Source organism: Microcaecilia unicolor, chromosome 2 (genome assembly GCF_901765095.1).
Source record: "Microcaecilia unicolor chromosome 2, aMicUni1.1, whole genome shotgun sequence".
In the NCBI taxonomy this organism is placed as follows: Eukaryota; Metazoa; Chordata; class Amphibia; order Gymnophiona; family Siphonopidae; genus Microcaecilia; species Microcaecilia unicolor.
This window is the reverse complement of record NC_044032.1, coordinates 536,864,414-537,003,918: the sequence shown is the minus strand read 5'-3', so window position 1 is coordinate 537,003,918 and position 139,505 is coordinate 536,864,414. Positions and strand designations below refer to the sequence as shown.

Here is a 139,505-nt window from a genome sequence, read left to right as displayed (position 1 = left end):
CAGTGCTTATTTCTAAGATAAGCAACAGAAAATCTGTTCAAGTGTTTTGGGATCTTGCCCAGAGCTTGTGACCTGATTTGCCACTGGTGGAAACAGGATACTGGGCTTGATGGGCCTTCAGTTTGTCCCAGTATGGAAACTCTTATGTTCTTATTTAAATGAGTCTATCAGTCTTAAAGCAGAAACTGGCAAAAGATGAGAAATCTGAGTGTGGGATGACCTGCCCATGACCCTGAGCTGGACATGCCACAATACTCACTCCTGAGCCATATAAGTTGAAGGAAATTTAGTGACCTTGTTACTCCAGTCAAGCAGGTTCTACCAGTTTCATCTGAGTGGGAGAGGACTGTCGGGTTATTATGTTTGTCTCCAGAATGTGACAGATAACAGAGAAGATTTGCTTTCTGATGCAAATGTATTAGAGATCCTGCCTTTTTAACAGTGGGAGTGATTTTTTTCTTTGCTTTTGCTTTTGCTTTCTGCAGCAGGGACAGGCTTGCTGCCCACACCAAATAAAGGCTGAATTTCAGTTGTTGACAATAATAAACCCAGTGTCCATTCTGATGCAGGCATGAATCAGTGGGATTTAGCTGGATTTGTTCCTGGTCCCACCCCAGTTTGTCTTCTTCCTTGGTTCAAATAGGATTTGTATTTAGCTTGAAACATCCTTCCTATCTTTAGCATACATCTTCTCTGAGCTTCCAATTTAGAGGGGTATTTACTAAGCTGCAGTAAAATAACACATTTTACCACAGTGATATTTAGGGGCCCTTTTACTAAGCCACAGCAAAAAGTGGCCTGTGGCAGTGCGAGCGCATCTTTTGGGCACTCGCCAGGCCAGTTTTTACCACATTCTGGAAAAAGGGCCCTTAGAATTACCACCCTGGGCACGCGGTAGCCAGGTGGTAATGCCGATACGGTGTGCACTGGATGCGCATAGGCCCCTTAGTCTGGGAGTCACTCCCATGGTAAATATACATATAGTAACATAGTAGATGACGACAGAAAAAGACCTGCATGATCCATCCAGTCTGCCCAACAAGATAAACTCACATGTGCTACTTTTTGTGTATACCTTACCTTGATTTGTACCTGTCCTTTTCCGGGCACAGACCGTATAAGTCTGCCCAGCACTATCCCCACCTCCAAACCACCAGTCCCGCCTCCCACCATCGGCTCTTGCACAGACCGTATAAGTCTGCCCAGCACCATCTCCGTCTCCCGCCACTGGCTTTGCCACCCAAGCTCGTCTAAGCTCCTTAGGATCCATTCCTTCTGAGCAGGATTCCTTTATGTTTATCCCACGCATGTTTGAATTCCGTTACCGTTTTCATTTCCACCACCTCCCGCGGGAGGGCATTCCAAGCATCCACTACTCTCTCCGTGAAAAAATACTTCCTGACATTTTTCTTGAGTCTGCCCCCCTTCAATCTCATTTCATGTCCTCTCGTTCTACCGCCTTCACATCTCCGGAAAAGGTTCGTTTGCAGATTAATACCTTTCAAATATTTGAACATCTGTATCATATCACCCCTGTTTCTCCTTTCCTCCAGGGTATACATGTTCAGGTCCGCAAGTCTCTCCCCATACGTCTTGTAACGCAAATCCCATACCATTCTCGTAGCTTTTCTTTGCACCGCTTCAATTCTTTTTACCACTGATGTTAAAAAAGATGTGCACATTGACGCAACATGATTAACCCGTCTTGCTTAGGTACTTTTGGGCCTCTAGGTCTTTGCTGGAGCTCCAGACTTGTAGATAAATATCAGCTACTGTACAGTGGGTCAGCTTGCAGCCAAAAGGTTTAAAAGGTATATCTAAATATATAGCTACCTACTAATCATTTCTATAACATTATTATTTATTTATTTAGATTTTGCTCACACCTTTTTCAGTAGTAGCTCAAGGTGAGTTACATTCAGGTACACTGGATATGTCTCTGTCCCAGGAGGGCTCACAATCTACTAGACTTATGAAGTGCTGTACACGTTATATGCAGGTACTTCCTCTGTCCCTAGGGCTCATAATCTAAGTTTTTATATACCTTGGGCACTAGAGGGCTTAGGAGCCCTTTTAATAAGCCGCGTAGGTGCCCACGTGCGCCCAGCGCGCGCCAACCTGGAGTCACCCCAAGATTCCTCTCCCCATCCGTACCTAGCAGACTCTCACCGCCTAACACATACATTAGTATTGCTGCAGCCAGTAACATTGTGCTCTCCTGGTTGCAGTAACACTGATAACAGGCTAATTTTCTAACTTCCGCTTTATCTTTCGTCGTCTGTTATGGTTGTTTTCAGAATCAATTAACACACAAAGAAATTGGTGAATCTATAAGATGCCAGCATGCTACAGACTAACATTGCCACAAGCTTTGATGGCTATCACTGCTCACAAGTTTCAATCTTGTGTAATTCAACCCCAGTGCATGAATGCCACCATGTGTTCATTACACAAGCACACAGCTTTCTACAGGACAATTTAATAATTAATTGTATTTGTATATAACAATACTGACATCCAGTGGCCGATTATTTAATTAGTCTTGTGTATACCAGAGCATATTGCATCACAGGTACATGCACCACAGAAATAAAATTGCATTGCTTGTGTTATTCACCCTCTTTAGCATTCTTTGTGCTTTGCCTTTAAAATATTCTTCGACTAATATACCTCTCCTTGGAGAAGAGATAGCTGAGGGGGAGATATGATAGAGGTCTTTGAAATACTGAGTGCAGTGGAATGGGTAGAGGTATATCGCTTGTTTACTCTTTACAAACGTACGACTAGGGGGCATGCTGTAAAGCTACTAAGTAGAAAATTTTAAACAAATTGGAGGGCAGTATTTCATCATTCAATGTGTAATTAAACTCTGGAATTAATTGCTAGAGAATCTGGTTAAAGCAGTTGACTTAGCAGGGTTTAAAAAAGGTTTGAACACATTCCTAAAAGAAAAGTCCATTAGCCATTATTGAGATGGACTTGGGAAAATCCACTGCTTATTTCTTGGATAATCAGCACAAAATCTGTTTTAATCTTATGAGATCTTGCCAGATATTTGAACCTGAATTGGCCCCGGTTGGAAACAGGATACTGAGCTTGATGGACCTTTGGTCTATCCCAGTATGGCAATGCGTATGTTCTGAGTTAGAGACTTTAGATAAATTTAAGTCTATTCAATTTTACTAATGGATTTATCACAAAGAAGCACAATTTTTTGTTCAACAAAATCACTCTGTTCAATAATATTGTGTCGCAATGGTAGAAGCTATAAAAATGAACCAAAAGAAGAGAATTGAAGCACAAACTAGTGAAACAACAGTCCATATGGTATCCAAGTTTATATCAGAAAACTACAACTCCTCAGAAAGAAACCAGTTGGTATCGGTATGTTGGTGGGGTCAAGGTCCTATCCAGTAGGTCCACAGGGACCTAAAAGGCCAAATGATTGGACAGTGGCTTCAGTTATTTTGGTAACTATCTACATTAGTATAAAGACCAGAGGGATGGATTAAGTATTTTATTTATTTTATTATATACCACCTGCAAGCCCGAAAGCTATTCAAGTAGTGTACAATCAGGAACTGTAGGACCTTGTGTGTTCATGTAACCAGTAGAGTAGAGAAGCATTGGGAGAAACTGAACAGAGCAGCAGTTATAACCCTAACAGCAGTCATACATCTGCATTGGGCTTCTAAAAAGGTGGGGACAACTTTCATGGAGTGCTCATAATATAAAGCCAATGAAGCATCAATGAACATGGGGGAGAGGGGCAAACAGATGTCCTGCACAGCAGCCTTATTAATTTTGATGTCTATATGGGTTATTGCTAAAAGCTTGGGTAATAAGGCATGGAAGGGATCCTAGGTATTGGGTAAAATTCTGAGTCTTATGAGAATCAAAGAGGATGATGACAGGATCTGAAATGGCCTACCACTAGTGGAGGTAACAGGCCAGCAACATAACAGTTTGTGGATATGGTTGGGACAGAGATGGAGGCCAGAGTGGAGGAGTGGCCTAGTGGTTAGGGTGGTAGACTTTGGTCCTGGGGAACTGAGGAACTGAGTTCAATTCCCACTGCAGGCACAGGCAGCTCCTTGTGACTCTGGGCAAGTCACTTAACCCTCCATTGCCCCATGTCAGCCACATTGAGCCTGCCATGAGTGGGAAAGCGCAGGGTACAAATGTAACAAAAAAAAAAAAAGGACTAAGAAATCATGGTGGGAGGAGGCATATGCTATTGGTTTGTGTATGTGAAGTTAAATGCTCCTCTAGCGAAAGTGGTAGAAAACCAGAAAAGAATCTCATGAGGGCAGATTGGATGGGACAATCTGTTCACTATTGGGCTCATTTTCGAAAGAGAAGGACGTCTATCTTTCGACATAAATCGGAAGATGGACATCCTTCTCCCAGAGACGTCCACATCGGTATGACCAAAACCCGATTTTGGACGTCTCCAACTGCAGTCCGTCGCAAGGACGTCCAAATTTCAAGGGGGCATGTCGGAGGCATAGCGAAGGCGGGACTTGGGCGTGCCTAACACTTGGACGTCTTTGACCCATAACCGAAAAAAGCAAGGACGTCCCTGACGAACACTTGGATGTTTTCACCTGGACGTATTTTTATTACGAATAAGGCACAAAAAGGTGCCCAAAATGACCAGATGACCACCGGAGAGAATCGGGGATGACCTCCCGTTACTCCCCCAGTTGTCACTAACCCCCTCCCACCCTCAAAATCATCTTTAAAAATATGTCGTGCCAGCCTCAGATGTCATACTCAGGTCCATGACAGCGCATGCAGGTCCCAGGAGCAGTTTTAGTGGGTACTGCAGTGCACTTCAGACAGGTGGACCCAGGCCCATACCCCCCCTACCTGTTACATTTGTGGAGGAAACAGCGAGCTCTACAAAACCCACCAGAAACCCACTGTACCCATATATAGGTGTCCCCTTCACCCGTAAGGGCTATGGTAGTGGTGTACAGTTGTGGGTAGTGGGTTTTGGGGGGGCTCAGCACACAAGGTAAGGGAGCTGTGTTCCTGGAAACATTTTATGAAGTCCACTTCAGTGCCCCCTAGGGTGCCCAGTTGGTGTCCTGGCATGTCAGGGGGACCAGTGCACTACAAATGCTGGCTCCTCCCACATCCAAATGGCTTGCATTAGGACATTTTTGACATGGACGTCTTTGGTTTCAAAAATCGCCAAAAGTCAGAAACATCCATGTCTAGGAACGTCCAATTTTAAGGATTTGGACATCTCTGACGGTATTTTCAAAACGAAAGATGGACGTCCATCTTTTTTCGAAAATATGGTTTCCCCCGCCCCTGGATTTGGACGTTTCGCAAAGACGTGACGTCCAAATCACAACTTGGACGTTTCTTTAGAAAATGCCCCTCTATGTGTCATATGGGCCCCTGCAGTAAAAAGCCATAATTACTAATGTGTCTCAATGTTGATTTATTACACACAAACTGTAATACAAACAGATTCTGGATTACAGTTATAACCACCCCCTCAGCTATCCAAAGCATGCAAACTCTCAGGTTATACACTGGGGGTTTTCCGTGAAGAAACAGAAATCTTTGGTAGGATTCCCTTAAATCAGTAATCAGCATGTCTGGCTCAAGGGTATCTGAGGTTCTAGGTTCTGGGAACTAGTGGTAGTTCCCATTGACCTCAACTTTAGCTTCTTAACTTTCTTCTCTCTATTTCCCCTAACCTCACCTTATCCAGAGGCTTTCTGCTGACACAGTCTCCAGAACAATTGCTCTGCTTTCCTTCAGGATTGTTCTCAATATGTTTGAATTATACAGCATACAAACTCTCCTACTATTCTCGTGAGACTCTGACCAGTGAAGAAGTTTGGATACCACATGGATCGAGCTCACTGAGAGCTACATGAACTACATTCACTACGGTGGCAGTTTGGCAGTTCATTTTTTTTTTTTTTTTTTTTACTGGGGTTATGTTACAGCCTATAATGCAGCTTGCGGCATACACACAATGTTCACTGCAAATCATGTTGTTGAATTTACATAGTATTGAATTGCTTTACATGCATTTGCATGTTTTCCATCTCATTACTATGTACTGTGAGGTAACCTAAATGACGCTGTAAATGTAACCTGAGGGGTTAATAAAATAAAGAAAATTATCTGAGTTATCCCAGAGTTCCGTTGTGGTCAGTGCTGGTCCTTAGAATTTGCTGAGAGCTGAGCTTCTGTTGCAATTATGAAGTTTTTTTTGTTATAAACAGAAAAAAGAAAAGATGTTATTGACCTTCCTAGACTTAAGTTTGACTTTTGACACAGTTGCCAACAGTATTTTTAATACATTTTATTTATTTAGATTTTGCTCACACATTTTTCAGTAGTAGCTCAAGGTACACTGGATATTTCTCTGTCCTAAGTTTGTACCTGAGGCAATGGAGGGTTAAGTGGCTTGTCCAAGATCACAAGGAGCAGCAATGGGGTTTCAACCTGGCCACTTCTGGATTGCAAGACTGGTGCTCTAACCACTAGGCCACTCCTCCACTCCACTACATACTTAGTTAATTTGAGAATTAAAAAAGCAGCTCTTCAATAGTTCTCATCATTTTTAGATAACAAAAGTCAATTCGTGCTAGTAGACTTCACGTCAGAATCTTGTTCACTAGAATGAGAAGTAGCACAAAGCTCCATCATCTCCCTGTTCATTTTTTAAATATATACTTACTTCCTTTGGAAAAGTTAATTCAGAGTTTTAATTTTAGATATCTACTTTATGCGGATGATATTCAGATTTATAAATAACAATGATGAATGTTCTGATACATTGAATAATCTTTCAAACTGCTCAAAAAGAAGGCCACTTTGGTTCACAAAAGTAGTTGCTGAAAAGGTAAGGAAAATGAGATTAGTAGTTATAAACTATAAGATATCGCAGAAAGAGGAAGACAGGTGACAATATCTGGAAAAGCTAAGAGAAGCTGGTAGAATAGTCAGGAAAGCAAAGATGCAAATGGAAGAAAAAAATAACCAATACAGAAAATGGGGGGGGGGGGATTTTTTTTTCTTACATATTTTAGTGATAGGAGGAAGTGCAAAAGTGGCATTGCAAGACTCAGAGGTGAAGAGGAGGAATATGTAGTAGCTGATAAAGATAGGGTGAAAGTGCTTAACAAATATTACTGTTCTGTGTTCACAGCTGAAGGGACATCATACAGAAGACAAACATAAATAGGAATGGAGGCATGGCAGTCCCTTGTGAGGTGTTTATACTTATGTTTATTATCATTTAGATCAAGCTCATTCTGTGCTTTAGCTTTCATTGGATCTTTCAGCTGTGTTTGATCATACAATTTTACTTCAACGATTTCATTCTGTTGGTATTATGGGTTGAATTTTAGATTGGTTTATGTCATATCTTTCATCCTGAGAATATCAAGTACATTATCAAGATATATGCTCTGGATCATTTCCTTTGGCTTGCGGTGTCCCTCAGGGCTCCATATATGCACAGACCTTATTCAATATGTCTTTGGAACCAATTCTTACTCTTCTTCAATCCATTGAAGTTACTGGCTTTTTATATGCTAAATACTGACATTTGGACCCATCTCTCAGGAAATGCATAGCCTTAATGACAAGCTCAAATAGTGTCAATAAGATGAGAGATTTCTAAGGCCCCTTTATTTTATTTTCCAATATGCATAATCATTCCCTGCACCATTAATGCTTTGTAATGTGTAGATTCCTTTGGTTCCTTCCTTAAAACTTCTTGGTGTCATTTTGGACAATAGTTTGAGTTTTCAACCTCAGCTTTCACTTTTGATTTGCCACTGCTTCTTTAAATTACATTTGATTGCTCTTTTAGGGCACTTATTCATCCATGAGCCCTTAATATTTTGGTCCATTCTCTTGTTCTTTCTCATTTGGATTATAGTAATTCATTGAACAAAGGCTTACAGCAAAAAGATTTGTGTCCTATGTAATTCATTCAAAATACCTCTATTAAGTTAATCATTGGATCAAAGAAATATGACCGTGCAACTCCACCTCCCAAAAATGCTCATTGTTACCTATCACACACAATTACAAATAAAATTATTCTTTTGGTTTTTAAAATTGCAAGCTCAGTAACCCTTCTTTTTTGGCCCATATATTAACCCGTATGTCCCCGTATGAAGCCAATGCCAGACGGACCTCTTTGGTCTGTGCCCCATATATAGCAAGATGAATTAGGATGGGCTGGAGTGGGTTTTGACAACAACTTCAGCAGCTGGGAAGTAAGGCTGGTGGCAGGGCAGATTTTTTATAAATCTAAGCCTTGAAAATGGCAAGGATGGATCAGGATCCAGTATGAATATTTTATACCACATTCCTATCATATGAGTGTGGGTCTCATATCGCAGTGGGGGAGGCAAAGACATCATATAGTAGAACGCAGCAGGTTTTGTTGGTTGAGTATTGCCTTGATAATGAATGGATGTGGTGGGCAGACTGGATGGACCATGCAGGTCTTTATCTGCTATCATTTAGTTTGTTCCACATTTCTTTACCGGAAAATACCTATACTTGTGTCACTGTGCATACTTTTATACAGGAGCAGTTTTAGAAGAGAGAACTGCACCTTAGCCGTTGTATTAATAGGAAAGGAATAGAGAATAAAACAAATAATGTCTTTATTTCTCTAGAGTGGAACTGGGCTTGTGTGTGTTCTGGTTACTGCATCTGTCTGTTTACATATATAAACATAAATAAATGCTCTGTACTACTCACTTTGCTGTCTCATTAAAGGACCATAATCAATCTTCACCATATCGGTGTGATAATTAAACATCCAAAGCTCATCAGCGGTCTTCTTTTTTTTTTCTTTTAATATATTTTTTCTTCATTCAACTTTTTAACATTCTTCAGGGAAATATGGCACTATGGCAGGCTGTCTCACTGTGAAGAAGTTTAACATGTTTTGATCTACATATATTCTGAAGATAAGTGAATACTTTTTGAAACAAAAGTTCAGCATAGAGGGATGTTTTAAAGTAAACTGAAAAACAGAATTTTAAAAAATGAGCTGGACAAAAAAATGTAAAAAAAAAAAAAACTTGACCAATGAGGAACTTTGGATGTTTAATGAAGATTGAAAACATCAAACTTCTGATGACCCTTCAAAGAGACAGCAAAGCAAATACTAGAGAGCATTTATTTATGTTTGCTGAAGCTCCTACTTCTAGAATATATTCTTGACCACATTTCAGTACACTATGTTTGTATATACAACATATATTATATTTTTCACCAGAATTTAAAAAGGTACTGAGAAAGGTATCCAAAACAATAAGGGGCATGGAACAAGTCTATGAGGAAAGGCTAAAGAGGTTACAATACTTCCGTTTGGAGAAGAGATGGCTGAGGGAAAGAGATGATAAAAATCCTAGGTGTGGAACAGGTAAATATGAATGAATTTTCTCTTCCAAAAGTTACAAAGACACACCATGAAGTTACTAAGGTGCTCTTTTACCAAAGGGCAGTAGGGCTTCTGCTGGCTTGGTGAACAAATAAGCCCTACCACTGGAATGGAGGAGTAGCCTAGTGGTTAGTGCAGTGGACTTTGATCCTGGGGAACTTAGTTCAATTCCCACTGCAGCTCCTTGTGACTCTGGGCAAATCACTTAACCCTCCATTGCCCCTGGTACAAAATAAGTACCTGAATAAATGTAAACTGCTTTGAATGTAGTTGCAAAAACTTCAGAAAGGCAGTATATCAAGTCCCATTTCCCATGCACCATTTCTGGTGCTAGAAAATACCTTTGTATTTTCTAGTGCTGGGAGAGTATACAGTGGTGTGCCTGTAAATTTTTAACAACAGGCTCTCTCCCCGGTCCACCTCTGCACCCACCTCCAAATTGCAGAGCTGGCTATACCCGGGGAGAGAGCCTGGGGGAGGGGGGGGGGCAATGCATTAAAATGCTGAGTTTCCAATCTAATTCGTGTTTAATGTGGGATAAAATGCCATAAGTAAATAGAAACTCTGAACATGAGCACCTGAGTCTCACAACATGTCTGTTTTAGAAACCCTTTTACCAGAAGAAAAAAAAATCTGTGCACCAATATAACAGGGTTAGGGTGTCCCTATAACCAGCCCCTCCAAATACATAGTAACATAGTAAATGACAGCAAATAAAGACCTGTACAGTCCATGCAGTCTGCCCAACAAGATAAACTCATTTACATGGTTTGTGATACTTTACCCAAGTTGATTTGTCCTTGCCTTTCTCAGGGCACAGACCGTAGAAGTCTGCCCAGCACTGTTCTTGTACTAAGTTCTAAAGCTAACGCCAAAGCCCCTTAAAATTTACAATCCAGCCCATCCCTATCTATTCCATCATGATCAGGGCATAGACCATAGAAGTCTGCTCAGCTCCCATTTTGTTTCCCCAATTACCAGCGTCGCCACCCAATCTCTGCTAATATTCCACGGAACCATTCCTTCTAAACAGGATTCCTTTGTATATGATTATAACAAAATTATTACTCTACCTATGAAAAGTTATTCCCCTATTATACTTCCTATGTGTACATCCGTATGCTGCACAAGCCGGCATGTTTGAAAAATACAACTTTTTTTTTTTATAGTATCCTCCCAACGGTCCTCTCCTCACCTCACCCAGACCTCCTCCCTGCTCCCCCGGTGAAACATTATTCCTGCATTATACTTCCTCTATGTACATCCTATGCACAAGCTGGCATGTTTGAAAATAGTTTTTTTTTTTTTTTTTAACAGTATCCTCCCCACGGTCCGGTCCCCACCTCACCTATTCCAGACTTACTCCCCGCTCCGAGTCACAGGGTTCCAGCACATACCTCAAGGCAGTCACCCTGGTGGTCTAGTGGATTCTTCGGGGCAGGAAAGATCCCCAGTCTTTCCCGCCCGCTGCCGGCACTACAACTCTCCTGCTGCCACATCGTTCTTTAAAATGGCTGCTTCCAAGAATTCAGCGGCAGTCTCGGCGGACATTTTTAAAGTGATCTGGCAGTGGGAGGGACATTTCCTGCCCCGAAGAATCCACTGGACCACCAGGGTGGCTGCCTTCTTCAGGTATTTGCTGGAGCCTGGGACCCTGTAGCTCGGGGGGAGGGGGGCAGTCAGCTCACCCTGCTAGAACCGGCTCGCAAAATGCTAAAAAAAAATTTATCAACTGGCTCTTGCTTCTCCAGCACATCACAGAGTATGCCTGGCAGTAATCAGGCAGTCAGCTGAAAAATATGGTTGCACAGCAACTTATAAAGGTTCTTGTGAAGCTGACAAAATAGGGTGTTGTAGCCCTATTTTCTCAGCTTCACAAGAACCTTTATAAGCTGCTGTGCAACCCTATTTTTCAGCTGACATGAATCTATAAAATCTAAGTAAAACGTTTATATCATTTCTTTATGAATAACATAAAAGATATCTAATATAATAAAATGCACCCTCAACGTTCTGAGGACAATGTTCTGAAGCCATCTGACGTCACTCCCAGGCTGAAGGGTTCATGGATTCGTGGTGTGAAGCCTTCAAGCCAGCCAGCCATCTCTACCCCGCCCTCGCGTCAAACGTCATGACGTCGAGGGCGGAAAAAAAACAAACAAATCCGGCAGCGAAGCATCAGGGAAGGAGGCGGCGCTCCCGACGTCTAGCCTTCCCTTCGCTGTGTTCCGCCTTCTTCTGACGTCAAGGATGACGTCAAAAGAAGGCGGAACACAGCGAAGGGAAAGCTAGACGTCGGGAACACCGCCTCCTTCCCTGATGCTTCGCTGCCGGAACCGCCACGGAGGTAAATTTAAAAAGAAGAAAAAAAACAAAAAGGGATGCATGGATGCGAAAGCATGGATGCGAAGGGGGGGGCATGGATGCGAAGGGGGGGGGGCATGGATGCGAAGGGGGGGGGAGAAGAGGGCGGGCCAGGCTGGGACATGGGAGAGAGAGGAGCATGGATGCGAGGGGGGGGGGTCATGGAAGGGAGAGAGGGGACTTGCTGGAAAAGGATGAATGGAGGCGGCAGGGGACAGAGGAGCATGGATGGGCATGGATTGCGAGGGCAGGGCTCAGGGAGAGAGGGGAATTGCTGGAAAGGGATGAATGGAGGGGGCAGGGGACAGAGGAGCATGGATGGGCATGGATTGGGAGGGCAGGACTCAGGGAGAGGGGAATTGCTGGATAGGGATGAATGGAGGGGACAGATGGGCATGGATGGATATGGATTGCAGGGCAGGGCTCAGGCAGAGAGGGGAATTGCTGGATAGGGATGAATGGAGGGGGCAGGTGACAGAGGAACATGGATAGGCATGGATTGGGAGGGCAGGGCTCAGGGAGAGAAGGGAATTGCTGGATAGGGATGAATAGAGGGGACAGATGGGCATGGATGGATATGGATTGCAGGGCAGGCCTCAGGGAGAGAGGGGAATTGCTGGATAGGGATGAATGGAGGGGCCAGGTGACAGAGGAACATGGATGGGCATGGATTGGAAGGGCAGGACTCAGGGAGAGGGGAATTGCTGGATAGGGATGAATGGAGGGGACAGATGGGCATGGATGGATATGGATTGCAGGGCAGGCCTCAGGGAGAGAGGGGAATTGCTGGATAGGGATGAATGGAGGGGACAGGTGACAGAGGAACATGGATGGGCATGGATTGGGAGGGCAGGGCTCAGGAAGAGAGGGGAATTGCTGGAAAAGGATGAATGGAGAGGGCAGGGGACAGATGGCCATGGATTGGGAGGGCAGGGCTCACACTCTCTCTCTCTCATATACAATGTCTTTCTGACTCTCACACACTCTGTCTCACACTGTATTACATTCACTCTCTATGTGCCACACAGTCACTCACACACTCGCTTGGTCTCATACACTCACTCTCACAGAGAATCTGTGTCTCACACACACTATCTCTCTCACCCACACACACACACTCTCTCTCACACTGTGTCTCACATACACACTTGCACACACTCTCATTCTCACACAAACACACTCACACCCAGACTCACTCTCTCTCTCACACACTCACTCTGACTCTCAAACAGTCACTCTCACATACACTCTCCCAAACATACACACTCCGAGGAAAACCTTGCTAGCGCCCGTTTCATTTGTGTCAGAAACGGGCCTTTTTACTAGTACTATATATATATATATATATATATATATATATATATATATATATATACACATATTTTGTGACCTATGACGAGAAGGGTACGAACCCTGTCACCATACATAAAACAGTGTTATGGTGACTAAAAAGCGACTCGGTCTACCTCTGAAGGTCCGAAGAAAAACAATATACAGTAATCATTTATTAAGTTGTGCATTTCTCATGAATATAGTATTACTGATAATATGCTATAACATAGTGGGCACTATTTTGAATCTCTAGTAATCAGGCAGTGCCAGGGCTCCAGCAGTAAATGGCCACACGGTAATTTAAAAAAAAAGTTACAGCATGGCCATGTACAGACTCTTAAAAAACAAAATGTGGTCTTTTTACTGGTGGTGGTAATAGGTGGATTTGGTGCGCAAGAATCCCACGTGCTGATGCCACCATGGGCCACCTTTTACCCCATTTAGAAAAGGGCTCCTGAGTAGTACATGTAAAATAGGATGAAAACATGTTTTCATTCAGCATACAAAGCTCTGGAATTTGGGTGCTGGAGTAAGTGCTAAAAGCACTTAGCATAGCCAAGTTAAAAAAAAAATTTGACAAATTCCTCGAGTTAAGTGCCCATAAACTGTTATTAAGGTAGACCTAGGGAAAGCTACTGTTTATCCCTGGAGGCAACAAGCATGGAATCTTGCTACTTTTGGGGATTCTGCCAGGTACTTAGGACCTGGCTTGACAACTAGAGGAATACAGAGGGCTAGATGCATCAACCAATGTTAAAAATCTAAATCGTAAAAGTGTTTAACGAATTTGAAACAACGAAGAATGCACAAAAAAAAACAGCTCAGAAGTGTTCGGTGCGGTATTGAAAAGTACAATGTATCAAGCGTATGTTATCCCCGTCGTTAATTTGCTCCTTAAGCATGCGCGTATTAAACCTACGTAGGTTGCCTACGTCAGATTGGGGCGTGCGAGGGGGGATCCCGACCTGCAAGCCTTTTAGCTGTCTGATCTAGCAGAAGAGTGCAGTTGAAGATAACTCTAAAAAGAACGACCCTCGACCCTCGTAAATCCCCTTTTGTAACAAAAGGCCTCTTTGCAGTTTGTTTACAGTACTGGGAATAGAGTGTTAATTTTCAAAGGTGTTGGAGAAGGGGAGAGAGGATTTTTAAGCTGCAGGGAGAAGCAGTATGTTTTGTTTTGTAATGATGCAGGGGAAAGCGGAGAGCCATGTGTTTGTATCTCACTTTTCTTTTTAAACATGCTGGCTTGGATTTTTATGGTGCAGGGGGCAGCAGAGAGATGGTAGCCCAGACCTTAAAGACAGGTCTGAGCACACGTAAAATTTCTGACGGTAAATGATTCGTTGCAATCATCGGTATGGTTAGTGCATTCCGAATTGTCCACATTTCAATGGTAGTTTCTCCTTTGCATTCCGTTTTTGTTAGCTGCTTGCTTCATAGGAAAAAGGCCTTTAATGCATGCAACAGTTAGGAATTTCCTTCGTTAAAGGGTTGTTAGAGGGTCGTTAAGGTTTAGTGCATCTAGCCCAGAGTATGGCAATTCTTAGGAAAGAGTTTAAAACTGGGGTGAAGCTTCACTTTTCAATACGTCAATGATGCCCTGTCTCCTAATCAATTCTGATGCAACGAAAAGAATTCTTTTCCAACTCTAAACACAACTGGCTTAAAATCTCAGTACCGCCACTTCTCTACAATTTACTTACATACCAGTTATCTCTTCTTCTAAAAACTTATTTCCTTATGAACAGATTGTTTTGTCACAATAATTAACACACCCCTTAAGCAGCTATAGGAATAAATCCATGTACATAATTATTCTTAGGCTTTTATTAACAAGTATATACAGTTATACATTTATATATTTTGTATACATAGAATAAGACTGTACAGTACAAATTTATGTTCACAGTTTTGCCATGACAAGGTATCATGTCTGAGTTCCCACTGGACTACCAAAAGTAGAAAAAGTGAAAGCACATTAAATTCACATCTTTAGTGATAACGATTGCCAAAATATATCAGTATTTGCAAATTATACAAGTGTGTGCTAGATACCATTTAGAAATCACCCTTTCAGTCTTATTAGCTTATAAAATATATTACACTTTATTAATACATTTCTGCATAGTTTATACAAGTATTAAACTGTAAGAACCCTGCTATACTTGTGGGCATGTGTGAAGACATACGAAGCAGGAAGATTATTTTTGACCCTCTAACATTAATTACCATACACATATATAAATAGCAAAAAAGTGCTCGTATTTGTAAAACATAATGGGATTTTTTTATTTTTTTGCAATACTAAATTAACAAATGGCTTGACAATTTATAAGACAGCATCAAATTCTTTTAAACTTGGACTAACAAAACATGTGGCGATATACTGAAGTTGGAGAAATTAGTGGTCAACAGGGATCTAGCATGTACATTAAAAGGTCCTGTTTACAAAAGGCACGCATGCTAACCATGTGGACACCCACAGGAATATTACAGGCATCTACACGGTTAGCACGTACTAGAAATACTAGTGTGCCTTTGTAAACAGGGTTCTAAGAGACAACTGAAACATTCTAAAGCCTACTCGGCTTCACAAACTTGCCTGAGAAATGCTCCGTTACAATTTTTTTTTCTTCCAATGAACAAACTCAAGTACAATACTTAGTGCAATACTGTTAGTGCACAAATACATGCGTGATTCCTCACTGAAGTTTTGTTTCTTTTGCTTCACACATTACAGGACTAGATTCTATATATCACACCTAAAAAAAAATCAGAGCCTAGGCATAGTCTATAAAAGTACATCAAAAATTTAGGCGTACTTTATAATAAGCCTACATTACGTGTGGTTTATAGAACACACTGAGCACCCATCCACGCCAACTAAATTTACTTGCAGGCAGTTATGTTAAGTAAAACTTGGTGTAAATGCCGATGCCTGAGTTACGCACGGTCTGGGTGCATTCTATAACCACACGCATCACATTATAGAATACACTTAGACAATTCTGTGCGCAAAGTCTAATTAATGAATATGACTGGATTTGTGCGTGCAACTTAAGTCACACTATATAGGATCCCAGGGATAGGGCTTACATCTTTTCTCTAGGGCAGCATTCTTCGTTTCAAGGTCCAAGTGCCAATAGCAGGTCCTCGATTCTTTCGCCAATAAATATTCTATTCCACATTCTCTATAGGGTCATTGCTGGTGCTGCCTCTGGAACAGCTTTGTTCTCTTCCAGCGCTGGGATTCTCAATGAATGAGCTGAGCTCAAACCAAAAGGAAACAGGACACCTTTTCCAAAGGCATTGCCAGCTGCAAGTCTCTGGTAAAGGTGAGAGGGAAATTTGTCAATCTGGAGGAAAGGATGGGGGCAGGATGATGGAGGCTGACGAGTGGGAGGAAAAGGGCAGGAGTAAAAACAAGCTGAGGTGGGGTTAGGGAAGAGTGTGTTGGGGAGAGGAGCCAGGGGGAAAAAAAAACTGTTGGGAGGAGCGTTGTATTAGGGGTGTGCATAGGTGAAAATTTTGTGGTTTGTTTTTTTTGTTCATATTACTTTTCCTCTTGAATGTGTGAGAAACTGAAAAAGTGACCAAACATTTTAAGAAAATATTTTACCCATGTGTTAGTACACACAAATCAATTGTATATAACATTTATCTAACCTGTACACTAACACTTTTAAGAACCTCAATGAACTAAATACATAAATGCATGGAGGAAAAATGAGTGGTAAACAGAATACAATGAAGATGGGATTAGGTGGGAATAATGAGTTTGGAGACGCATACTGTGTTTTAGTTACATGAGTGTGACTTAATAGCTAGGTCTGCTGCATTGTCAAAGGGTCAAAACCTATTGGGGTACCAGTGTCTTTGTCAAGGAATGTTCTGCTTTCCCACGGAGTGGTTTTTTTTTTTCCTAAGATGGCAACTGCTTGAAAATGGTGAAGATCACTGCTCTAGGATGTTGCATCACCATTTATAGCTTTGTTCCCAATTTGTTTACCACAAAACAAAAGCAAAATTAATGCCCCATTTAAAATACAGATTCACATTTTAAGGCTCCAAATACTAGTCTCAAGTTTGTTGCACTATCCATACCTCAAAAATGATATTCTCTGTATTGATATTGGGGCTGTGGAAACTGCATGTCCCCCATCCCAAATTAGAGAACCACATTCATTTCCTTTGCAAGTACTTTGTCTTATGTCCTAATGCCCAAGACATGTTATGCTAAAACCAAAACTCCCCAAAGCAAGGTATGTGTGTTCCAGTCTTAAAACCAGTCAGAAATTTTGGATTAATATACAAAATATAAAATCATATTAGTTATGCCCTATACTATGAAACATTTCAAAGGGCATTTATACAATTTATTTTATTATGAAGGACAAAAATCTATTAAGAGCTGGATTAATAAATTTAGGTGTCTGCCCTGTACTGTCACTAAAATGCAGTATGAGAAAAGAATAAGGTACATCATTTTAAACTACCCCATCAATCTAAGAACAAAACCAAAGTTAGCAGCACAATGAAGAAAACCTCCAAGCCTCCCTCCCGCCCCTTAAAACACAGAAACCAAGGTAAATCTCACAGTTTTAGATTGTTTCCCATTTATACACTACAGAGAGCTGACAGCTGTGAATAACTAGACGTACAAACTGAATTCAAACTATACTCACACTAGTAACATAAGTTATCTTCCTTTCATCAAGCATTATGTCCTTCCACCTGCAGGCCACATTTAAAAGACTGAAATACCAGTGCCCAAGTCTATGAACTTAGAATTTTGGATCTGCTGTAACACAGTCATTTTAGAATGAAAAAGTCAAAACCATTCCATGTAAAAGTTTACTTGTAGAAGACCAGCAGGTAATCTTAAGGAGGTCACCCTGCTGTTCCTTACTGCCCTTGCATACCGACATCAGTTGCATGTACATTTGTACAAGGAAAAAAAAAATAAAATATATATATATATATATTTAGACATCTTAGGAGAAGCTTCTTTGAACTGATGTCATGTTCAATGTAAGGTATTCATTCTTTTCAATAGAAATAATCACAGAAAAATTCCATGAACAGTAAAATGACTACATTATGAGCCCTGTTTACTAAGCAGCATTATAGGTGCATTAACCATGTTCGTGCCTACAATATCCCTACAGGCGCCTACATGGTTAGTGCACATGCTATGTAGGTGTGCTAAAAACACCAATGCACCTTAGTAAACAGGGCCCTATGTCTTTTAATACATTTATCTTTTAATCCATCACTTCTAGTTCCATTTTTCTGAAATTATTTTGTTGTACTATTTTTTTTAAAATTAGGGCTTGGTGAGAAGCCAGGGATGAGAATATCAAAATTTCTAAGTGGCACTTAACTGAAATTCAGGTCACCTATCAATATAAATTCACTGCCACGGCAAACTGCCTGAAAACTCCAAAATCTCCAATCCCTAGACAATTTTAATCCCGCAGAAAAATTTACAAAGTATGCAATTTAATTGGATAAAAGTTTAAATTATGATTAAGACAGCAGACTATATAAAAAAAAGGTAATAACCAATCTCAAAGTATATTTTATAACAATACATTATTCTTTCAACTGTTGCTTTGGTTCCCCTTGTACAATGGTTCTGAATCTGAACAGAAATCATTAATATTGCATTATGCAAGTGCTACAAAAAGCACTTTTTGGATAATATTATATAAACATTCAAAATAACATGTAAGGTTACATTTTAAACGATAATGTTTTTGCACAATTTACACAGCCCACTGTGCACAAAATACCACTGTGTAACATTTAGACAAAACACATGAATGCCAGAACTCTACCATATTACCTTAAGGCAGCAGCATTTTTTCCTTAAAAGATAACTAGCTGGAGACTGGAACATCTGTGCCCATTACATCTCAAGTTAAATTTGTCATCAAAATGGCAAATACAGACATTCTCACTATGTAGCACAAGTTATTCATGTTGGCTGAAAACACAACTCTCTCCACTATAGGGACCCTTTTCTTCTGGAGAAAAGGACATGGAAACAGGAAACAGCAGGGAACTACAGACTTGTTTGCTTTAAGTTCACCATTAAAAAAAAAAAATACATTTTCTTTTCTGTTTTAGCCCTGCGTGAATGATTTTTCCTACATAACTTTCAGCAAAAGAGCACAGGCAGAAAAACTTCAACCTAAGGCATTAGAGAACGCGCCAGAACAACACTACCAGGTGCCATCCACCTGTCAAGCAGCTTGGCAACAATGAGAAGCAATTTAGATGAGTAGATTGAAAAGGAAGAATCCATGGTACAGCATTTTTGACCACCATTTTAGTGGCATTTTGCATAGGGATAAATTTCTTATATTAAAAAAAAAAAAAGTGAGTACGATAACCTCCCCCCCCCCCCCCCCAAAGTATATGATATGACTGTAACCTAACTGCATTTATGCAGTTGGTAATGCTAAATAAGTGTGAAGCATGAAAAGGATTTGTGAACAAACCTGCCAGAAGCTAGATAGGCATAGCATGCATCAGGTTTAGACAAATGTGATGCTGATAGCCGTTATATCAAGTATTTTAAAGAACTGGCCTACTTTGCTCACAAAAAACAAACAAACAGTGGTGATAATCACAATGCAAATAAGTGAGCAACACACTGAACGTTCTTTATACAATTCACCTCTTTCCAGGACGTCAGTTAATAGTGTTTGGTAAAGGCCTATAAAAATAGTTCTCTGATTCAGAACTAGACAAACTCTAAATTAGGGGAATCATCTCTACAAGGGGAATCAAGAGCTACCTAGAATGTTTCCGCAAGACTGCTGCCACACCATTGATCAAACAATCAAAACGGGGAGCACTTTTTGGGTACTTGTCCTGATGCTCTGAAATATACAGTTATGCTTTAGTAATGGGATTTTGCATACTACTTTGCAAAGCCTTTAGGCACAATTTTCTCTCTGGTTTGACAGCCACTACATGGGGTTCACATATTCTCACAGAATAGGAAGTTACGCTTTTGATGAACAAGGACAAGAATGGAAATCAAGAAAGTAACAGAAATGCATCCCTGAAGCAGTCTGGAAGAAAATTGCCAAAATTATGGAAAAGATGTACACATTGCAGTTTCACACGATATCACCTCTGGGAGAAGGCAGTTGGTAGCCTGCTTACTCAGCCTGCATTTGAAGAGCTCAGCTGCATAGTGCTTTCTGTTGGCATTTTACTAGGTACTGAAAAACATTTTTCCTCATACCAGATGGCATTCTTTACATTAGCTGATATTCCCCATAATGTACAGTGCTGAAGAAAATGATGTTTATACTCTGAAAACCACTGTAAAACTGTTGTAAGGAAAAGAGTGCGCTCAACATGTTTCCTCGCCTGTAGGCAAAACGTAAGGGTCCATTCATCACACAAAAATCTAGTATTGCATTCCTCTGTAGGGTATAAATAAAAGTGGTCCATGGCAAGAACTAGCAATCTGGATATTGTGTTTATACTTATTTGCAAGTTTGTCAATAATGACCGGATACTGAGAAATCTTAAGGAAATGAAGCAGCACACTGTCTGTATACTAATTCATTCCTTTATAGAGGTGTTATGTTAGACTACCTGCAGGAAGAATTTCTTAGCATCCCCAGGAAAAAACAAAAAAAACTTGTTCACATTCTTTAGGTTTGATCCTCGACGAGAGTACGAAGGTGTTAGATAACTATTACTGACCAAACAGGAGCTATTTGTTGCTTTCGAAATTCAGGAGATTCAGACCAGCTGAATCAAAATTTTTTAAAAAAAAAGTGTACAGCGTGTTTAGTCCTTCAGACTAGCATGTGGCGCTTCCTGTGCAAGGCGAGATGGTCAGAGCGAGAGAAGCTGCGATCGCAGTCCGGGCACTGGAAAGGTTTGATTCCTGTGTGTTTCCGGAAATGCCGGGTTAATTCATCGGAACGAGCAAACTTCCATGTGCATCCATCCCAGGTACACTGGTATGGCTTTTCCCCTTCAAAGTGAAAAGAAAACAAACAGAATATTAATATCAATGCTAAGAAAGCTACATCTTCTGTTATGCAAAGGGTTCTCATAAATCTGGGTCTTTGACAAAGAACTCTTTTCAAAAAGGAAAGGTGTCCCCTTAGCTTCATTTCTGCTAAATTCCTAGCCTATCTTGGTAGACTAATCTGACTCAGGCCTCCTTTTTTTTTTTTTTTTTAATTCATCAAGAAGAGATATTCTGCCCTATCCTAGGGAGATTTACAGGCTCATTTTCGAAAGAGATGGACGTCCAAAAAGTGACATAGTCGGCACTTGGACGTCCATCTTACAGAAACGTCCAAATCGGTATAATCGAAACCACATTTTGGACGCCTTTCTCGGAAGCCCGTCCAAATCTCAAGGGGGCGTATTGGAGGTGTGTTCAAGGCGGGACTTGGGCGTTCCTAAGACTTAGACGTCTTTGAGCCATAATGGAACAAAGCAAAAACGTCCAGCACTAAAACTTGCGTTTTGAGCTGGACCTGTTTTTCTTATGAATAAGGAACAAAAAGGTGCCCCAAATGACCAGATGACCACTGGAGGGAATCAAGGATGACCTTCCCTTACTCCCCCAGTGATCACTAACCCCCTCCCATCCCCAAAAAGTGTAGTGAAGAACATTACTTGCCAGCCTCAGATGTCATATTCAGGTCCATGACAGCAGTATGCAGGTCCCTGGAGTAGTTTAGTGCACTTCAGATAGGTGGACCCATGCCCATCCCCCAACTACCTTTTACACTTGTGCAGGAAACTGTGAGCCCTCCAAAACCCACTGTACCCACATATAGGTGCCCCCTTCACCTGTAAGGGCTATGGTAGTGGTGTACAGTTGGGGGTAGTGGGTTTGGGGGGGGGGGGGCTCAGCACACAAGGTAAGGAAGCTGTGTACCTGGGAGCATTTTATGAAGTTCAATGCAGTGACCCCTAGGGTGCCTGATTGCTGTCCTGGCATATCAGGGGGACCAGTCTACTAAAAATGCTGGCTCCTCCCACGTCCAAACTGCTTGACTTTGGATGTTTTAGACTTGGATGTGTTTCGAAAATGGACGAATATCAAAGACGTCCAAATTCAAGGACATCCATGGTTTTTTCGAACACAAAAGATGGACACCCATCTTTTTCGAAAACGACCTTCTCCCCGCCTTGGAATTTGGACGTCTTTGTAAAAACGTCCAAATTCTAACTTAAGATGTTTCTTTCGAAAATACCCCCGTGTCCACTATATTTTTTGCATGCTTCTGAATTTCAGACACACCCAGACCTGTGCCATTCTATAGGGCACTCTCAGGCAGGCCAAAAAGAGTGCTGTGAAACCGACTGGAGGAATGGCCTACTGGTTAGAGCACCGGACTTTGGGGGGGGGTCTTTTACTAAGACGCTCATGTTTTTAGCACGCGCTAAAATTGTGGGCACGCTAAACGTTAGAGACGCCAATGCATTCCTATGGGAGTCTCTAATGTTTAGTGCGCCAATTTTAGCGCATGCTGAAAACGTGAGTGCACCTTCGTAAAAGACGCCCTTGATATCCAGTTCAAATCCCACTGCTGCACCTTGTGATCCTGGGCAAGTCACTTAACCCTCCATTGCCTCAGGTACAAACTTAGATTGTGAGCCCTCCAGGGACAGGGAAATACCCAGTGTACTTGAAGGCAACTCATCTTGAGCTACTAGAGAAAAAGGTGTGAAAAAAAATCCAAATGAATATTCTTCAATTGCACAGCTGTACTCAATACAGCCACTGAATGCACATTTGCAGACATTGCAAGTAACTTTTCTTAGCCCGTCTTTAAAATCCCTTCTGGTACAGCAGCAGTGCTCTTATCTTAAATCACAGTACTGGATCAAGACTGAAATGTACTGTAATGATGCAAGTGTTTGAGACCAAACATGACCGTCCTTTAGAGGTGAAAGGGAGGAAATGTGTGACTATTTCTGGGAAAAGGCGACTAAAAGTAGGTCTAAAATGTTGAGAATGAATGATTTTTCACATCATGGATCCATAAGCAGTCTGCAAAAGTTACGTTTTGAACTTCCGTGACAATTTTTCACACAAAAGGGTGGGGTTTAGACTACTGTAATTTTACAAAATGTTTGCTCTAACAGAATTAAAACTTTGTTTCTGTTGACTTTAGTCACCTTTTCTCACAGATGGTCACATACAGAAAGATGCAGGGACAGATCTTCTCTTGATGGAACTGCTTCTTTCCTTCAACCTTGTACATCACACGTAAAGAAAAGGTCTTGAAAGTTGTGTAGTACAAATACCTTTTTATTTTGTTCTAGCATCACAATTTTTTTCCAGTTGTAGCTCAAGGTGAGTTACATTTGGATACAGTAGGCATTTTTCTATCCCAAGGCACTGGAGGGTTAAGTGACTAGCCCAAGATTACAATGAGCTCCCTGGAGATTTGAACCAGGCTTCCCTGCTTCTCAGCCTGCCATTCTATCCATTAGACTCCTCCTCCCCCTCCATTAATTCCTGAAATGTAGTTTACTGACAGAAAACACCCAGACAGTATCATGCTAAAGAACAATGTCAAGGAGATGCTTACCTGTATGAGTTCTCCTGTGTGCCTTTAGATGGGAGCTTTTAGTGTAAACCTTGTTGCAACCATCATAATCACATCTGTGTATTCGGCGTTTCCTTTGTGTGTCTGGAGATTCCACAGGTAAAGGTCTTCTCCCAGGCTGGACTATGACTGAAGGATGATTCCTGTTTAATTGAAAGGGTATTTTTAAAGTGTTTGCGTCCTATCACAGATGCACTTTATATTCAATTTATATTACCAAGATCTTCCTGCAATCTTTCACAATCCAAATGTGTTTTGACAACTTTGAATAGTTTTGTGTCATCTGCAAATTAAATCACCTCACTCGTTGTTCCGTTTTCTAGATCATGTATAAATGTTAAATAGCACCGGTCCCAGTACAGATCCTTGTGGCACTCCACTATTCACCCTCCTCCATTAAGAAAAATGGCTATTTAGCCCTATCCTCTGTTTTCTGTCCAATAACCAATTTCTAATCCACAGAAGGACATTGCCTCCCATCCCATGACTTTTTAAATATTCTCAGGAGTTTCTCATGGGGAACATTATCAAAAGCTTTCTGAAAATCTAGATACACTACATCAATCGACTCACTGTTATCCACATGTTTATTTACACCTTCAAAGAAATGAAGCAAATTTTAGTGGACTATTGATGCATTAAGTACTTATTTTCCTACTGTATTTAGTTTCATTATTTGTACTCTAGTTTAATATTGAATTTCTAGAAAAAAAAATTTGATTCTACAAGGTTAAACACTGTAGGTCACCGTCTTCTTCTTAGAAGCTGAATTGTGGAGTGCCTCAGGGTTTCCCCTTGTCTTTACCCATTTTAAATGTATTTTTTTACTTCATTGGGCAGTCTACTTTTGTCTCTAAAACTGCCATATATATGTGGAAGATGTTCAAATCATTCCCCCCTCCCCCCCGATAAAAAATGCTGTTACCTGAAGAAGTTGTCAATGACTTTTTATAAGATTTCTTAATGGATGATTGCTCATAGATAAAGTGTAGAAAAAAGATTTACTACTCTGAATGACAAGTAGAATCATCCAGTTCCAACTACTGACTTAGAACTTGATGGAACTGTAACATCTCAAGCTACTGTTTGAAGCTTAGGAATTTGAGACTTTAAATGGCAAGTCTCAAATACACCACCTTATGGCAGTTTCATTAACCAAGCTACATTTTCTCCATCAGATTTGTTGTTACTGTTCTAGGGATGATCTGAAGAAATTAGTTCACACTGATTTTATTTTTTTTTTTGGGGGGGGGGGGGGAGTTGGGACTATTGGAATGTTCTTTAGTTAGGATCAACACAGAACTCACTTTCTCGTTTATGCTGATAAAAAAATCGAGCAGCAAGGTCAAAATTTTCAAAATCAAAGTTTGATAGGATCACCCCACTGCTACTATTTTTACACTTGGAGCCTACATCGAATTGCAAGTTTTTATGTTTTGTTTACAAAATTTTAAATGGAAGGAGTCTGATGTAACCTAATTTCCTTTGTTTTTGATCCCAGAATAGACCAGGCAGATGGCTGCATGCTAACAAGTTATCAATTTTTTCTCATATTTGATCTATTCGTAAGACAATATTTGCAGCTGTGGACCCACAATTGTGGAATTCTCTCCCTGGAAAAAAACTATATTATATATATATATATATATATATATATATATATATATATAGTAAATCTCTTAAATTTTTGAGTAGGTTTCCTGATCTGTATTTTAATATTCTGTTTATAACAATTATTTTTCTATGTGTTTAGCTTATTGCTATGTTCTGTAAACCATCTAGAGCTTTTGGCATTTGATGGTACATAAGTATGTATTACTATTACTATGAATACTGCTTCTCAATTTTCCCAGCCCCAGGCTCTGGTATCTCTCCTATAAAGCAATGCATAGCAGTGCCACTAAGCCTGTCAGTCCAGATTCCCTCTTTAAAGAAAGGGTGTGTGTGTGTGTGTGTGGGGGGGGGGGGGGGGGGGCTAACATCTGCATTCCAGAATCACCTCTTCAAACATTCCTGCTATAGCCATTAAAGTAACTTTTCTAATTTAAATACAAATCATATGGCCAAGTAGGAGATACTTTCAAACATGTTAAAGTTTTTCTATCCTTTGAGCTATATAGCAAACAAGAATAAAAAAATGATCTAAATGATTCAGTTAATTTTAAATAAATAGCCAGCTTCTCTAATAGAACCGAGTTAACATGTTTAGCAAAAAGAGTTGAGCCTTCAATGGAATGTTTACTCGCAAACATTCCAACTCAATCAGAATGACCCACTATTTTCTCTTTGCTACTTTCTCACTGTGAATGCACTTTACGGATTATTTTAAAAGCAGAGCAAGGACTGTGGGTGGTGTAACCAGCATGTGGGTCTTCCTTTAGTATATTTTTTACTGTTTCCTATTTTTGTTGCTGTAAAATAGAAAGGAAGTTCCCCTCTTGGGGCCTAACCAAAGGCTATTATTCACATCGACTCCAGTTTGGTTTGAAAAGCAGGAATCTGACTATTTCTGCTTTTTAGAAAAAAAACCCCACAGGTCTTATAAACTTCTTCCAAGCTCTAATGTATCACTTTACAGGAAGGGCAATTTGCTCTTGTATTCAAAGAGCTTTTCTCTGCAATGGGGTTTAAATACTGAGTGCAGGCTTAGCAGAAGAGGTCTCAATCATTACTGTTCCAGCCACTCCTTTAGAGAGTAATTAAGAATTTCCTGTTGTTTGGGGCATGCAGGTGGGTGCGGCTTCATTTAACCACCGAAGTCAATTCTTAAAAGAGGAGTTCAGAGGAGGTGTCACACCCACAGGATGTCTGAAGCTAGTTCCCCACCTTCATAAACAGCTCCTTGCTTTTAACCTCATAAGGAGCTTTGTGTGTGAGAGAGACATTACACAGCATTCACTATACAGATAACTGCATATCACCACCCCAGGAAACATTACTGTAAGTCTGGCTAGAGGTAGATAAGTGATAAAAGCCCAGTGTTCTCCCCTGGACATTCTGAATGGATGTGCCACCAGGCCAATTTTACTGGCCACTATGATTAATGTAACAGAACATTTTATAATACTGTGCTGTACTCCCCTGCCCCCACCCCTACTCTGGCCGGCAAAAATTTGTGGGGTCTCTGTTATCTACTCTTTTATTATGTCTTGATTTGCTCTAACTGTAAATGCCATATTACCAGCCCTAATCACAATTAAGAAAAATCAAGACCCAGTTTCGCTGCTGACAGCATGTCATGGTGCAGCCAAATCCTTCAGTACAGTCAACACATTCTGCACTAACCAGGACAGGGCTGCATTACACCACTCCAAAACATCACAATACCTTTAGCATGACAAATTCCAACTGACACAGATGAAGGATTAATCATAGATTCTCTGTCTTTTGTTTTTATGCAAAACATCTGTTTTTCTTTGGTCGAGATGAAAAGATGGACCAACTCACGATAGAGGACGCAATGAACAAGTTCAACATGCTTCCTGGGTGCCCTTTTGGTCCTCTCCAACTGTACTAAACTCGTCTCATTGCTCTTTCTGCCTGGCTAAAGGACAATCGGTTCTTTCTTAACCTCTCTAAATGTGAATCCATCATTCTTCCTAACCCCTGCCATCGACAACCGCTCCCTTTTGTGATTCCATTAGAATCCTGGGCATTGTCCAATTGTAAGCTCATTTTTAAGGATCAGATTTATTCTGAAGTTCAATCCACCTTCTTCGACCTCCACCGTATTCGCTCTGTCCGCTCCTCTCCTCCTCCCCCCCCTCAGTCCTTCCGCTCTTGCCTTGATCATTTCACATATTGAATACCATAATTCTCTTTGCACTAGTCTTACCCTTTATTCATTGAAATGTTGTTAATTGATCCAATCCACATCTGTTAAATTAATTCATTGAGTCTACTGCTTAGATCATGTTACCCCTCTCCTCCATCTCGAACACTGGCTTCCTGTTTCCTCCCGAATTCTCTACAATCTACTAATGCTGGTCTTTAAGGTTGCTCGCCCTCTGCTCCTGCCTGTTTAAACATGCTACTGATACCCCATGCTCCTTCGGTTTTCTTTGGATAACCTGTTGTGTCTCTCTTCACCATCTGCTCTACATCTTACTATCTCTCATGATACTGCTTTCAGCTAGCTTGGTCCCAAACTTTGGAACTGTCTCCCTCACCTCCATATCCTCTCTTCAATCCTTCAAAGTTCTCCTTGAAACCTTCATCTTCTCTCTAGCTTTTCACTCACTCACTATCTAGCCTTTCATCTTCACTCTTTTCTGTTGATCCCCCTCCTCCCTCAGCGCTATTTTGCTTTTAATGTAAACAGCTTAGTAGAGAATGACATGTGGACAGGGACTCACGGTAACCACAGGGACAGAAACAGAGCCAGCGAGGATGAGATGGGGACAGAGCCCATGGGAACGGGGACAAAATTTGTCCCCATGTTTTCTATTTTGAATCCTGTTAATGAACTGGACTGTTTATGTTTGAGTGACGCAGATGATATTTTCATTTTTTTGGAAAACAAGCGAACATGCTGGCCACAACTAACAACATTTGCTTTGGGGATCCTGTACATTCCTGCTACCAGCACATCTTCTAAAAAGACATTTTCTATTGTGGGAAGGACTGTGGAAGACAGGAGAGCTAGATAAATCCTGAGATTGTTGTTGACTTATTCATCCACAGATTAAAAAAATCATAACAGTTCTTTACAGAGCATATTTCTCCCTCACTACGGCATACAGAACGGGTTGTATTTTGTACCCCTGGACATTTTAACAGAGTGGATTAGAGTTCCTTGGGGTAGTAGAAGTCAGCTGTTGTTGGGGTTGGAAGGGTAGAGGGTGGTGGTGGTGGGGTTATTATAGTTGCTGGATGTTATTATTGTTTTCTATTTGTGATTTATAAACAGTTGCACAGTATATTGTTCCTTTTTATACTTTAATAAAAAAATTAAAAAATAAAATCATAAGTGTTTGAGGCTTCTGTAGATGACAAGAGCCTGTGGAAACGGGGATAGAACCTGCAAGGACAGGGCGGGAACGGAGACAGTGCCCACAGGGATGGGGTAGGGATGAGACGGGAACAAACTTTGTTCCCGTGCCATTCTCTACCGCTTAGTTCCAGTTATGGATCCATCTGCGGTATATCAAGTGCAAGAAATAAATAGCAAGGTACCACTGAATCAGACTGGATTTGGCCTCATTACATGTATCGAGATAATTTCTTGAAGTAGGGCTGCAAGACAGGGCAGGGTTAACCCCTTGGTGGGTACTAGGTAAACAAGCAAGTTGGGCCCCCCACTACATAAAACGCATTTTAAAACTGTCACAAATGAGGTTTGACTTTGTTCTGACTGCAGAGGAAAACTAAGCGACGTTGCTTGACAACTCCTCCTAGCAACTGGAGGGCAATGTACAGGGGCTGGGGGAGAACAGACAGATTTTTGCAGACAGTGTTGGCTTTAGCCCCACCCCCTCCAAAACAAAACCCACAAAAACTTTTCTGCCAGATGACTTAGAGCAAAAATCAGCCTTGTGAGTCATTCAACTGCCACATGTGACAGGGCCCCACAAAGCATTTGTGTCCTAGGCAGGTGCCTAGTTTGCCTATATTTTAAGCCTGTACTACTGCAATAATGACAACTCCATGCATGTAATGAGGCAAAAGCAGGCCTGATCAGTGCCTATGAGTTCAACTGGGAAAAGGGGATCCTCACTCACAGGTCCTTTGCATCCACACTGCCATGTGCTACTCCTCACATGATCATGTTCCATTACCTATGCCAAAGGTGGACTAACTAGTGCCCCCAGTGGCAGCTGTATGCATAGGTTACAAGTACTGTTACAATTTTAAAGCACATGGATACCGATTTGGAAAGGTGCTTTTATAAAATTACCTATTAGCACTGCTGAGGATAGTCTACAACAGTGGTCTACTGCCTATGTTTAACTTATTCTTGCTACATACTGCCTTAAGTCAATTTCTTCAAAAAGGCAGTAACTAAATCTTAATAAATAAATAAAATATGTAAGTCGGGGCCACTTCGGATCCACATGACCTGACAGCCAGCCACCAAATATCTTCCCAGCATTCGTCAATGATCTCCATCCTTCCCAGCCTACCTTCTACTGAGAAACACATTGTACTTCCAGCATACGGCTCTCCCACCCACCCCCTTCCACTTTTCTATCGCGAGCATGAGTAGAGAGACAGAGAACAGCGGGGCGGGGCGGGGGGGGGGGGGGTAGAGAAGATGTCCCAGCAATCTCCAGAGACCACCGGGCTTTGCACTGAAGAGCACTAGTCTATAGGGTTCTGCTACTGAATAAAAAAATATATATATTAGAAAAAAGGAATGAAATTTCTGGAGCTCCTGGCGAGTGCACACCATTCAGCATCTAGACTGAAGAAGATTTGGCAACTCCAGCATAGGAGGAACTGAGGCCAATGCCAGGCAGGCTTCTATGATCTGTGTCCCGCAAATGGCAAAAGACAAATGAAGCTTCGGGAACTCTAGGGTTGTTGATCACAGTCTTGTACTGTGAGTGAGGGTGTTGTGCAGCTCAGGAGGGAGGGGAAGACATCTTCACTGGCAAGTTGAATCCCCAATTCTTGGGGATGATATATGTTTAGCTGCCTATATAGTTGACATGTGGAGACTTGACGACCAGTGCTTAAGTATGGTTGGCAGGCCTCTGGCCACCTTGTGAGCAGGCTGGACTTTATTGTTACTCCGAGTCTACATGATGGATCTTGATAAGTTCACCAGTACATCCTCCCTCTTTTCCTTTCTTTTTGGGTAAAAGCAGCAGGAGAAACAATGAAACTGACTTTTGGATGCACTAGTAAATTGTATTTTCAAATCAAAAACTGAATGAAAAATGTAAGATGCATGCTTTCAGATACTTTGTTTTTCAAGCCAGGGGAATGACTAGCTACATCAATTCTTGGTCTACGTCCAGTAAAACTGGCCTAGCCAGTTCACAAGTATAGAATAATGTTTCTTTAGTTCTAATTTCTTCTCCCCCCACAATAGAAAACGCTTTTCTTTTTACCACCTGATCAAGTTGCTGTCTAACATTCCTTCCTTGTTGACAAGACTGATGTCCTGGAACCAGGATGCACAATTAGAAGTGCAAACAAATCTGGAAATGCAGATCTGTAGTGCTGGGGCAGCATGTACTAGTGATGATTGCAAACAGAAGAAAGCATTAAATGCACGGTTCAGTAACTGCCTCCTTTCTGCCACACCCAGTTTGCAAAAATAATTTGAGACTGTTTGCAGCACTGTAAATTAGTCTGTGACCTTTTAAAGCAGTGTGCACATCTTAGGGAAAACAAAATCTGTGGTACACTGTAGTACACAGTGTTCAAAGTTGTTCTCTACTCACATTTATGGTGTCAGCAACTCAAACCCCACCCAGAAATCCAAAATTACCAATTGAGAAGTACCTTAACAGTAGCTTCTCAACCTAGTTTTGAAATACATGATTTCAAAACTGTGCCATGCCTGTTTACTTTAAGACAAAATTAGGATCCTGGATTCCTTTATATAAACAATTATTTTCCAGGTGAATGTTTTATAGGTCATCTTTGTTTATGACAAAATGTGCCAAGAAAAAGTACTTTCTGCCTCCACTGTGCTATATGGAAAGAGGTGGTTTTGAATACAATGCGAGATGATAGCAGTGGAAAAGAGGTTTATGCCATCGTCTGTGGAGATCTGAAAACTTTAAATCTGCTGGTGCTTTTTCAGGCAAGACAAAAAAGTACTTGTTTGTTTTGGGGATGGTGAAGAAGAAGGGAAGAAGGCAGAAAAGAACATTCCCTAGGTCAACCAATAAAAAAGGTTTTGATGTTCATCACTTCTCAAATACCAAAAAGCTAGCGTAACAGTGCAAGACCATTTAACCCCTAAACTTTTGATCAGGAATGTTTATAGAGCAGAATATGTGTGCAATTTGCATTAGCAGAATAATACAAAGAAAACAAGGCAACTAAGCTAACTAGACTAAGATATTACAGTCATAGGGCCGCCGGGGGTGAGGGCAAGGTTCTCCGGGCCTGTCCTCCAAGGAGGAGCCTGGTGCCAGCCAGGTTTCGAGGGAGCAGAAGGTTCTTCCTGCCTGCCTGCTTCCGGGTCTCTCTCCTGCTCCTCTGTGCTGGGACCTGGATGATTGCGTTAATATGATAACCCGGGTCCCGGCACACAGGAGCAGGAGACAACAGACAGAGGGAGGATCATACACAGGAAGGGTAAGGGGGTGGCGGCAGCCCTGCCCTGGGCCTGACTGTGTCCTCTCGGCGGCCCTCTATAGTCGTAAATGTACTACGACAAGGAGGGGACACAGAAAAGATTGTTTATATATTTGATTTCACATCTCATTCTAAATGGCCAAAATGAATATATCAAAATATCATAAACCCATCAAAACACCCTAATATAAAACAATACTAATCAAATATGTGCTAACGGTCACACTTATTTTAGAAAGAAATAATGTATTTAGCTCCCTGTTGGAGAATTATAGAAAGCTTCTATACTTAGGTGTTTATAAATTGTACATTTAAAATATTTTCCATTTAATTATTTATAACTTAAAATTAGAAGTCCTAAATATATACTTACTCATGCTGTATAACTTTCTGAGGTGGGCTGATAACCGAAGGCGATATTTGCTCTGGAATGAACTCTATCATCTGTTGTTCAAATTCTGGTTCCATTTTGATTGTTTTTAATAGTGCTGGTTTTTGCTCATAAGATTCTATTACTGGAACTGGAGGGGCACATGGTAGGGGAAGAAAACAAAGATATATAATTCACATTTAATACAATTATATGATGCTTAGGCAGGCCATGCTTTGATTATAATAATTGACTGTGGTGCTTTCTAGCTATTTGATTTATAACCCTGCACTCTTCTACACTTTAGCCACCCCTCTTCAGCAGTGTGGTTCTCCTGTTAATGAACACCAAGGCTCTCAAATACCCATCGTGACTACTTGATGACCCGTATCTTAATTTTACTTTTCCTTTATTGGGACCTTTTGATGACACTCTCAACATCCAAGCAAGGTTTTGTGTTTTGGCATCATACCTACTATGTGTAATAGTTTCAGCAATAAAAATACTAAACTTGCCACTCTAGCATTTTTGAATCTCAACCCTATGACCACCAAAACTAGTGCCATGAAATGCTGGTATCCAGTCTTTCTTGTTCAAAACTGCAAATTGCGTTAAAAGTTATAAAAACAGTACTGGATCAAAATCGAATGAGGTTATGAACGCTTGTATGTTTATATCTACACATATCTCATGTGCATATTTATTTCTACCTCTCAGCAGTGGCCACATTATTGATTCTTTATTTCCTGTGCCTCAATAAGCCCCACCCCTACCTCTGCCTAAGCTTCCGTATTTCCAAACATGTTGCCGTCTAAACTTCATGCAAAAAAGCTTGCTCACATGCTTTTCATCAGCAGAAATCTTTACAGAGGACCTGACAACTTTTGCATCATGCAGTATTTGCCTTGAGCTTAGCTACCACTGGGCTTATATTCAAAACTCGCTTATGATGCAGTCTGCAGCAAGTACGTTTTTTTGGGTTTTTTTGTTTGGCAGCGGAGGGGGGGGGGGGACCACAAATTCTAGCCATTCAAATCAATATGGGGGCATTGTTATAAAGCATTTTTCATATACAAAGTATGTTTTACATATAAAAAATAGGTCTTATAAAATTATAGAGAAGTGTAAGTGTAGATGTTTCTGCTATAGCCATATATAAACATGATCCTATTTATGATATATGTATATACTTAATAAAAATAAGGTATGTGCACACATTTTCACCGTCAGATATAAATTTGTGCATGAGCACTTGTGCACCAACACATTTTGTATAAAACACAGACACTTACTGTGCCTTTATAAACCAAGTACACTTTTTTAAAATTGCTGTAGGCACCCTGCTATAAATAAAGTTACCTTCCATATGACCAGAATTTATGTATCTTGAAGGAGGAATGTTTAGGGACATTCAGGGGTTGGGGGGTTTAAAGTTATATTGAAATTATATATTATAAAATTCAGCTTCTCACTATATCACTTGAATGGTCAAGTGGTAATAGCCAAATAGCAAATATAACTTTGCACAGAGAACTTTTGTACAAAGCTATGTGGTAAAAGTGTAGCTGAAAAATCTGCCTCATATGCTCAAGTTATTTTACTACCGCCTGATGATACTAATTGAAACATGTCAACTTTGATCCTTCTGGTGAAAGAAATGTTTCCTTGTATACCATGAAAACACATCAGTGGAGTGTCATATAAAAAACTTTCTATCTTCGATTAGATGACACCATTCATATCCAATTGATATTGACTTCAAAAACAATAGAGGAAAAGACCTCGGCTGTCTTGAGCTGTGTGGTTCAATTACTGGTGCATTTTTGTTTGAACAGATTCACCTCGCTCACGGCAGTCTCATTTCTATCATTGGCCAAAAACCTCCATTGAATTTTTTTTTTTTTTTTTTAATAAATGCTTGTACAAATCTCCAATCAAAAAATCATTTTTGAGATTAAAGTTAAATGCTTCTATTTTCCTGTTTTGATTCAAAAATGGGTGAAGATTTTTTATTGGAGATTTGTGTAAGCATTTATAAAACATTTTAAAGGATTTCAATGGAGGCTTTTGGCCAATGAAAGAATGAGTTTGCTGCGAGTGGAGTGAACCTAGTCAAACAAAAATACACAAGTAATTGAACCGTACAGCTCAAAACCGCTACTTACAAATGGTGTCTAATAAATGATGATGGAGGGTTATATCAAGCTCCACCAATATGTTTTTTGGTACCAGTACTTAATGCAGTGGTGTGTTTTCTCCATTTTTTGAAATTTACAGTCATTGTGTACCACAGCAATTTAAAATGGTTCTCTCTTACCCTCTGCTGTAAGGGTTTGCCAATTCAATCTACAACTTTACTTTTCTGCGTTCACCTTTTCCTGCTTTTATCCTATCAATTATGCTGCATAATGATTTTGTACTATACTTTCTATTGTTAACAGCAGGCATTTAGCAAGTTTGCAAAATAATACTGGATAGTATTAATGTAGGAACATGCCAAATGAAATACAATTTTTCAATTTTCAATCGTAAACCAACATACTGACAAATTCCAAAGGCGGACTGAAATGCTATGAATTAACTAATCAAAGATGCCTGTGAAATTATAGGGCAACAAACACTTTCTGCCCTGAGCTTTTTATATGGAATGACAAAAATTAAATATACAAATATACTGTCTTAACAGTGAGCACTTAAAAAGACCCTGAAATAAATGGATGAATGAGAAAATCGATCCACTCACCTTGTTTACAGTTTGGATTGTCCATGTCTTCTGGTAGAACAGTAGACACCATTATAGGTTGCTGGAGATGAGGGGCATACATAAAAGGAACAGGTTGAACCACGACTGGCTGTATAAGTGGAAGAACTGCAGAGTTCCTAAGGCGACTGTGTGAAAGTGCTGCCATCATTGGGCTGATAGACAGAGGCATAGTAAAAGGCTGTACTGCTGGTGGAGATGGCGTTAGTTTTTTGATGGGTGGGCTAGGGGAAGACATAGTCAATGGAGAGTCTCTTCTACTCACAGAGTGGTATTTTAGAGGAGACATCATGCTCCCAGATGAAGGCGGGGAGCTGCGTTTGTTCATTGTGAGGTCAACTGGCTCCATCTGGATTCCACCAGACATTGCTTCTGGAGTCTGGTAGAATTTGCTGTGCAACATGTTTGGTGTGGAATAAATTACGCCATATTTGTTTGGTTTCAATTGGTCCATGTAGTTCAGTTGATACGACTGCAGAAGACAGCATGAGAGAAACAAGTGAGAAAATACAACACATAATGCTTACTGTGTGCAACTTTACAGTTACTGCTCAAAACTAACAAACACAGGACGCTATCATATATTGAACCTACTTCCAGTGCACACAGTATTTCTCAACAGAGAACAACAATAGTTAAATAGCAAGTTCAGTTTAGAGGTGTATGCTTTTACAAAGATCACATGAATACTTTTTTTTGTTTCAAGACTCATAATTAAATCCAAGTTCTTGATTGTTGAAGGGGCATCTTTGCTACTATAAATAACTTTTCTATGTGGCAGCCAACTGATTTTGATACGGTCTGCATGTGGCAGTTACTCTAAGCCTCCATAGCCTCTCCTTCAGCGTGCTCGTGTGCAAAGCTACCTGTGGAGCCAAGTGGAAGAACCACAGCTGCTATTTTTAAGCAGTCTTCCAGAAAAGTGAAGATACTACTTGTAGCAGGTATCCCCCAAGGACAGCAGGCCATTCATTCTCACATGTGGGTGGCACCATCCACATCGCCCAGTGCAGAGCTTAAATAAAGCTACATAGTTTTAAGAGCACTTGCAGCATCCCCACTGTGCATGTATGTGCCTTCCCGACCGACCAGCAGTACAACAACATAGCATGGAATCAACTCCAAGGGGAGGTGGAAGGCTATGCGAGAAATGAACGGGCTCTGATGAGAATCAAGCTTAATGGAGACAGACCCTGCTTCTGTAAAATTAGGCCTGCCAGAGCATTTTTTTTGTGAATCCATATTCTTCTATATACCTCCAACATAACATTAACTCACCTAGGATAACAACACAGATACTGCAGATATTAAAAACAAATCAATACATTTTTATAGCTGAATCCCCAAATTAATATATGGCCTCACAGTTCACAAGGATCTACTATTCTATCTTTTCTATGCACACCCTGCACTTCCTATTAAGGGCCTTGTTTCATCCCAACAGATCTAGAAACAGTAGTTTAACAAGGTGCCTCATTTCCCATTCTACAGTTAACGATCTCGATGAATTAGTTGCTACTTGATGGAAGCAAATCTGAGAAAATTAAAAATTGCATTGTATCTCTTCTCTTCCACTCACTTTCTAATATCAATTCCACTTATGTCATTTGTTTCATTTTTATATGAGGTTGTCTGTCTTATTTGGCAGATTTGCTTTTATCATATTGTATATACTAATTTTTGAAGCCACTTTAGCATTAGCAGCAATACATTTTTCTTCCCTTCTCTATACTGCCCTGCATGGCACAAGAAGTCAGTCTATTCTGGGCTTTGTGCACAAATGGAAAACATTTTTTTGTTGTTGTTTTTTGCTTGGTTTCTCTAAAATGGACTTTTGCCTCAAATACTGGGGGATCCTGAAGGGTCTATGAAGCAATCCAAAACACATTATGATGGGACATAAGTGCCTACCTAGGAAGTAACTCATTGTTGAGCATAAGCATAAGCAGACTTCCTTCTGCCACTGCAGAAGGACAGTATAAGCATCCATCCTTTCATTTAATCCTATTCATTTTAACAGCATTATTAACATTATGGATATTTCATTATGAACCTCCAAGATTTTCCTAGATTTAACTTGCATACTATCCAGTCCTATTTCCAATTGTTACCCTTCTAAAACAGAACATGATCCCATGTACGATCTCTATTACAAACATGCATTTTTAAACCTTCTTTTTCCAATTTCTCTAGCAAAACCATGGCCATTAATAAAGCTCAATGTACTAAATTTTCAAGTCAATGTGTTGACTCAGTTGTACAAACATGTGGATTAACAATGTTTCCTGCACTTCCCACGAATTTCTTTGGAAGCCTTTACATCATCATGTAAATAATGCAGCTGGATTATGCCTTTATAGTTAACTTCACATATGCAGCTGTAGTTCTCAACCTTTACCACAGATTTACCAGCCACAGACTCTTGAATTATACCACCACCATGGGCATATGATATACAGGAGAAATGCTTCCAATTTGCTTCTCACCCTCCAGGATCATGTAGCACTTACTCACTCTAGCTCTCTGCATGGACTACCGCCTCCTCCTATCAGTGTAGAACAAGCCTCCCTGCTGTAATTGTTTGTTACTTTAAGGTTAGGGAATATATTCTCATACTCCTTGTAATGCAAAAGTAATACAAGAAACAAAGATGATCCATGTTATCTAGTAAAGCCACGGACTGTAGGAAAATTTATAGTTAAATGATGTTATCAATACAAGATTTCCAAATAGATCTGGACTACCAACATTGTACTCTCCTCATACCTATTACACTTCACAGAAATCTCAAAGTTTTTGTTTTGCAAAGCAGTGCTCCATTTTGCAGCTTCTTAGACACAAAGGGACTTCACAAAAACAAAATTTTCCTGCAGTCTTGAACCATAGCCACACACACGTTCAATCTCCAGCATTTCTTTTGCATCAGAGCTTACAGTGAACACATTTCATACTAGCTTAATAATCCACAGAAAAGTGAAAGCTTTGCTTGCAGTGTAACAGCATATGAGCTTCAGAACCATAAACAATGCTCAGAGGCTGCAAGATCTTACTACACAAAGCATAAAATTACTTAACACAGCTGGTCAGAACAATGGCACAGAACAACCTCAAGCAGTCAGTTTGTCTTCATAGTCTGGTTCCATACTGATGATATGCACCAAGTGAGGAATATTTGTGATTTTCACACAATTACTGGAATGAGTTCAAAAATGAATCCTAAACATGCTGATCTCATATTGTAGGCTAGGATTATTTTCACTAGGAAAAAAGTTTTTTTAAAAGCTTTGCACAAATGCTAACATTTCAATGCAAGCTAATTCTCACCCCCCTTAAAGAGTACCACCAAATATTACAAATAGCTATATCCCTAGCAACTCAACTCAGTTACATGTTGATTGACCCCTTGCATGCACAGTGCTGGCATGAGCTGCAGTCACACCGGGAAAGGATCTAATTTAACAGACCTCTATTATTACTAGCTTTTATAGTTTGTGCACCAACAAAAAAAGCTGAGATGTTCAAGCGTACAGTGCTGCGTACGTCTAGTAGCACTACAGAAATGATAAGTAGTAGTAGTAGTATAAAAATAATTTGTTTACAATGCATGAAATAGGGTATATATTAGGTCAGTTTATCATTTTAAAAGCTCTCACTCAGGAAGTATAGTAACCATTTTTTATCGTACTTTTAACCCATGAAGGATCCCGCTACAAACACCATGATCTATTTAGTGCACGATCTTTTAGTGTGCTTTGCAGCTCTGATGAAAATAAAGCTTACTGGAGACAGACACTGCTTCTATGAAACTATGTTGCCTGCCCTTACTCTTATCCATAAGATGGTTTCCATATGAATATGCAAGAGATAGATTTCCATATACTGGAGAGCCATGGTATGCAAATCTCTCTCATGCATATTCATTTTGGTATTCCTGGAAACCCAAATGTCTAGGTGTGACTCCAGGACAGGGTAGAGAAGCACTACTCTAGTTGAACCTCCCCCTCATCCGAGCTATGAATTGTAAAATTAACATTTGGTCCAAGAATTGAAAGGGATCTACTACTGCTGGTTTACCAGAGAGAATGCGCCAGAATACTTACCACTGAGACAGGGTCCATCGCTTCTTGCTTGATGGGCACCGGGTCAAACATCAGCATTTTGAAAGTGACCTTTCTTTATGGCTTTCTGTGTCTTTTTACCTTTAAAAAAATAAATAAATTATATATCTAAAAAGCCTGCTTGGTTTGAAAACATGATTTAGATGTCAAAAATAAATGTAGTCTATCGTATTGTAAATATTACACTACAGCAAGACCTATAAGGTTATTATTCAAAGTCAGTACCATCTACAAACAACCTATGACTGCTAGCATTTCACTACCTTTAGGAGGAATATCCTTCTAGGGAGGAGGGCGGGAAATGGGAAATATTACAAATTGTAAAATAAAAGTGATCCCCATGCCTCTCTCATGAGGACTTTAAAATGTTGTGTTATGCGAGCCAAAACAAGCAGCAACAGAGCCAAAAAACAAAGCAGGCACAAAGTTATGATTCTTGCAGTTGTCTGGGTGGTGCCCTGCCAATTTACTTGTCCTGTGTTTCAGCCATCTTGCAATGCACCCTTTAGAAAGCCACAGTGAGATGGCTAAACATCAATCAAGCAAACTCAGATGCAGCATCACCCCCAGACAGCTGCAAGAACCATGACACTGGCAGTGGAAGCCTAAGAAAACAGGCATGTGGTTATTCTGAAAAACTAGACAACAAACAGTTCTTTTGATGTTTTTCTATCCATCCTTTAGAGCCCAAAATAAAATTGACTGCACCTAAACAGTGCTGGACTCTTCTTAAACCTCAATAATGGAGTTATTTATCATGGCAGCCCTGATTTATACTGCCCATTATAATGCATAGAAATGGCATGTCCAGTTATAATCAGCAGATGGCGCTCACTTGCCAAAAAACATGCAAAGGTACACTAGTTCCCACCACTGGTGAACTTTCAACCCTGGGAAAGTCGAACCTGATCACCAGTTAAAATGTGAGTTTAGAATTTGATGCATCTTAGTACAAACATGCTTAAACATGCAGTTAAATATTTTGTCACTTGTGCTAAGTTTAGAAAATTCCAAGCAAACACACACAGAGCAGCACTCAAAATGAGCTGGGATTCAAAATAATTTAGTTCTGGAATTCATTGTACAAGAACTCAGCTTCAGCATAACTAAAGGAACATTTTAGCAAGCCAATAAAAGGAAATAGCAAAAATACACTTCTAGGTATGAAGGGACAAAAGTAACAAAAAGAGAAGAAAATTGTTGACGTGGGGGCTGGGATTTCAGCTTAAAGCAATAAAAATATCACTACAAATATATCAAATCAGGACATCAAATTAAAAACAGTGAAAAAAAGTGAATACACACCCTAAGACAGTCACGACTCTGCTGCACAGTACACACAGATCAGAGCCGGTCCTAGGGTCTCTGGCGCCCCCCTGCAGACTATGTTGGCGCCCCCCCCCCCCAGCATCTCCTTTCTCTCTTCTCCCACCCTGCCCCTGTCCAGCGATTCTCCTTCACCCCCACCCCCCTCCCATTTATGGCCACCTGCCCGCCCTCTTCTCCCCCAACATCCCCCTTTTTCTTCTTGCCATCCTGCGTGGTTTAAGTCTTTTTTAATTTACCTCCGTCCCAGCGGCCGCGTCATTTCAAAGCCCTGCCTGTTTCTAGGCTTCCCTCCCTTCGTGAGTTCGTTCCCTCAGAGTCCCACCCTTGAGGAAATGACATCAGAAGGCGGGACTCTGCGGAACGAACCACAAAGGGAGGGAAGGCTAGAGACAGGCAGGGCTTTCAAATGATGCGGCTGCTGGGACGGAGGTAAATTAAAGATTTAAACCCCCAAGGGCGGCGTGGTATGGCGCTGCAGCGGCGCCCTTGAAGGCAAGCGCCCCCCTGCGGTGCTTATCCCGCTTACTGGGTTTGACCGGCCCTGACACAGATGTTACATGAAGAGACCTTATGAAACTGCAAGCACTGTGCTTAAATTTCATTCATCAGATGAAGTTTGTGTAATCCTGCACTCTGCCAAGCTGATAAAGGGGGAACTCCAGGCCCACACTATATAATGATGGTAGTGGATTCCCCTATACTACTATTTTACAGATCACCCCTCATCTCCAAGAGCATTTGTAAGTCCTCTGGCAGATCACAAAGCAAGCTTTCCTTACTACAACTATTTTATTTTGTTTTATTCTTTTACATTTTGAATATATAGCAGTTAACCATGGGCATCTGATCAAAGCATACACAACTAATTACCTGAACAGCATATAATAAGATCTGTTCAGGAGGCTTGAATGTCAGTAAAGAAGCTGATGGTCAATCACTATACAGATTTTTTATTTTTTTAAAATCAGAATGTAAACAAAATATGGCTGATGGATTAGACATATGCCTCAGATACAACATCCAACAATCCCCCCCTCCCCCCAAACACTTCAGTTATAGATTAATGGCCACACTAATGCAAGGTCTACCAATTCAGTATTCTGGGTAAAACTGTTTATGAAGAATAAGGCCTGGACAAGACAAGACAAGACACTATCTACTTCCTGCTGAACACTATCCTTCTTGGCTACAAGTAAGTTGCTAGGTGGCTGCCCATGTCTAAAGATCTACCAGCAAGTGGTGCAGCTAACAAAATGGAGGGGTGAGAAAGAAAGAAAGAAAGGTTAAGATATACTTAAAAAACAAAATAAGATGTATACACTGTTTTTTTTTTTTTACCTAAGTAAATCATTTTCTTTTCAGGCTTGACATGTTTTCAGAAGCCTCCTGGAAACAGACACTTTTTCAGACAATAAATCAATACCACCACCATGTCATCTGTAGTTCAGTGATTCATGGAAAGAAAACTAAGGCCAAAGTCTTTGTGCATGGCTACTCTGCAAGTCAGTGGCAGCTGGCCAATACATTTCCAAGGGGATGGAAGGAAAGGTGCCCTTAAGAAAATTATTACCAGAGGAAAAGGAGGAGGAGGGGGAGTTTTATGGACCAAAATGAACCCATTAAATTCTGAATTGAGTAAATGTTTACCTTCTGACAAATATCTGAACAACGCTTCAAAGTTTTAATAATTGTGGAGAAAGTGTTTAAATATACTTAACACTCAATATGTGTATAGGTGCTCCCATAAGTGTAGTGGGTGGGGATGCAATGTACACATTTTATAAAATATGCTTACAAACGCGTACCAGTACATGCACGCATTTACATCTTTTTCGGAGCATGTGTAAATCTATCAGCATTTGTGCACTATTGAGGATGGACCTGGGACATTTTAGTAAACTTCAGATGTGCTGCTGCTCTGTGTAATCTCATAAAGAAATGAAGGGGGGGGGGGTGAAATGACAAGACATTGGGGTGTCCCTATTCTTTTTGTAGAAGTAAAGGAAAAATACTCCCTCTCATCTAATACTAAGACATGCAGTTTGGAAAAACAAGGGCTACAATAGAACAGAGGCAAACTGGCAGCCAAAACCCGTATTTTAACCATATAAAACATGGAAATTTACCCAAGATTTCACAATAGCCCTGTTTAGAAGCTTACAGTTTGTTTGGCAAATAAGATTTATTTGAAAAGCCTTCTAAAATATCCCTTCATCATCAGCCCACTGCTACATTCAACATATCAAAAGGATTTGTGCATATGAATGACTGTCCTTATGTGAACAGCTTTGGAAAAGAGTAGAGGAACTAGATGAATCTGATGAACCAGACACACCATGAGGACCTAGGAGGCCAGAGGTTAGGGTTAAAAGCTGCGGTAGTGTCCTGTCTCTATTACAGGAACCTGTAGTTGGAAAAGGAGTTGTTGGTAGGTGCAAACTTGAAAAAAAAAAAAGGATTTGCATTCTCAGTTAACTTGGATGGTTATGTAGGATGCTGGCAAACAAAGGTGCTTCGGATGTTCTAAAGACAATCACCCTCTATTAGCACAACAATGACTGGGCAGACATGACAGACTTACAGGTCTTTTCTGCCATCAAGTACTCTGTTACTGTGTAGGGGTACACATTTTAGATTCAGGGTTCTGTTTAGACAAGGGATGAGACAAAGCATGCTTTTATAGCAGGCAGGAAGCTCAGCGGCTAACAGTGCTTCACTGAACACACCCCTCCCCCCCTCTTTGGCATCCAGTCCTGCTTTCCTGCTCCTCCCATACACCCCACCCTGTGGATCTTTGCCCAGGCAGCCCAGCTTGTCCAAACAGGATATACAGTAGCTATTGATAAGATTTTCTCCACTCCCTGTACTTTGGCTGAAGCCAAGTGAACCAATTGATTTTATATGCAAATAAAGACAGGTGCAAAGGTGAGCTTCAAGACAAGAGCCCTAGGCATTTTCAACAACAAGTAGGACAAACAAACCCCAAGAGCAGTGCTTTATCAAAGGGCAGGTTCTCAGCCTGAAGACTAATGTGTTTTTGCCAGAGCCACAACTTTCATGACATCTCTGCTATCAATAGTAAATATTTGTTTCTGAAAGATTTTACTCACAAATTAGTTAAGCTATTTTTTTGTTACATAAAGTGACAACATCCACTGGGGAGTACCACACAACAGCAAAAGGCTCTCAGACTTATGCAACGGGGGGGGGGGGGGGGGGGGGGGGGCAAACCACCCAAAAAAACCCTCCTGCTGTGTGCACAGTAGAGTTGCACAGGGACAGAAATCTAATCCATACCCACCTGTACCTGCTAAGATCCATTCCATCCCTACAATCTCCTCCATACACACAGGAACCAATGCTATTTACCTGCTCACAGCCCTCTGTTTCCTTCCAACCCCAACAGCCTCCTGTTTGGTATTCGCTATTCTACCAATCAGCATTTCAAGCCTCAGTCTGGCACTCCAGCTGCCTCTCTAGAGTCACCAGAGATTTTGATTTACTCCTGTAGGAATCCTGCAACAATGTCTTCCATCCCCACAGGAATCCCGTGGGATTCTCGTAATCCCCATTCCCGTGCGTGCAGCTCTCTAGTGCATAGATCTCCTTCTGCAAGTACAGCCAACCACTTACCTCTGCTTGGCTTCTAAGCTTTTCAGCTGTATGACCTCTATATTATTCAGACCACCATGCACCTGCCTCAGTACTTCATTGTTCTTCCTGTCCCTCCTCCCCCTTAACATGTAAAGGGCCAGAGCAAAAGTGAAGACATCCTAGAGATGAACTGCCTTGTACCCTCCTCAATTATCTTTCATGGCTCAAAGTCTCCTCAGTTACTGCCCCCAGACAGTTTCATAATTAAACTCATTACCTATCCTATCACCCACCCCCATAATAATTCTGTCAAAATGAATATACGGACATAACATTTTTTAAATATTAAACTTTGCTATGTATGTAAGTAATGAGGGCAATTTCTAAAAGCCATTTACCTCGGTAAACTGGCTATTTGAAAACTGTCCACACTCCCTATGGGTAAAAGTACATACTGATGGTTCTTTAAGATGTCTAGCTTTGATTGCAATGCAAAGCACATCGGAGGGAAACAACACAACACCATCAGTGCAGCAAAACAGTGAAGAGGGCTGCAGATGGAATGACAAAGTGGAGGCAACCATGAGAGGAAGCAGAATTTATTGAAGGACCAGACACAGCCCATGTTTCAGCAAATGCCTGCATCAGTGTTCTATCAGATGATACCACAGAACAACACAATCTTACTGTACACCACCTTCAGAAGCTTCTTTCTCTGGTATCTTCATTTATTACTACTGAATGATGACTTATTGTACTGTGATCCCCGATGCAGGTATCTCATGATTGCCTCTGCTTCGTTGTTCCATCTATGGCCCCCTTCACTGTTTTGCTGTAGCTTTGATTACAGCCTGCTATTTGCTGCACCAGAAACCATTGCCCTGCCTAGGCTGCCTGGTTTGCCTAATGCTTCAGAGCCAGCTTAAAGTACCCTTCAGGGTCTTACACTTTTGTTCTCGTGTATTTTTTATTTTTTTTTAATCTAAGAAAGGAGTTGTACACTTCAGGTCTCAATATAAAAAGGGTAATATACAATTCAAGCATCGGTTGCACTGAAAATGTTTTGTTTTATAAATTAATGGTGCTCAAAGTTCATGGCCAGATCTTAGCTATAACAAATCAAACCTAAAGTAGAAGGCAGCTAGGCACTCCAACAACAACAAAAAGATTTAATCTTTTCAATTTATCTAAAAAGCTGTTTTGGTGAAGACCAGAACAATAACACAATTTGCTTACAATGCAAAATGGGAAAAGCATATGTGCAGGTTTTTTTTTTTTTGGGGGGGGGAGGGTAGCACCCCCCCAGATGTTACAAATGCTAATGCTAAATTTGTTCCCCTTCCCCTGCTGCCAATATGAATTCCTTACCTAGCACAGTTGAGGATTAGCCTAACGGTTAGTGAAGTGAGCTGAGAACCAGGGCAACTGGCCTCCATTTCTTGCGACTCTGGGCAAGCCACTTAACCCTCCACAGCCCCAAGTACAAAAAAAACAGAATGTGAACCCATTAAGGACAGAAAAATTATATATATATATATATATATATGTATTCCAAATGCATTACCTCCATTACCATTTACCTCCTCTCCCCCTCCCCAACCAAAATGCAAGCAGGCAAATTACACCTATGGGTACACGTTAAGGCAATACTAAAATACAAAGGTGAGCGCCTAAAGATTTGTTTTTTTAAACTAATAGAATTTATGGAAAACCTGCATCCTGTACTACGGCTTTAAGTTCATAGCCAGACTTGTGTCCCCAGAAGGAAACCCACAGGCTTGACCTAGCACAGGCTCTGCCTCCAGTCTCACTGGCGGCTGCAGGATACAATAAAATGATTTGCTTAACTGACAAGCATGACTTGCAGGCTAGGCTACTATCACATGTTTCAGATCCTCAGAATTATTTGTATGATGTTTACAAACATTTAAAGATTATCAATTTGAATGACAGATATGATAGAAGAAGGAAGCTTGAAGCCTGAAGCCACCCGAGGTTTTTTCAAGGTTTTCCTCTGTGTAGGTGTTCTACATATCATAGGGCATCTGTAACATTTATCCAAAGAGAGCCTACACTTATAATCCGAGGTTAAGAAGAACAAGATGTCCAGAAACGAGGCTCAAAGCAGGTATTAGTCAGGAGTAACATTAGACTGCCTCTCCACAGAAAGGAGCGGAGGACACAAAAACAGCAAAATAAGATAGCATGGGATATGCAAAAACAATCTCCAGTTGTGAGAACCCGAAACAAAGCCAAAGATCAGATGGGAGGGGGGGGGGGGGGGGCTATGGTATATTGTAAAAGGAAGCAAATGAACATGCTTTATCCACCATAATGTTTCTATGTGACCAGATAGCTCCAAATCGTAAGGGATTTTGGATTCAGCCAATGAATTTTTCAGTAGAAGCTCAATGCTAGTTGATACTCAGGTATAGTAAATGTCCCAAAGGCTTACAATCTAAGATTGTATCCGAGGCAATGGAGGGTTAAGTGACTCAACCAAGATCACAGGTGTATGGTGGGATCATAACCCTGGATTCCCTGGTCTTTAGCCCACTGCTCTCTTAGGAGTAACACTTGTGAATACCCCTACAGTTTCCAGAACAGGGGCAAGGTTCTCCTGACCAGTGAGGTAATGGCAGGAGACCCTTTTGGAGGGAAACCAGTCCATTTGGATTGTCTTTGGCTCCTGCTTCACCAGCCATGGCACCATTCTGTAAGAGATGAAGGTCTTCAACTAGACCAGTCATTGTACCAGTAGAGAAGGTGCAGCGGTTGTGTCATGAATTTGAAAGAGAAGGGCCAAACAGATCTGCATGTACATCAGAGTGTAATCAATATGAGAGAGGGGGGGGGGGGGGGTCTTGGGAACTGGAGAGTCCTGTTAAAGTTGACTATAAGAAGCTACGGTTTTTGTTTTCTACCTATACTTTTTCTATTGTATGATTGTCCTTTTTGCTTAAAGACAATTTGAGTAAACATTTTGGTTCAGAACCCCCATAGTGGCTTGGAATGAGTTACCGAGTGTCAGTGTTCACTGGAGAATGTGAATTATTTTGCCAGTGATACCCCCTTCTCCAGTTATACTGGTCTTAGCCTGAACCCACATTTTATCTATAGACTGTAACCCTAACCTACAGAGGGTTACCTTCCTGAAGATGTGCCCCCCGGTCTGCCAAACAGTGATTAATATACCTGTAAGGACGCTCCAGACTGGTAGCCCTTTTTAGCCAAAGTTAAAAAAAAGAAGAGAATAGAGAGAGACAGGAGGACACAATATTAACTATAGACACCTCTGTCCCTTAAATCCCTTCTTTTAGGTTTCTTTTGGGTTCCTGACAGAACAGTCCAGATCACACAATCAAACCCAATTTTATCACACTGAATCAGTTATGTAAGTCATCAATGCTCAAAATCAGGCTATACAATACATAAAGATATGCATATTATATCAATCTACCATACAAAGGTAGGATATGTTGATAGTCAATATTTTTCAAAAGATCTACTACTACTTATGAAAGCCAAAAGTCCACAGCACCACTAAAACTTTTTACTTCTGTTTCCAAAGTGACCTTGTTACAGAAATACATCATGTCCTTTGTCACCCTGAATCTCAGTTTCAGGGCTCGCATCAGAGGGGTGTAAACAGGGCCACTGCCCTGAGCCTCCATCCTGCATGAAGCTTAAGGAGATACAGCCTGTTGATGGGCTTTGGGGAGCCCTCCCAAATTTCTGCCTGGGCCCCAGCATGTTTTAAATTGGCCATGCTCAGTTTACCCGACTGTCTGGTAACAATTCAAATGCCCATTTTACCCCCTTTCTATACTATTTGGTTATCAATAGAAATCAAACAAAATAAAACATGGAAAAGAAAATAAGATGATACCTTTTTTATTGGACATAACTTAATACATTTCTTGATTAGCTTTCGAAGGTTGCCCTTCTTCCTCAGATCGGAAATAAGCAAATGTGCTAGCTGACAGTGTATATAAGTGAAAACATTCAAGCATTACTATGACAGTCTGACAGGGTGGGAGGAGGGGGGTGGGTAGGAAGTATGCATGGGGACATCAAAGCATATCAATGATATTCTAACATGGTGGGTGTGGATAGGTGAGGGGAGGGTGATCAACAGAGACATACAGCTTTATGGTTTATAATGGGCTAGGAACCCCAGATCCTTGTTAAGTCCTTTCTGTTGGGTGTTAAAATATTCAATCATTCTGACTTCAAAGGTCTTATGTTCTTGTATGGTTTTAAAGTTACCTTTGAGGATTCTCACTGTGAAATCACTGGTACAGTGTCCTGGTCCTGTAAAATGTTGACCAACAGGCGTGGGAACCCTGCTGGCACCAGTATTGTTCATATGATGTCTATGTAAATTGAATCTTGTCTTAAGCATCTGGCCTGTTTCTCCAATATAGCATCCTTCGTTACATTTTTTACACTGAATGATATATACCACATTGGAAGATGAGCAAGTGAAAGATCCCTTTATGTTGAATATCTTTCCTTTGTGGATGACTTTGGGGTCCTGTGAAATATTTTGGCATAGTTTGCAACTGGATAAATTACAGGGAAGTGTGCCCTTCTGTTCCTTTTCAGTCTGTGAAGGAAGTTTACTTCTGATTAACTTGTGTTTTAAATTCTTTTCCATGTTTTATTTTGTTTGATTTCTATTGATAACCTTAAGAGTGGACTAACACGGCTACCACACTCCTATACTATTTGGGATATTGGACACCAAAAGGTGGCCAAACCTTCCACCTCAAAGCTGCATGCATATTTGTCTAACTATACCAATGTGTTCTGGGATCCAATCTACAAACATCCCAAATGCACTTAGCTTCTAAAAAGGCTGGATTAACCTGTACAGAGCAGCTATTGTTACAGTGTTATAATCAAGCACAGTATGGCCAGATGTTTCAGGCAGCCGCCTCAGTTTTGGCAACCATCTGGACATGACATAGGAAGGGTATCCGAGTGCTGGATCATGTACAGCACTTGTAAGAGCCAAAGAAAGAAAAGGCATGGAATAGCCTACCAATGGAGACTAGCACTGTAACAGAATTCAAACAACTTCAGACAGATTCAGTGAGAAAAACAGACTGTGTGGGGGGGGGGGGGGGGGGGTGAAAGAGTGCAAGAGATGGTTTCAATGTAAGCTGGGCAATCAAAGAAAACAGCAAAGAAAGGGTTACTTTTGGTGCCCCCTTCCCTTTCAGGCTGGCAGGTCTGCAGACTCAAACTGACTTAAAACGGGCTGAATAGATCCCCTGCCCCAAAGGCTAAGCATCTACAGTGCTTTTTTTTTCCTAGGGCCAGCTCACCTGCCCGCCCTTAGCTCCCCAACAGCCCTGCTTTCTGTTCCTGCTGCCTCCCCATGCATTTAAATCTTTTATTTTTTTTTTACCTGAAGTCGCAGTGCTGGCGGCGCCATTAGTGAAAGGACCAGGCTTGCCTCCTCCAGCCTTTCCTTTGTTCCCTCTCAGTACCCCACCTTCCTCTGACATAGTTTCCCCGTTTCTGCGAGGGCAGGACATAGAGGGAATCAAGGGGAAAGGGAACAGAAAAAATGAGAGGGAGTAATGTTGGACCCATGGTGGGGTGAGACAGGAAGATGCTAGGAGTGGAGGGAGATGTCATGTAATGAGGGAGGGGGCTACAAGAGTGGAGAGAGGAAGAGGGAATTTTGAAAGTGGTGAAACCATGTGCAAGAGGTCAAAAGGGGGTAGCAAGAAGAGAATAGCGAGTACACAGGTAGAAATGTGATAATGGGGAGTAGATGGAAGGAAATAGGCTGGGAAAGGAGCAAGATGGGAAATTGATAGGTAGCTGAAAATTAAAGGAGCAGAAGGGTGAGAAAGTGAAATCTGAGTGAACAGAGGCAAAAAAAGGGAGAAAACAGTTGAAAGGGAAAAATCAATACATTAAAGTCAGGCATTGTGAGGGAACGAACAAGAGAAAAGAAAAACAGATAATGACACTGGAAAGGGAAAATCGATACATTTGAGGGAACGAATGACAGAAAAGAAAAATGGATAAGACACTGGAAAGAGAATCAGCAGAAGACAAAGCAGAAAAGTGAAACTGGGACAAAGATGATGGAAAAACAAAATGTCCAGACAACAATGGTAGAAAAAGTGTTTTATTTTAAATTTAACGGGAATGTTAGCTTTGGGATCTGTGCACCACAGATATTTTTGTACTGTATTCAGTGGCTTTCCCAGACAGCTAATTTGAAGGGGGGGAGGGCCTTGAGCCCTAAATAGGTGGGCACCAAATTTTCTCCCCGCCCAAATTTAAAATATAAATACATGGGTTGGCAGAGATCCCTAAGCCCCACCAACTGAAGATGACCTCCTCCAGTCCTGCAGCCATACATCTCCAAGCTTTACAGCTAATGGCAGTATCCTTGAACTTCCACTGCCCCTCCCCCAACCAAGAATGCTTGGTTTTCATGTGTGTGTGAAAGCTGAGCTGGCGCAGAGGGAGGGGGCTGCAGCTCTAAAATACTGCTGCTGGCTGCAGAGCTTGGACAGTTCAGGTCATCATCAGCTAGTGAGGCCTGGGGATCCCCAACAGCCATAGCATGGGAAATGTTAATTTTGGGGGTTGCAGTTATTCCACCGATTATGTTTGGTACAAAATTGAAGTGCATTTCTGTTTTTATTTTTCCAGCATTGCAGTACCTGTCAAGTTTAACTTCTTGGGGGATCTCAGTTCAGTTTTGGTGTTCATATTTCTACTTTGTGATCCCTTGTTCTGTATTTTGCATGTGAAGAAGTCATTTAAGTTGTTCTATGTGTGGTAGTAATGGCAGGTGGGAAGATCAAATGAGGGGGCAGAGAGGAGAGGGGATTGCCCCCCCCTCCAAAAAAAACAATTTTTGTCCTGGGACCCAGTATGTCTAAAACCGGCTCTAAGTAAATGGCACTATAAGGAAATGTCTACTATATTCTGAATGATGCTCTGAGATCTGATTGGTCGGGGGGGGGGGTAGGGTTTGGGATTTATTTTAATTTATTTATTTGGATTTATTTACCGCCTTTTTGAAGGAATTCACTCAAGGCGATGTACAGTAAGAATAGATCAAGCATGAGCAGTAGACAATTACAAAAAAGAAGTCCTCTCACAAATGGTGTTTCCTAAACAAGGCTTAGATTGTAAGCTCCTTGAGCAGGGACCGTCCCTCTATGTTAAATTGTACAGCGCTGCGTAACCCTAGTAGCGCTTTAGAAATGTTAAGTAGTAGTAGTAGTCTTTATTCAAATCAATTAAAACGACCCAACACGAATTTCTCCTGTGGAGAGATCACCTTCCGTAGGTATTTGTTCAGTAGACAATTACAGCAGTAAAAATATTCAAAAACAATACAAAGTATGGCATGGTATACTATTTACAATGTCAACACAATACGCAATAGAACATTATAGGTGATAGCGAAGGGTAAAGCAAAGATGTAACATATAGAAGGGTGAGAAAATAGGAGAGTTAGAAAGTAAGGTGATTGGCTCAGTGACTTCCTGGTCTCTCAGCTGAGTGAAGCACTGCCAAAAAAGACGTTTTTTATTATTGCAGGGGGGGAATGATGGCCAAAATGGACTTTTTTTTTGGATGGGCGTCCATTTTGGCCATCATCCCCCCCCCCCCCCTGCAATAATAAAAATGTCTTTTTTGGCAGTGCTTCACTCAGCTGAGACCTGGAAGTCCCTGAGCCAATCACAACGCGTTTAGCCGAGCTAAACGCGCTGTGATTGGCTCAGAGATTTCCAGGTCTCTCAGCTGAGTGAAGCACTGCCAAAAAAGAAGTTATTATTATTGTGTGTGTGTGTGTGTGTGGGGGGGGGGGGGGTGATGAGCAGGGAAACCTCTTCTTCAAGGTTCAGCAGCAGGGTTAAAGACTGCGGGGGGGGGGGGGGATTACGTTTTTTTTGAAGCGGAGCGTTTTTTTGTTCCCCGATTTTGTTTTTGTTACTTTGGGCAAAGTTTTATCCCGCGCAGCCCAACGAGAGGTACAGACCTCTCATTAGATTTTCCAGCGTTAAGGCAATCGGAAAAGGTTAGTGCATCTCATTACAATAGGGTTTCTACACAATTTGCTCACCTGCATTCCGTTTTCGTTAGCTGCTATCGTCGTCAGAAAAAAGTCTTTAGTGCATGCCAGGGTTTACTACTTGCTCGTTAATGGCTCATTAATGGCTCGTTAAGTTTAGTGCATCTGGCGTTAGGTTTAGTGCATCTGGCCCTCAATTAGTAGCTCCAAGTGAGTTCCATTCAAATATAGTGCATATTTTCTTATCCTTGGAGGGCCTATGTTGATCTGTTTGACAGGTCCCGGCTTTTAGCCCAGACCTATCAAACAACTTCTGCGGGAGGACTGTCTTGGGCACATGCCCAAGCACAATCCTCCCACATATGTTCCCCAATGATCAACGCTAATAGCGCACATAAATTTGCATGCTATTAGCACTGATCATAAGGGCACCATTTCCCTGCGCTGTTCCAGTGCTAATTTTACAGCACTGTTCAGAACAGCATGGGGAAATTGATCACTGGGCTAATGGTTCTGTGCTAAGGGCAGCTAGTGTTGTGCACATGAACAGAAAAAATGATGTATTGGCACCCACCTATACACATAATGATTACATGATATTCTACTTCTTTGCAGTGCTGATATTTCAGCAAAAAGAAGAAAGGGGTGTTTACACTACTGCATATGCTCTTCAGACTTGGATTTAAAGTAGAGAGTTGCATGGGGACAGAAACCTTACCCGTCAACCCTGGAATCTTACCCATCCCCGCAAGAATTTAACTTGTCCCCACTCAGTCCCGCAATAATTTAATGGTATATTAAAACAAATTCTGGTTGGCTCTCTGTCTCTCTCTCTGGGTTCGAGCCGCAGCACTGCAAACAAAGAAGGAAAAGAAGTCAGAACTTGGAACACTCTGGTGCACAAGACTCATCTCTGATTCACTGGCACTGTGTGCTAAGAGGTCGCCACATTCATGCGACAGTAGGTCAGTCCGGCAGCAGAGAGGATTAACAGTAACAGAGTAAGTGACAGCACAAAAACCTGAACGGCCCATCCAGTTTGCCCAATAGTCACACTCATTATCAATTCATGATTAAATCAACAATGAATGTGATATTATATACTTATGGTCTTTCTTTGGCGTTTCTGGGACACAGACCATAGAAGTCCGCCCAGCCTTATCCTTATGCTCCAACTGCTGGAGTTGCCGTTGAAGACCTCTCCAGCCTATTCATCTTCTCATTTGCGGGACACAGACAATAAAAGTCTGTCCAGAACTGTCCTCATGTTCCAGTCACTAAAGTTGCTGTCTAAGCCCTTTCCAGCCCATCGTAAACCAGACTGCCATATATGAGACATAGATCATACAAGTCTGCCCTGTATTAGCCCTAGTTCATCACAGCCGGAATCGCCATCTAAGAGTCACTCGACACATACACACACATTTAAGTTATAGTTTTTTTTATGACTTTCATTTTTTAATTAGAGATACTCTGTGTTCATCCCACGCCTTTATGAATTCTGTCACCATTTGTGTGTCTACCACCTCCTTAATGAAGATTTTCTGCATCTGTGCTGTTAAAGCAAGGAGGTGGAGGAGACAGCACTCAAAAGAACTAGGTACTGTACTCGGTAGGCAAGAGGCTGGCGCAAGTGCAGCGTACTCTTTCACGGGATCCCGCGGGAACTGCTCCCATGGCCTCACGGGATCCCCGCAAACCCCATTCCCATGCAGGTCTCTAGTTTAAAGCCCCAATCTTGTCCTCAGTATTCTGAGCACTTATAAGCCTTCTATGAATAGCCTTATTAACATTGATTATAATATCATGTGCAGTACTATCTAATGCACGGCTTTAAGTAGGGTTAGCTTCTGTGCAATTTTCTTTTTTTTCGCATGTGTCCCCTCCAAAATTGTGCGCTAAAGCTACACATTCCCTGTACACTTTACTGCATCAGCCCCTAAGTTTGTATCGGAAGCAATGGAGGGTAAAGTAACTTGCCCAAGATCATAAGAAGCAGATCCTGGCCTTACTAGTTTTCAACTGCAGTTTGAATCATTAGGCTGAGTTCAGATAAATTCACACCTCTCCAGGAATGGGGCTATTTTTGTCAGCCCTTCAAGTGTGCATTCCCATTCCTGCAACACTTAGGAGTACATCTCGCTCAAGTATTTTTCTGCCTTAAAAGCAATGTTGCTTTGTTTTTCAAACAGTTCCTATGGATGTACAACCGTTTAAAGAAGGAAGAGGGTGCAGGTATTCCTGTGGTCTCTGTTTATGGCTATCAGACGCCACAGGAGGGGGAGGGGAGGGGAAGAAAAGCCAGCTGTGGTCACCTCCTACTGCCCCTTATCAAAGCAAACTGCTGGCTGGTTTCCTGTCTCAAGAGTTGCAGTGTTGCACAGGATGAAGAATCTGACTGAAGTGGACAGGGGGAGAGGGGAACAAAACTGATTTCTGAAAGCACCAGCAAAGTCTGCAAAAGATGTGGCAATTTTCCTTCCCTCACTGCATAACTCTACTGAATTCAAACAACAGAAAAAGAGGAGGGGGAAAGGGCGGGCAGAGAAGCCTTAAGAGTTCCATTACCTCAAACTAATAGGAATTTATTTGGGTAGAAAAACTGCTCTAAGAATTATTTCTTGGCGTAAACCCTTCCTCGGAATTAAAACAGCAGAGTAGCCGAGGTGGTTACTGCATTGGGTTAACACCCAAATCCTGCTATCTGCTGTTCTTTGCAACACTGGATTAGGCACAGATGCCATTTTACTAAAGCTTAGTGCATACAGACAGCACACATTGAATGCTGAGAGTCCTATTTTATACCCTTGGGCCATGCGGCCCTTAGCGCATGCTAAGCTTTAGTAAAAGGGCCCCTCAGCCATCCATTGCTTGAAATATAAACTCAGGGCTAGGTCAAAGGTGGGCAACCTCAGTCCTTGAGGGAATTCAGGATTTCTCCAATGACTATGCATATGCACTGCCTCTACTGAATGCAAACAGATCCCATGCATATTCAATGTGGAAATCCTGAAAACCCTCAAGGACTGAGGTTGCCCACCCCTAGGCTAGATGTACTAAAAGGGGCTATCACATGCTTAATATTAACATGTTAACCACACATTAGAACACTTTAGTTAGTCTAGCTCTTAGATTATAAGCCTTCTGAGTGTAGAGAACTACTTACACCTAAAATGTAACTCACTTCCAGCTCAGATTTGAAACAGAACTAAACCTAAACCCTGGACCTAGCAATATATATTATATACAATGCACTGGGGCAATACATTGTGGGACTTACATATTAAGAGTACAATTCTTAAAAGACTACGCACAGATGTATAGTTAATTCAGGGACATCCAACATGTGGCCCACCTGAACTCAAGATGCAGCCCACTTATAATTTTTAGCATCCATGATTTTGAAGCATTGCAGAGCTATTTGGCAGATATAAAAGTCACAAATTCAGAATAATACTTAACAGGCTAATGTAACCCACTATTAAAAATGTCATGCAACACATGCACGTGGATTTTTGAACATGTGTTCCACCATTGGGGGAAAAAACTGGATGCCCCGGGTTAGTTTAGTCAAATGGTATGAACAGCTTCTTTCCTGACCTATATTTATGAATTTCTGAGGTTTTGTTTTAATATACTACGGCTTCCAAATTAAAAAACAAAAAAATATTTTAGCCTTCTGAAACTTAACCGAGTGCCTGCTCATAGGTCCCATTTGCAAATGAAATCCTCTGACCTGACAAAGTATGATGGGTAGAGAAGGGGCCTTCTGTGCAAATATCCTTAGCTTGGCAGCTGGGGCCAGTATTACCTCAGTCACTCTGTGAACAGCAACTGCTCAGGCCATACATCAGACCGCCTGAGGGAACAAGGCTCCCTTGTCCAAGATTAAAAACTGTGTGCTCTTTTTTAGATTCATACAATGCTTAACACTATCAACACATCACTAGACCACTGCCACGTTGTCATTAAAAAAAATATGAGTGAATGTATAAGGATGAAATATTAGGTATGGACTGACTATTGCTTGCTTTAAAACAGAAGTTTTTAAATCCTTCCACAATAACACAAGGATGAGTGGGTGAAGCAACTGAATGGCTCATGAAGTGAAGGTGGAATATTTCATGATAAAGGGGGGAGGGGGGAAGGGGATGGAAGGGAGGGAGATATTAGATGAAGGGTTAACCGCAACGTAAATACAAGTTATTATTCTTGGAAAGTGCAGATAGTGGACAATGTTTATTGATGTTTATTACTCTATTTTGATATAAGGAATAGGTTAAAGACAGTATTAAGGGGGGAGGGGGGAATTGGGAAGAAAACTGTAAATCAATTTGATGATAATGACCGCGGATTAATGTACATATGATTGACAAAGTTAAAACTGTTATGTATTTCATCAAAGAACTGTATTGATCTGTGGCATCATCAATAAAAACTTTGAAATATAAATCCTTCCACAATAGTCTAAATGCACTCCCTTTTCAAATGGATGACATTTGCAATAAAATTTGTAAGAATCTGAAAAGTGAAACATGTAGAAAAATCTCACAACATGTATTGTATATTTATTTATTTGTTACACTTGTATCCCACATTTCCCACCTATTTGCAGGCTCAATATGGCTTACATAGTACCACAGTGATGTTATGGTAGATTAAGGTTCATGTATAACAGACACATTAGGGAATCATAGAGAGGAAGAGTTATTTTATGTCCATTACGAATCCTCCAGATTCTATATATGGTGCCCAAAACTGCATACGCATATTTGTGCACGATTCCAATTTACGCATGCAATTTAACTGACCAATGAGCCAATAGCTAGCAAAAATTGGGCACTAACCCAGCAGTTAATTGGCTCCAATTAGGATTTGTGCGTACACCATTTTGTTTATAGAATAGTGCTTAATACGCATGTGCACAAATCTTAGTGTGCAACTGAAAAGGAACGCAGCCATGGTTAGGGGGGGGGGTATGTGAGGAAACAAAACAGCAGAGGGGGGGGGGGGGGGGGTATGGGAGGGTCAAGGTATTCACTAAAGATGTGCGCAATATTACAGAATCCAGGGGATCTGTGCCTAACGTACATGTGAGCATTTACACCAGGTTTCAGTTGGGGACCATATAGTACTGGGATCCGCGCCAAACTCAGAGTGTCACTCGTAGAATAGCGCTCATCACGCATTTTTTTCAGCACCCAAATTTGAGCACCATTTACTGACTCTAGCCCATTGTGTGTATATATGGACATATAAGTGCACAAACACACACTCACAAAATTAGCAAAAATGTTAACTTCGCTCACTCATAGGGTAACAATGAGGTCTGATTTGTCGTACAAAACTAAAATTCTGTGAACAGCATGAACACATCTTTAAGCAACTGGTGTAGATTAACTTTTTGAGACAGTATGAGGCATATTTTCAAAGCACTTTGGGAGGCTAAGTTCCATATGTTTCTATGGAACTTTGGGAGGCTAAGTGCTTTGAAAATAAGCCTCTGAGTATCCCTCCTTCCCTATGTGATCTGGAAAATTAATGTACAGCACTGCCTCTGGATAATTCTAAAAAGCTGAAAAGAATCCAACTTTCAACAGGACAAATGCGGTTATTTAAAAAAAAAAAAAAAAACCCATAAGCTGCACAGTATCGGACCTTTAAAATCCAGCTTTACTTTTCAGGGTGAAAAGGTGAACTGTGGTTTTACAGAATTACATAAGGCAGGCAGGCACTTAAGCTATCAGAACTGTGGGGCAGTCTCTCTCTGGGTGGGGACTGGGAGTTGCAGGGCAGTGGCAGGGGGCCTGGCTTGGGGTAGGGAGTGGTAAACTGCCTCAAATTATTTAAAAAACAAAAAAACCTCTCCCCCCCTTCTCTTGCTTTCTCCCCCCCCCCCCCCCCCAACTTGGAATGCATGACGCAAACCTCAGCCTTGAAACAAAGAGCAGGAAATGGCTCTGTTGACTGCACAGGAGAGAAAGCACAGAGAAACATTTAGTCAGCCCTCCTTGACCCTTTTATTCATGAGCAGCTGGAGTTTCTTAAACAACAACAGTGGGTGGAGGTGTTTGCTCTATGGGTGTAAATGAAAACACCAGCTTTCAGACATCAGACCTGCCCTATTTACAAATATAAGGAGAGGTATCATTTGTATCCAGCTTTTTTCTTCCCTCAGAGTAAATGCCATACAGAGGTCATGATAATTAACCCTATGCCCCCCCCTCTCAAAGTCCTCATCCCCATCTGACCAAACTGTTTAATGTTTAACCATTGCACGAACTTTGACTTAACACTACCAGTACCTAGTGACCAAACATTCTCCCCCCCCCCCCCCCCCCCCCCCGAGCATGACACAGGCAGTAACACTAAAATTACTGAACTTTTCAAAATACATATTAATATGGGCACCTGAGAAGCCCTGGCATTCATGATCTCTTTACCTACTGTGTGAAAGGAAACACCTAGCCATGAATTCTTGGATTTAAAGAGGCTACAGCTTTATTTGTACTGGTAAACCAAAGCCAACCCCCTCTACCACACACTCTCCTGTCCAGACCCCTTCCCTCAGCATTCCTAAGAGGCCAGCCAAACATGAACCTAGCAGCCAAATTCCCTGCTCCAATCTTTAACTACTGCAAGTACTTTCCTACCTCACAGCTCTTTTGCGCATGTCCAATGAACCAGGGTGAGGCTCCTTATGCGCTTAAGAGTCCTGGGCTCAGCCAACACTCTCTTTCCACTTCCAAACAGCAGAAATAGAACTTTATGGTCTCCAGAAGCCTGGAATCCTTGACCAGATGAGTGTTCCCAAGCAGGGGTCAAATGGGCACAGAAACTTCCTGCTTCAGATACCTTGACTACTCACCCCATGCTTGGAACAAACTCCCTGAGCCCATAGGCCAGGCCCCCTCCCTGCCCATCTTCAAGTCCTTGCTCAAAGCCCACCTAGTCAATGTCGCTTTCGGCACCTAACCATTACACCTCTACTCAGGAAATTTAGACTGCCCCAACTTGACATTTCGTCTTTTAGATTGTAAGCTCCTTTGAGCAGGGACCGTCCTTCTTTGTTAATTTGTACAGCGCTGCGTAACCCTAGTGGCGCTCTAGAAATGTTAAGTAATAGTAGTAGATACCATTGCTCAAGGCTGCCGCCAGTGTAGCACCAACCAAGGTTCCAAGCCAATTTCCATTGCTGTTTGCTCAAATTTCCCCTTACTGACTGGCTGGGGTACACCCTCCTCCCCCCATGCTGTGCAAAGTCCCCTCCCCCCCCCCATGTTCCCAGCTGAGGATCGATAGGTTTGGAATATCCCCTGCTCTGGATACCATTGCTGGAGGCTGCCAAAAGCACTCCCAAGAGAGTGCCATTTACCTGAACTTCCCTATACCATAGTAACATAGTAGATGACGGCAGAAAAAGACCTGCATGGTCCATCCAGTCTGTCCAAGACATACCAACTGACTCAGTACTCCCCTATGCTGTGATAAAATTACAATTTCTACAAACAGCTCCAATGCTCTGAACAGTAACATTTCCCGATGCAAATAGAAACACTGGGTGCGAAATTTCCATAGGCAGTAAAATTGTGGCCCCCAATCATGGGGGCCCTCCCCCTAAACCCATTAGATCTGACTGTACAATTAAAAAAAACATTCCTCCTGCCTCTTTTACTAAGTTTCCTCATTTTCTCCTCCCTTCCCTTCACACCACTACTGTCTGGGCCTAGCCAACGGATGGTACGCCTGTCCTTGGGGCCATGTTAAAAAAAATCAGATGTCTGAATAACCAGCCTCTCCTCCTCATCTTACTACTTTGAATGAAATCAACACGTAGGTTAGTTGAACTGTAACAGAAGTAAAAGGTAACAAAACAACACAAAAAAAACCCCAAAACACCACAAGACAACACAAAAAAGATTTTGCAGTTACCTCAAATTCAATGAGCTGCAGGACACTTCAAGTATTTCCTGTGGGAGCTACAGGAAAGATGTTGACCCGTTTCCTCTTCTTCTGCTATGCTATAGCACTAGCCATAAACTCCCAGCTCCTCAAAGCCAGAGAGCTTACAACTGGAGATTTGTTTTAGTGGAGTACTCAAAGGGTTGAGAACTATCAAGAGGTATGACTGCTGCTTGTTAACAGGAACATCCAACTGATATTATGGCTTGTAAATCCAGAGAGAGACCAAAGGCTAAAAATTCAATGCCATCATTTAGTACCCATAACTTGATGTGCTACCAATGTTTAGACGTATCAGTCTAAACTGATTCACGATAAAATTCTAGGGATTTTGCAAAAGATTTGACCAATATACAGTGGGGGAAATAAGTATTTGATCCCTTGCTGATTTTGTAAGTTTGCCCACTGACAAAGACATGAGCAGCCCATAATTGAAGGGTAGGTTATTGGTAACAGTGAGAGATAGCACATCACAAATTAAATCCGGAAAATCACATTGTGGAAAGTATATGAATTTATTTGCATTCTGCAGAGGGAAATAAGTATTTGATCCCCCACCAACCAGTAAGAGATCTGGCCCCTACAGACCAGGTAGATGCTCCAAATCAACTCGTTACCTGCATGACAGACAGCTGTCGGCAATGGTCACCTGTATGAAAGACACCTGTCCACAGACTCAGTGAATCAGTCAGACTCTAACCTCTACAAAATGGCCAAGAGCAAGGAGCTGTCTAAGGATGTCAGGGACAAGATCATACACCTGCACAAGGCTGGAATGGGCTACAAAACCATCAGTAAGACGCTGGGCGAGAAGGAGACAACTGTTGGTGCCATAGTAAGAAAATGGAAGAAGTACAAAATGACTGTCAATCGACAAAGATCTGGGGCTCCACGCAAAATCTCACCTCGTGGGGTATCCTTGATCATGAGGAAGGTTAGAAATCAGCCTACAACTACAAGGGGGGAACTTGTCAATGATCTCAAGGCAGCTGGGACCACTGTCACCACGAAAACCATTGGTAACACATTACGACATAACGGATTGCAATCCTGCAGTGCCCGCAAGGTCCCCCTGCTCCGGAAGGCACATGTGACGGCCCGTCTGAAGTTTGCCAGTGAACACCTGGATGATGCCGAGAGTGATTGGGAGAAGGTGCTGTGGTCAGATGATACAAAAATTGAGCTCTTTGGCATGAACTCAACTCGCCGTGTTTGGAGGAAGAGAAATGCTGCCTATGACCCAAAGAACACCGTCCCCACTGTCAAGCATGGAGGTGGAAATGTTATGTTTTGGGGGTGTTTCTCTGCTAAGGGCACAGGACTACTTCACCGCATCAATGGGAGAATGGATGGGGCCATGTACCGTACAATTCTGAGTGACAACCTCCTTCCCTCCGCCAGGGCCTTAAAAATGGGTCGTGGCTGGGTCTTCCAGCACGACAATGACCCAAAACATACAGCCAAGGCAACAAAGGAGTGGCTCAGGAAGAAGCACATTAGGGTCATGGAGTGGCCTAGCCAGTCACCAGACCTTAATCCCATTGAAAACTTATGGAGGGAGCTGAAGCTGCGAGTTGCCAAGCGACAGCCCAGAACTCTTAATGATTTAGAGATGATCTGCAAAGAGGAGTGGACCAAAATTCCTCCTGACATGTGTGCAAACCTCATCATCAACTACAGAAGACGTCTGACCGCTGTGCTTGCCAACAAGGGTTTTGCCACCAAGTATTAGGTCTTGTTTGCCAGAGGGATTAAATACTTATTTCCCTCTGCAGAATGCAAATAAATTCATATACTTTCCACAATGTGATTTTCCGGATTTAATTTGTGATGTGCTATCTCTCACTGTTACCAATAACCTACCCTTCAATTATGGGCTGCTCATGTCTTTGTCAGTGGGCAAACTTACAAAATCAGCAAGGGATCAAATACTTATTTCCCCCACTGTAGCTGCAGGCACATGATGCATTCCAGAACCTCCTCCACATAAGACCACCAGCGAGGCATGCACAAGAACTGGACCATACATGTAGCAAAGCACAGGACCTCCTTTCCATGCCTACAGACAAAATGTAAGTTACATTACTGATGGCTTCTGATATCATTGTATTCTACAGTCTAAAGTCAATTGATTGGAATTTCAGGATGAACCAAATCATTTGGCTCTCTGTGGACATGCCCAGGCAGCCTAAATACACAACCTACAGGAGAAGTTCAGGAAAGAGAACTGAAAAATATCTTAGACACTAACATGCGAACAACACTTGACTAAGACGGAGATGCTCAAAGGTTACTATGCTTGGAAGGTTTCATTTAGACTGGCTAATCTAAATGAAACGTTATTGTGCAAAGAGGCTTTTGGCCACTGTTTTACTATGCAAGGAAGCAGTGACCAAAAGTTCCATATTAATAAACTCACTAGTATTAAAATGAACTCATTAATAATTCCCTGAAGTGAACAGAGAAAACAGCACATGGAAAACAACAGCCCTTAACGACTAAAATAGACCAACAGCTCTGGAGTTGTAGGGTGACTTACAGCCCTCTCTACCCACGATTTCTGCTACAGCATGAAAAGTGGACACAAAGGCAGTCGTCTGCGCTGCTGCATCTCTCAGAAGTGCCTCCAGTGACTGCTGGAGGGAAGGCAAGAGTTCTGGCTGCTTCTTTTTTGCATCTTCCTAAAGATCAGGCACTGGCTTAACAATGTGATGGGTCTGGTCAAGGATTCCAGGCTTCTGGAGACCATAAAGTTCTATTTCTGCTGTTTGGAAGTGGAAAGAGAGTGTTGGCTGAGCCCAGGACTCTTAAGCGCATAAGGAGCCTCACCCTGGTTCATTGGACATGCGCAAAAGAGCTGTGCCTACTGCCACATTCTGACCTCCTTACCGACCAATGCTCAACACTAACAGCATGCATATAATTTGCATGCTGTTAGTGTTAAGAATCAGTATCTATTTTTCGGCACCATAGGGAACATGACCAGCGTTATGTGTAATTTCCCCCCAAGTCATTTCAGATATCACATTCCACTTTGTAAATACAACTTGGACCCCGCAAACTTGCCAAAACAAGAGTGTGTGTTGATTAAAAAAAAAAAATGCTGGTCCTGTGAGGTAGAGCTAGTAACTCTCACACACATGATATAAGCTGTCCTGCTCTACAAACATTTTGGTTAGCTTTTTATATTACAAATAGGTGACCATCTCTTCAAGCGACAAATGGCTCTAACATATTAACAGCAATTAAAAATATTCTACACACTGGACAACAAGTCATATATAACAAATGGTGGAACCTGGTATGTTTAACAGTAAAATTATAACTTACATTGGAATTTGGGAACCCTTGAATCTGACATAAAAAGAATGCTATAATGACTATTACACCCTAATATGTAAACTTTAGTATGTACTTTAATATGCTCTGTTTGATGGATGATCTTGGTTATATAACATTGTTAATTTAAAAAAAGTGTTAACTAAAAAAAGAACAGGACCTGCACACATGTGCAAGTTGAGACTGCAGAGGGAGGCATAGAAAGGTATCCTGCTAGTAGGAGAGAAGAGAGAATAGGTAAGATGAGAAGCCAATGCAGTAAGATGCACTACCATTTGGCAAAGCAGCTTACGTTGATTTTCTCACACTAATCTTACTCCTGGATGCAAGAAAAAAAAAGCTAGAAGAATGGTCTAACCTTTGGCAATTAAAATTCAATGGGAAGAAATGCAAAGTGATGCACTTAGAGAGTAGAAATCCACGGGAAACGTATGTGTTAGGCGGGGAGAGTCTGATAGGTACCGACGGGGAGAGGGATCTTGGGGTGATAGTATCTGAGGATCTGAAGGCGACGAAACAGTGTGACAAGGCGGTGGCCGTAAGTAGAAGGTTGCTAGGCTGTAGAGAGGGGAGTGACCAGCAGAAGAAAAGAGGTTTTAATGCCCCTGTATAAGTCCTTGGTGAGGCCCCACCTGGAGTATTGTGTTCAGTTTTGGAGGCCGTATCTTGCTAAGGATGTAAAAAGAATTGAAGCGGTGCAAAGAAAAGCTACGAGAATGGTACGGGATTTGCGTTACAAGACGTATGAGAAGAGACTTGCTGACTTGAACATGTATATCCTGGAGGAAAGGAGAAACAGGGGTGATATGATACAGACGTTCAAAGATCTGAAAGATATTAATCCGCAAATGAACCTTTTCCGGAGATGGGAAGGCGGTAGAACTAGAGGGCACGATATGAGATTGAAGGGGGGCAGACTCAAGAAAAATGTCAGGAAGTATTTTTTCACGGAGAGAGTGGTGGATGCTTGGAATGCTCTCCCACGGGAGGTGGTGGAGAGGAAAACGGTAATGGAATTCAAACATGCGTGGGATAAACATAAAGGAATCCTGTTCTGAGGGAATGGATCCTCAGAAGCTTAGCTGAGATTAGGTGGCAGAGCGTTGGTGGGAGGCGGGGCTGGTGGTTGGGAGGCGAGGATATTGCTGGGCAGACTTATACGGTCTGTCCCAGAGCCGGTGGTTGGGAGGCAGGGATAGTGCTGGGCAGACTTATACGGTCTGTGCCCTGAAAATGACGGATACAAATCAAGGTAAGGTATACACAAAAAGTAGCACATATGAGTTCATCTTGTTGGGCAGACTGGATGGACCATGCAGGTCTTTTTCTGCCGTCATCTACTATGTACTATGTAAAGGGTAGCATGGAGGACATAAAATAAGCTGTAGCTCCTGATGTAATGCATGTGCTATAATGTAGCACGAGGGAGGAGGTGTTACTATTTTTGTAGAACTAAATTCTTATGCCTGTAGCATGGTAGCAAAGGGATCATCTGAGAAGTGTAGCACTTTACCTGAAGAACCAAGAGCCCACATAGTCCCTGGTCTCTGATGCCCCAGCTTGAGGACCTTCCTGTTGGCCCATGACTTTAGGTCTTCAACTTCCCACTCTAAAAACCACTAATTCCCCACTCCCACCTCAAAGAGTTCTCTGGTGGTCCAGGGCCCTCCACCTCTTTTGAAACACAACCACAAATACTCTGGGAGCCCAAACAGACCCTCCCCCCAATACCCCCAAAGTACATCTTCAGAGTCAGGAGGCAAAAAGCAATGGCTACTCACTTGTTTTTGTATCACCATCTTGGAAAATGCCTGACCACATGCAGTGCAAGGGACACAGTGTGCAGAGTCTGTTTGCCAAATATAGAAACCTTTGCCTTACTTGGAAGGCTCCATCAGTATGCTGAATAAGGCAATGATTCCCTTATTTGGCAAGCTGACCCCATATGTGGGGTCAGGTGCCACCATTTTCCAAGATGGTAGCATTGAAACAAATAATTTAGAATTAATCCTGTCTTCTACCTCTGAAAGTGCACTTGGGGAGGGGGTGTTCCTAAGGAGGGAAGGAGCATACACACAGGTCACCAGAAAAATATTTAGGGTGGGGTCTGGGAGTCCAGGACAAGGGGCCACCAGGCCAATCTTTGCTCATGTTCTGACAGGAAGGGAGACATTTTACATCAAATGCAACAAATAGCTGCATCTTACTACAGTGGTGCACCCTGTTTTTCCTGACAGTACACACGTTTCAACACAGCTGTTATCTGCATGCCATTAGTTCACTGCATCAGGAGTATATTTCTTTAAGCACATCCATTAGAATGTTGTGCACTGGAGCACAGTGCTGTTTTCTAAGGCAAAGCCTCCTTCTGACCAAGGCCATGATGCAGGATGCTAGAGAAGAAATGCTGGTAAGAAGGCAGGTAGTGGTGGGGGAAGAGGTCATTATAATTTTTACTTAGATGTTTTCATGAATTTGACAATTAGGTGGCACTTTACATCAAGAATAGAAGAAGTTGCTTAAAATAGAAACAAGTGTTCTTTCTGGCTTTAGGAGAAATTGCAAGGGGTGCGTGTGACCCCCCACTCAGGGCAAGCCCTTCAGAAATTTGAGGTATTTGTAGGGAATTATGAAGAGGGTCTTGACCCCTGAAGTTATTTGTCATCAGGAGAAGGGGCAAGCTCTTCAGCCTTAAATGCGCCAATAGCTTCAGCACTAGCCACCCTGAATAGACGTCCTTTGATTCAGCCTTCAGTTGTGGCTCTGGGAGGGGCCAGCATCTAGAGAGAAATTTGATTCTTTCAGATACTGACTTGCACTCTCAGCATAGGAGAAGAGGTTGTTAGGCTGTCCTTTTGCAAAATTAAGTTTAACCTCATTTTAACATGGAGGAGTGGCCTAGTGGTTAGGGTGGTGGACTCTGGTCCTGGGGAACTGAGTTTGATTCCCACTTCAGGCATAGGCAGCTCCTTGTGACTCTGGGTAAGTCACTTAACCCTCCATTGCCCCAGATACAAATAAATACCTGTATATGTAAGCTGCACTGAGCCTGCCATGAGTGGGAAAGCGCAGGGTACAAATGTAACAAAAAAAATACATAACCAAAGACCGAGCAAACACAGATTTAACAATTTCACCATTACTTCCCTGTTCTAATCACTAGACCTTTTAAAGCAATAACTGATGTCTTAAATGTCTCTAAGGACTTTTCCTACTCTGTCCCCAGTCCCTAATTTTTTTTTTTTTGGGGGGGGGGGGGGGGGTAGAAGAGAGTGTACAGAATAGTGGTCTATAGATAGTTTAGACCAGGGTTGTCCAACTTCATGCCCCGAAGATCAAAGGTAAACATGGACACTAGAGGCCACTTTTGCAGGAGTAGCACCCACATTTATCAGTGCAGCATAATCACAGGGGTCTGAAATACTGGAGTTTATTTAAATTATATTTAGATGTAGCTCTTCGCATCCTACCCATATGATCAGAGCATTGCACTGTGATCATACGGGTGGAATAGCTCCTTAATCCTACGCCAGCTCAGAGCTAGTATTAGGGTTAAGGCTCTCCCCCCCCCCCTCCATGCCAGGCAGCCTGGACCCCCCAAAGGCAAGGCCCTGGTGACCTAGTGCTCCCCCAAGCTCCCACACACCCCTGGACACTGACAAGGGAGGTCCAGAGGTCCAGTGAACCTCCAACCTCTAACATTCATAAGTATTTATTTGTTACATTTATATCCCATATTTTCCCACCTATTTGTAGGCTCAGTGTGGCTTACATAGTACCGAAGAGGTGTTACAGACTCCGGTGTAAACAAATACAAGGTGATGTTGTGGTAAGATAAAGTTCATGTGGCACAGCCACACTAGGGAATCGTACAACGGAAGAGTTGTGTTATGTCCATTACGTTCTTTGGTTTTGTTGTGTTGCAGAGATCAGGCATTTATGTTGGATCGGTAGGGTATGCCTTTTTAAACAGGTTAGTTTTAAGTACATAAGTATTGCCATACTGGGAAAGACGAAAGGTCCATCAAGCCCAGCATCCTGTTTCCAACAGTGGCAAGATCCCCAAAAAAGTACAAAACATTTTATACTGCTTATCCCAGAAATAGTGAAATTTCCCCTAGTCCATTTAATAATGGTCTATGGACTTTTCCTTTAGAAAGCCGTCTAAACCTTTTTTAAACTCCACTAAGCTAACCGCCTTTACCACATTCTCTGGCAACGAATTCCAGAGTTTAATTACACATTGAGTGAAGAAAAAATTTCTACGATTCGTTTTAAACTTACTACATTGTAGCTTCATCGCATGCCCCCTAGTCCTAGGATTTTTGGAAAGCATAAACAGACGCTTCACATCTACCCGTTCAACTCCACTCATTATTTTACAGACCTCTATTATATATCCCCTCAGCTGCCTTTTCTCCAAGCTGAAGAGCCCTAGCCGCTTTAGCCTTTCCTCATAGGGAAGTCGTCCCATCCCCTTTATCATTTTCGTCGCCCTTCTCTGCACCTTTTCTAATTCCAATATATATTTTTTGAGATGCGGCGACCAGAATTGTACACAATATTTGAGGTACGGTCGCACTATGGAGCAATACAAAGGCATTAAAACATCCTCATTTTTGTTTTCCATTCCTTTCCTAATAATACCTAACATTCTATTTGCTTTCCTAGCCACAGCAGCACACTGAGCAGAAGGTTTCAACATATCATCAACGACAATGCCTAGATCCCTTTCTTGGTCTGTGACTCCTAACATGGAACCTTGAATGATGTAGCTATAATTCGGGTTCCTCTTTCCCACATGCATCACTTTACACTTGCTCACATTAAACGTCATCTGCCTTTTAGACGCCCAGTCTCCCAGTCTCGTAAGGTCCTCTTGTAATTTTTCACAATCCTCCTGCGATTTAACGACTTTGAATAACTTTGTGTCACAGAACATTGGAGGTCACTGGACCTCTAGCCCACACCCTGTGGTGTAGCGTGCCCCCCCCCCTCGGTGGTTTCACGGCCCCAAACCCCAAATACCTTCAGATGCCAGAGGAGGGAGTAGTATTCCCTCCTCCTTCCAGCGTTGCTTCCAAAATGTCAGCGTCCTGCCCAGTGCATCCTGGGATGCGCTGGGCAGGGCTTCCATACCATATAAGTTCTACCTTATATGGTATGGGAGCCCAGCCCAGCACATTCCAGGATGCACTGGGCAGGGCACCACCATTTTAGAGATGGCCCTGGAAGGTACAGGGGGTTTGGGGCTGTGAGACCACCGGGGGGGGGGGGGGGGGGGCGTAGTAGACTATCAGGTGTGGGCTGGAAGTCCAGTGACATCCAGCCCTCTCTTCTGTTGGCGGGGGGGGGGGGGGAGTGTTAGGGGGGCTGGAGGTTCACCGGATCTCCAGCCCTCTGTGTCAATTTCCAGTCGGGGATGTGGGGGTTTGGGGGGACACTAGGGCACCAGAGTCTTGCCATTGGGTTGGGGAGTGTGGGGGCCACCTGACCTCTAGCCCCTTGGAATGTGACAGGTCCGTGCTCTTTTTTTTTTTTGACAGCCTGCATCTGTCAAACAAGTGCGAGGGGATTGTGCCTGAGTGCATGCCCAGGCACAATCCTCCCGCGTTTTCCCCTGATGATCAAAGCTAATAACGTGTCTAAATTTGAATGTTATTAGTGTTGATCATTGGGGAGTCAATTCCTTGCGCTGTTCCAGCGCTATTTCAGAACAGCATGGAGAACTGATCATTGGGTGGTTGGTCCTCAAGGGCCATAATCCAATTGGGTTTTCAGAATTTTCCCAATGAATATGCATGAGACCTATTTGAATACACTGCCTCCGTTATATGAAAACAGATCTATGTATATTCACTGAGGAAATCCCGAAACCTAGACCTGGCAAGGGCCAAGGTTGGACACCCCTTGTCTAGATCTCTCTGGTCCGCTGGAAAACTCAGTGAGCAAAGTGACACAGTGCACTGTCTTATTCATGTCATTTGTCTTCTCAGAAGATAGAACTTGGAACGGTTCAATAACTGGTGCATCTCTCCAAAAAAAAAATATATATCAAGATACAGTTCTTTCATCATGGAATCAGATGCCTCTAGGGTCATAGAGGGGTATAAAAATTTTTCTTCGAATGCACCAAGAAATCATCCCACAGGGCATTATGGGGCTCTTTTGCTAAAGCTTAGCGCACGTTAACAGAATTGGTGAGCGCTAAGCCCATTAACATAAAATGGGCTATTTAGCACACACTAATTCCATTACAGGCCCTTTTAGTAAAGCTTATTGTGCTAAGTCTTTATAGGCTCCTTTACTAAGGCGCGCAAATGGATTTAATGCACGCTAAATGCCATACAGCCCATTGTATTCCTATAGGCTGTATGGCATTTAGTGCTCCCTAAACCAGTTAGCACATCTTAGTAAGAGGACCCCAATATGATTTCCTTATAAATGTTTTGTTAACTTTCAGATTGTGTGATATGTATTTTTAAGCCATCATATTTGCATGCTTTTTAAGCCTCTAGAAAGTAAGAAGTGTTAGTTCAGTTTTGGCTGTAGGAATATGGGTAGATCCTGGAAGTTTCATTATGTTTATATGCTGTGATTACTCGCTTTAACAGGAATCCTTACTTTGTTGTTTTTCTTTCAAGTATGTGGCCTTTATTTTTCCTTTTAATAATAGAATATAGAAGTCAGTACACTATGCCGCATGGTCTATTTTATTCTCCTTTTGTGTAATTATCTCCATACTGCTTTCTCTCACTGCTTCTGTTGTAACAAGTAATTACAAAATAAGCATATATCTTTACTATATTGGATTTTCTCCACCAAAACAGACATTTACCTAAAAAAAAGAGGCATCTTTCCTCCAATTTTCTCCTATTTTGATTCTTGTAATAAACATCAAATACATTCCTAGAAGGACCCCTCCCCCCCCACAAACAAATGAAGGTCCCTACCTTTAGATAGCTACATACATCTCCCTGAATCTGCTACAATCTATGTTTTGACTGTTGTTTTAGTTTCCAGGAAATTTTTAATTTTTTGCACTAACACAATAGCTTCTTTTTTAATGCTGGAAACTGTCTTAGAACTAAATCAGATCCCTTGGGCTGACAGGAAACATAAAAAGAGGATACACAGCAGAAAACATCACCTTATCCCTCCAGTTCAAATTCCACACATACAAGGTCAGACTGCTACACTGGTTTCAAGGGAACAGGAATTTGACATAACCAGAAGCCAAAAAAACAACCCTTCCATTACAGTGACCATGGTAACCAGAATACATTAAAGTTTTTAACTCAGCAATCCCACCCTTCAGAACAATACGTAAAATTTGGTGTTCTCAGATCAGTTTGATGCTGCTTGTCTGATGTGTTTTAATAGTGGACTCTCTATGTAATCCATCGAACTTTACTCTCCAAAGCTATCCCTACACATTCCTTCTTTTGTATATATATATATTTTTTTTAAACAAAACATTTTGGTGCTCATTTTCAAAGCACAGACTTCAAAAGTTACTTGGAAGTGTATTTTCAAAGCACTTAGACTTTCACAGATCCATAGGTTTCTATGTAAGTCTATGTGCTTTTAAAAAGAGCCTCTATTTTCTTCTTACAACTTCCATCCTGTATCTGCTTGAGACTGGAACTCCAGGATGTTGCCCATTAAGGGGCAGCAGCTCATCATCAGGTCCATTCTGTCTACAGCAGGGGGAAAAAAAGATTTATTCTATTGTAAAACCACCATCTTTCTCCCACTACTGCCCATAAAAGGGAACTGCTTCCTCTCCTTACCTGAAAAGGTGTGCTGTGAAAAGAAAGCTACACCACTTCAAACCTTTCCCACTGCACTAAAGGACACTCACTAGACCAATCTAAGGACAGAAAAATCAATAAAAAAAGCAAGCAAGCTTCTTCAAGGCCAGGCCAAAGAAGCATTAACAAACTCCCTGCTAGTATATACAATCATAGGAGCCCCCAATATTGAGCAAACTCTTTGACTATGTCCAGGTAGTAGTAAGTTCCATTGGGTTTAGCACCCCCAATCATTTTGAAAAGTTGGCTCCTATATATACATAATTAAAAGTCAGAATCCATTAAATATTTATACATAATTAAGATTAAATACGGAACGGAACTTGTAATGAATAATCAGCATACATACTGCTTAATAAAATCAAAGTCATGCCAAATGTCTGTGTGTTTATCATCTCAGAGAAGTAGGATAGTGATAAGCAAGTTCCAAGTTCTGATTGGTGCTCACGTTTCCTGGTTTACATGTCTAAGAAAATGATTAACATTCCACAAGGGCCACAGTAAATACCCAATGTACCTTAATGTAACTCACCTTGAGCTACAACTGACAAGAGTGTGAGCAAAATCCAAAATAAATCCAAATATATAAAATAAAAAGCTATGCTCCTGCCACAAACCACAATAAGATCCTTTCAAACTATTAGCATGTCCCTCCCCTTGGATTTAATTCTTACATTAGGAACACAGAAACAGAGAAAAATGAAGGCTGATAAAGGCCACATGGCCCACCCATGCCATCTACTCTTCACTTCCTTACAGATCCTATGCACTTTTCTAAAGCTCTCAAACTTAGATAAAAAAAAACAGATTTGATCGACTTACCAATTAGAAATACATCCGACTCAACACGATCTTATCTAAACCTGCACTACCCAAGCTGCAAAGGACTTAAATACAAAACAACTTAGGCATCTAGTTTTTCCTACATAAGCACAAAACTGGAACCCATTACCAAAAGCCTTGAAAACGACGTACGACCACCTAAACTTCCGGAAATCACTAAAAACCAACCTGTTTAAAAAGGCATACCCTACCGATCCAACTTAAATGCCTAATCTCTGCAACACAACCAAAGGTAATGGGCATAACACAACTCTTCCGTTCTCCGATTCCCTAATGTGGCTGTGCCACACGAACTTGATCTTACCACATCACCCACTATTTGTTCACACCGGAGCCTGCAGTGCAAAGGCCTCTCCAGTACTATGTAAGCCACATTGAGCCTACAAATAGGTGGGATAATCCCCCAAAAAACTGGAGGAATAGTGGGCCAAACACATGAGCCCTAGTCTCTCAGTCCAGTACCCTATCCATTTTGCCAGGCCATTATGCTTTTGAACCTGTAGATTAAGAAATCCAGAGTTGAATATGAATTCTTAAAACAAGCCTGATAGGCAAAACTGACCATTAGAGTGACGTACAATGGATTAAAAACAAATGCAAGCCACCACCACCAAATATGCTTCATATTAATCTCGAGTAAAAAAAAACTACTATAGTTAAACGTTGCATACGTTATTCAGAGGTTTTCCCTGCTTTCGAAATCACACCATCAGCATTCTTCAGGATTTCTTAACTGAATGGTGCTCTTGCCTGTAAAAATCACCTTCAAAACTCACCTACTCGGCCACAAAGAGATTCATTCAAAATAATTGAAAGATCCAAAAAGGTTCAGAAGAAAAAGTCATATTTTACACTTATTTCAATCTATTCCCAAAATGTTAACCAAGAGCACAGTTGTCTTACAAGGTTCAAATCCCACGTCCTCTACCGACACTCCTTGTGACCTTTGACAAATTTGTTCTTTCACAGTTCGGAAACCCATTAGATTGCAAGCTTTCTGGGAAAGGGTCTTACGCTGCACCTGGAGCCTCAAAACGCTACACTAAGGATTATTTGGAAAGATGAGCTAAAAATAAAGGTACCCTTAGGACATGCTTTAAAGTACTTCTGGCTGTGCCACAAATCACAAGAGAGGTTTTGCCCTTTGAGAAAAGAACAGTCACTGAAGGGTGCTCGAGAATAAATACAACCCCTTATTCCTGAAACATATTACCTGTGGGCTATTCTTGTTTAACACAGAAGACTTCCACGATATTACAATTTTTTACAAATTTTTTTTTTTTTTTAATGGGAGGGGAATAAAGAAAAATTAAAACAAAAAACTAATTCGGACTACAACAAGCCTGGGCTTTTTTTTTTTTAAGCCACCTGCCCGAGGCTGGAGGCCAAGTGGGGTTACCCAAGTCCTAGAGAGAGAGAAGCGAGTTAGGGGGAAATGGGGGGGGGGGGGGGGGGGGGGGGGGGGAGGGGCTGCTGCCATCAGGACGCGGTGGGTGGCAGGTGCGAGCTCAGCGATGCCAAGCCTGGGTTCTATACAGCTTACAAGACACGGGTGGGAGAGAGAAGCCAGCAAGCCTATAAGGTCTCTATCTCCACGCTCGCGCATATGCTCTTAACCTTTCCGCGCTTTCAAACCCAACGAGCAACACCGCAGTTAGCTTACTGGGAAGCGGCGTATAGAAATCAACCAAATAGAGCCACCTAAATCTTCTGTAATTCCAGCCAGGTACAGAACACATATACATACAACACAAAAAAACAAAACCCCAAAAAACCCTCTCTTTTCTTAGCGGCCAAACATAATAAGCCAACCTCAAACTAGAATCGGAGTCCGGGACCAGTGCGTGCAGGAGTTCTTCGCGCCGGGCAGATGTGAGCGCTCCGAGTCACCCGCGCGCCGGCTCTAGCGGCGCCTCTGGCACTGGCAGCCCTGCAATCCAGCGCGTTCACGTGACCGCGACTGCGGTGGCGCCGCCCGGAGCCTCCCAGGGAGGGATGAAGGAAGGGAGGAGCAGGGCGGCTGCGATTACAGCGATACTCAGCCGGTAGCCCAGCCCAAAACTACAGACAAGTCACTCACAAAAACATGCGCTGCAATCATGCCCTCTCCTTCCCCGCCCTCCCTCGTTTCGGTACCACACAACATTGCAAAGAAAGAGAGAGAGAGATACGCTCCGATCTTTCCTTCCTGGCTTTCTCTTGAGGCAGAGATTCCAAAATTAAAAGTCTGCAACTATGATGTTTTCTTGAAAGGGGGAGGGGAAGGATTTAAGGGACGAAGGAAAAAACCCCCCAAACCAGCCAAAAATGGCCACAGCCAGTTAAAACTCAATGCTCTGCCAGGAAAAGGGGGGAGGGGGGCAGGGAGGCACAGACTCGGAAGGAAAAACAAAGGCAAAGAAATCAAAGGGGAAATCAGGACATCCTACTTAGCAGCTAAAGGAAAAGGCGCCAAGCTCAGAGAACCTGAAATATAATAACCTGAGCATTAGCTGTTAAGGTGGTCAAACAGTATGAAGAGAAGGACAGAAGTGAGGACTATAAAGGAGAAAAACAAGAAACACTTTTATCTGCAGTTTTTTGCAGTTACTGAAGGGAAGAAACCCACAAAGAAAAACTCCCTACTTAAACTCCACCAGAAAGAAAAAAAAAAAAAAGAAGCGAAATTGGAAAATAAACTCTGGCTTACCTCAGACTCACAGCTGGTCTCTTTCCCCTTCCCTAAGCCGGCAGGCATGGAAGATTGGCTCAGCTTCCAGGATTTGGAGGAGGGGTTATCACACTTCTCCCTTCCTCCTTGTGGGAGGAGAGGCCAGATGTGGACAGTGGAGAAACAGAAAAGGGAGTGGAAAGTGAAAAGGACAAACCAAAGGAAGGCAAACAACCCCTGCAGTGAATGAGGGGGAGGTGAACACCCTCAGCCCAGCTTGGCTCCTTTGAGTTGCTAGTGATTGAAAACAGATCGAAGCTAGCACTACCAAGGAGGCAGGGTGGCCAAACTTTTAGCCCGTCAACCACTGATAAAGCAAAACTCAGGGACACTTCCTGTACTTTTTTCAAGAGAACTGACAAGGTCCCACTTATACCCTCATGCAAATTAATTTAAAATACTTTTGTTGTTGTTGTTTAAGCTGCAAAAAAGATTCCAAAAAATCGAGTCACATTTTACATTCAGCTTATTCCCAAAAAGTTATTTGTTAACAGCACAACAGTCTTGCAGGGTTCAAGTCTCACCCACTGACACTGTTTGATCGTTGGCAAGTCAGTATCTCCTAAAGTAATAAGTTGCAAACACTGAAATTAAAAAAAAAAAAGCTACTCCTGATGCAGTAGAGAGAAACTAATGGTATGCAAATGACCCTGGCATTATAACGAGCAGAAAAGCCAGCATGCACTGTAATAGTAACATGCTGCTGTTTTCTGTACCAGGCAGAGGCTGCTTTCTTTCTCCTTTCCTGTCAGTGGATTAGCCAGTCCTCATTCACTGTTCACATAGGGCTCACACATTGATAAAAGGAGAAAAAAAAATCCCTTCTCAAAAGAAGTCTGGTCCAGAACACCTATGACCAGGGTGTCCTGCAGACAGAAGTCCTCTATCAGAGACAAATAATACTTATCTGGTTCCAGTGGCATCCTTCATATGCAACTGTCGGCATCCTTCATATGCAACTGTCTACTAATGGACTTACAGGGACTAAATCCAAATGTCGATACAAATCCATTAAACAGAACCCTGATTATAGAAAGATAACCAAATAACCTAGTGATATATCAGACATCTTTAGTGGTCAGCCTGCCAAATAAAGGAGTGTTCTCCTGATTTGGCAGGCTGACTAGTAGTGGTCCACTCTGACATACTGGTAAGGTTATTTTACAGGATGGTGGCAGTGAAAGCAGGGGTGAATGGCCATTACTCCTGCTCCCTACAAGGTGCATGGGGGGGGGGGGGGAGGCTGAGGGAGAGCAGGGTTTATCCAGTGCCCACCAGGGATTTGTGTAGGTGGGGGATGGGGATGTCTAGGGACCACTTGATCCACCAGGAAGTTTTGTTGGAAGAGAATGGGGGGGGGGGGGGGTCCATGTTCTTTGCTGACTAGGCTAATGGTGGTGAAGTGCTGCATGTCACCTCACATAACCCTCTGCTCCTGCATTAGAATCTACTGGAGAAAAGATTCAGCACCACAAAGGAAGTGAAAAATCAAGCCAAAATGTAGCACTTTTTTTAACATCAGGAAAATTTCGTATTCTACACTTTTGCATCCATTTTGCACACCCACAACACTATCCTTTAGTGTGGTTATACTGTTTTTCCACTCTATGAATTCTTACTACTTCTAGAGTAAAATTAGATTGGGAAAAATCAGAAGTGGAACTAAACTACCATGCTAAAGAATATCATGGTTTATAACATTGGCTCCTTAAACTCAATGCTTTTTAGTGCACAGACTTATTGCAAACCACCCTGATCATTATTTGGAAAGGTGAGCTAAAAATAAATAAAAAGAATCCTTAGGACAGGTTTTAAAGCACTTTTGACTGCTACAATTCACAAAATATTTTATTTATTATTTATTTATTAGGATTTATTTACCACCTTTATGAAAAGTCCACCCTCTTGAGACGAGCAATCATTGATTGCTCTCTCCTGGTTCTCTTCTTATCTCTCACAGCGTACTTTTAGTGTATACTCTGGTGTCTCCTCCTCTTCCTCTATCCCGCTGTCAGTGGGTGTACCTCAAGGATCTGTTCTAGGACCTGTCCTTTTCTCCATCTATACTTCCTCCCTTGGTGCTTTGATCTCATCACATGGCTTTCAGTATCACCTTTACGCTGATGACTCCCAGATCTACCTCTCTACACCAGTAATCTCGGCAGAAATCCAGTCCAAGGTATCTGCCTGCTTCTCTGACATTGCTACCTGGATGTTTCACCACCACCTGAAACTCAATATGTCCAAAACTGAACTCCTTATCTTCCCTCCTAAACCAACCTCTCCCCTTCCCCCATTCTCTATTTCTGTCGACAACACGCTCATTCTTCCTGTCTCGTCTGCTCGCAACCTTGGGGTCATCTTCGACTCCTCCCTCTCATTCTCTGCCCATATTCAACAGATTGCTAAAACCTGTTATTTCTTCCTTTATAACATCACCAGAATTCGCCCTTTCCTTTCTGAACACACTATCAGAACCCTCATCCAAACTCTCATCACCTCTCGCTTAGACTACTGCAACTTGCTTCTTTCAGGTCTTCCACTCAGCCATCTCTCTCCTCTTCAATCTGTTCAAAACTGCCGCACGACTAATATTTCGCCAAAGTCGTTGTGCCCATATCAACCCTCTCCTGAAATCACTTCACTGGCTCCCTATCCGTTTCCATATACAATTCAAGCTCCTCTTGTTGACCTATAAGTGCATTCACTCTGCAGCCCCTCATTACCTTTCCACCCTCATCTCTCCCTACACTCCTTCCCTATAACTCCGTTCACTAGGCAAATCTCTCCTAATTGCACCCTTCTCCTCCATCGCTAACTCCAGACTCCGCTCCTTCTATCTCGCCACAACTTATTCCTGGAATAGGCTTCCTGAGCCATTACGTCTAGCTCCATCCCTGGCTGCCTTCAAATCCGGGCTAAAGGCCTACCTGTTTGATGCTGCTTTCGACTCCTGACTTGTAACTTTTATCTTATCCTTATGTGTCCTTCTGTCTGTCCTTCCCTTCTCCTTTTTGGTCCTGTCTGTTTGTCCTGATTTAGATTGTAAGCTCTTTTGAGCAGGGACTGTCTTCTTCATGTTCAATTGTAAAGCGCTGCGTACGACTGGTAGCGCTATAGAAGTGATTTATAGTAGTAGTAGTTCAAGCATATATACAATCAGACATTGAGCATAAATACAACCAGGGCTAGCCTAGCCATTAGGTAAGTCTAAGCCATCACCTAGGCTGGCAGTTTATAGGGGAGCAGCAAATTCAGGACAATAAACCTTAATAGCCACAGAAACTCAAAGAGCCTTCAACATGTACTTTTACCTTTTAACATTTGAAAGGATGATGTTCAATTATGTATTGCTATAGAATTGTTGTTAGATGTGAGGTTTAAAAAAGGTTTGGATAACTTCAAAAAAGAAAAGTCCATAAGCCATTATTAAGATGGACTTGGGGAAAACCCATTGCTTAATTGTTGGTTAAGCAGCATAAAATGTATTGTATTTGTACTGTTTTGGGATCTTGCCAGGTACTTGTAACCTTGATTGGCCACTGTTGGAAACAGGATGCTGGGCTCGATGGACCTTCGGTCTGTCCCAGTATGGCAATGCCTATGTTCTTACATTCTTATCATGACTGTAGAGCAGTGCTCACAGAGCTTTCTGCGGCTACAACCCTAATTCGTGTAGCTACAGAAAGTGCACGACCCCTGAGAGACACAGGACATTATCATCCTATTAGCACCCAACAAGGTTGTGACCCAAATATAGGTTTTGCGACCTCATATGGAAAGCTCTGCTTAGAGTTTAATTATTACAGTCGTGGAAGGGACAACCAATGGGCTAAGGACTTGAAAATTAATTGAAGGGGGGCCATGAGGCTGAAAGTTCGTACTGACCATGAATATAGCTATTACTCTTGAAACATTACTCGTGGGCCAGTCATGTTTTTATAATTTAAATACTTCTGAGACATCCAGCATTTACAGAAAAACAGGCCTGATGGTTGACTTTGGCATCTTGCTTCCAAGAGATGCAGACATAAGTACATAAGTATTGCCATACTGGGACAAACTGAAGGTCCATCAAGCCCAGTATTCTGTTTCCAACAGTGGCCAATCCAGGCCATAAGTACCTGGCAAGATCCCAAAACAGTACAGTACATTTTATACTGCTTATTCTAGAAATAAGCAGTGGATTTTCCCCAAGCCCATTTTAATAATGGTCTATGGACTTATCCTTTAGGAAGCCATCCAAACCTCTTTTAAACCCGCTAAGCTAACTGCTTTTACTACATTCTCTGGCAACGAATTCCAGAGTTAAATTACACACTGAGTGAAGAAATAGTTTCTCTGATTCGTTTTAAATTTATCACTTTGTAGCTTCATTGTGTGCCCCCTAGTCCTAATATTTTTTGGAAAGAGTAAACAAGAGAGTCACGTCTACTCGTTCCACTCCACACATTATTTTATAGACCTCTATCATATTTCCCCTCAGCCGTCTTTTCTCCAAGCCCTAGTCGCTTTAGCCTTTCCTCATAGGGAAGTCATCCCATCCCCTTTATCATTTTCGTCGCCCTTCTCTGTACCTTTTCTAATTCCACTATCTCTTTTTTGAGATGTGGTGACCAGAATTGAACACAATATTCGAGGTGCGGTCGCTCCATGGAACGATACAAAGGCATTATAATGCCCTCATTTTTGTTTTCCATTCTTTTCCTAATAATACCTAACATTCTATTTGCTTTCTTAGCCACCGCCGCACACTGAGCAGAGGGCTTCAATGTATCATCAACGATGGTGCCTAGATCCCTTTCCTGGTCAGTGACAAATGTGGAACCTTGCATTACGTAACTATAATTTGGGTTCCTCTTTCCCACATGCATCACTTTGCACTTGCTCACATTAAATGTCATCTGCCATTTGGATGCCCAGTCTCGTACGGTCTTCTTGTAATTTTTCACAATTCTCTTGTGATTTAACAACTTTGAATAACTGTATCATCAGCAAATTTAATTACCTCACTAGTTACTCCCATCTCTAGATCATTTATAAACATATATAAAAAAGCAGCAATTTTAGCACAGACCCCTGGGGAACCCAACTATCTACCCTTCTCCATTGAGAATACTTACCATTTAACCCTACTCTCTGTTTTCTATCTTTTAACCAGTTTTTAATCCACAATAGAACACTACCTCCTATCCCATAACTCTCCAATTTCCTCTGGAGTCTTTCATGAGGTACTTTGTCAAATGCATTTTGAGAATCCAGATACACAATATCGACCAGCTCACCTTTATCCACATGTTTGTTCACCCCTTCAAAGAAATGTAATAGATTTGAGAGGCAAGATTTCCCTTCACTGAATCCGAGTTGGTTTGTCTCATTAATCCATACTTTTGAATATGCTCTGTCAGGCTCAGCGGTCTATAATTTCCCAAATCTCCTCTGGAACCTTTTTAAAAAGCAGCGTTACATTGGCCACCCTCCAATCTTCTTGAACCATGTTTGATTTTAAAGATAAATTACATATTGAGGGGCATTTTCGAAAGGGACATCCAAGTTGCGATTTGAACATCCGTGCAAAACGGCAAAATCCAGGGGTGGGGAAACCCATATTTTCAAAACAAGATGGACTTCCATCTTTCATTTTGAAAATACCTTCAGGGATGTCCAAATCCTTAAATTGGGACGTCCCTAGATTTGGACGTCCCTAGACGTGGATGTTTCTGACTTTCGGCAATTTTCGAAACCAAAGATGTCCATGTCAAAAACGTCCAAATGCAAGCCATTTGGTCATGGGAGGAGCCAGCATTTGTAGTGCACTGGTCCCCCTGACATGCCAGGACACCAACTGGGCACCCTTGGGGCGCTGAAGTGGACTTCATAAATTGCTTCAAGGTACATAGCTCCCTTACCTTGTGCGCTGAGCCCCCCAACCCCCACCCCAAACCCACTGCCCACAAATGTACACCACTACCATAGCCCTTTCGGGCGAAGGGGGAACCTAGATGTGGGTAGAGTGGGTTTGTGGTGGGTTTTGGAGGGCTCGCTGTTTCCCCCACAAATGTAACAGGTGGGGGGGGGGGTATGGGCCTGGATCCGCCTGTCTGAAGTGCACTGCAGTACCCACTAAAACTGCTCCAGGGACATGCATGCGCTGTCACTGACCTGAGTATGACACTTGAGGCTGGCACAAAATATTTTTAAAGATGTTTTTTGACGGTGGGAAGGGGTTAGTGGCCACAATAGGAGGTCATCCCTGATTCTCTCTGGTGGTCATCTGGTCATTTTGGGCACTTTTTTTGTGGAGGAAACAGCGAGCTCTTCAAAACCCACCACAAGCCCACTGTACCCTGTGTCCTGCCCTCATCTGATGTAACTTCCACGAGGCCAGAAGAGAGGTGATCTGCCACTGCTGCGCTTTCACACCGAGGTGAGGTGCTGTGATTTGAATGCAGGGGGCCCAGCCCGGTGGCGGGCGGAGAGGGGCTGTCGACGGGGCAGGGGGTGGGTGGGTGGAGACTGGGGATTGTGGCACGATGGCCTCAGGGAGGCAGCGGCAGCGATCTCGGGGGGGGGGGGGGGGGGGGGACAGCAGCGACCTTGCCCCGGGCCCGGCCCAGTCTCTTGGCGGCCCTGGAGCTATGCTTCTGGGAACATTTTATGAAGTCCACTGCAGTGCCCCTAGGGTGCCCGGTTGGTGTCCTGGCATGTCAGGGGGACCAGTGCACTACAAATGCTGGCTGCTCCCACATCCAAATGGCTTGCATTTGGTCGTTTTTGACATGGACGTCTTTGGTTTTGAAAATCGCTGAAAGTCAGAAACGTCGAAATCCAAGGATGTCCAAATTTGAGGATTTGGACATCTCTGATGGTATTTTTGAAACGAAAGATGGACGTCCATCTTTTTTCAAAAATTCGGTTCCCCCCCCTGGATTTCGACATTTTGCAAAGACGTCCAAATCGCAACTTGGATGTTTCTTTCAAAAATGCCCCTCAGTGTTAATTTGCAATCTTTTGTCTGATTTTTATATAAGCCAAAATAAGCAGAGTAATACAGACTGAATTCTTAGCTAAGCGTGTCATTAGTTCCCCTTTGTTCCGTGTTATGGTTCCCTGAAGAAGAATCTCGAAACGGGACCATCGGATTTCAAACGCGAGCAAGAACAGATTGGGATTTATACCACATAAACAAGATAAGTGGTCTTTTTTACATGTTTATTCGCAAGCTGGTTTTGATCGCTGATGCATGAAGTTACAGCATTGTATTAGAACGTTTTGGATTATTAACACAGCAATTAAAAAAAAAATTTTTAAAATGATTTTTTGCTGATTGGGGTTTTTTTCAGTCTATGATGACTTGTTGTGCGTGCAATAGGTTTCAAGTTTAAATAATTGCCGCACTTGTTGAGACTTTTTCCCCCTATTATTTTTTGATATATGGACAGTATTACTCTGCTTATTTTGGTTTTGATTTTTCAACAGTATTAGCAGTAGTGTGGATCTGATTGTACTTTTGTGATTTTTATATAAGGACACCTGATCTACTATGGTCTCTTTTGCACCCTCACTATTGGGATAATTATCTTCCCTGTTTTGGTGATATCTTTGAAAGATACCTTGTTCCGAACCATGCGTTTTTGAATGACTGTCGGCCTTTCTCCGGGTTCTAGTTTAAAAACTGCTCTATCTCCTTTTTAAATGCTGATGCCAGCAGTCTGGTCCCACCCTGGTTAAGGTGAAGCCCATCATTCTGGAATAGGCTCCCCTTCCCCAGAATGTTGCCCAGTTCCTTAGAAATCTAGAACCCTCCTCCCTGCACCATTGCCTCATCCACGCATTGAGACTTCGGAGCTCTGCCTGTCTCTTGGGCTCTGAGTGTGAAACGGGTAGCACTTTGGAAAATGCTACCCTAGAGGTTCTGGATTTGAGTTTTCTACCTAAGAGCCTAAATTTGGCTTCCAGAACCTCTCTCCCACATTTTCCTATGTCATTGGTACCCGCATGTACCAAGATAGCCAGCTCCTCCCCAGCACTATCTAAAATCCTATCTAGGTGACGCGTGAGGTCTGCCACCTTCGCAAGTAGGCAAGGGACCAGGCGATCCTCACGTCCACCAGCCACCCAGCTATCTACATGCCTAATAATCAAATCACCAACTACAACAGCCATCCTAACCCTTCCCTCCTGAACAGTAGCTCCTGGAAACACATCCTCAGTGCGAGCAGATACTGCATCCCCTGGTGTGCTGGTCCTGGCTACAGGATTACTTCCAGCTGCACCAGGGTGATGCTCTCCTTTTAGAAGACCTCCCTCCTCCATGGCAGCACAGGGGCTGCCAGATTGGATGTGTGACTTCTCTACAATGTCCCTGTAGGCCTCCTCTATATACCTCTCTGGCTCCCTCAGCTCCTCTGAGTCTGCTACTCTAGCCTCAAGAGAACAGACTCATTCTCTGAGAGCTAGGAGCTCTTTGCATCGAGCACACACATATGACCTCTCACCAACTGGGAGATAATCATACATGTGACCAGGGGTGTAGCCAGACACCCAACTTTGGGTGGGCCTGGACTCAAGATGGGTTGGCAGAAGAACCCCTACCTGTCCCACAGGTGATTTGGTCTCTCCTTGTCTCACCTGCATCCCATCTGCTATTTACAAGGTATGCAGGAGGGACAGTTGTTGGGAGTTTTCAGCTGGTGGGGCTAGGGAATCAGTATAGGTGTGCTGCTACTGGGTGGGTCTGAGCCCAAAGTGGGTGGGCGTGGCCCACCTAGGCCCAAGCCACTGCATGTGACACTCAATGCAAAAGACTGGATAGCACCCCTCTCACTGCTGGACTACTGTCTGCATCTTAGAATTATAGAGTTATTTAATTAAAACTTCTTAAGGTACTATGGATATCAGATGAATATAAAGAGCCTTAAGATTGGTTTAATTTGTAATTTATTTATTTAGATTTTGCTCACACCTTTTTCAGTAGTAGCTCAAGGTGAGTTACATTCAGGTACTCTGGATATTTCTCTGTCCCAGGAGGGCTCGCAATCTAAGTTTGTATCTGAGACAATGGAGGGTTAAGTGACTTGCCCAAGATCACAAAGAGTAGTAGTGGGATTTGAACTGGCCACCTCTGGCTTGCAAGACCGGTGCTCTAACCACTAGGCCACTCCTTATGTTTGATTCTCAGAAACTAGTTAAATGTAATTAAAACCCTAATGAAAATGCCCCTCTTGTTGACCTAATTAGAATAATTGACTATTAATGAAGAGTTGAGTTAGGGGTGGGTAGGAGTTAGGGAGGATGGGTAGGAATGAGGAGTGAACTAGGCCCTACAGTGTTGGAACACGGGGCCACCACATGGATAAGCCAGTGGCTGGCTCAATGGGACCTTAGGAACAAGAATTATGTGATAGAATATTCTTTCTCAGGATGCTACCAGGCACTTTCACATCAGAGACTGACTTTGCAGAACTAACTTACTGCAAAGTTGTATGTTCAAACAAATCCTAGACCTTCTGTAATTCTAGCTAAGAAAGAGAGAGAGAGAGAGAGAGAGAGAGAGAAATATGTGTGCTTGCCTTCTTTCCTTGGCTTTCTCTTGAGTCAGAAACTGAGGCGTGTGCCAGGCACTTGCACAGCAATACCTGCCCTATATTACAAAATAAAAACCACCACCACCACCACCCTTCAGCAAAAACAAATGGTAGGAACAACACCCATGCTCAGCTGAAGGGAAGGAAGGGAGGTGCTAGAGAGGCCTAGGGCTGGATACTTTCAAAGGCACTGCTATGCTGGGCACTCTTCTGGGAAATCCTGGGTATTGTGATAAATTTCTCCTTTTTGGGGGGTGTCAACCTGTTCTTTGCAGGTTGTTGGGGGAGGGAGGAGAGACAACAGAAAGGGAAGAGCTGTTTTAAGGAGCAGCCTGGCTTCTCTTTGTGTACTCCTGCCTCAACTTCACCCATCTTATTCCTTGCAGACTGCTTGGGAGGGGAGATGCTAGAGTATGAAGGAATGATAGTCCTTGCTGAATGAAACGCTTTGGAGGGGACATCTTTCTGTCTTCGGATTATAGAGAAGAGAATGACAAAGATAATGCCAAGGTTTGGGTGCCTGTCCATATTGTAGCTGGTTTGGAGTTGAGGAGCAGCCTAATGGTTAGTGCAGTGGGCAGAGAACCTGGGAAACTGAGTTTAGTTCCCACTACAGTTCCTTGTGACTCTAGGTAAGTCACTTAATCCTCCACTGCCTCAGGTACAAAATAAGTACCTGTATATAATGTGTAAACCGTTTTGGTTGTAACCACAGAAAGGCAGTATATAAAATCCCATCCCTACCCCTTGTCAAACTACATTTCAGCCACAACATATATAGCTGCTGTTTCCATGCTCATTCTTTCAGGAAAACATCTTTGATTTCCTCTTTTAAGCTTTGGAAAATGTGCTTCTCTGATATCTTTGTATTTTACACAGTGCAAAATGAAATGCACTAAGGCATCTGTTTCTCCAATGTTACTTTGCATGAAGAATCTGGCATCTTAGTTTCCAGTTCAGTTTTGGATTGTTTTCAGTTCTAGTTTATGGCCACTTATTCTGTATTTGGTGAGGGTCTGTCTGTGAAGTATTCCACTAGTGTGTGGTTTCTGTATAAGGATAACTGAGAGGGTGCTGGGATCATCACTGGATAAAGGGGAAGAACAGCACTGCCACTCATCTAGTGTCCAGTGCTGTCCGATGGGGTAGGCACAGATGAGACACAACCTGGAAAATGGGAGATTTTCAAGATGTATGGGAGCCCTATCTGGAACTCCTTGTTCTATAAAGCAAGGAGTCTTGTGCTAAATAAATGAAACCTCAGATGTGTTTACTTGTATTAATATAGTACAGTAAATTACCTGAGTATAGATGGGTTGATGATATTTTTAGGAGTAGATGTGTGTCATTTATTGGCTCCAGGGTGGAGGTGGAGGTGAGGGAATGGGGAGAAGTTTTGTAAGAGTAGAAAATGTGCTGATGCTGTCTGTGTTGTGCTGTTTATTTGGTGTGTAGAAGAAACAAATGCACATCAATTTGAGTTTTCATTTATTTTCTTCTCTTTACATTCTAGTATGGGAGAATACAGTGATTTAGCATTAAACTTTAATAGCCAAGGATAGCTAAAATAAACACCCCAGCTGAGAAGATGAAAAAAAAAACAAAAACAGGGAGCCAAGGATCCTGCCATCTCCCAGAGACAGAGAATCCCAGCATGTAACCCGACTGCACCACTCTTTATTGCAGCGATAATGTCACTAAAAAGAGTTGTGCTCTCTGTCTCTATCTGCTGGCATGAAACCATGTGACTGGACTGGTCTAGCAGAATGAAAAAGAAACAATAGACCCAAGCATTCTCCAGCTCCATAACCCATCTCCATCCGCACAGGAACATGATCTGAGATTTCGAGAGGCCATATTCCTGCTACTACTACTACTACTACTACTATTTAGCATTTCTATAGCGCTACAAGGCATACGCAGCGCTGCACAAACATAAAAGAAAGACAGTCCCTGCTCAAAGAGCTTACAACTACAGCAACTCTATCAAATATACATCTTATAGCAAGCATATAATCAATGTAAGGCCCTTGGTTTTACTCTAATGGGTGTAACAACTCCTTGCACACCTACTAGTTTTAGTAGTTTAGAATTCTCTTCCATTGGCACTAACAGGAACAACATTCTAACCTGTGCTTCAGAGAGGCGCCAATCAGTACAGAATAGTAGGGGGAGCTATTCTGGGAAAATGGCCTAATAACATTCAATCTTGAGCATTTGAAAGGAACTTTAACACACTGAGTACAAGGGAGGAGTTTGCCACTTCCTTGCTCAGAAGGTGCCCAACAAGAAGACTGTAGAAGAGCAGAAGGTAGGGAAACCCCACCCAGGGGCTCATCAAAGCCTGAGCTCTCTGCTTTAGGCCCCGATGCACAAAAGTCGCTATTAAACACCATGCACGTTTATATCCGCTGGTGAACTTAGTAATTTTGAAACAGCACCAATTCACAAAGGAAATCACATGCAAATGAGATGCACAGAAAATCTGTAAGCAGCTCGGTAGGGAAAGTGCCGAGCACATGAGCAGAACAGTCTCTTGGTAAGCGCTGATGTTCTGCACATGCACTTCTGCATTCTTTTGAAAATGCCCCTCTATGTCTGTTGTAATATTTTAATATTATTTATTTATAACAACTAATATTTTGCATGATCTAAGTAATATGTGTCTCAGAGAAACATATCTATAATTATGCCTGGAATAGACTTCCTGAGCCAGTTCGTCAAGCTCCATCTCTGGCTGTCTTCAAATCTAGGCTAAAAGCCCACCTTTTGATGTTGCTTTTAACTCCTAATCCCTATTCACTTGTACAATGTGTGCTTTAGATTTCCCACCTTATTAATTCCCTTATCCCTTATTTGTCCTATTTGTCCTGATTAGATTGTAAGCTCTTTCGAGCAGGGACTGTCTCTTCATGTTCAAGTGTACAGTGCTGTGTACGTCTAGTAGCGCTATAGAAATGATAAGTAGTAGAAGTAGTAGTAGTAATTAAAATAAGCTAATACAAAAATCCTATAAATAAGAATAAACCTGCCTAAATAATAATGCTTTTAATTTCTTATGAAACTGCAGATAATTCATCTCCTTCTTAACAGATGTCCCCCATCTGGAAAGTTATTTGCCAAGTTAATGTCAACTGAGCCATCTGCACAGGAGGTGCCCCATTGGCGTACCAAGGGCGGGGCAGTCCATGGCTGTTAGCTCCGCCAGTTCCATGCTCCCTCTGATGTTACTTCCTGTTCTGGGGTAGGGAACCGATGGAGCCAACAGCTATGCCGCTCCCTGCACCCCCAGGCGGTAAGAGTGATGCACTTGGGGGGTGTCGTGATTTGTGTGTGTGTGGGGGGGGGGGGGTGATTCATGGGGGAGGATGCACGGGTGGGGGGGGGGGGGGGCGCAGCTGCAATCCATCCCAGGTGGCAGCCAACCTAGGAACACCACTGAGGTGCCCGTAATAGATTTGCTGCAGTAGATCTAAAGGTACATGGCACCTGATGCTTGGCCACAGTATTTGCCAAATACAGTGGGGTACCATTATGCAAAGCCAAATAAATGTTTACAGCATACTTTAAAAAATAAATCCTAAAAATGACTGGAAGCCAATGTAAACTTTCTAAAATGGAGGAACATAGTAACATAGTAAATGATGGCAGATAAAAGACCTACACGATCCATCCAGTCTGCCTAACAAGGCAGCCAGAGTCAGAAAACAATGTTGTAAACCAACCCTTCGAGTTGCTGTCAAAGTCCACTCCAGCCCATCCAGATTTGTCTTTCCATAATTGGGATTCTAGGCCCATATTGCAGCAACAATCGAGCTGTAGCATTTTGGACCAACTGCAGTGCCTTAAATGAGGTTGCAGGCATCCTGCCTAAAAAAAACAATATAGTACTCCAACTGACCAAAAATCATTGATTTCAATACTGTGTGAAACTCTGACAGATACATGTCAATTTCTCCTGACTAATTGCAATTTATAAAAATAACTTCTAATTAACTCTGTAGTACAGTGGTTCCCAATCCTGGTCCTGGAGGTGCCCCAGCCAGTCAGGTTTTCAGGATATCCACGATGAATATTCATGAGAGAGATTCACATATAGTGGAGGTAGCGCATGCAAATATCTCTCATGAATATTCATTGTGGATATCCTGACAACCTGACTGGCTGGGGTGCCTCCAGGACCAAGTTTGGGAATTACTGCTCTAGTATATAGCTTAAAGGACAATTCGTAGTCTGAATCCAATAACACCCCAAGACTCTGTACCATTGACAAAACAAGGATCTCACAATCTTCAATCTTAATATAACTTAAATCTAAACATAATGGAGAATGGGTTATCCAGAGGACCTCAGTGTTCCCCACATGTAAAACTAAGCGACTCTGGACCATCCACTTCTATATTACCATAAAACACTGTGTCATCAGCTCCTTTCACGGGTATCAAAGGCTGGATATCATCCACATAAATACGGCTATGGGGCAAACTGCACAATAAAACATATTAAGCAAAATCACAGCTAATATGGACCCCGGGGGAACACTTGAACTCAGAGTATACCAATGAGAACATTACTTTTTGCTTCCAGCCCTACAAATAAGAAGTAAACCACTAACACCTATCCCTTGAAATCCAAACACTCTGAGACCTGCTAACAAAATATCATGATTCATTTCATCAAAAGCTGATGCAGTATCAAGACAGAATAGTAGCTTGCATTCACCCCTATCCAGGTCATGCCACAAAAAAATTCACCAAAGAAACCATGAACATCTTTGTGCTGTTTTTTTTTTTTATGAAAACCACATTATAGCTCATCCAGAATATGGTTCTCTTCTATAAAATCCAGCAGCTTTGTTAAAACGCACTTCTCAAAAACTTTGTTCAAAGTGGGCAAATTAGAGATGGTACAGAGCATGATATTGTCGAAATTAGATTATTGTAATGCATTATACCCCGGATTCTGCATAGTGCAACTTAAATTGCGTATTCTGGATTTGTGTACGCAACTTAATTAGTTAACAAGCCAATCAGTGCCGATTTCCACTTAACAAGCAATTGTTGACTCTAATTGGCATCAATTAGAATTTACATGCAGATCTGTCTAAGTGCATTCTGTAACCTGATGCACCTAAATTCTAAGTCCATAGTTGAAAAGGAGGTATGGCCATGGGGATGTCGTGGGCATTTCTAAAATCTATGCGCATTGTTATAGAATACAGACAATCTGCACATAGTTTAGGCGTTGGCATTTATACCAAAGTTTACTTGGCGTAACTGGTTGCGACTAAATTTAGTGGCGCAGATGGATGCTGGTTGTATTCTATAAACCACGTGGAACTTTAGGCATATTCTATAAAATGTAGACGTACTTTACAGAATACGCCTAGGTGTATGTTTTTCCGTGTGGATTTTTTAGGTGGCACTTTTGAAACGTCTCATGTTTCATTACCACATCAAGCCTAAAGAAGCCCTAGGCTCCCTCCTCTATATCATCTGTTATGTCTTCAGGGCTGTTGGAAAGGGCAGGTCAGGTGGATGGACCTCATTTTTCCAATCGTCAGCATTTCCCCTTTAAAAATCCATTCCTGTTGCAGTGATAGGAACCATTTTCATTTCCTACAAATCTGTCTCTTCTACAGCCCTGCTGCTGTTGAGAGTTTCTTCTTTCTCAAGGGTCTACTTTCTTTCATCCATTTATTATTCAGTAATGTGTCAGGATGGGCTTCAGAGAACTCTTAGAAACATTAATTGAATTATTTTATGAAAGTCGTGTCCTACTGAGTGGAACAGAGTTGGCAAGGGGGAAAGGGATTTTGGATTTAGCTCACATCTTTTTTGGCAGTAGTTTAAGCTGAGTTACATTCAGGCACAGGGGACTTGCAATCTAAGGGGCCTTTTTACTAAGCTAAAAGTTGGCCTGTGCTATGACTAGCGTGTGGGTTTCCCTGCATGCTGAGGCAGTGGCGTACCGAGGGCAGGGTGGTGGAAGTGGTCTGCCCCGAGTGCATGCTGCAAGGAGGTGCAGGAAGCAGCCAGGCAGCTGTCGGCACTGCTGGTTCCTTGCTCCCTCTGGTGTTACTTCCTGTTTCAGGACAGGGAACCGGCAGAGCCGACAGCCACATGACTGCTCCTAGCACCTCCAGGAGGGAACAGCAATGTGCTGGGGGGTGGGAAGGTGATTCACCTGGGGGGGGGAGGTGATGTGCTGGGGGTGATACTGAGCCCGGGGGGGGGGGGGGGGGGGGGGGGTTGTGCAGCAGCGATCCACCCCGGGTGGCAGCCGACCTAGGAATGCCACTGTGCTGAGGCCACCTTTAGCACACCTGTAAAATGGTTGAATTTTTATTTCCTCTATTAATGGTGATGCACTAATTTCTCACTTAGCAAGTGTCCATCAGCGTGTGAGCCCTTATCAACCCCTATTTAGTAGACGGAAACTGCTCACGCACTAGCCATGCGCTAATCTGTAGGTGAGCAGCAATGTAGCTACACTAAGTGATTAGCACTGGGTATGCCTCCTCTCCGCCCCCCAAACACACCCCAGTGCTATAAAATAAAAAGTATTTTTTAGCGCCTGGGAAGTGTGCGCAGATGCCAACATTACCACGGGATGCCTGACCGTGCCCCGCAGTGGTTGTCCTTTGCATTGGGCAGAAAATCAAAAAAGTCTTCACCTCCAGTAGCAGTCTTTTCCTTGGAGGCTGACTGTAACTCCTGAGCAAATGAAAGTAGAATTACGCCACTAGATCTGAGTTCAGTCTCTGTTGAAGGCACGGCACGAATGAGCAGCTGCACCTTCTCATACCGTTTTTGTTCTGGAAGATATTTCAACTTGATCTTTGGAACAAACATCATTGCAATAAGGTAGTCATCATCTTCAGATACTGGACCAAACCTTGAAGCAATTCCTTTTTTCAGAGCTGTGATTAGTGGTTGCATTGTCTTATCCAAGTTGACATCATCAGCCAATCCCTGTAAGTTTGGCTGAATTCCCATTATCATGGAGACTACGTGTCCAATATAGCAGTCATTTCCAGCTTGCAGAATATCAGTTGTAGTCCTATTTTTGTTGACATTCTCATATCTTCTCCATGCGAATTGTGACCTGTCCACTGATAGCTAAGAAATCTGAAACCCACCTTTTGCAGGTTGGATTGAGGAATTTTACAACCAGCCACCTCTTCAACAACATCTGCATGTTTGGTGCTCAGATTGACTGCATTGCTAAGAGCCTGTACTTTTCCCATGGCTTTGTCAAACATTCACTTGTAGCCAGTGCTTTTTTTGTAGAAAAAAAGGTGCCGGTACTCATTATGGGCGGGATCACCACATATGGCTCCACCCCTATGATAGCTACACCTACATTAACCACACCCCTTACACCAGCTATGGCGTATATAAACAGACATCATTGAAAATATTATACTAGTATAGGAGAAAAAAATAATGTGATTTTTTTCATTTATAAATAATTTATGTAACCTGTTACAGCTCCAGTATACCCACTGCAAAATAAGACAGCAGATGTAAATTCTCAAATTAGACATAATCCAAACATTAAAATGAAAATAAAATTATTTTTTCTACCTTTGTTGTCTGGTGACTTTGTTTTTCTGTCCATATTGGTCCCAGTCTCTGATTCTGTTGCTCTTTATCTGTTCCCTTAACTCCGTTTCCAGGGCTTCCTTTTCATTTCTTTCTTTCTTTCATTTATTTACTGCATTTGTATCCCACATTTTCCTACCTCTTTGCAGGCTCAATGTGGCTTAGATTATGCCGTAATGGCGATTGCCATTTCCGGGAGGAGAAATACAAGTATTATTGCATTCAAAGTACAGAAAAATATAAACAAATTAGAAGTAAATAGATATACAGAAAAATCTAAAATAAATTAGAGGTAAATAGATATTCAAATCATTTCAGGTAAAAGAGGACAAGGTAATGTGTAACGTTCAATAATGAGATTACGATTATAGTAAACAAATAGAAAGAGGTCAATGGTAACTTGTTCTGGTAAAAGTTTTGGTCGCAGTTCATTTAAGAAAGATCTTTATGATAAGTTTCTTTAAACAGTTTAGTCTTTAGTAATTTCCGGAAGGTTGCCAAGTTGTGCGTTGTTTTTATGGTATTTGGTAATGCATTCCATATTTGCGTGCAGGTGTAGGAGAAGCTAGATGCATATATTGATTTGTATTTGAGTCCTTTGCAGTTGGGATAGTGAAGGTTCAGGAATGAGCGTGATAATCTTTTTGTGTTTCTTGCTGGTAGGTCCATAAGGTCTGACATATATATCGGGGCCTCACCATGAATAATTTTATGAACTTTCCTCCTTTCTTCTTTATTTCTTGCCCTACATCCATAAGTAAAAGCTGGGTCCTCCTCCTCCGAGAATTGACTGGAGGAGGTATAACGTGGATCCAGCTTTTGCCTATTTTCTCCATCCATATGCAGTTTTTATCTCTTCCCTGCCCTCCCCTCCCATCCATGTCCAGCAATTCTCTCTTTCCTGCCCTCCTCTCCCATCCATGTCCAGTGATTCTCCTCTCTCCCCTGCCCTCCCCTCCCATCGATGTCCAGCGATTCTCCTCTCTCCCCTGCCCTCCCATTTCATCCATGCAGTGGCGTACCAAGAGTGGGGCGGTGGGAGCGGTCCACCCCGGGTGCACGCTGCTGGAGGATGCAGAGAGCAGCCGCGTGCCTGTCGGCTCCGCTGGTTCCCTGCTCCCTCTGCGCCGGAACAGGTTCCTGTTCCAGGGCAGAGGGAGCAGGGAGCCAGTGGAGCCGACAGGCGCATGGCTGCTCTCTGCACCCTCCAGTAGCCAAGAATGCACCCGGGGGGGGGGCTTGATGCACCGGGGGGGGGGTGTCATGCTGCACCCTGGGGGGACGGATGCCGCTGCACCCGGGGGGGGGGGGGGGTGCGCAGCAGCGATCCGCCCCAGTGGCAACCGACCTAGGATCGCCACTGCATCCATGTCCAGCGATTCTTCTTCCCCCAGCTCATCCTCCTTCCCTCAGCTCATCCTCCTTCTCCACTGCCTGCCTGCCAGCCAGTGAAGCGATAAAGGCTGCCAGTGTCGGACTCGGCAGCATGAATGGTGCAGCGATTGAGAGAGGCTGGCAGCGTCTGAGCTTCCTTCTGCGAGTCCCGCCTATGCGGAAACAGGAAGTTGAAACAAAGTAGGCGGGACTCGCAGAGGGAAGCTCCGATGCTGCCAGCCTCTCTCAATCGCAGCACCGTTCGCGCTGCTGAGTCTGTAAAAAAACAGTAAGTAAGGGAGTGAGAGGAAGGGTGCAGGACTCGCCGGGGAAAAAAGGTGCTGGTACGTTGTACCGGTGCGTACAGGCACAATAAAAGCCCTGCTTGTGGCGCAAATCTTTTCATGCTTCATGGCTGTCAACAGCTGCTCCAAGATTGAGTGTGTGATTCTCACACCTCTTGTGCTTGTGAAACCAGTTGGAATCAATGTCATTAGCACATGATTCATCAAACAGATTTGACATCAGCAATTTTGACCACCTCTGAATTGGAAAGTGAATGGCTGTTGGATTCTGTTGAGGATGAATTTCTGTTCTCTTCGTTGCCACCTGCATAAATGTTGTTCAGAAGATGCAAGACTTTTGTAATACTTGCTACATTGTCAGTACCCAGCAGATGATTTTAGTGGTTATGTGGAATTCCGCAAACAGTTCAGCCATCATTGGATCAATCTTCTCCCTAGTGTGGGAATGTTTAAACCTTTGATCAGCCACAGCATAAGAATGGCACAATAGTGTCTCCTTGTTTATGTAATGAATGGTCATTCCAAGAAAACTGCGCTTGTGGCTGCTGCAAAGATCTGCTGTTACAGAAACATATTCCACCTGTTGTAATTCTGTAATGAGCAAGTTCTTGTGAATGTTTAAGCTTCATGTTAGATTGCATCTACTTGGAAGTTGGACACAGGCATACATCATTGGCAAGACTTTCTGAAGCCACTTCATTCAACTGTTGCATGCGGCATCATATTGTCTGCAATCATCAACAAGGCTTCATGATCAAACTCTTTTTGTGAAATAGTTCCTTGTCTGGGCAGAGAGCTGTTGAGTGGAACTTGGATACATTTTTTGCTGGTGGCTCTGGTTGCTTGGGTTGATCACCTCCTTCAGCACTCTGCTTCCTACCATTCTTTGTTGTTGTTGATGAATGCATGGCCTTGAACTGCGCATGAAGGCTAAGATGTTGTTCCTGTTTTAATATACTAATTTTGCTGGTAGTTGTCAATATAAGGAAATCCCACCTGTCTGTATGAATAAACAAAGTGAGAATAAGGATGTTTAATCTAACTTCCACAAGTTAACTTATGTGCAAAACATTGCATTAAAATAGGAACATATAGATAATTGGACAGCAAAATATAAAAAATCTAAACATATTTTAATAATTTGCTGGTAGTTGTCAATGTAAGAAAATCCCACCTGACTGTATAAGTAAACAAAATGAAATCTCAACTGCCCAGAGGAGGTATGCAGGGAAACCACCTACCCCCAAAAAGGCTATTATCACCAGTTTCAATACAACCCGGAAAAAAGAAGTAGCAGAAAACAACTCCCCTTTTGGAGAAAAAAACCTGTTGCTTCAAAAAAAACCTGGTATTTTAAATTGCAAACAGTCTGAAAATAATGGTAAGATTCACCCATGAAAACAAAAAATTAATATTAAGTGCAGTTTATCAGCATCCTATATCAACTTTATAAAGCAAAACGCACTTATCTGGATTTCAGTCTTGCAACTTCATTGGGCTTGTTAAAGTCCAGCTTGCAGAGAATTGATTCAGACCGCTGTGACACAGATTTAAACTCTAGACAAGGGTCCCCTTGTTTTGCTTCACTGTGTTAGGAGAAAAAAAACATTTTTACTACAAGGGGAGTTGTTTTCTGCTACTTCATTTTTCCGGGTTGTATTGAAACTGGTGATAATAGCCTTTTTGGGGGTAGGTGGTTTCCCTGCATACCTCCTCTGGGCAGCTGAGATTTCATTTTGTTTACTTATACAGTCAGGTGGGATTTCCTTACATTGACAACTACCAGCTAAATTATTAAAATACATTTAGATTTTTTTATATTTTGCTGTCCAATTATCTATATGTTCCTATTTTAATGCAATGTTTTGCACATAAGTTAACTTATGGAAGTTAGACTAAACATCCTTAGTCTCACTTGGAAGAGAATATCTAATGCATAAATGAAGGAATGCAATTAAGGGAAAGATTAAGGTTTTTTTTTACTAAACTGTGGTCGTGTTTTTAGTTCACAGTAGAAATAAGCTGGCGGTAAATGCCGAGACACCCATAGGAAGGGCGTCTGAGCTAAAAACACTATCATGGCTTAGTAAAAGATCCCCCAAGTGATTTTAAATTTAATTTTTACTTTAATTTTCACATAACAGGATTGAATTGCACCAGGATTAGACTTAGATTTTTAAATCATTTGTCAGATAGTTATAAATCACAATAGCATTTTAACAAATTATAGTAGTTGGTGAAATATGTGCTGCCGCCACATTTTAAGCTGCCAAACCAGCGCCATATAAATGAAAATTATATGAAAATGAGACACATAGAAGCGGACAACCAATGCATCAGTAGCCTACAGTACTAACCTAGAGATGCTTGATGATGTTGGTGCTTGTACACAGAATTTACAGTTCACTGCAAAATTTTTCCCATCTGGTTTATCACTTTTCAACCTCGGTTTCTCATAAAATTCCCTCACTGCTAAACTATTCATTCTGGCTTATTTAAACTGTAACTGATTCCTAAATCAACAACAAACATTAGCTATGCCATAACACAAAAGAAAAGAAAAGAAAAGAAAAGAAATGTTCCCAATGCAGTTTCTCATTTTATCCAATCATAGACTAGTACTTCCTTCCTATTCATCCAATCACAGAACAGTTTCTCATTTTATCCAATCCCACTGCAGTTTCTTATTTGATCCAATCACAGTACTTCCTTCCTATCCATCCAATCATAGTACAGTTTCTCATTTTATCCAATCACTTGCTCCAGAACCAAAGACATTAAATTGCAAGAGAACTGCAATAGCTGGGGTGTTAGTAAGTCTGTAAGCAAGCAGTTCAGAAGTACTTCAAAACACAACTGAGATTTTTTGTTGTTAACTACTTAAAATGTAGTTAAACTACTGGGCAACTACCAGCTATTTTTGAGTAAACTTTTTGTCTTAACTACTGAAAAGTAGTTTAACTATGTAGTTAACTTCAATGTAGTTAACTACTGGCCAGTATTGTGAATTGCTGCCGGTAACCTCTAGAAGCAAATATAGGTTTTAAGGAAGACTGGAGGGGGTTGAGAAATAGGGGAAGATGCTGGATTGCAGGTGGGATGGAGGAGAGGGAGAGATTGCAGACAGTGGTTGGGGAGAGTGCAAGAAAGAGAGAGAGAAATGCCATAATGCAGGGGCCACACTCCTAGATATGTGTGTCGAATACCTAATGCATATGATTTGGTATCTCTGCTTTTTTTGCCGTGTCAGTAAGTTAGCCAGGTGGTCAGTGGTGAACCGATCTAGGCAGGATATTGGTGGTGCCAAATACCTTCCACTTCTAAATAATCACCCTATTATTTTATGTTATATTCAAAGATCTTGCAATTCTTTTAATATCCATCTCCTGATCTGTACCTTAAAATAAGGTTGATTGAGAAATGGTCCTGGAAAGAACATTGTATTATATGCGTATGTGTATGAGATCAACTAGGACATTTGTGTGTACTCAATAGTGTGTGTGTACTTTCCATAGACTCAGTTTCAAAGGGAAAATATGAAAATTGGTATAGATTATATGCATACTTGCAGCACAAGTTAGGCAACCTATGATAAAATCACCTTTCCTCTGGCCAGCTCTATTACCTAGCATTCTACTTCTGCCTCTGCTTCCATCATCATATCTCTTCTGTGGCTCACTTTCTCTTTACTTAGATCATCTGTTGGAGAATAGGTCTCTTTTACATTAGTACCTGTTCTCTTTGTAGGCTTCAACAAAGCCTACAAAGAGAACTCATAGCCTTACAAAACTACCTCACGAATCCACCCAGTTATTAAAGTCCACCTTCTATACCTTATATCCTGCCTAACACCTTCCTTCTCTCTTCCCTTACTTAATCTTTGTACATTAATAACTGTGTCTGATATAATGAAATGACTTTGTCATAACAATACTCTGTAAGCCACATTGAGCCTGCAAATAGGTGGGAAAATATGGGATACAAATGCAATAAATAAATAAATAAATAAATAAATAAATAAAATACTGTCTATATCAGTGTTCGTCATTCATCACAAAGCCCAGGAACCAGTGGCAGCTCCCATTGATCCTACATATCAGAGCTGCCAAGTTACCCAGTTCTAAGAACGAGGCTTTTTGGCCTGTCCTGGTTTTGAACTGCTGGATTTGTAGTCCCTGATTCTATTCACTGAATTCAGTTCTACAGGTCCTATAATGCATCAAGATGAGGTTGTCAGAAATTCAGGACTGGCCTAGAATCTCTCTCCTGAAATTGGGTAATTTGGAAGCTGTGAAATGTGGTCTCGAGTCGTTCCCCAGTCCACAGTCTATCCTCACCTTTTGCTCAGACTTGCTACTGGCATACATCCATAACACTTCTTCCCCTGGGTTCGATATATGGTGCCCCAAATTGGGTGCTGATATATGTGGACAATGATCCAAGATATGTGACCAACAAAATTGGCTAATGAGCTAATTCATGTTCGGTGTTAATTGGCACTAATTGGCACCAATTTGAATTTGGGAGCAAAGCTTGCTATGCATATTATATAACAATGTGCTCCCAATTCCCATAGTGTTCAACCCAAAAGGAGGCATGGCCATGGAAGATGCATGGGCGGGTCAGCGGCATTCCTAAAATTTGTGCGCAATGTTTTAGAATACCAGGGATGTGTGCCCAAATTGGGCACCAGAAATTGCACCTGGTTTCAGCAGGTTTAAGTCCTGGTGCCCAAATTAGAGCTGTGAAATTGGTACTCACCAATGTTATTCTATAATATGTGCTCATCTTTGAGTGCCCATTATAGAATAGCATTGGGCGTTGGTTTACTTCAGCGCTGATTTATGAGTGTCATTTACTGAATCTAGCTCTTTCTGTTTAATACCTGTACCATACATTTCTTGGTGAGTGCAATAATGTGAGTGAGGGTTGAGTGCTGCTGAGCCTTCTCTGAACAGCTGCACGCCTGCACCAGGTATAAAAATTAAACAAGAAACAAAATATACTGAAACCTGTTTACTTCACAGACAGGCTGTCTTGCACATAGTGTTGCTTTTAAAGTCAGTGAAAACTCTTTCCAGAGTTGGCTTCCTGCCCATCCCAAAAACACAGGATGCAGCATTTTAAAGACAGCTTTACTGTAACTCAGGCCTACCCCTGGCCCAGCCACACAGGTTAAAATCTCTTCAGGAGAAAGACTTCCTACTTTGTCAGTTTTCTAGATGGACACATGCGTATCATGAAAGCATACATGGAGGGACAGGTCCCTTCTTCTCCTGGACCCATTTTTGGACACTATACCTTCCCTGGGAACCCCCTGGAGGACCCTTTCTCCCTGTTTTGGACCTCCCTGTTCTATTCCACATCTAGAGATTTTAACTCTGTCTCTCAGTCTGGGCCTTGCCCTCCTGGCTCAGCAGTGCCTGCTTGAATCACTCCCTCTCTACTATATACTGTAGTCTCTAGCCTCTTAAGGTGAACCTGTGAGGGAGTGTTACAAAGGGACACACTCAGTTTTAACTGTGTGCTATCCAAAATCTCACTCTATTCTAGAAGAAAACAGAATACCTTCTCAAAAGTTGGCTACTCAAGTATGCTTCCAGAGAAGTACAGGAGAAGACTAAAAACTGGAGGTGGAAGGCAGAGCCAGTTTGAAGTAGGTGGGGTGGAGATGGTATGCTTGAGCTTTACAGAGTGTTTGGCATTTTACCCCAAGATGATCTTGGTACTCACAACTGAATTTTTTTTTTTTTTTACAAACTGCCCCTGTCCCCCTACTTGAAAAGTAATGTAGATCTCTGGTCTATACTATCAGTGCCCTAAGAGAACTCCCATTACCTAAATTCTCTACAACTGTATAATCTGCTCAGATTCCATTCAAGAATCTTGTTAGGGGGCTACCTGTCATGGATGTCCTCGTTTATTAAAGACAATACTTTACACTCATGCAGGTCACAGATGAATGTAAAATATGGATGTAATGCAGTCAAATATATGCAAACAATTAAGGGACACCATAGCCAGAAGTGGCAAGGTATCAATTACACCGCCTACTCTTTCTTATGTTGTATAGGGAGTGGTTACTTTGGCAGATAAACTGCATGGTTATATATTTAAAGCTTTAGCAAACAGTCAACTTGCCCTGACATTTCTGCATAATGAGTTATCTAGTAACGAAGCATACTCAAGGCACCAGGTTGGTTAATGGGGTTCATTATGTTGGATATTTAGTTTGAAATAGGAAGATGACACTGTGTTAAGATTTATTAGGCATTATACAATAAATTATAGAGATGAGGTCCCAGTGAACCAAAGCTTTGCATGCAAAAACAATCCTGAAATATGTGGGGAGTTCACATGTTTTTTCCATGTAAACATAGGTGCCTGGTTTAAGAGGCTTGAGAATGCTAAGCCCTCCCAGCCCCAACAATGAACTTCTGTACTGCTACCCTCACCACTGCTTCTAAAGACTAGCAGCAGTGGCAAAAGAACACAAAAGAGCATCTGGGCCGCAGCCTGTATACCCATGCTGCCAGCTCTGCTGCTTCCACCCCCCTCCAACATCACTTCCTGTTCTAGAGAGCATAGGGTGAGAGCAGTAGAGTTGGAAGCCATGCATATAGGGAATGCAGCTCCGCGACTGGTCCTGGAAAACAGCAGCTGCTGGGGTGCCTGGGGAGCTAGGGTAAGGGGAAACAAAAGATGCTGGGGGTGGAGGAGAAGAAAAAAAAGATACTGATTGGAAGGGGAGGGGGGATGAAAGACAGAGTGTATCTTGCAAGGCTTCGTTCTGTTTCTATGAGTCTGACGTCCTGTACGTACAACGTGCAGGACGTCAGACTAGAACGAAGCCTTGCGCGGGATTGGGAAGAAGAGGACCTTGGCTCGGCTGGCGGGGATTGGGGTCCCCCTCCAGCAAAGGTGGCAGCGGGAGAGGGGTCGAGAGGGTTGTCGGCGGGGGGGGGTCAAAGTTGGTGGTGGGGGGTTCAGCAATGGTGGGGGGTCAGCGGTGCCGGGGGGGGGGCTAAAATGTGCCCCCTCACCTCGGGCTCTGGACCCCCCTCCTGCCCCTGCATGATTGAAACAGGTCTAGATAACAACATCCCAATTTTTGCTCTAGACATTTTTATCTTGTTCCATTATCCCTGAAAAATGTCCAAATTCTGGGCTTGCCCAAATCCCGCCCAAAACATGCCCCCTTATGATTTAGATGAACTGTGGAGAAATCTGAGTTTCAGAAATCGCAACCTGGACGTTTTCCTGTGAAAAATGTCCATCTGTTGCTTATGAGACGTTTTTCTCTTTTGAAAGTGAGGCTCTTACTGTGGTTTGGTGGAGTCCTAGAGCTTTACAAATGGCTTTGTAACCCTTTCCAGAATGATATATTTCAATAACCTATTTCCTTATCACTTCTGGAATTCTCTTTGATTGTGGCATAGCATTCTTATAGAAACTTCGTAGTGACTACTTCACTCTCATGGTAAAGTTGAATATATAGGGCCCCTTTTACAAAGGCGTGTTAGCATTTTTAGCACACGCTAAAAATAAGCATGCGCTGAATGCTAGAGATGCCCATATATTCCTACGGGCATCTCTAGCGTTTAGCACACACTAATAATTAGTGCACGCTAAAAACGCTAGTACGCCTTTGTAAAAGACCCCATAATGAGGTTTAGAATTCGCAGGGCTGGCTGCAATCATGCCTGCTGTGCTCAATCAGCTGAATCTAATTATCAATTAAATTTGGTCAATTGGTTGACTGAGTAATTAAGGGGGCAGTTACTTTTTCACAGGGATGATATGGCTGTTGGATAACTTTGTTTCTTAATGATGTAGGGGGTCATTTTACCAAGCTGTGCTAAAAAATGGCTGACAGTAGTTATAGCGTGTTTTCCCCACAAATTTCAATTTGTACTATTAATGGTCACGTGCCTATTTCCAAATTAGCGCACAGCCATTACCACCTGAGCCCTTACTGCCTCCTATTTAACAGGTGGTAAGGGCTCACGCACTACCCATGTGGTAATCGGGCAATGTGCCTGCCCTTCCTGATTACCACTGAGAATGCCTACTCCCCTCCCCCCAAGCTAGAAAATAAAAATTATTTTCTAGTGTGGGAAATGGTGCTCGGCAAAACCAAAACTACCACAGGGTGCACCCGACAGTAGTGCTGTTTTGCTGTGTGCTACTCACACGGTAGCCCTTCTGCTCCTTGGTAAAAGGGCCTTATAATAATTTAAAACTGTGTTACATGTTTACTCAGGTTCCCTTTGTCTAATATTAGATTCTGTTTAAAGATCAGAAGCCATTCAGTATGACATATATGCAATAATAGGGGAAATCAGGAGGGGACAAAACATTTTTCACATCACTGTATAGTCTGATACAGGGCCGCTGAGAGGGAGGGGCAAGATTCCCTGGGCCCAGCTTCCAGGAGGTGCCCAGTGCCAGAAGGTTCTGCTTCCTCGGTCTGTCTCTTTCCTGTTCCTCTGTGTCGGGACCTAGGTGATTGCATTAACTCAATAGCCCGGGTCCCGGCACACAGGAGCAGGAGAGTGACAGACCGAGAGAGGAGCAGATGCAGGAAGGTAAGGGGGTGGGGGGCGCCGGCAGCCTGAGTGAGGGGGCGGGGTGATGGGGTGGGGCAGTAGCGGCAACCCAAGGGGGGGGAGTAGCGGCTGCAGTGGCCCTGCCCCGGCCCGGCTCTGTCTCTCGGCGGCCCTAAGTCTGATAGCTAATGTGCCACAATCTCAAGGCACTCATTCCATGGGTAAGTCAAATTCAGACAGCTCAAAGTAAGCAATTATCTGAACCTCATTAGAATAACAAATGAACTAAAACTGAGACTGTGGACTAGTGTGACTAGTGGAGACATGAGGCTGTTGAGAACCACTGGGGCCAGGCTTGACTCCTCTGGGACCCCCTGGTGAAAAGGGTGGGCAGTAGAGAATGATAAGGATAGAGTGACTGTGAAAGTATCAGCAGATGACCATTTCTTCTTAAAAGCAGCCAACTGAACACTGAAAGCAAGAATTGTATTCCACTTTTCAGTTTCCTGACATTTGCCAGAACATATATTTGAAATATGTGTATTTCAAACATGTGTTTATGTTTTACCACTCCCACCATTATGGGTTTAATTAAATCAGGACACTGCTAGTCATCTGAGACCTATGCTAGCTCCACCTTGACACATACAGTGTATAAATACAGTATAAATTGCTGAAGGGTGACCTTAGGGTGGAGGTTTTTAAAACAGGGCTGTGGCCATAATAAAGTATACACACCCTAGTGCCAAAAATAAAATGCAAATCTCTGACAGAATAAGTTATCTTGGTAAAATAATTTGAGTAAAAGTATGTGCCAAGAAGCAGTCAACGCTGAAATAATGTGATCTTTTTATATTGCCTTTAATATATTTTTCTTATTTTGCTGTTATCAGTCTTTCTAGCTTTGTGCACTGAGCATTATTAGCCTGGACCAGGTGCATATCTTTTGACCTAATATATGTATACCATACACTGAACAGAGTTTATTTATTTGGATTTTGCTCTCACCTTTTACAGTAGTAGCTCAAGGTGAGTTACATTCAGCTAAACAGGGTGGGCTCATAATCTAAATTTGTACCTGAGACAAGGGAGAGTGAAATGACTTGCCCAAGATCACAAAGAGCAGCAGCAGGATTTGAACCAGTCACCTCTGAATGTCAAGACTGGTGCTTTAGCCACTAGGCCACTCCTCTGCTGCGAAATTAAAGGTCTTTATTGAGAAGGACTATTTTTCTTTTGTGATTGTAAATCACGTGGAGGGCCATTTTCAACGCCCAAATTTAGATGAGGATGTCCTTGCAAAATGTCCCGATCCTGAAATTTGGTTGTCCCTAGATTTGGTCGTCCCTAGACTTGGTCGTTTCTGATTTTTGACGATAATCGAAACCAAGGACGTCCATCTCAGAAATGACCAAATGCAAGTCATTTGGTCGTGGGAGGAGCCAACATTTCTAGTGCACTGGTCTCCCTGACATGCCAGGACACCAACCGGGCACTCTAGAGGGCACTGCAGTGGACTTCATAAATTGCTCCCAGGTACATAGCTCCCTTAGCTTGTGTGCTGAGCCCCCCAAAACCCACTCCCAACAACTGTACACCACTACCATAGCCCTTACAGGTGAAGGGGGGCACCTAGATGTGGGTACAGCTGGTTTCTGGTGGGTTTTGGAGGGCTTGCTGTTTCCTCCACAAACATAACAGGCGGGGGGGATGGGCCTGGGTCCGCCTGCCTGAAGTGTACTGCACCCACTAAAACTGCTCCAGGAACCTGCATATTGCTGTGATGGAGCTGAGTATGACATCTGAGGCTGGCATAGAGGCTTGCAATCAATATTTTGAAACATATTTTTTGAGGGTGGGAGGGGGCTAGTGACCACTGAGGGAGTAAGGGGAGGTCATCCCTGATTCTCTCCAGTGGTCATCTGGTCATTTCAGGCACCTTTTTGTGCCTTGGTCATAAGAAAAACACAACCAGGTAAAGTCGTCCAAGTGTACGTCAGGGATGTCCTTGTTCCTTTCGATTATAGGTCGAGGATGTCCAAGTGTTAGGCACGCCCAAGTTCCACCTTCGCTATGCCTCCGATAAGCCCCCTTGAACTTTGGCCGTCCCTGCAACAGAAAGCAGTTGGGAACATCCAAAATTGGCTTTCGATTATGCCAATTTGGACGACCCTGGGAGAAGGATGTCCATCTTCCGATTTATGTCGAAAGATGGGCGTCCTTCTCTTTTGAAAATAAGCCCAATAATCGCCTGAAGGACCCTGTGCAGTATATCAAATGTTGGAAATAAATAAAAATAAAATATTTCTTTATCCCTGGTGTACACAGGACTGGCATGACATGGTAAGCCAAGTACGCACTGCAGGAGGGTGCCAAAAGTTACTGTGAGCACCACTCTTTCTTCTGTTGCACTGGCTCTGTCTGCACTGCATGACTTGAATCTTTTGCTTTAAGCCACATGGTGCGGGAAGGTACTCCAGTGCATGTCCTCAGAAACTGCAAGATTTGTAGTGGAGTTCTTTCCTGCGTCACTTGGCACTAGAAGTAGGATGGTGGTGGTTGTGGCACTGAAGGTTGAAGCAGCAGCAGCTGGGGCTGAGGGTGGTGCCAGAAACAACAGCATTGGTAGCTTGGGAGGAAGATGTGCCAACCCTGGCTTTGCCCCTGTTGACATGGGCTCTATGGTTGGAGGTCCAGACATAGAGAGGTAATTATAGTACAGAATGCCTAGATTAATAGGGAAGTGCTTACTTTGTGCTTATGTGTCTTTATAAAATACTAGTACAAATTCCGCAGAGATAGCTCCTAGATTGTGGCTGCTGACCTTTGTGCCTGTTCAGGAACAGACCTAAATGTTGGCACATAAAATATGCATATATGTATGTACATGTTTTATAAAGTACATGTGCAAATGACAATTCTGCCCATGGTGTGTTCCAACTACTTCCCTACAAATGTGCATTTACTTATACGGCATGTACTTTAAGGCATGACCTAATTTTATAAGAGACCTTTTTAAGAGGATAAAGTTGCTTTATAAGTGACGTGCTGTATGTCACAAGACATGTCAGAGAGAGAGAGAGAGAGAGAGAGAGAGAGTGGGATTTGAACCCTGGTTTGCTGCCCATTGTCTAACCATTAGACCATCCTTGGAGGAAGAAAACTATAACCTGACCTTAGAAAGGAAGAGAAGTGGAAGGTGGAGATAATTATAAGCATGGAAAGGTTGAGAAAGAGGAGAAATCTAAGACAGAGAGGAAATGAGGCCTTAATGTTTTCTTTATGCATGGTAATGGTAGAAATTGACATGTGGTCACTGATGCAGCTTTCTTACAGATAGGTATAGTAATGGACTGAACAGTCTTTCACCAGTTTTCTTTCTGAATGTTTTGTAAAGGTACCACACTACTAGACTATTTCTTTCAGAGAGTCAGGACCTGTTAGTGGCTTCTAGCATGAACAATTTACGAAGGCTGCATTTTCCTGTGCTGCATCTAATTTGTGGAAGAGATTACCAGAACTGTTGAGGGCTGAGAAAGATTTTTTGAAATTTAGGAAAAAGAGCTCTGTTATTTGAGGGAATACAGTGCAATCCACTTAAGTGCAAGGGTCTGGGACCAAAGAAATGCATGCAGTTAACCAGAGCGTGCACTTAACCGTTGTGACCCAAAGAAGCTTGACATCTGATAAACATACAGTATGTACAGTACTGTTTCAGCTAGCTGGTTAGCTTTCTCCATAAGCAGTGGACCACTGACAGGAAACTGTCTGCTCCTGACTTGAGAAATCCACCGAAGAAGAGCATCTTCTATTTCCTCCTCTTTTTCTGCCCGTTTTCGTTTCCGTTGTGGATTTGTATTGTTTTGCCAGTCTTCCAGAAGCTGGTCTTTCTGCTTCAAGACACGTGAAATTTGACTGGGATTGACACCATATTCTTTAGCAATAGATGCTTGACTTTGTTTTTTTTCTAATTTTTTAAGAACTTCTATTCGATCAGCCACTGTTAAAGTCTTACAGTTCCGCCACCGCTCTAACAACATTCTTTCACGTATTCTGCCTGTGGCAGTTAAAGAGGCAGTAAATTTGAAATCTCATTGGTTGTCACGCGCCAATCGGCTTCCATATTCCATGTGCGCGCTTATGCGGAGTCTCTCCTGCAGATTCTCCTACACCCATCCACTAAAATCTGCCTATCCTCCCATCCCCAGCTCCTGTGTTAGCTCAAGCTGTCTTCTCAGAGCTCTAGCATCAGACCTTTTCCCCAGCCCTAGTACGAACCAGATGGCGGGCAGGGAAGGAGGGAAGAGGAGGAGAACTACTGACTCTGTGTGTGTGTGTTGGGGAGGGCACTTGGTAGGCTTTAGGTTTAGAAACATGTGACCCCTACCATTGGGCATCCCTGGACATTTTACTGAGGTCATTCAATGGTAGCTACACCCTTGCCTGGGGCAACTACAAAACTTGCATTATTACCTAGTGCGGCAGGGGGACTCCCATGTGAGGGCATTTGTGAAAATCAACTAAATGCCAGTGCAGTTATGTGCCTCAAGGAAAGCACTCAAGAAGACAACTTGAGTCAACTGGTCAGCAGTTTCTTCCTGCCAATTGAAGGGGAACACCATGAAGAATGTAGGAGATCATCTGTCTAGGCCTACATGTTCCTCAATGTGGGTAGTGTTGGAAATGTTTTTAGCTGCGATCATTTCCATAGATATAGGATCCAGTAAATGTTTGATCAGTCTTTGGGGACGCATAAATGAGCTAAAGAGCCAGGTTCAACAGCATGACAATTGCAAAATTAAACAAGAGGAGAAATTGGAGGGATTTGAGAAACAGGAGATAGCTATGCAGGAATGGTCTTCAGCAATGATCAGAGATCAATTGAAGATGCATAGGAGAGTGAGACAGCGGACAATCAGGTGAGGAGGTTCAATTTACAGTTTCTCAACTTCCCGCAGGTACTTTAAAAAGAGTTTATTTAATTATTTTAGAAATTTGTACACCGCCTAAGGTTTCCAAGTCAACATACTTAAGAACAATAATATCAAAAACAGCAAGAATAAGTTCACATGTAAAAAATAAATCAATACTACTCCTTCTTCCCCAGATCTAAACATAATTATTCAGCATGAAAAAAAGCTGTTACAAAAAGCTGTGCCTTCAAAAGCTTCTTAAACTGAAAGCTGAGGCTCTGTTTTCAGCATAATGGACTAGATTGTATATATGATGCCTGAAAAATCGGCACAAAACAAAATACATCTAGGCATATTCTATTATAGAATATCTAAATTTCCACGTGGTTTATAGAATATGCCGAGTGTCCATCCATGTGACTAAATTTAGTCGCAGGCAGTTATGCCAAGTAAAACTTGGTGTAAATGCCGATGCCTAAATTATGCGCGGACCGGGTATATTCTGTAACCACATGCATAGATTTTAGAAATGCCCATTACCTGTCCATTCCATGCCCATGGTCACACCCTCTTTTCAACTATGCAACTTAGAATTTACATGCATCACGTTATAGAATACACTTAGATAGTTCTGCATGTAAATTCTAATGAATGCCAATTAGTGTCAATAATTGCTTAACTGACAATTATTGGTGCTGATTGGCTTGTTAACAAATTAAGTTGCATGTGCAAATCTAGAATACGACTGGATTTGTTTGCGCAACTTAAGTCGCACTAAATAGAATCCAAGGGAATGTGTTCTTACCACTAAATCCAATGATGTCATTCTTTTTGGGCATCTAAGTCTTTGCTTGCCATTACCTAAAACTAGAAAAAAAATCTAGAACGAGGAGGTGAAATGGAAGCTGGGGGTGAGGGGTGGGGGATATTGTCATCAAATAATCAGAATGTGATTAAGTTATTAGAGGAAAAAAAAGGTGAAAAATCCCACCCAAACATGAGAAAAGGGACCCTCAGACAAAGAGCAAATGCCAGCATATGTTGGTTTACTTCACTGGTGTTCTATGATGTAATGGGCAAATCAGGTAATGGTGTAGAGTTGTGGGGAGTGGGTTTTGGGGGGCTCAGCACCCAAGGTAAGGGAGCTATGGACTTGGGAGGTATTTTAAATTTTTTTTTTAATTTTTACAAGTGCCCCCTAGGGTGCCCGTTTGGTGTCCTGGCATGTGAGGGGGACAAGTGCACTATGAATCCTGGCCTCTCCCATGACGAAATGCCTTGGAGTTGTTCGTTTTTGAGCTGGGCGGCTTCGGTTTCCATTATCGCTGAAAACCGATACCACCCAGCTGAAATCCGCCCAAATCCAATGCATTTGCCCAGCACCAACTGTATTATCGAAACAAAAGATGGATGCCCATCTTTTTCAAAAATATGGTCTGTCCCGCCCCTTCGCGTACCCGTCCTCGGAGATAGTCGCCCATGGAGATGAGCGTTTGTGTTCGATTATGCCCCTCTATGTGGTTTACAATTCCTATTACAGGTACTTTGCACTATCCCTAATGGGTTCACAATCTAACCCCCCCCTGTTTACAAAGCTGCGCTAGTGGCTGCCAGTGCGGTAATGCCGACACAGCCCATTCACTTTGAATGGGCTGTGTCGGCATTGCCACATAGCTTTGTAAATGGGGGGGGGGGGGGGGAGTAAGTTATATATTGTACCTGATGTACCAGATATTGCCCTGAAAATGCCCAGTTATCACCTATGCTAAAACTGGCTACTTTGTGGGAATTCCAGGGGCAGAGTCAGCACTCAGTCAGTTAAGTGCCCATATTCAGCACTTGGATCCAGATGCACTAAACTCCCCACAATTACCTCTTACCTTACTGATTCCTGATTTTTAAAAAGTCGGGCATGTACGAAGGAAATTACATGCAAACGAACCTTTCACAGGCGGGACATAGCAGAGGTTTCCCGGTCAGCCACAGGCATCCTGTCGGAATCGCTGCCACTGCTAAGGAGGGAGCTGCAGGACCTCAAGAGCCTTTGCTGTCAAGTATATGCACCATGGCTGGGTGGGCCTAAGCACAAACTGGGTGGGCCCACCTGTGGCTACACCCCTTTGCCAATCTATGTTTTCCTCTGAGAATAGAAATGCTTCTATGGAAGTGGAAGAATATTATTCTTGTGGATCATATGTACTTCATGGTTATTATATCACCCTGAGATGACATCATTGAAATATACTAAATCATGTTTATCTACTTTTGAGATCCCTATGATTATGTGCCCCAGCCAGAAAATCTACATAGGGCAGACTTCACAAATAATAAGAATACAGAAGTTGTTTAAACACTCACCCCCAGATTCTATATAGGTCGCCCAAAGTTGGACACACAAATTTGGGCACTCAGGAGGACAAATGCATGTGCAATTTAGAGGCATTTTCTATATGACATCTAAATCCAATTTTGTACATTTTGCTGAAAACAGCCAAAAATCAAGTGGTGAACATAGCGATTTTTGAACTAGAAAAAATAATATTTGTCTCAAAAATGTCCATTTTCTAGATGTTTTGTGGTTGACGTCTTTCTTTTTGGACCATTAAAAAAAAAAAAAAAAAAGGTCCAAACCATTGGGATGTATGGGGGAGCCAGCATTCTTAGTAGACTAGTTACATAGACATCCCAGCAGAGCAATGGGACACACTAGGGGGCAGAGCAGTGGACCAGTGGACTTCACATAAAAAGCCCCAGGTACACACCTCATCATTACACCCTTATATTGTACGGTGAGCCCTCCAAAACCCACCAAAAACCAACTGTACCCAACTGTACACCACTACAATAGCCCTTATGTCTGCAGGTGTCACCTACATGCTTTTTCCTGATTGGCCCTGGCCTACTTCTCTCCTGTCTTCTGGGTAGACCTGCTCACCTCTCCCTTTGTGTGCCGACCAGAAGAAAACAGGCCATCTGTACTTCAGCCCTGCAATCAAGATTTTCTGCCTTTTATTTCCTTCCATTCTCCTTTGCAATCCTATTACCTTTTTACCTTATCCAACATGAACATTTGCCACTGTTTAGTAGCTATGCCAACAGTCCTTTGGTCTGAACTGAAAGTGTCAGACAAGCCCCTCCTGCACCTGGGCAGAACTATGTTTCAACTACGCTTGATGCAGTATCTGTTTATTTATATTCATTAAATAACAGTTAAGAACTAAGGGGTCGATGTTCAAAGTTTATGTTTATGTGTATATGTATTATATATCTTTGGTATATTGCCTAATCTATCCAGCAGGTCAAAGCGGTTAACAAGTAAAAACATGTTAAAGAAGGGCGACGAAAATGATAAAGGGGATGGGACGACTTCTCTATGAGGAAAGGCTAAAGTGGATAGGGCTCTTCAGCTTGGAGAAAAGGCGGCTGAGGGGAGATATGATAGAGGTCTATAAAATCATGAGTGGAGTTGAACGGGTGGATGTGAAGCGTCTGTTCACGCTTTCCAAAAATACTAGGACTAGGGGGCATGCGATGAAGCTACAATGTAGTAAATTTAAAACGAATCGGAGAAAATGTTTCTTCACTCAACGTGTAATTAAACTCTGGAATACGTAAAGGCTGTTAGCTTAGCGGAGTTTAAAAAAGGTTTGGACGGCTTCCTAAAGGAAAAGTCCATAGACTGTTATTAAATGGACTGGGGAAAATCCACTATTTCAGTCAGTGGCGTTCCGACCCTAGCTGACACCCAGGGCGGATCGCTGATGTGCCCCCCCCCCGGGTGCAGCGTGACCCCCCCCCAGCGAAATGACACCTCTTCCCCCCCTGGTGAAATGACACCCCCCCGGGTGCACGCCGCTGGGGGGGGGGGGGTGCCGTGGCACGCGCCTGTTGCCTTGTCTCCAAGAAAGTTCGCAATTCGCATGTGTTCACTGCTCCCTCTGAGTCTGCCCCGGAACAGGAAGTAACCTGTTCCGGGGCAGACTCAGAGGGAGCAGTGAACACATGCGAATTGCAAACTTTCTCGGACTGAGACAGGGCAACAGATGCGCACCGCGGCACCCCCCCCAGCGGCGTGCACCCGGGACGGACTGCCCCCTCCGCCCCCCCCTTGGTACGCCACTGTAAGCAGTATAAAATGTTTTGTACATTTTTGGGATCTTGCCAGGTATTTGTGACCTGGATTGGCCACTGTTGGAAACAGGATGCTGGGCTTGATGGACCTTTGGTCTTTCCCAGAATGGCAATACTTATGTACTTATATGTACTTATGAAAGATGAACTCCATAGTCAATGATAGGATAAATACAACTACTCATATCAAAATAGATTAACACTAAGGGAGGGGAAGGGGGAGGATGCAGGGGAAGAGGGAGATTATATGGGCTGGAGGATGTGTGGTTGGGAAGGGAGGGGGGGAATATTGGAGGGTATATGGGAGGAAAATTGTAATGTAATGTTTAGAGATAAGACATCATATATGTTGTATTTGGCTGGAGAGCCAGAGGCTCTATGTTGTAATTGAGATGTTTTTTTATCAATAAAACCTATAAATAAAAAAAATAGATTAACACTAAATTAATAAATTAAAATTGTAAGACAACTGTATGCGTGTATGTGCACCATTAAAGCATATGGTTAAAATCAGCCTCAAAAAAAGTGAGTCAAGAGAAGCTTTAAATCTAGTGAACAACTGATCTGTGCGGACTAAGGGAGTAAGTCATTTCACAGATGTAGAGCTAAGAAGAATTTCTGAAAGCTGAATTCCTTGTGGATTCCCAATGGGCCCGACAGAAGGGGTTAACACCAGATGATGTGAGCTAACAGTATTAACAGAACTAGAGATCCATTTTGTTTGTTCTTCCTTCTTTTTCAGGCGTTAGGTATAAATGTTCTCTTAAGGATTCTTTCATCCCTTCCATCTGTTCTGCATTCTCTGCGCTCTTATTATTCTTTTTGTAAAAATTTGAAAACTTAACTTTTCAAGATACTCTTAGGCTAATTTGGTTGTATTATTTTTCTTAATTGTTACCCGCTTTGAACCACCTTTGTGCGAGCTAGCGGGATACAAGAGCTACATTATAATATACATGTGGATGTATAAGGGATAGCGCAAACAGTAAGGTAAGAAGGGGTACCAGTATAGTAGACTTGTTGTTTCAGACACAGTATCTTAAACTGATACCAGTGCAATTGAAGCAGCAAAGGTGAGGGTCGATCAAATCGCTTAGCATTACATAATAATCGGGCTGCCACATTCTGTAAAGTCTGCAGCTGTTTTGTTGATATTGAGGTAACCTGGTGCTGGAATTACAATAGTTAATCTGTGACAGAACAAGTGAATGTACTAACGTATGCAGTGCAGGGAACAAATACGTCATGGTGCCAAAAAGCCAGATTTTAGGACATTAGAGATCTGCTTTAGAAATGCAAAATCAGTGGTGATACCCAGATATTGAAATGAACTAACTGGGTTGATCATGGTTTCAAACAAACAAAGCATTATCTGTGCTTCTAGCCATTTAAATTGCTTCTCTGGGGCCAACCAGGCATATACTCAGTGGCACTTATTGATTGATTGATTGGTTGGTTGATTGATTTTCAGCACTTGATATACCATAAGTCAGTGGTTCCCAAACCTGGTCCTGGAAACACCCCAGCCAGTCAGGTTTTCAGGATATCAACAATGAATACTCATGAGACTGATTTTCATACCAAGGAGGTAGTGCATGTAAATCTCTCTCATGAATATTCATTGTGGATATCCTCAGAAACTGACTGGCTGGGGTGCCTCTAGGACCAGGTTTGGGAACCATTGCCATAAGTGATCCCTGAGGTGACTATCAGGCTTATTTTCGAAAGAGAAAGACGCTCATATTTCAACCCAAATCGGGAGATGGGCGCCTTTCTCCCGTGGGCACCCAAATCGGTATAATTGAAAGCCGATTTTGGGCGCCTCCAACTGCAGTCTGTCGCCGGAATGAACAAAGTTGATGGGGGCGTGTCGGAGGCGTGGTGAAGGCGGGACTGGGGCGTGTTTATCGGCCGAGGAAAGATGGGCGCGCTCATCCGATAATGGAAAAAAGAAGGGCGGCAGAAGCGAGAATTTGGGCTGCTTTTTTTGGACCCTTTTTTTCCACGAACAAGTCCCCAAAACATGCCCCAACTGCCCAGATGACCACCGGAGGGAATCGGGGATGACCTCCCCTGACTCCCCCAGTGGTCACTAACCCCCTCCCACCAAAAAAAAAAAGAACTTTAAAAACTTTTTTTTGCCAGCCTGTATGCCAGCCTCAAATGTCATACCCAGCTCCATCACAGCAGTATGCAGGTCCCTGGAGCAGTTGTTAGTGGGTGCAGTGGACTTCAGGCAGGTAGACCCAGGCCCATCCCCCCCTACCTGTTACACTTGTGCTGGTAAATGGGAGCCCTCCAAACCACCCCAAAGCCCACTGTACCCACATCTAGGTGCCCCCCTTCACCCATAAAGATCTCAATATGTATACTTTGGAAGAAAGGAGGGAGAGGGTGGATATGATAGAGATGTTTAAATATCTATGTAGAATAAATGCATAGGCGATGAGTCTCTTTCAATTGAAAGGAAGCTCTGGAATGAGGGGCCATAGAATGAAGGTGAAAGGGGACAGAAAGGATGGTGAATTTGTGGAACGGCCTCCTGGTAGAGGTGGTAGAGATGAAAAGTGTATCTGAATTCAAGAAAACTTGGGTCAAGTAGGTAGGATCTCTAACGGAGAGGAAGGGCATGGATGGGCAGACTAGATCTAATCTGGGTTTTATATATTGTAGTATCTCTAGATAAGGTCCAGAATGGTTTACAAAAGAAAACCATTCTTGAAAGTAACTCTAAAAACAAAAATTACAAATCATTCAATTTAAAAATCTCTGGAATAATAGTCTTTAGAAGCTTGGGAAATAATTTGTAAAATGACAGACATCTAACTGAAACAGGAAGACTGTTTCATGCTTCTATGGCTTTATAAGAAAAAGCTGATTTCAATAATCCTTTAAATTGTATTCCCTTGAAGGATGAAAAGATCAATGTAAAATCCGATGTAACCTAGAGGCCACACGGTCTTTATCTGCCTTCATTTTTCTCTGTTTCCATGTTTATCACAGGTCTGCGCTAATGTCTACTTCGCAGTAAAACCCATGCTAGCTTCTTAACTTGGTTTAGTAAAAGAGCTTCAGAAAGGGGATGATATTCCTAAGAGAAAGACCTATTTCTGTGAGAGATATGTTCCTACTTAGATTTCCGTGTATATGCATTTTGCACTATTGGAGTAATATTTGTGCATTTTTGAGCCTACATATCTTAAGAATTTCTTGATAGTAAAAGTCCCCAGAAGATGACATGAATTAGGGTGTTTATCTGATCCTTAATAGAACTGGGGCCTTAGGCTGAACTATATAATGTAACCCCCTCTATATTACCCGGTTGTTATCCAAACACATGCACTGTATTTTAATATTTGCATTTGATGATATTGTATATCAACTCAGGGCCTGATGTCACGGGCCCTATAGATTAAGCTGGTCCAGAGTAAAAAATGACACAGGGACAGGTACCCACAGTAACTGTGGGGATGGGGACGGGGATAGGGATAGAGCTTGCGGGGAGGGGCGGGGACAGATCCCATATGGGGATAGATCCCATGGGGATGGGGCGGGGATGGGGACAAAGCCCACCACGGGGACAAAGCCCACCTCTTCTACTTTGAAGCCTGTTAATGAACTGGACTGTTATTTATGTTTGAGTGAAGCAGAAAATGATATTTTGATTTTGGGGGGAAAACAAGCAAACATGCTGGCCACAACTAGCAAAATTTGCATGTGGGATCCTGTACATCCTGTTACCAGCACATCTTCTAAGAGGACATCTTCTATTGCGGGAAGGACTGTGGAAGACAGGAGAGCTAGACTGAATCCTGAGATTCTTGATGACTTCTTATTCATCCACAGATTAAAAAATCATAACAGTGCTTCATAGGGCATATTTCTCCCCTCTAGGGCATAGAGAACGGGTTGTATATTGTACCCCTGGACATTTTAACAGGGTTCATTAGGATTCCTTGGGGTAGTAGAAATTAGCTATAGTTGGGGTTGGAAGGGTAGAGGGTGGTAGTGAGGAGGGTTATTATAGCTGCTTGCTGTTATTATTGTTTTCTATTTGTAATTTATATATAACTAGCCATTAAGCCCGTACCAACGGGCTAGTTTTTTGTTTTCCTATGGCCTCCCCCCCACCCCGGTCCACCAATCCTGCTCTCTCCCCTGCCCTCCCCCCAGCGTCTGTTTCCCTCAGTTCCGTCCCCTCCTTCCCTCCCTGCTCCCTCCTACTCTGATTTCCACGCCCATGTCCAAGCCCTCTTCCCTATTGGGCTGTACTGCTGGTGGAGGCGGGGCTTGGACTTCTACACTCTCAGCGTTCCGACTCTACTGCGCATTTGCAGGTGAGTTGGTCACTTGCCGTTTATATGTTTGATAGTTGCACAGCATATTGTTCCTTTTTATACTTTAATAAAAAGATTTAAATATAAAATCATAATTGTTCGTGGCTTTTCTAGATTAGAACAGAGCCCACGGGGATGGGGCGGGGACAGGGACAAAACCTGCGGGGACGGGGCAGGGACGGAAACAGTGCCTTCGGGGATGGGCAGGGATGGAGACAGAACCTGTGGAGATGGGGTGGGGACGGGGACAAACTTTGTCCCCGTGTCATTCTCTAGTTCAGAGCTTACCTGGTGGCATTGCATACGAAGGGAAAAAAGAGCCAGCAACCCCTTCCTCTTTCTGTCTCAGGCCATCTTTCCCCACCTATCTTTAAAGACAGTTTTCCCCTCCCAAACACTTCATTTCACCTAATGCTACCCACATCAGCATCTCAGTGTCTTCCTGCCGAGCTCTGGCCCCTCCTTTGATATAACTTCCTGTTTCCACAGGGGCGCAGCAGAGGGAAGATGCAGGGGTCAATGTGGATAGCGTTAGGTGAAATGCTGTCGGCATTCAGGAGGGGAAAAGTACCTTTAAAAGTAGATCCCGGGGGGGGGGGGGGGGGCCCTGAGGGGGGCTTGCCAATGGAGAGTGCCGAAGGGAGGGTACCAAACCAAAAGTTGGTTCAGGGTGTCAGGGTCCCTTGAACCGGCCCTGTATCAACTATTTAAATATTCAAAATGCCATCAATTCCTTGAGACCTTTGTTACAACAAAAGCTGAACTTCTGCCCTCATTTCCTGCATTAGCAACTACAAACAGCTTTCTGTTCAAGACATACCATCTTTGATAATCTTTTTCTTAAACAGTTCAGTTGAGACAAACAATATGGATGGGTGTGTTGGAACATTTAGGGTGTGATTAACTAAGCTGAATCCATCCTCCCCCCCCAATAGGTAAAGAATAGACATGCTTTAGAAATTCAGGACTTTAATTAGGTCACAAAAGTGCAACATTTTGCTCCTGCTTAGGACATACTGTAGTTTTTGAGTGTTTAAGAGACTGGACTCGCTATATATTTGTCCCAGACTGATATAAGCTGAACATGACATTTGTGGAAGAACAAAGAGGGAACATGCCTCTTAATTCTTCTTTTGTTCTTACAAATCCTGTTCAAGCAAGCACTGAGCCAGCAGGTTCAGCAGAAGGTTACTGAGCAGTCACTGGAACACATTATGCAGTGTGGATTTCTTTTGGATAGCTGCCAATGTACGTGTGAGAGATTCAAACACACACAAAGTGTATATGAGTATGTGCGTGCTCACACATTTCATGCGGTAAACATTATTTGAACATATCAACTGACCATGCATAGAACATTTTCTTGAAGCATTACAATACTGTTTTTTCTTTGTTATATTTCAGAACTACAGAATTTTCTTATTGTAAAAGTTTTATATTTAGATGTGAAATGTTCATCAAATTTTTAAAATTAAGGGCCTCTTTTACCAAGCTGTGGCAAAAGGGGGCCTGTGCTGGTGACTGCCTGTGTTTTTGACGCACGCTGAGGCCCCCTTTTACCACAGTGGGTAAAAGGTAGGTCTTTCTTTTCTTGAGCAAATAGCCGCGCGGCAAGTGAAGACTTGCCACGCAGCCATTTCAGGGGGGAGCCCTTACTACCACCCATTGAGGTGGCAGTAAGGGCTCTTGCACTACTCCGGCGGTAACTGGGCAGCATGCGACACTGCCCGATTACTGTCTGATACACACCGGCATTGCAAAAATAAAAATATTTTTGTAGCGCCTGATATGACGGCATGCTGGGGGTGAGAACTACCACTGGGCTGCTGCGGTAGCCTGACAGTACTTCCTCTTTAGCAAGTGGAAAGGCCATGTTGGGCTTACTGCCGCTTTGTGAAAGGGCCCCTAAGAGCATAAAAACAGTTTTTAAAAAGAGACAGGTCTTTTTTTTTGTAGTTTTCTTGATTTAACCTTTTTTGGGGATGAAATTCATCCACTGTTTTAAATTACTTGCAGTTTTTATTTCTCTGTGTGACCATGACATCACAACGATCAGAAACCTAAATCTACAAGTCATAGTCATGGATTTCTTAAAACAACAGCAACAACAACAACAACAACAACAACAACAAAACAAAAAAAGAAAGAAAAGAAAAAGAGTTAAAATGAAACATCTCTTCTTCTTTCTATAACTGATAGATTGGAATGGTGAAAAAGTATAAACTGCAGAACTGCTTCAGAGGAAAAGATTTCTCTGTTCTGATAATCTTTGACTAAACCTTTAAAATAAAGTTTAAGCTGGGCATGGCAACCACTAGTATATATCGTACATGGGTGGTCCATAGACTTCCTTTCTAGCATAGCGCTGCCTCTACAATATGTCAGCACATTGCTCATTTTCAAAATTTGTGAGCTGGCTCTGCCTGTATTGAAACCATGGTGTCAGAATTTCAGGGGTAGAAGTGTGGTTGGTGGGCAAACAATGCAGAATTTCGTCAGTACCCCCACTGCTGAGGATTCAAAACATCATTGGGGAATACCCTTCCCTTGAATGATGGTGCATGTTTTTTGACTCTTTGAAAACATTCCTGACCCCTGGACTAACCCATTTTTCTTAAACGTCTCCCCATGAAATAGAAAATTGAGGTCTGTATAAAATCAGTCAACTACAATGTTTATAAGTCAAACCTCTGCAGGACGTTTGTTCAAATATTTTACAGAGTATGCACTGGCGTTACTCATGTAAACTATACATGAGCAGGGCTTTTTTTTCAGGGGTACTCAGGGGTAGTGAGTACCGGCACCTTTCCTATTGCATGCTAAAATTGACCCATTGCAGCTAAGTATTAATGAAAGAGTCAAGGCTTTACATTTCAATTTTGCCTTTTCATAGATTCTGTGGCTTGCTGCAGGGGGCCTGGCTATTGTGGGGTAGGTCCTTCACCCCACCCCTGAAGGATAGCCTGACATTTGAGTATAAGCACCTTTTTTGAAAGTAAAAACAAACTGTAAATGACAGTTCAGCCTTCTGCTTGAAACTGGTCTTGATTGAGTTATTCTATCTATACACTGTTTTAGACTACTAAAAGGTGGGTGATGGAAGGGGTGGGGACTGTCAAGAATCTATAAATAACAAGACAATGACTCCTGGAGCCAACAGTTCTGGATTAACCATTAAGCAAAATAAGTACCTGCTTAACTATTATGCCCTTAACTCTTTCATTGACATCTGCCACACCCAATATCCAACTTGAAGGTAAGAATAGCCTTACTCAGTCACAGTGGCGTAGCCAGAAGTCAATTTTTGGGTGGGCCAACAGGTTGGATGGGTGGGCACTAGACAGTGGTGTGCTGGTAAATGTTTAACAACAGGCTCTCTCCCCGGTCCACCTCTGCACCCCCCCATCCACCTGTGCACCTCCCCTCAAAATTGCAGAGCTGGCTATAGCCGGGGAGAGAGCCTGGGGGGGGGGGGGGGGCAATGCATTACTGTCTCCAGGAAAAAAAAATTAAATGATCCCAGGTTCCAATTTAATTCATGTTTAATGTGGGGTAAAATGCCATAAATAAGTAAATAAATATAAACTTTTAATGTTGAGCACCTGATTCTCAAAGTGGACATATTCCAAACACTATAATGAAAATAAAATGATTTTTTTTCTACCTTTGTTGTCTGGTGACTGCTTTTCTGATCATGCTGGCCCAGTATCCGATTCTGCTGCTATCTGTCCTCTTAACTCCGTTTCCAGGGCTTCCTTTCCATTTATTAGTTTACTTTCCGCCTTTCTTCTTCATTTCTTGTCCTACATCCGTAAGTAAAAGATGGGTCCTCCGCAAACTTGACTGTCCAGTGGATCCAGCTTTTGCCTATTTTCTTCATCCATGTGCAGTTTTTCTACTCTCTTCCTTTTCTGTTATCTCATCTCCTTCCTCACTCCTCCCTCCCCCTCCATGTCCAGCAACCTTCTTCTCCCCCCTACCCTCCCCTCCATCCACCCATGTCCAGCAACTCTCCTCTCCCCTGCCCTCTCCCCTTCTTCCACCATGTCCAGCAAACCTCCTCTCCCCTTCCCTCCATCCAGCAACCCTCCTCTCCCCTTCTTCCACCATATCCAGCAACCCTCCTCTCCCCTTCTTCCACCATGTCCAGCAACCCTCCTCTCCCCTTCCCTCCACCCAGCAACCCTCCTCTCCCCTTCTTCCACCATGTCCAGCAACCCTCCTCTCCCCTTCCCTCCATCCAGCAACCCTCCTCTCCCCTTCTTCCACCATGTCCAGCAACCCTTCTCTCCCCTTCCCTCCATCCAGCAACCCTCCTCTCTTCTTCCACCATATCCAGCAACCCTCCTCTCCCCTTCCCTCCATCCAGCAACCCTCCTCTCCCCTTCTTCCACCATGTCCAGCAACCCTCCTCTCCCCTTCTTCCACCATATCCAGCAACCCTCCTCTCCCCTTCTTCCACCATGTCCAGCAACCCTCCTCTCCCCTTCCCTCCATCCAGCAACCCTCCTCTCCCCTTCTTCCACCATGTCCAGCAACCCTCCTCTCCCCTTCCCTCCATCCAGCAACCCTCCTCTCCCCTTCTTCCACCATATCCAGCAACCCTCCTCTCCCCTTCTTCCACCATGTCCAGCAACCCTCCTCTCCCCTTCCCTCCATCCAGCAACCCTCCTCTCCCCTTCTTCCACCATATCCAGCAACCCTCCTCTCCCCTTCTTCCACCATGTGCAGCAACCCTCCTCTCCCGTCTGCCCTGTTTCCTTCCTCCCCCCCCGTACCTTTAAATATTATAGTTTTGCTGGAGTCGTGGGCAGCCGGCATTGAAGACATCGGCAGGCTTACGCCGGTTCCAGCAGCCTTCCCTCTTCCCTCGTTGCAAGTCGGATGATGGCTCCGCCCTCGTAGCTACAGGAAATACGTCAGAAGAGGGCGGAGCCATCATCTGACTTGCAACGAGGGAAGAGGGAAGGCTGCTGGAACCGGCGTAAGCCTGCCGATGTCTTCAATGCCGGCTGCCCGCGACTTCAGCAAAACTGTAATATTTAAAGGTACGGCGGGCGGCGGCGGGGGGCGGGGCAGTGGCGGGCTGGTACGGGGCGCCAATGGTGCCTGAGAGAGAGGGAGGCAGATGCGGGATCGGAGCTCAGCCTGCTCCCTCCGCTCCGCTGCCTCCACTGCTGGGTGGGCCTGAACCAAAACTGGGTGGGCCTGGGCCCACCCAGGCCCACCCGTGGCTACGCCCCTGCTCAGTCAGACAAATGGTCCATCTAGCCCAGTATCCTGTTTCCAACAGTGGCCAATCCAGGTCACAAGTACCTAATAGAAACCCAAATAGTAGCAACATTCTATTAATCCCAAGGCAAGCAGTGGCTTCCCCCATGTTTATCTCAATAGCAGATTATGGACTTTTCCTCCAGAAACTTGTCCAAACTTTTTAAAACCTAGATATGCTAACTGCTGTTACCATATCCTCCAGCAATGAGTTCCAGAACTTAATTATTCATTGAGTGAAACAATATTTCCTCCTATTTGTTTCAAAAGTATTTCCATGTAACTTAATTAAGTGTCCCCTAGTTTTTGTACTTTTTGAAAGAGTAAACAATTGATTCATTTCTACTCGTTCTACACCACTTAGGATTTTATAGACCTCAATCATATCTCCCCCCAGCCATCTCTTTTCCAAGCTGAAAAGCCCTAACCTCTTTAGCATTTCCTCATATGAGAGGAATTCCATCTCCTTTATCATTTTGGTCACGCTTCTTTGAATCTTTTCTAATTCTGCTATATGTTTTTTGAGATACAGTGACCAGAACTGAACACAATACTTAGGGTGAGGTCACACCATGGAGTGATACAGAGGCATTATAGTATTTTTGGTCTTATTTACCAACCCTTTCCTAACAATTCCTGGCATCCTGTGCCAGGTCTGTGCCAGGGCTGGTGGTTGGGAGGCGGGGATAGTGCTGGGTAGACTTATACGGTCTGTGCCAGAGCCGGTGGTGGGAGGCGGGGATAGTACTGGGCGGACTTATACGGTCTGTGCCCTGAAAAAGACAGGTACAAATTAAGGTAAGGTATACACAAAAAACTAACACATATGAGTTTATCTTGTTGGGCAGACTGGATGGACCGTGCAGGTCTTTTTCTGCCGTCATCTACTATGTTACTATGTTACTATCCACCTTATAATTGAAAGAGAAAAACGCCTAGATTTCGACCCAAATCGGGAGATAGACGTTTATCTCACAAAAACGAATAAATCGGTATAATGGAAAGCCGATTTTGGACGTTTTCAACTGCACTCCATCGCGGAAGTGTACAAATTTGACGGGGGCGTGTCGGAGGCGTGGCGAAGGTGGAACTGGGGCGTGGTTATTGGCCGAGGAGAGATGGACACCTTTCGCTGATAATGGAAAAAAAGTATGCGTTTGTAGCTAGAATTTAGGGCACTTTTCCTGGACCCTGTTTTTTCCACGAATAAGGCCCCAAAAAGTGCCCTAAATGACCAGATTACCCCCAGAGGGAATCGGGGATGACCTCCCCTGACTCCCCCAGTGGTCACTAACCCCCTCCTACCACAAAAAAATGATGTTTCACAACTTTTTATTTTCACCCTCAAATGTCATACCCACTTCCCTGGCAGCAGTATGCAGGTCCCTGGAGCAGTTGTTAGGGGGTGCAGTGGACTTCAGGCAGGTGGACCCAGGCCCATCCCCCCCCTACCTGTTACAATTGTGCTGCTTAATGCTTAGTCGTCCAACCCCCCCAAACCCACTGTACCCACATGTAGGTGCCCCCCCTTCACCCCTTAGGGCTATAGTAATGGTGTAGACTTGTGGGCAGTGGGTTTTGAGGGGGATTTGGGGGGCTCAACACACAAGGGAAGGGTGCTATGCACCTGGGAGCTCTTTTACCTTTTTTTTTTGTTTTTGTAAAAGTGCCCCCTAGGGTGCCCGGTTGGTGTCCTGGCATGTGAGGGGGACCAGTGCACTACGAATCCTGGCCCCTCCCATGAACAAATGCCTTGGATTTATTCGTTTTTGAGCTGGGCGCTTTCATTTTCCATTATCACTGAAAAACAAAAACGCCCAGCTCACAAATTGTTGAATAAAACATGGACGTCTATTTTTTTTGAAAATATGGTTCGGTCCGCCCCTTCACGGACCCGTTCTCGGAGATAAATGCCCATGGAGATAGATGTTTTCGTTCAATTATGCCCCTCTATGTATGTTATCCTGCTTGCTTTCTTGGCTACCACCGCACACTGGGCAGATTTCAGCGTATTGTCTACAATGACACCTAGATCTTTTTCTGAGGTGCTGGCTCCCAAGGTGAACTATGATTCAGATTATTCTTCCCAATGTGCATCACTTTGCATTTGTCCACGTTAAGTTTCATCTGCAATTTGGATGCCCAGGCTTCCAATTTCCTAAGGTCTCCCTGCAATTTCTCATAGTCTGCATGTGTTTTAACTACTTTGAATAGTTTTGTATAATCTGCAAATTTAATCACCTCACTTGTCATTTTGATTTCCAGATCATTTATAAATATGTTAAATAGCACCTGTCCCAGTACAGATCCCTGTGGCACTCCACTATTCACCCTCATCCACTGAGAAAAATGGCCATTTAACCCTACCCTCTGTTTTCTGTTCAATAACCAATTACTAATCCACAGAAGGACATTGCCTCCTATCCCATGACTCTAATTTTCTCAGGAGTCTCTCATGAGGAACTTTGTCTAAAACTTTCAGAAAATCTAGATATACTACATCAATCGGCTCACCTCTATCAACATGTTTATTCACACTTTCAAAGAAATGAAGCAAATTGGTGAGGAAAGACTTCCCGTGGCCGAATCCATGCTGACTCTGTCCCATTAAACCATGTTTATCTATGTGTTCTGTAATTTTATTCTTTATAATAGTTTCCACTATTTTGCCCAGCATTGACGCCAGGCTTACCGGTTTGTGATTTCCCAAATCAACCCTGGCCACCCTCCAATCTTTGGGTACTATGGACAATTTTTAAAAACAGATTACAGATCACTACAGCATATGTCTTATGTCTTCGCGAATAATTCATTCAGTCTCTCTGCTATGGCCTTGTCCTTCCTGAGTGACCCTTTTGCTCCTTCATGATCTAATGGTCTGATGGCTTTCTGCTTTAATGTTCCTGAAAAAGTTGTTACTGTAAGACCCCCTTTTACTAAGGCGCGCTCATGTTTTTAGCGCATGGTAAAATTAGGCACGTGCTAAACATTAACGATGTCAATGCATTCCTATGGGCGTCTCTATTTAGTGCATGCCCAATTTTAGCGTGTGCTAAAAATGTGAGCATGCCTTAGTAAAAAAAACCCTGAATTTTGAGCCTCTGTGGCAAGTTTCTCTTTATATTCTTTTTTAGACTTCCTTATCAATGCTTTGCATCTAACTTGCCAGTGCTTATGTTGCTTCTTATTTTATTTATTTATTTATTTGTGGCATTTATACCCCGCTCTTTCACGCTCGATAGCAGGTTCAGTGCGGCTTACAAAGTATCACGGAGATAATACAGGTATGGAAACAATGTATCACAGAGATGACATAATTACATAGAGTGTGTTCAGTGCGGCTTACAAAGTATGGTACAAAGTATCACAGAGATGATACAAAGTATGGTACAAAGTGTCGCAGAGATGATACAAAGTATGGTACAAAGTATCACAGAGATGATACAAAGTATGGAACAAAGTGTTGCAGAGATGACATAATTACATAGAGTAGGACAATAATAAGAGATGTGGGGAAGGGATTGGAGTGTGGGTAATACTAATGGTGTGGAATTATGTGTGGAATTATGTTTGAGAATTAAGATGGGTCTTTTGGGTAGGCTTGTTTGAAGAGGTAAGTCTTCAGCAATTTTCGGAAGAGTAGGTGTTCAGTGGTTTTTCGGATGTGTCGAGGTATGGCGTTCCAGAGTTGGCTGCCTATGACAGAGAATTTGGGTCCATTTTCCATTCTTTGAATGATATTCTTTTGGCTCGAATAGTTTCTTTCACTTCATCTTTTAACCATGCTGGCTGTCGTTTGCTCTTCTTTCCCCCTTTGTAAAATCATGGAATGCATCTGGTCTGGGTTTCCAAGATGGTATTTTTAAACAGTGTTTTTCTAATCATTATAAATATATATGATGTTTTGTTTCATTCAATAATGATATTTGTGAGCATTTATTGAGCCTTAATGTCTTATCTTTTAAGCAATGGAAGGTCTGAAGGTAACCATTGTTGGGCTGTGCTTAGGACATCAGTTGGCCTTAATCTGGCCCTGGGTGCCAGTTGTTTGCATTATTAGCTGCTACAGAAAAAAACCTTGAATATTCTCTTTCAGAAACAAAGTCCTGCTGAATTTTCTGCTGTATATTCAGTAAATTATGTCTATGGTTTTCATATTAATTTCCTTCAATTGCTTTTTTGTTAAATATTGGTCACATATTTAACACAGAATCCACAGGAGAAACAGGAAAAAACCTCTATAAGGAAATAAAATGCAACACAGAGTAGAGGATGACTCACGACTCTCAAGACGGGAGTAGCAGTAAAAAAGTCTTTATTGAGGCACCAAAGTGAGACCCGACACGGGCCCGTGTTTCGGCGGACAAGCCACCTGCTTCAGGGGTTACAGAACTCAGTTAAGTCATTGCTCTATGTAGGGTACCTTACAATCACTTTATTTGCTGACTAACTTCTCCTGGAGGATCTCATTAGTGGTTTGTTGAGAAATGACATAATGCATCAATCAGTTGGCATGAAGGTATTATATTTGGTTTAAGCTCATACCTTTTCAGTAGTAGTTCAATGCAAATTGCATTTTGCCACAGTAGGTTACTCCTAATATCAGCTCTCTTGCCTCTCATCTTTGACTTTCTCCTTCATGGTGTTTGATGGGGATATGATTTTTCCCAAACTTGTCCATATAGCTAATGAGTAATGGTTTATTACATCTTAATTTTGTCAAGCTGGGGCAAACTGTGCCTTGTCTATCTGAAAGAATTTTATAACCAGCTTACCTTACTCAGACATGCTGAGTAGGCCACATGATTAGCTTCTATCATGCTGAATGCAATTGCTGTTTACTTCCCGCTTCTGTGAATGGTGTACTTGCCATTCTTTGGAAGGCTCAGCCTCTAGATGCTCAGGAATTTTAACTTCTCCAGAACACTCTGTTTCTGTCTGTAGAGAGTTCCTCTTCTTTCAAAGGGTGATAGCTTGGTGACTTGCTGTATTTTCATGGGAGGCATTCTATTATGGCTCTTTCTTCTCTAATCTAATCTGGGTTTTTATATATCATATCATCCCCAACTAGCATCCAGAACAGTTTACAAAAGATAAGAACAACTACATATAGAAGTACCTCTTGAAAGTAAATCTAAAAATCAAAATTACAAATCATTCAATTAAAAAATTTCTGGAATAATACAGTCTAAAGAAGCTTGAGAAATAATTCATAAAATGGCTGACATCTAATTGAAAAAGGAAGTCCGTTCCATGCTTCTGTAGCTGTATAAGAAAAAGTAGATTCCAAATTGGAGCAACTAAAGGACAAAAGAATGGGAAGGTACAGCCCATCTTCTGAACTGTGGTCTCGATTTCAGCGATTAACCCAATAAGGACAGTTGAAATAGAGCTGGGAGGGGGAGGAGGGAGGGGAGGGGGGGGGGGGAAACGTGGGGAAAAATGAATACGTTTACATTGTTGTATTGTAATGATGCTTAATAAAAATATTCAAACATTAAAAAAAAAAGAAAAAGTAGATTCCAACAATCTTTTATATCTTACTCCCTTGAAGGATGGAAAGATCAATGTCACATTTAACCGTAACCTAGCATTACTTCTACCCGATGAAATTTGATTCAGTTCTGTAATGCTTACTAAGGCCAAACTATACAGAATCTTAAAAGTCAAATAAGCAAGTTTATATATTGTATGAGCCTTTCCTGGAAACTAGTGAATTTCAGCTAACAAAGGAACCACATGCTCTTATCTTGATTTCTTGAAAACTAGCCTTTAAGCCCGTAACAACGGGCTAGTTTTTTGTTTTCCTATGGCCTCCCCTCCCCCCATCCACCAACCCTGCTCTCTCCCCTGCCCTACCCCCAGCGTCTGTTTCCCTCAGTTCCGCCCCTCCTTCCCTCCCTGCTCCCTCCTCCTCCAATTTCCACGCCCATGTCCAAGCCCTCCTCCCTATTGGGCTGTACTGCTGGTGGAGGCGGGGCTTGGACTTCTACCTCTCAGCGTTCCAACTCTACTGCGCATTTGCAGGTGAGTCAGTCACTTGCCGTTTATAAGTTTGATTAGCCTTACTGTAGTGTTTTGCAACAGTTGCAATTTTTTCAGTATCTTAGTTGAGATTCCAGAACAAAGAGAATTAGCATAATCTAGTTCAGACAGGACCAAAGTTTGAACCAAGACCGTAAATTTTGGATAATGAAAATAAACGTGGACAATCCTCAGTTGCTTCAATTTAAGGGAACACTTTTGTACAAGTGACTTGTGCTTCCCAAGAGAAAGTTGAATCAACCAAGAAACCCAAAACCTTGGTTAAATTAAGTATATCCAAACTATCTTTCCCATTCAAAAGAATAGAGGAAAACGTAGGAGAATTATTTCCCAACCAAAGGATTTTAGTCTTGGTGGCATTCAACTTTAATTTATTAAAACAAGCCCAAGCCTTAATCTTTTCAATACAAGATATGATTTTAGATTTCTATAATAATAATACTACTACTACTACTATTAAACATTTCTATAGCGCTACTAGACCTACGCAGCGCTGCACAAATCAACACGAAAAGACAGTCCCTGCTCAACAGAGCTTACAATCTAAATTGGACAGACGAACAAACAGCTAGGGGTGGGGAAATTGCAGTGGTAGGGGTGATAAGTGAGGGTGTTGAGTAAGAGAGTCATGGTTAGGAGTCGAAAGCAGTAGCAAAGAGGTGGGCTTTAAGCCTAGACTTGAAGACAGCTGGAGACTGAGCCTGACGTACTGGCTCAGGGAGTCTATTCCAGGCATAGGGAGCAGCGAGATAGAAGGAACGGAGCCGGGAGTTAGCACTGGGGGAGAAGGGGGACGACAGGAGACATTTACCCAGCGAACAGAGTTCACGGGGAGGAATGTAGGGAGAGATGAGAGCGGAAAGGTACTGAGGAGCTGCGGAGTGGATGCACTTGTAGGTCAAAAGGAGAAGTTTGAACCGTATGCGGAAGCGGATAGGGAGCCAGTGAAGCGACTTGAGGAGAGGGCTAACGTGAGTATAGCGACTCTGGCGGAATATAATATAATAATCTCCTTAAAGCATGAGTATTAAAAATATATCATCCATGTAGGAGTACAGGTATTCCCCCAATTCCAATTTCACTGACCTTAAAGAGCACATATAAATATTGAAAAGAATAGGCAACAAGGGGGAGCCCTGAGGAACTCCATATGGTGGGCACCAATAATCAGAAACATTTCTGTCATTTTTCACTGCATAGGCATGATTAACTGAAAATTTCTTAAACCAGTCAAACGCTGTGCCTCCAATACCACATTCAGACAATCTATGCAAAAGTATTTCATGGTCAACCATGTTGAATGTAGCCAATAAATCAAATTGTAATAACATAGCCTGACTTCCTTTGCTTAAACTTTTCTTCACTGAAGTAATCAATGAGAGAAGCAATGTGTGCATACTATGTATATTTCTAAATCCATATGGAAAATTTTCCAAAACTGCATGTTTATCCAAATACTCTATCAATTGGCTAGCCACCAATAATTCAGGTATTTTTGCAAACAATGGAATACTAGCAATAGGACAATATGAAGATGGTTCAGATAGTGTTAAGTTTGCAGATTTTGGAATCAGAGTTAAAACTATCTTAGGTACTGTAGAATAATAACCAAGTTGTAAAATGGAATTCATAAAACCTGTTATCCATAATAGAACTTCCATGGGAGGTCGCTTCAATAAAGTATTTGGATAACAATCCAAACAACAAAAGGAGTTAACAGCTCTAGATTCTTACTTTCTCCAGTGTAACCTCATGAAAAGATAACCCAACTTTTGTCTACTGAACAAGCAAAAGAGGTAGGATCGCTGACATCGAATACCAAATTAATTGCATACAATGGTTTACGGAGTGTTACTATCTTGTTATAAGAGATAAACGAACGTCATTTGACTCAGCATGTTGGAGATCATTCTAGTGATGATCATTCCTATTTTAGTTTTTCAGTTCATATTCATCTCTCCTCCCCTTCAACAAGAGGTCACTAAAGTACTTAATAGAAGATATGCTTTCTTATTGATGTATCACTTTACTTACAGATTTATGCCTAAAGATACAGTCCCATGATCAACAACATGAGCTTGTTCAGACATCCTTATCCCCCAGCTGTGTCCTTGTCGGACATATCCCACAACTGTACCTTTTTAGGAAGTCAGTTTGGATTTCCTCTTCTGTTTCGGAATGTAAACAAACGCTTCATATACAATCGAAGGCTCTTTAAGAATGCAGACTGCTGTGGTCTATATACCATTGTGTGCTTGTGCATGATTCCATTTGCAGCACTGAATGTATTGCAGACTCTGGAACAGAACATCAGGGGCTTCTGAGCCTATCCCTCAGCTTTCTGTATCTACTCCTTGAACTTCTTTGGAATACCTTCTTGTTGCACAAAATGAAGACATGCATGCATTTTGCTTTGTGAATGATGCTAAAGATGTACCTTGCTTCACCCCAGCTCTGCTTGTCAAAATGAAATCAAAAGATCATGTGTTCACCTTCATCTCCTCTGTCAGTGGTTGCTTTGGAAATGGCTGACTTGCCTTTGAGTTGTAACATTTGGTAGGCTTCGCTGCTTCATAGTCAAGTCCTCTTACTGCTTGCATTTAGGCTATCAGTATAATCCTGGGCTTCTTTACTTGTATTATTTACTGATGCACACATGTGATGGTTCTTTTTTGCGCTCAGTAGACTTGATTGTGCATAGGTTCTGATTTAGGTCATGATCTTCACTCTTGCCATCATACTGTGGTTGCAATTTAATCTTCATGAAAAACAAGTGCACTTGCCTTTCTATTTTAACTAGCCCATTCCTTTACTCTTCACAAATATGACACCCATGGTCCTCCATCCAAAAGTAATTGTTTTGTTCTGGTTAATTATAATACTGACAAAACTCCATGCTTAAGCTCTATTACAAGTACAATGTTCTAAGGGAGTGATAGGAGAGTAGATGGCATGGATGGGCAGACTGGATAGTCCACACAGAGAGGCATAATCGAAGGGGGCACCCAAGTTTTCCTGAGGACGTCCTTACAGGATGTCCTGGCGAAGGGGTGGGGAAACCCGTATTATCAAAACAAGATGGGCGTCCATCTTTCGTTTCCATAATACGGTAGGGGATGCTCAAATCTTGACATTTAGGTCATCCCTAGAGATGGTCGTCCTTAGACTTGGTCGTTTCTGATTTTCGGCGATAATGGAAACTAAGGACGCCCATCTCAGAAATGACCAAATGCAAGCCCTTTGGTCGTGGGAGGAGCCAGCATTCATAGTGCACTGGTCCCTCTGACATGCCAGGACACCAACTGGGCACCCTAGGGGGCACTGCAGTGGACTTCAGAAATTGCTCCCAGTCCCCTCCGAAGGGACACCACCTTGTAGTGGTGGAGGGGCTTCTGTGTTTCAATGACTCAGAGGGCTATGCTGAAGGGTTACCCATATCAGACAGGTCTCTGAGGAGAAACTAGACAAAAAGTGTCCCAAACTGGGAGAGTGGTAAGATGGTGACCTGAAGTTCGTATACCCAACGGCCCAGCTGCCCTCTGAAGTTTTGTCTTCTTCACGTAAATTTCCTCTCTGCAATTGCAGTTACCTTAACTGAGAGGAAGGGGACAACCGGCGGTCAGCCACCGATGGCCAGTGTTTTGTACCCTGAGCAAGTGCGTGACCGCTGCATGACTAACTGCCCACAGATGAAAGGGTTGGCGAGTCCTTTGTTTAGCACCGGTGAAGGAGCGTCGACGCACTTGGACCTGGAAAAAACAACTCCATCGCTCCCAAATTATTCAACCACCATGTCCAAAGGAGTGGATGAGTGAGTTAGAGGCATATGCTGAAACGGAGGACGTTTACATCAGAACCCGAATTGGCGGAACCACTCCTAAACACCTAAGAGAAATCAACTTGGAGTTTTTGGCTTCCGTGGAGGTTACATTGAATACCATCTGGAAGGCGCTTCGGGACCTAATGGTGGCAGTAAATAATTTTGTTTCAGATATGGCTACCACATCTCTCAATGTAAAAAAGAAAAGGGAGGAAAAAACAGAAGTTCACACATTGACCTTTACTCTATCACAAACTCACTCTGTATTTGTTCAAACCGGTACTGGTGATCACCTCTACGGTACTATGTAAGCCACATTGAGCCTGCAAATAGGTGGGGAAATGTGGGATACAAATGTAACAAATAAAGAAAAATAAATAAATATAATTTTACTAGAGAGTTACATGGACAATTTAACTGAACCCTTTGAGAATGAAAAATTGATATAACAAATAATTCTACACAAGCAAGAAGTGGCTATGATCTTGAAAATGATAATAGACCAGAAACTTTGAATAATAAAATTAACATTATTATAGATGATTAATATCGAGATTATTGTTTTTCCCAGAGTTCCGGGTATGACTCCTAAAGTTTTCCTCAGAAATATTTCCTCAATTATTACTTTAAAAGTGAAGCCTGTGAAAACTGGGGATTATTTAATCAGTGGGATCTGAATTAGAGACTTAAGTATATGTATTGTTAAATAACTTCTGGTTTTTAAAAGAGAAAGAATGTAATCAGATCTATTATTTCTAACTAATATTGGACAATAAGTATGTTTTCAATGAAATGATTTGACTATACACCGTATTGGCCTTGAAGAAGCCAACCAGATGATCAATGTGGAATAATGAATTAGACGAGTAATATCTGGGGATAATCAGGTAATACCACGTTTTTTTTTCTGTTTACTGTTTAATTGATCTCCTTGTCTTGTTTCACTCTCCCTATGGTCTAAGGAAGAGAATAGAATTACCTGACTGAAATAATTCCTATATATTACTTTCTCTGTATTTCTGGCAAGTTGTTTTATCGCTTGTAAAAATTTAAATGGTTATAAATAAAAAAATAAAAAATAAAAAAAAAAGAAATTGCTCCCAGGTACATAGTTCCCTTACCTTGTGTGCTGAGCCCCCCAAAACCCACTACCAACCACTGTACACCACTACCATAGCCCTTACAGGTGAAGGGGGCACCTAGAGACCTGCATACTGCTGTCATGGAGCTGGGTATGACATTTGAGGCTGGCATAGAGACTGGCAAAAAATATTTTAAAAAATGTTTTTTGAGGGTGGGAGGGGGTTAGTGATCACAGGGGGAGTAAGGGGAGATCATCCCTGATTCCCTCCAGTATTCATCTGGTCAGTTCGGGCACCTTTTCGTGGCTTGGTTGTAAGAAAAAAAGGACCAAGTAAAGTCGTCCAAGTGCTCATCAAGGACACCCTTTCTTTTCCATTATGGGTTGAGGACGCCCATGTGTTAGGCATGCCCAAGACCCGCCTTCGCTATGCTTCCAACACGCTCCAGGGAACTTTGGTCGTCCCCGTGACGGAAAGCAGTTGGGGACACCCAAAATTGGCTTTTGATTATGCCGATTTGGGCGACCTTGGGAGAAGGACGCTCATCTCCCGATTTGGTCCATTTTTTCTTATGACCAAGCCTCAAAAAGGTGCCCGAACTGACCAGATGACCACCGGAGGGAATTGGGGATGACCTTCCCTTTCTCCCCCAGTGGTCAGTAACCCCCTCCCACCCTAAAAAATACTTTAAAAATATTTTTTGCCAGCCTCTATGCCAGCCTCAAATGTCATACCCAGCTCCCTGACAGCAGTATGCAGGTCCCTGGAGCAGTTTTAGTGGGTGCAGTGCAATTCAGGCAGGCAGACCCAGGCCCACCCCCCCTACCTATTACACTTGTGGTGGTAAATGTGAGCCCTTCAAAACCCATCAGAAACCCACTGTACCCACATGTAGGTGCCCCCTTCACCTTTAAGGGCTATGGTAGTGTTGTACAGTTGTGGGGAGTGGGTTTTGGGGGGGGGTTGGGGGGCTCAGCACCCAAGGTAAGGGAGCTATGCACCTGGGAGCAATTTCTTAAGTCCATTGCAGTGCCCCCTAGGGTGCCCGGTTGGTGTCCTGGCATGTGAGGGGGACCAGTGCAATACGAATGCTGGCTCCTCCCACAAGCAAAGGGCTTGGATTTGGTCATTTCTGAGATGGGTGTCCTCGGTTTCCATTATCGCCGAAAATCAGAAACGACCAAGTCTAGGGACAACCATCTCTAGGGATGACCTAAATTTACCTTACCTTGTGTGCTGAGCCCCCCAACCCCCCCCCAAACCCACTACCCACAACTGTACACCACTACCATAGCCCTTAAAGGTGAAGGGGGGCACCTAGATGTGGGTACAGTGGGTTTCTGGTGGGTTTTGGAGGGCTCACATTTACCACCACAAGTGTAACAGGTGGGGGGGGGGGGGGATGGGCCTGGGTCCGCCTGCCTGAAGTGCACTGCACCCACTAAAACTGCTCCAGGTACCTGCATACTGCTGCGATGGACCTGAGTATGACATTTGAGGCTGGCACAAAATATTTTTAAAGATGTGTTTTGAGGGTGGGAGGGGGTTAGTGTCCACTGGGGGAGTAAGGGGAGGTGATCCCGATTCTCTCCGGTGGTCATCTGGTCAGTTCGGGCACCTTTTTGTGGCTTGGTTGTAAGAAAAACAGAACCAGATAAAGTCGCCCTTTTTTTTCCATTATGGGTCGAGGACGCCCATGTGTTAGGCACGCCCAAGTCCCGACTTCACTATGCCTCTGACACGCCCCCGTGAACTTTGGTCATCCCCGTGATGGAAAGCAGTTGGGGACGCGCAAAATTGGCTTTCGATTATGCCAATTTCAGCGACCCTGTGAGAAGGACGCCCATCTTCCGATTTGTGTCTAAAGATGGGCATCCTTCTCTTTCAAAAACGAGCCTGATAGTATTTCACGTTGTTCCACTTCTGTGGTTTATCTCTACCTCTCTTGTACTTGAAATGCTTTACAGCTTGTTTATATGCTCATTTCTTTTTTATGGATGGATATTTCTTGTTTTCTTGGCATTTTTGATCATGTTGTATTTGTGCATTTTGGGTCATGGTGCTCACTTCCTCACTTGGAAAGCTACTTATTCTCCCTGTATATGCCAGCAACCACCACTTTACATTCACAAGTCAACTCTGACTGGGTAGCTTATATACAGACAACAATACCTCCTGAGTCCTTAGTCAAACAGTGCAAGATGGTCACTGTTAAACTGTTATCTTCTGTTTTATCACCATTGTTCACAAGTTCAGCCTCTGTGAGATTTATGGTTCTCAGGGAATCAATACTAGCAAGTTCACTAAGTTTCTTGGAATACAACTGGCATGCCAATTGAATATATGGAATTTGTCTTTTGGTGTGCACAGTTTCTGATAACTATCCAGATAACTTTGGACAGATGAGAATGGAAAAAGTGACTATGAACCTTGAACAGAAAGTCAATATTCAAACTCTGTAGTCTACGTTTTATTTGAAAGCCAGCAGGGGCTTTGAAATTATATCCAAATATTTAGCACTGGTTGCTCTTTAAATATCTGCACTGAATATTTGGGTATAAAGGGCAGAGCTCCATTTATAAAGATAGTGGGGATATTATCCTGTAATACATTTGATATACCGTCGTTCCTTGGAGTATAACAAAGCCAATGGGGTAAATGTAAGGGACATATCCAGCATCTGTCCTGTATTTATCACACATATCTCATGGGCTTGTGTTCCATGCCTTGGCATATAGAGCTGGTGCATTCATGCTACCTGCTGAGGAATGGGATGCAGGCCCTGGTGCAAAAAAACAAAAATATATTGCTACCGTAGTAGCACAGACCAATTGCTCCCCCCTCCCCACTGCATCCCTTCTTAAAAGCACCGCCAAATCAAGACCCTTCATTGAAGACCAATCTCCCACTCTGATCAGCACCCCTGTGTAGTTCCTCCACACAATGAAGCCCCATGATAAGCCCCTCCCGCAAGATCACCTCCCCTAGCAGGAACCCCCCAAGAGCATACCTTTCCCACAGGACCCCCCTGAGTCAAAGCTTTCCCAAGAAATCATACCTAGATCTTCCCTCCATCCCCCTCAAACCTCCCACTCTGGGACTTACCCTGTTATACTAGTGGTCCCCCTTGGCTCCTGCTCTGGAGCCTCTATGGTTCGAAATGACATCTATGACCCCTAGTGATAGTCTTTCAGTGCTACTGCCAAAAAAGGGCAATCACTCTGGCAATGTCCCACATGCTAGTTGTTTCTGCTGGCCCCACCCCATCTCCCTCCATAACCTGCCTGGGTCCTGCCCCTAAGAGCTAACGTGGCATTTTTATCGCAGCAGCTAGTTTTAGTGTGCAGTAGCCTTTAACTTGGGTCTGTGCTAATGGCTACCATATGCAACCATCCTTGTTAATTTCTTACAGCAGCTTAGTAAACATGACCTGAAATGTGATTGTTTTCTGGCTGTGATGAGTATTCTTTTTCTTTGCTGAATATTTCCCAGTTGCTGCTGAGGTTTTGTGGCTATTTGTCATCTGGAAGCCTAAAGCACTATTAAACAGCATCATATGCTGTTGGAGTCCTTCAAAAGAGTTGAGACACATAAAGATATGAACTGGTCTTTCCTATGATTACATATGTGTGGTATACTGCTGGTGATGGCAAAAAGGGGTTTGGTCTGTATTTAAATCTATGTTGCAATCCTACTTTATAAGGTTGTACATGAATAAAAGATTGTCTCACTGTGCACTGCTGTAATTATTTGATACATTAAATAATGCCTGCACAAGGAGATGCTCGGTTCTTTACCTGGGAGTACTCACATGGGCATTAGCTAGGGCCGGTCAAACCTGGTAAGCGGGGTAAGCGCCGCAGGGGGGGCGCCTGCCTTCAAGGGCACCGCTGCGGTGCTGCGCCGCCATACTGCGTCGCCCTTGGTGCTTTAAATCTTTAATTTACCTCAGTTCCAGCAGCCGCATCATTTGAAAGCCCTGCCCCGTCTCTAGCCTTCCCTCCCTTCGTTCTGCAGCCCCGCCCTAGAGACGGGGCAAGGCTTTCAAATGACGTGGCTGCTGGAACGGAGGTAAATGAAAGATTTAAAGCACCAAGGGCGGCGGGGGATGGGGCGAAGGAGAATCGCTGGACAGGGGCAGGGTGGGAGAAGAGAGAAAGGAGATGCTGGGGGGCGCGCGGGCGCCAACTCATAGTCTGCAGGGGGGCGCCAGAGACCCTAGGACCGGCCCTGGCATTAGCACAATAAGATCAGTGCTATCAAAAACTGAACTGCCCTCAATACTTTCATGGGGCAGCTCCCTTTTGTGTACAGCACATATTAGCTCCTACATATGGTAGGGCTGAGTATGGGACCAAAAGAAAAATAGTATTTAATCAGGCTTACAAGCTGTACAAATACTCTTTTTAACAGAACAATGACAATGTTCGACAAGTAACTATCCAAACATTGTAAATGAAAAGTTCATAACTAATTGCTGGCTGTATAAGATTAAGATAAATAAAAATATAGATATTTGTGTTAACTCAAGGATTTAATATCAGGCTTAACATCAATAGACTGGATAAAATTAAAGTTTTGTTCAAAGGTCACACTGTATATGTTTTTAGAAGTTTAGGCTTGTACAGTTTTCTTTTCCTGTTGATTTCATTTCCCTACCTGAAGTTACAGGAAGTAAAGTCCATCAACTCAGCAAGTAAGCCTGAAACATGAATCTCATTCTTCCTTATTAAAAATGGGTGCTTGAAGGGGATTGTCAACAATCTTTCAGCATTGTTCTTATAGATTGAAATAATGCATATGAGATAAACAACTGTCTTCTTGCAGACTGGAAACTGTACAGTAATATGTTATTGCACAGAACTATTTACTACAGAACTTGAGGACTGCAGAAGAATGCAGATTTTATTTTTTGAAACAAGAGTTCACTAGGAACAGCTCTTTGTTGTTGAATAGTTTAGTTTATTCAAATCCTCCATATACCGCCTTTCAACCTGGCAAGGGGAAACAAAGGGGGTCAGGAAACATGAATGTTGGTGGACTGCTGTACAAGGAAGAATAAGTGTGTGAAACATGTTTATTATTTTTGCATGATGTCTATTTTTTCATTACAGAAACGTTTTGGATATTGGTCTACATCACAGAATACATTTTTTTTTTTTGGGGGGGGGGGGGGGTCAGGATGAGGGTCCTCAGAAATTAAACTACTTAATAGAGTTAGAGCAGTATACAATCAAGAAAATATTTCAAAACTGCTCCGATTTGTGCTGTATCATGTCAACCCCAGAGTGTATTCAACTGTATCTTATAAAAAAAATGTGGAGCAAAAAGACATCAGCTAGGCAAAACCTGCCAGTATATATGACAAATAGTGATAGGCTGGAGTGGGCTTCGACGGCAACTCCAGTAGTAGGAACATAAGAACAGTGCTGGGTGGACTTCTACAATCTATGTCCCAGATATGCTAAAGAAAGAACATGATCAAGTATTTTATATCACATACATTGTTGGTTAAATCATAAATTGATAATGAGTGTGACTGTTGGGCAGACTGGATGGACTGTTCAGGTCTTGCTTTTTTTCAAAACAGAAAAACGTCCAAAAAGCAGAACAAAGAGGCAGATAGATGATTTTTTTTTTTTGCCAAAATGTCCAAATCATTCTTGAAACCCATTTTTAGGACAGTTTTCTATGCAGTTTATATGAAGTGTATCCAAATCACAAGGGGGTGTGTTGGGGTGGGATTTGGGTGTTCCCAAAACTTGGATGTTTTTCTGTCATAATGAAACAAAGCAAAAACATCTAGGATTAAAAGTTAGACATTTTGGTCTAGATCTGTTTCAATCACGACTAAGTCACAAAGAGGTGCCCTAAATTGAAACAGAGAAACATAGAAATTTGACAGCAGATAAGATCCAAATGGCCCTTGCAGTCCATCCACAGCAAGCACTAACTCCTCCTCTCCCTAAGAGATCCCACGTGCCTGTCCCACACTTTCTTAAATTCAGACACAATCCTCCTCTCCACTACCTCCAAATGACCACTGGAGGGATTAAGGCATGATCCACTTACTCCCCCAGTGGTCAATGACCCCCTCCAACCCCCAAAGATTTGAAAGGATCAGTATATACCTGCCTCTATGAGAGCTTCAGATATTACGGCCAGTTCTATGAGAGCAGCAAGCAGGTTCCTGGAGTAACCTAGTGGTCGGTGCAGTGCACTGTAGAGAAGGGGACCCAGGCCCATATCCCACATAACTGTTACACTTATGGTGGAAAGTGTGAGCCCTCCAAAACCCACCAAAAACCTACTGTACTCAGACAGGTGACACCTGCAGACACAAGGGCTATTATAGTGTTGTGTAATTGGGTACAGTAGATTTTTGGTGGGTTTTGGAGGGCTCACCATACAATATAAGGTGGTAACGGTGAGATGTGTACCTGAGACCTTTTATATGAAGTCTACTGTAGTGGCCCCTAGGGTGCCCCACTGCACTGCTGGGATGTCTGTGTGGCCAGTCTACTAAGAATGTCGTCATCCCCCCCCCCCCCCCCCCCCAATACATGCAATTGGCTTATTTATGTGTATTTTTCCCCTTGGACATATTTTTAATGGTCCAAAAAGATAGACATAATGAGCAAAAAACATCTATCAAAAGGCCATTTTCAAAACAAAAAGTTGGACATTTTTCTAGTTGAAAATGGCCATGTTATCTGCTGGATTTTTGGACACACCCACATCCATCCTGTTAGAATATCAATGAAATGCTTTGATGTCCCCATGCATACCTCCTACCCACCCCCACCCTGTCAGACTGTCAAAGTAATGCTTGGATGTCTCACTCATATATACTATCTGCTACCACATTTGCTTATTTCCGATCTGACGAAGAAGGGCAACCTTCGAAAGCTAATCAAGAAATGTATTAAGTTATGTCCAATAAAAAAGGTATCATCTTATTTTCTTTTCCATGTTTTATTTTGTTTGATTTCTATTGATAACCACCAAATGTCCAAAATCAGATTTAGATGTAATATCGAAATTGCCCCTCTACATGTATTGGTCAAAAAAACTTCACACAATATACTGTATTTCAAAAGCAAATTATGGTTGAAGGGAAAAACATGGCACCATCCTGCTTATTTATTTATTTATTTGTTGCATTTTCCCACCTATTTGCAGGCTCAAAGTGGCTTACAATATTACATCATGGCAAGCGCCATTCAAGAGCAGATAAACAATTGGTTACATAAAGAACAAGTGTAACATAATGGATATACTGTAATCAATTCAGTAAATCAGAAAACAATCAGAATATCAAGTAAGTAGTGATGTGTTAGAATTCCTATTATTGATTATTATGGTAAGTCTTGTCAAAAAGAAAAGTCTTTAGTGATTTTCGAAAGTTGGTTAGGTCATGAATAGTTTTCAGATCAAGTGGCAATGCATTCCACAGCTGCATGCCAATGTAGGAAAAGCTGGACGCATGTACTAGTTTGTATTTTAGACCTTTACAGCTTGGGAAGTGAAGTCCCAGGAATGTGCGTGCTGATCTCTTAGTGTTCCTGGGTGGCAAAT

At 42.4% G+C, this 139,505-nt stretch overlaps 1 protein-coding gene across 3 annotated transcripts; it reads right to left on the bottom strand.

The window, feature by feature from the left end:
* Positions 1 to 18,407: 18,407 nt before the first annotated feature.
* On the bottom strand, positions 18,408 to 74,955 carry KLF3 (Kruppel like factor 3). Of its 3 annotated transcripts, none has more exons than XM_030191290.1 (6): positions 74,886 to 74,955; positions 39,239 to 39,337; positions 35,121 to 35,610; positions 32,381 to 32,528; positions 23,734 to 23,894; positions 18,408 to 21,149 (listed from the first exon to the last, which is right to left on the bottom strand). In XM_030191290.1, exons 2-6 carry the CDS (start codon positions 39,293 to 39,295, stop codon positions 20,968 to 20,970), a joined length of 1,038 nt encoding a protein of 345 aa, XP_030047150.1. In that variant the 5' UTR covers positions 39,296 to 39,337; positions 74,886 to 74,955; the 3' UTR covers positions 18,408 to 20,967. The 3 variants fall into 3 exon arrangements, with proteins under 3 accessions (XP_030047150.1, XP_030047148.1, XP_030047151.1); XM_030191288.1 differs by lacking the exon at positions 74,886 to 74,955 and adding an exon at positions 74,009 to 74,124; XM_030191291.1 differs by lacking the exon at positions 74,886 to 74,955 and adding an exon at positions 73,860 to 73,992.
* Positions 74,956 to 139,505: the final 64,550 nt, after the last annotated feature.

Excerpts from the sequence above, each read along its gene's own strand:
- KLF3 (XM_030191290.1), bottom strand. The coding sequence starts at position 39,295 with ATGCTGATGTTTGACCCGGTGCCCATCAAGCAAGAAGCGATGGACCCT. Across the intron at positions 23,895-32,380 it reads CAGAAAGTTATACAGCATGA|GAATCATCCTTCAGTCATAG; the intron begins GTAAGTATATAT and ends TCAATTAAACAG. Across the intron at positions 21,150-23,733 it reads ACACAGGAGAACTCATACAG|GGGAAAAGCCATACCAGTGT; the intron begins GTAAGCATCTCC and ends TTCACTTTGAAG.